Genomic DNA, 141865 nt, shown 5'->3' on the forward strand with positions numbered 1-141865 from the left:
CCCATGGATGGACGAGCCTGGTAGGCTGCAGTCCATGGGGTCGCTAAGAGTCGGACACGACTGAGTGACTTCCCTTTCACTTTTCACTTTCATGCATTGGAGAAGGAAATGGCAACCCACTCCAGTGTTCTTGCCTGAAGAATCCCAGGGACGGGGGAGCCTGGTGGGCTGCCGTCTATGGGGTTGCACAGAGTCGGACACAACTGAAGAGACTTAGCAGCAGGAGCAGCAGCAGGTCAAGACATCCAACCAGTCCATCCTAAAGGAGATCAGTCCTGGGTGTTCATTGGAAGGACTGATGTTGAAGCTGAAACTCTAATACTTTGGCCACTGCATGCGAAGAGTTGATTCATTGGAAAAGACCCTGATGCTGGGAGGGATTGGGGGCAGGAGGAGAAGGGGACGACAGAATATGAGATGGCTGGATGGCATCACCAACTCGATGGACATGAGTTTGGGTAGACTCCGGGAGTTGGAGTTGGTGATGGACAGGGAGGCCTGGCGTGCTGCGATTCATGGAGTCCCGAAGAGTCGGACATGACTGAGTGACTGAACTGAACTGAGGTCAAGACAGGGTGAGGAAACCAGTGTGAGCTGCTAGAGATGTGTGTCCCAACCGTGTTCCCCAGGGAAGAGCAGAGAGGTGTGGCAAGAGTCAGGCAGGAAAGGCAGATGTAAGGGGCACTGTTGAGTCTGCTTCTGTGGTCCGTGGGCTCCTGAATCTGCCAGGATCCTGAGAAGTACACAGACAGCCTCCCTGAATTGGCCTCAGTGGTAGCATTTATCCATGGGCTCCTAGCCCATTGGTTGAAGTTTGCCTTAGGGTGTTAATTCCTTGTCTCTTCCAGGCTGTGTGTCTATGTGGGGGGGGGGGTGCTCTGTGAGCCCCTCTCTGTGTCTGAGGCATCTCTGGAGTGTTTGGTAGAGATTTTAAAATGCCCGGCATGCACATGGGACAAGCAGCTTGGAGAGAGCCAAAACTTGCATGGAACTGCTCACCCCACCATGTCAGAGATGTCAGACTGAGGCCGAGAGGGGTGACTGAAGACACTGTGGACGCACCCGCTCCAGTGCACATCCATGGCGTCACAAACCCAGGTAAAAGCCCCGGACTTTGCCATGGCCACGAGGTCAGAGTGATCTGCCGCCCTTCTTCCTCCATCTTTTCAACCTCGTCTCTTACCTGTCACCTCCTCACTCAACTCTTACAACCTCGCCCTCCTGGGTGTGTTGGGGTTGGGGGTTGGGGTCCCAAACACACTCCTGGTGTGTGGTCAGGTAGCATTTCATCGAAGTAGTCACACACCAGAGGCAGCTCCCAGGAGCTGCCAGGCATCTCTCTTTCCATCAACACTAGAGGGTTTGCTAATTAGTTTAATGAGTGTTAGAAATGGGTTTAATGAAATTAGGAGCTTGTTAGTTGGTGGATCAAAGTTGAATGAGGAGACTAGAAACCACCTATGATTTGAACAGGGGGTTTAATATGAAGAATTATTAATGGTAACAAGGGTTTGGCTAGCATGAAGTAAAGATAACTCTATAAAAAATACAGGCATAGTAGACACAGGGAGCAGTCCCCAAACCTAGGGCTGAGATAGGGTACCCCAGAGATTGTGAAGGACAGGGAAACCTGGCATACCAAGTCCACGGCGTCACAAAGAGTCTGATACGACTGAGCAACTGCACAACAGAAGAAAGAGGCCACCCCCAGAGCTGAGACCCAGACCTCGTTGGTAAAGACTGAACCGTGGCTCAATGAATGGTAGGGGTCCATTGTAGCACTGTGCTGGCAAGGGCCACAGGGATGTGCACTCTGGTACTTTACAGAACTCCTCTCTCTCGTTGGGGGACAATGAAAGTCTTCCCTGAGGAGGTGCTTCACAGGAGGCTTTTTGCTATGATATTGCCTGAGGGGGCTGCTCTGTGCTGCTGGCCACCATCTGATGCAGTAGCTGGGTGAGTGCTGGTTGTGGTCATCATTGGTTGGGCTGCTAAAGCAGCGGCACCCTCTGGTTGCAGATGTGGGTGCTGGTCTGCTCCTGTTTGGAGTAATTGAAGATGCTTGATGGGGTATGAGACCTCCCCCTACCAGCCTGTTCAGTTTTAGCTGAGTTTCTTGAATCAGTTCCACTCCTGGAAGGAATCCAGTTTTAAAGTACTCCCAAGATAAGAAAGCCTTCTTCAGTGATCAATGCAAAGAAATAGAGGAAAACAACAGAATGGGAAAGACTAGAGATCTCTTTAAGAAAATTAGAGATACCAAGGGAACATTTCATGCAAAGATGGGCTCGATAAAGGACAGAAATGGTATGGACCTAACAGAAGCAGAAGATATTAAGAAGAGGTGGCAAGAATACACAGAAGAACTGTACAGAAAAGATCTTCACAACCCAGATAATCCCGACGGTGTGATCACTGACCTAGAGCCAGACATCCTGGAATGTGAAGTCAAGTGGGCCTTAGAAAGCATCACTATGAACAAAGCTAGTGGAGGTGATGAAATTCTAGTGGAGCTATTTCAAATCCTGAAAGATGATGCAGTGAGAGTGCTGCACTCAATATGCCAGCAAATTTGGAAAACTCAGCAGTGGCCACAGGACTGGAAAAGGTCAGTTTTCATTCCAATCCCAAAGAAAGGCAATGCCAAAAGAATGCTCAAACTACTGCACAATTGCACTCATCTCACATGCTAGTAAAGTAATGCTCAAAATTCTCTAAGCCAGGCTTTAGCAATATGTGAACCGTGAACTTCCTGATGTTCAAGCTGGTTTTCGAAAAGGCAGAGGAACCAGAGATCAAATTGCCAACATCTGCTGGATCATGGAAAAAGCAAGAGAGTTCCATAAAAATATCTATTTCTGCTTTATTGACTATGCCAAAGCCTTTGACTGTGTGGATCATGATAAACTGTGGAAATTCTGAAAGAGATGGGAATACCAGACCACCTGATCTGCCTCTTGAGAAATTTGTATGCAGGTCAGGCAGCAACAGTTAGAACTGGACATGAAACAACAGACTGGTTCCAAATAGGAAAAGGAGTACGTCAAGGCTGTATATTGTCACCCTGCTTATTTAACTTATATGCAGAGTACATCATGAGAAACGCTGGACTGGAAGAAGCACAAGCTGGAATCAAGGTTGCCGGGAGAAATATCAATAACCTCAGATATGCAGATGACACCACCCTTATGGCAGAAAGTGAAGAGGAACTCAAAAGCCTCTTGATGAAAGTGAAAGTGGAGAGTGAAAAAGTTGGCTTAAACCTCAACATTTAAAAAGCAAAGATCATGGTATCAGGTCCCATCACTTCATGGGAAATAGATGGGGAAACAGTGGAAACAGTGTTAGACTTTATTTTGGGGGGCTCCAAAATCACTGCAGATGGTGATTGCAGCCATGAAATTAAAAGACGTTTACTCCTTGGAAGGAAAGTTATGACCAACCTAGATAGCATATTCAAAAGCAGAGACATTACTTTGCCAACAAAGGTTTGTCTAGTCAAGGCTGTGGTTTTTCCTGTGGTCATGTATGGATGTGAGTTGGACTGTGAAGAAGGCTGAGCGCCAAAGAATTGATGCTTTTGAACTGTGGTGTTGGAGAAGACTCTTGAGAGTCCCTTAGACTGCAAGGAGATCCAACCAGTCCATTCTGAAGGAGATCAGCCCTGGGATTTCTTTGGAAGGAATGATGCTAAAGCTGAAACTCCAGTTCTTTGGCCACCTCATGCGAAGAGTTGACTCATTGGAAAAGACTCTGATGCTGGGAGGGATTGGGGGCAGGAGGAGAAGGGGATGACAGAGGATGAGATGGCTGGATGGCATCACTGACTCGATGGACGTGAGTCTAGGTGAACTCCGGGAGTTGGTGATGGACAGGGAGGCCTGGCGTGCTGCACTTCATGGGGTCACAAAGAGTCGGACACGACTGAGCGACTGAACTGAACTGAACTGAACTGAAGATCAGTTGGCACCCTACTCCAGTACTCTTGCCTGCAAAATCCCATGGACGGAGGAGCCTGGTAGGCTGCAGTCCATGGGGTCTCTAAGAGTCTCACACGACTGAGCAACTTCACTTTCACTTTTCACTTTCATGCATTGGAGAAGGAAATGGCAACCCACTCCAGTGTTCTTGCCTGGAAAATCCCAGCGATGGTGGAGCCTGATGGGCTGCCGTCTATGGGGTCGCACAGAGTTGGACACGACTGAAGTGACTTAGCAGCAGCAAGATCAGTTGGTGAAGAATCTGCCTGTAATGCAGGAGACCCTGGTTCGATTCCTGGGTCGGGAAGATGCCCTGGAGAAGGGAACGGCTACCCACTCCAGTATTTGGCCTGGAGAATTCCATGGACTGTATGGTCCCTGGGGTCCCAAAGAGTCGGACACGACTGAGTGACTTTCACTTTCCCTAGATTAGCCGGTAAAGAATCTGCCTGCAATGCAGGAGACCAGGGTTCGATCCCCGGGTTGGGAAGATCTCCTGGAGGAGGGCATGGCAATCCACGCCAGTATTCTTGCCTGGAGAATTTCATGGACAGAGAAGCCTGGTTGGGCTACAACCCTTGGGGTCCCATCGAGTCAGACACGACTGAGCAACTAACACACAGCTAAAATTGGGCGTCGGGACAGGCCTGTAGGTGAGGGCTTGTGTGCCTCACCATGTATCTTCAGTTATTCCAAATAGGAATAGACAAATCCCTACATCTGGGACAGGAAGATGCCTCTACCCCACCAATGGGAAGTCACCATACTTTGGAGTCCCAGCTTCTTCCAAAGGACTCTGGTTATCACAGCCCTTCCAACTTGGTTATCACAGCCTCTTCCAACTATGCCCCTTTCCCTATAAAAGCAATCCCTTCCTTGTTCTCTAGATTTGCCTGTGGTCTACCATAGCTTGTGCTCCCTGATTTGCGATTTCTCTTCCGATTCCTAAATAACCTCACTTTTGCTGGTTAAATAACTGGCTCTTACATTATTAAAGTTGACACAGGTATCACGCTTATAAAAAAAAGAGAAAAGGGAGGAAGAGGAGGGGGAAAAAAGAAATAATTTGCCCTTAGCATTTGGGACTAATTTCGGATCATGGATCATAAAGGGCTGCAAGAGATCCCACAGGCCATGATGTTCAAACATCACATTTATTTAGAAAAAAGACTACTTTCATGTATTGATTTAACCTTCTCATTTTAGAGGTGACACAACTTCCCAACGTCACTGGACAAGTCAGTAGTGACTAGAGCCAGGACAGGAACCCAGGCCCCTGGACTCCCAAATGGTTCACGAGGGCCTCCCTTGTTCCTGGCTGCACGTTAAACTCTAGGACAAAACTGGTGAGGACCATCTGAGTGAACTGGTTCTTGGCTTCATGGAACTTCAAAGGAGGTGCTCCCGCTGGATCTTAGATGAGCAGGAGTTTGCTAGACACAAGTAGGGAGAACAGGGTATTTGGACGAGCATTCAAGGCACTGTGTACAAAGTAAGGCCTGAAACGTCCCTGGGATTCAGAAATTACAAGTGGGACCACTTGACTTCAGTGGAGTGGTGATGGGCTGAGGGGTTGAGGAGACGCTGGGAGGACGCTGCGCTGTTAGACAGCAGGGAGCTCTCTGTGGCTGGAGCACGGACTGAGTGGCGTGCAAGCGGGAGCAGCGGCGACAAGGCCAGGTAAGAAACGACAGGGACAGTGGATGGGGGGAGCACTACGCGGGAGTCGGGCAGAGCGGGCGACCCCTAACATTTTACTTCTGGTTGCCAGAAAAGCAAAGGGCCTTTGTAAGATGAAAGGGCTCGCCAGGAGCGGGAAGGTGCTCAGCAAACGTGCGCTGTGGGGGAAGGTGAGGGAGTTCAGGGTGGTTTCGGGAGACCGAAGAAAGGCTGCGCGTTAAGTCGGGCCGCGACGGATCCCACAGGATCTCTCAGGATCGGCGGATACCGGCTTCGGCCTAGCCCAGCCCTCCCGCCCTCAGCCATCGGCTGCCCTCAAGGCCTTTGCTTTCAGCCAATAGTAAACGAGGCCGCAGGCTCTTCCGCCGGGGCGTAAGGTCAAGGGTCACCAATATGGCGGCGCCCAGGAGCTGTTAAGGCGTGAGACGGAGGATGGCGGTGGTGACTCTGGCGGCGGTGGCTCGGCTGGGGCGCCGGCTGAGTGGGCTGGGGCCGGGCCGCGGACACTGGACAGCGGCTGGACGCTCGCGGAGCCGGCGCGAGGCGGCGGAGGCCGAGGCGGATGCGCCCGTGTTCCAGTACGTGGGCGAGCGTGCAACTCGCGCCGACCGAATCTTCGTGTGGGGCTTCAGCTTCTCCGGGGCGCTGGGCGTGCCCACCTTCGTGCTGCCCGGCTCCGGACCCCAGCCCCGCGCCGGCTCGCGGCCGCGCCGCAGGATCCAGCCCGTGCCCTACCGCCTGGAGCTGGACCAAAAGGTGAGGACTGCGGCTTCTTCCCTCCCTCCTTCGGTGCCGCTCTCGAGTCTTCGCCGTTCCTCCTGAGACCCTCTTGGAGGGTTGGCGAAGCTGGGTGGACAAACTTCGGGGAGAACGACCCTCCCCGAAGGGGAGGGTGTTGTGTCCGGCTCGCGTCATTCTCGCGACACCCCGTGAGCCGGGGTCGTTGCCACAGTTACGGGAGAGGAAAGGGAGGGGGAGAGGAAAGGGAGGCTCAGAGAGGTTAAGGGACCGGCCCATTGCCCCAAGGTTCGTAGGTGTTCGGTACTTAGGGATTCGCCCTCGGGCTAGACCCCAGAAGTTCTGCTGCTAGGAAAGTGAAAATGAAGTCGCTCAGTCGGTTCCGACTCGTTGCGACTGTAGCCCACCAAGCTCCTCTGTCCATGGGATTCTCCAGGCAAGAATACTGGAGTGGGTTGCCATCTCCTTCTCCAGGGGATCTTCCCGATCCAGGGATCGAACGCAGGTCTCCCACATTGCAGGCAAACACTTTAACCTCTGTGCCACCAGGGAAGCCCTTAAATACAAGAATACAGTCTCTCAGAAAACCTCCTATAGAGACTCGGAACTTAAGCGGACTTCAAAAGGTCTGAGAAAATGTGGGCCGGCTGGAGTCGGTGAATAGCTCGGAAAGGAAATGTTAACTGGAGAAGTAACAGGAATGAGAGCGAGAATGAAAGGTCTAAATACACTGGAATGGTTGCACAGGAGGCCCCCGAGTTGACTCAGACGTGAAGAGATGCAGTAAAGAACAGCTCCCGGAGGGCCCCTTATTGTGGCAGCCAGTATATAGAAAAGCAGAAAAGGATGTTTAGGATAGGTTCTTGCTTGGCGTGGTTGTGGACATCTTGGTAGGCGGTGGAAAAGAAGCAGATTGGACCGCTTTGGCTTCTGACTTTTCTGTCAAGGATAACGCATGATCTTTTGCCCTAAATAGGGAGCACCTAAACAGGGATTATTAAGCTTCAGTGAAAGGTTAACTTCTTAATGTTGAGTTGTGAGAGTTATTTATGTGTTCTGGATGTAGGTGCTTTATCACATATATGATATGTGCATATATTTTCTGCCAGTTCTTGATTTTCTTTTTATTTTAATAGTGTCCTTCAGGAAGCAAAAGTTTTTCATTGAATGAAATTCCGTTGATGAGGTTTTCTGGTGTGGATCAGGCATGTGGTATATCTAAGAAGTCTTTGCCCATCCCAAGATTGCAAAGATAATTTTCCTATGTTTTTGTCTAGGATCTTCATAGTTTGAGTTCTTATGCTTTGGTCTGTGAGCCAGTCATTTGAGTTAATGTGTATGGTATGTGGGCCTCCCTGGTGGCTCAGTGGTAAAGAATATGCCTGCCAGTGCAGGAGATGCAGTCGGGAAGATCCCCTGGAGGAGGAAATGGTTGGCTAGCCACTCCAGTATTCTTGCTTGGGAAATCCCAAGGACAGAGGAGCCTGGCAGGTTCGTGGGGTCGCCACAGAGTCGGACAGACTTAGCAACTAACTTTTCTGTAATCTAGGACGTCAGTCTCCTCTGCTGTGTGTGGCTGCTGACATTGCTTGTGTTTTTGTTTTGTTCCGCCCCCCTCCCCCGACTGTCCTTTTTTTTTTTTTTTTAAAGTCAGATTTCTTGGCGTTTGCCAACGATTTGGGCAGAGGCTATGCTCAGACACCTTGAGCTAGTAAGTTTTCTGCTCTCCACTTTGATTCTGTGTGTGGGTTGGGGATCACATTCAAAGTTCAGCCTGATCTCAAGCTAGCCTCAGCTTTTCTTCCCACTGGGAGCTCCTTGTGCAGTTTCCCTGTCAGCCATGCAGGTGTGAAGAGCTTTCTGTGACTCTCATTTCTAGGACCTGCCTGTTACATTTCTCCTGTTACCCGAGTCAGGATTGCAACCTCAGACTCAGTGAATTGCGAATCTTCCTTGTTTGTTTCCTGCTGAATTTTCTGTGGGGCATGAGTTTTCACCTTTTACCACAAATTAAGTCTGTCTAAGCAACAAAACTGATGGTTTTCACTGTCAGTGCTTCCCTTTTCTAACTCCTGTGCCGACTGAGCTGGGTTAGCTGGAGCAACTCGGGACAAGAAGTCTACAAACCCTGGTATTTCTTGCCTGTAGGTCTAGCAGCCCTTTGTGAGTAATTTCTTGATTTGTTTGCCTTTGATTGACTTCTGGAGCCCTGAAATGGTTGTGGTTTTTTTTTTTTTTTTCCTCCAGTTTTTTACTTGTGTTTTGGGGGAAAGATTAGCTAACCTCTTTACACCACCAGAATTGGAAAGTCCCCTTCTGGTGCTTTATTATAACAAACATTGCTTAATGCTGACTCTGTGTTCTGTTCAACACCTTTTCACATACTGGCAGATTTAATAATATAGCAGGTGCTACCCAAATATTTGTTGGCTGTTGAATAAACAGATGAGAGTAATCGTATCGTATGCTGGGCAGCGGCTTCAGAACTCAGTTTTCTGTGTTTCCTGCTGTGTGGTCAGGGGTTGTATCTGGCCTCCCCAGTGGGTCATTTCCTTGGAGGTGGAGCCGTTCCAAGAGACCAGAGGACTGAGGTGTGTTTTCGTTTTTCCTGATGTAGTGGTGCATCTGTGTATGTTCCATGTGAATGTTAGGAGAGAAAATGTCACAGGGCAGAAGGAGGGGTCTGTAACTTTTGGATGACTCGATTAAACAGGTCATCAACTTTAAAAAGAAATATTTAGCTCGCTTTCTTCAAGATATGCTGGAGTTAAAAAATGTAAAAACAAAACAACACTCATGTTTGTTCATTATCGTGGTAGGCTAGCATTTTCATCAGGATCAGGTTAGATTTACATGTAGTCTCTGAGATCAACTATATAGGCCTTTGGTAAACTATAAACAGCCAGGAGATAATGGAGGAACATTAGGGTGACCATGTGATTTGTTCTCATTTGCTTGAGAGTGAACTTTAGGGCATCAGGTGTAAACCGGGATTGTCTCAGGCCGCTCTGGGTATTGTGGAAAGGGAGTTGACCTTAAAGCCGGGCTGCGTTTGGTTTGTTACCAGCCCCACTGAAGACTCTTTCCTCATCTGGTCTTGAAGGTGGGGTCAGCCAGTGTGTCATGGTCATGGTAGCTGTGCTGACTAATTCTTCTTCATGCAAGTAGTGGTTTGAGACTATAACAGTGCAGCATAAGGATTAATAGCACGCGCTCCGCAATCAGACAGCTCAGGCAAGGTACCTGAATTTCTTATATACCAAATACTACTATTACTACCCTTAGTAGTAATAATAAGCACATTATTTAGCTCTTACATTAAGCCACGTACTGTTTACTCTTAAGAGTTTTAACTATATTAACTCATTTAGTCTTCACAACTACTTCTAACTATTATAGGAGAGACACTGTTGTTAACTATTTTGCATATAGGGAAAGAGACACAGAGAAGTTAAGTAGTCTGTCTCAGATTACACAGCTGGTAAAGGTCTACCCAGTGGTCAACCCTTTGATCTTGCCAAGATTCAAACTAAAACTAAGGTAGTCTTCAAGTTTACTATGCGAGACTATGTCTTGGTGAATGGGGATCATTTGCTACCTAGACCACTGGGTGACTGAAGATTGAATGAGGTTGTGCATATCAAGCCCTTAACACGTGGTGAACATCCAGTAAGTGTTAGTTGCTATAGTAATAGTGGTGGTTCTTGAAATGGGTAAATAACCTGTGATTTATCGCTGGGAAAACTTACGTCCCGTATCACTCAATGCTTTATGGGTTTTTTTTTTTTTTCCATTCAGATTTCATCTGCCGCCTGTGGATATGGATTCACATTGCTGTCCTCTAAAACCAAGGATATTACCAAAGTTTGGGGTATGGGGCTCAACAAAGATTCCCAGCTTGGATTTCACAGGAGCCGGAAAGATAAAAGTAAGTATTCTCACCTTGATTTCTCTCTGCTCTGAGTGGTCTGAAAAGGCACTCTTTGATTTTTAAGAAAATGGTTTCATAAACCAAACCATAGCAACAAAATAGATGGAGTCTTTAAAGTGTTGTTTGAAACCATCTAGACCAGATTATTTTTCAGTCTGTTTGGTAATAACATTGAACCTTTAGGCAAAGGAGCATTTGCTGATGAGTGAAGGTATTCTTTTTGGCCCCAAAGAGATGACCCTTTTTTCCCTAGGTTGGAGATCACTTGAAATATTCTGCAGTGCCTACAATATGGTCTAAGAGGAAAAATTCAATGAAATCCTTAAGATGGAGGTTTGATTCCAGGTATTCGAAACTTGAATTGTAAAAACGTTAATTATTTATAATGACAGCTTTATAAGTAGACAGTAGTAAATCAATTATAAGTACAATAAGAAGCATTTTTTTTTTTTAATAAAGGAGTAATTACCAGAAATATACTGGATAAGCCTCCCCCCCCATTTTTTCCTATTCCTTTATTCATATGCAAATATATTTAAAAATATAATTTTGATTACAGCATATGTTTTGTTTTCTGCCTTTCGTCACTAATTTTATATTGGGAGTCTTTTATAAATTAGTATTGAAGTCTTTATTAGCTGCAAGATGCCACATTACTATATATGGAAATGGACAGAAGAGTCTAGTGCACCCCATGTACCGCCACCAGCTCCAGCAGTCATCAGCTCACTTGTCGTGTTTTATTCAGCCTCCACCATCCCCCTCAACAAATTTGAAGCAAATCCTAACATCGTTGATTTTTTTCATGAATATTTCAGTACATATCTAAAAAAATTAAGACTTCTTAAAAAAAAAAAAAATACCATTATCACACCCAAAAATAATTAGCAGTATAGTCATTTGATATCATCAGATATCCAGTGTTTATTTTATTTTTTTTTATGGCTGTGCTGCTTGGCTTGCAGGATCTCAGTTACCTGACCAGAGATTAAACCCCAGGTAATTAAACTTTCACAGCAGTGAAAGTGCCAAATCCTGACCACCAGGGAACTCCCCCTCTGTTTAAATTGCCTATTATCTCATAAATATCATTAGGTTTATATTTTTAAAAATTTAGTTGAATCAAGGTCCAGATAAAGGCCAGACATTGATTGGTTGGTAAGACTTTTGAAAGTTTTTTGCATTTGTGTCCGTCTTTTTCTCCTTGATATTTATTTATTGACGGAATCATGGCAATTGTCCTGTAGAAGCGTCCAGGCTGGAGTTTGCTGATTGCATCCCCGTGGCGCTGTGTGGCGTGCTCTGCTGTCCTTTGTTTCCTGTCAGTCGGTAGCTGGAAGTGGAGCCAGATTCCCCGAGAGCTGTAACACTTCCGATTCCCTTCAAATGTTATGTCTTTGCTGCTTCCCAGGCCCTTAGGCGTCCGTGACCATAGTAATAGGAGATGTGAAGTTTTTAGTATTTTAAAGTACAGTATTACACTAACAGCGTTATCCAGTGCCTTTGGTTTAGCTTAGAGTTACATCATCTTCTTGTGATAAATTACAGTTATGCCATGCTGATCAAAAGCTCTGTTTGAAAATTATATCAGTCACAAGTGAATACCAACAGGCATGTATGATGGTAATGCCATATATTTGGTAAATGAAATGTTTTTAAACGTGGGGTTCATGGGAGAAAAGAGTGGGGTCATGAGTGGTTGAGAACCAGGACATTGGCAGATCTTAACTCCAGCCTCTGTTATAAATATTCAGAAGTTCATCGTTTAAAACCTACCATAGTGAAAGTGTTATACCTCAGTCATGTCCCTCTCTTTGTGACCCCATGGACTGTAGCCTCAGGCTCTTCTATCCATGGAATTCTCCAGGCAAGAATACTGGAGTAGAGTGCTATTTCCTCCTCCAGGGGATCTTCCCGACCTAGGCATCGCCTGCATTCCAGGCAGATTCTTTACTGTCTGAGCCACCAGGGAAGCCCAAAATGTACTGTAGGAATTCCCTATGTAGGCCAATCTGGCTTCTCCAGTAGGAGTATAAAGAACAATAAGATTCTTCTTTGGGGTGCCTTCTAAAACACTTTCCTCCCTTTCTTATTTAAATATTAAAATTTTCTTTTTTGAATAGATAACGTACATACTTCAGAATCCTAAAGGCGCAGTTGAATATAGTGACAAGTCTGCTTTCCACCTCTGTCCTCCAAGCCACACAGCTTTTCTCCCTGAAGACAACATATGTCAGGAGTTTCCAGTTTATCCTCCTAGAGAGATTTTGTGCATATGGAAGGAAGCACATGCATCTATGTATTCTTCTTACTTTTACTCTAAGTTGTATCATACTGTATATGCTATTCTTCAGTCTACTGATGAATTCTAATGGGGGTTGCAGGAAGAAAGTGCTTTTCCTTTCTTAAAAATCCAGAAGGTGGGACTTCTGGTGGTCTAGCAGTTAAGACTCCACACTACCACTGTAGGGGGTGTGGGTTTGATCCCTGGTTGCTAATATTTCTGCAGGCTGTGTGTTGTGGCCAAAAAAGGAAAAAAAAAAAAAATCCAGCAGGTTTTAAATGACATGGGAAGAAATTTCTTTAATAGGACTAAGTATGCTTTACAGTAACTCATCGTGTGATGGACGCCGGGGGCAGGGAGCGGGGCTGGAGTTCTCATCTCCGCTCTGCCAATAATAACGTCCGTCTCCGGGCCGTGTAACGTGTGTGCGCCTGCGCATTCTCGTTTCAGCCAGGGGATACGAGTACGTGCTGGAGCCCTCGCCCGTACCGCTGCCGCTGGACAGGCCCCAGGAGACGCGGGTGCTGCAGGTCTCCTGTGGCAGAGCCCACTCGCTCGTCCTGACGGACGGCGAAGGAGGTGATGGACCTGTTCCAGGGGTGTGGGAGAGTGGGGGCCGCTTTCCCGCGGCTGGGCCTGAAGGGGTTCGTGGGGTTGGGCCCATCTAGTTAGTGAAGCTGTTGGCATTTCCCAAGCAAGTCAGTGGGATGGCTCAAGAGAGCGGTGTGGGGCCGACCTTGGCAACTCTTGCATGTTCTCTGCCCTCTGTGGCTCTTGGGAAATCTCGGTCTGTGTTTATAAACATGACAGCACGCACCGGATCATGACCTACTTCTCCTTAGCCCCGGAGCCACCAAGCCGGACTCTGTGTGTGTGTGTAGATGGCTTTTTCCCTCATACTGAAAGCAGCCTGTTTGCTGACATGCTAGACTCTGTGTGTGTGTGTGTGTGTGTGTGTGTATGTAGATGGCTTTTTCTCTTGTACTGAGAGCAGCCTGTTTGCTGACACTTCTTCCACATGGGGTGGGGGTGGAGAGTTTCCCTAGTTCAAGCTCCTGGCTCACCCCTGGCCCTCTTCAGAAGAGCGGTTGTTTCCAGGGGAAGGTCAACTTCACTAAAGTTTTCAAATTTCACTCTTTTGGCTCAGTATGCTTTATAGGAAATGGTGAAGGTGGTGTTAGGAGCTCTTTTAGCAGGGGAGGCTTGGCGTTGAGGGCAGCCTTGTGACAGGTCCAGGGAATGGGGTTGCTGAGGCCTTCCTTTCATGAGATGTGCTCACCTCATCATGTGGCATTCCTGAGAAGCACCCCCAGGACCCAGGCGGGGAGGCAGAAGGCATGGCAACAGCGGCCTGAGCTGTCTTGGCCGGCCTGGACTCCAGCACTCCTGTACGGGTGCCTGCGGAGGCTGGGAATGTTGGAGAAGGAAGCTGAGTGGCAGCTGGGGCAAGTGGTTGCACTAGAACCACATGTGAGACTCTCCTCCCAGTCCTGAGGATTCTAGGACCCTGCAGAGCTGATTTGATTGGCATTTTATCCTTTAGTCTTCAGCATGGGGAATAATTCTTACGGGCAGTGTGGAAGAAAGGTGGTCGAGAATGAAATTTATAGGTGAGTTCCTGAAATTGCTACCCCTTCCCCAGGTTGTGTGGAGTGTTAAACACCTTGTGAGATGTGAGAGACCCCAGAGTCATAAAACGCAGTGGGAGGTCCCCGGAAGGTGTGGAGAGTGGGAGGGAGGGAACCTGAGCCCTGTCTGATGTGGGAATGTCTTTGATTTCATTTGTTGCTTTCACCAGACTGATTATCCGCTAAAAATTCCGCTAATCTTTAAAAAAATTTCCCTCTAGCTCCTCATATTATGCTGGTAGATCTAAATTACATTCAGAAGTCTGCAGCATATTAAAGTCACCAAAGGATTTTGTTTTGTTTTACTTTCATGCCCAGACCTCCCTCTCCTTGTACTTGACCCTGAGAGTTTCCCTGATGTTACCGTGTGCATGTGGGGGCCACCGGTTGGGGTGACGAGAGGGGCTGGAATCACCCAGTGCTTACCATGCTTCTTCTCAAATTTCTCCTGGCTGTAGTGAAAGTCACAGAGTTCATAGGATGCAGGACTTCGAGGGACAGGTGGTCCAGGTAAGAGATGGGGGCTGAGGACCGCTGGTCTTGCGCCCCCACCCCACCCGGGGGCGATTCTGAAAGGGCGAAAGCTGGGTCAGCTGATGCCAAACTGTTACGGCGATTTTCTGAATTAATAGATTATTTTGGTAGCATTGTTGCCAGCCTATTCTAGGTCAGGGCTCACGCCAGCTTGTGGGGATACAGAGTTTAATAAAAATTGGTGAGGGTGAGTAACACTCTGGGGAGAGGCAGGTTATATACCGGCAGTGTCAGAGTGTAATTCGAGCTCTGCGTTCCAGGCTGCTTTATCCTGCTGACCATTTTATGCTCATCCACGGTATAGTGCCTGGCACATGGTAGATACTTAACTGTGTAAATGAGTATATACAGAAAGCGCTTATGAGGGCACCAGAAGGAGATCTGTTATTCCTACCTGGGCTGGACTGGAAGGAGGGAAGAGCTTCTGGAGGAGGGGGTGGTTCCTGGGGTGGAGTGGGGTGGAGGGGCACTTGGGTTCGCTCCTTAGGACATGAGGCACCATTTTGTTTTTAGCCAGAGCAGTTTCAGGGGAGTGGGAGACCCAGGCTGGGCTGTGCTGGATTGAGAAAGAGTTGGCCGTGGAGCAGGGCGGGGCAGCCTGCCACCCAGCCCCTGCAGCACTCTGGGGTGGTGGGCAGTGTTCCTGGCTTTGGGCACTTGGGGCAGGACAGCAGGGCTCTAAGGATTTCTTCTCACCAGTCATCTCGCCTCCATTTGTGTGGTAGGTTGCCTGCGGTCAGGACCACAGTCTGTTCCTGACGGATCAAGGAGAAGTGTATTCTTGTGGATGGGGTGCAGACGGGCAGACAGGTAGTGTCCCTTCCTCCCCCAGCCCCTCCCCGGGGATGGCACAGCTGCCTTCATCCAGCCCTTCCCTCTCCTGTCCCTTCCCGCGTGTCCCCTCCCTTTCCCCTCAGCTCCAGCTCCTGGATTGGACGGAGGACTGGGGCTGCCCCACCATACAAGTCTGAGTCTTTTCAGAGACAAATGTCCCCTAATGGGAGCTCGGCTTCAACTGATTTGAGAAGATTGTGATTAAGGGAGAGGGGAATGAGAGAGGAGCTTTATCATCCTTGCACAGCTTACCTTTCTGTGTTCCATGTTTGTCTGAAGGGAGGACCTTAAATTTAGATTTAAACCTTGTGTAAATCCTCTATCATCCCGCCACCTCAACACATCATCTTTGTCCCTTGACTCATGTTTTTTCCCTGCCCTTATTCATATGTGAACATCGTTTATGGTACTCATAAACCTGTTTTATTGTTAAATTTACATGCCTGTTTTATTGTTAAATTTACATGAAACATTTTCCCACGTTGGTATAATTTGCACAGTTTTTAATATTTGTATGATAGAGCATCCAATTCATGTACTATAAGGTGAATTCATAATTTAGTTATTTGATCAGGTAGCTACTCATTACCCTGTAGTCAGGAGGCATACTTTTGGTGGGGGTGGGGTGGGGGGTGCAGTAGCCATTGCAGATACGACATTTGTCACATATACATGTCTAGCTTTTCCCTTCATTTGGATTGTTGCCCTGGGATGAATTTCCCAGGCGTGGGTCAAAGGATTCGAGTATTTTTATTGTTTTCAGGATATACTGTTATGTTGCTTTCCTAAAGTTTCAGTGTTGGAAATGACTTACATTGACATCAGCAGTGTACCGAAGTACTGATTTAATCACAGCCCGCTAGCAGGGATTATTGTCAGTTTAAGTGCCCTAATTTAATCCCAGTGCCAGTTTTTAAAGTGTGCATTTCTTTAGTATCTGTAAAGTTGAAGCTTCCTTTTTATTTTTTCAAATCTTGGTGTGAGTTAACTTTTAAAAATCAGTTTTTTATAAAAAGAATGAAATTGATACATTTTTGACAGCACAGACCAAGGAGTGAGGTGAAAGTCTGAGTGCTGGAGAGAACCCTGGTTTAGTTTCCTGGTGCCACTCCAGAAGCTCTGCTGTCCCATGGCCTCACTGCCCTTGCTTGCCAGGCTCTGAGTCCAGCCCCGCGGGCCCACTGCAGCCTGATCGGGAGCCCCCTCCTCTGCTGCCGCAGGGCCTTTGCACATGCTGTTCCCTCAGCCTGGCATGCTCTTCTTCACTCTCCCTTTCATCCTGCAGACCTTGGCTTGAGGTTGTCTTTTCAGTGAAGGCCCCCCTGACCATCAGGTCTAAAGCAGTTTCTATCTCCGTATCCAGTTTCTTTAATAACCCTTTAACATTTTGAGTTAATTTTTAAAAATCTTTTTTAGCATATAGATTATACTTTGTGTATACGAAAGATGATATATAGGTTTCGCGTTGCCTGTTGCCGGCGGGTATTGCCATCCGACGCTGCTTTGGGCTCCTTGGAGGAAGCCTAGTATAAGCAGGGCTCTGTGGTTTGGGGTCTCCCGCAGCTGCTGCCCAGGGGTTACCCTCCATCGCCGAGCTGGTAGTGACGTTTGCCCTCCTGGCGAGCCCTATCTTTTCCTTGGCTCATTGTTTACCACACCAGTTTGCCAGTTTCTATTTGTGGGGGGTTGACATTGCATGGGCTCTTAGAAATTTCCTTTATTTTCTCCCAAGCTCAGCAGTGCCTCAGGAATTGCTTGTTGTAACTTTGGTTTCCCAGTGCATATAGAAGTTAGGTTTATACTGTAGTCTATTAAGTGTGCAATAGCATTATGTCTAAAAAAAAAACAAGGTACATATCTTAATAAAAAAATACTGCCTCCAAAGTATTAGCCATCACCTGACAATACAGGGTTGCCACAGACCTTCAATTTGTTAACAGTGCAGTATCTGCAAAGTGCAGTGTAACGGGTTGTGCCTGGATATTGTATACAAGGTCTGGTAGGCTCACTGTGTGGTGGCGTTTCATCTTGAAAAGGTTTCTAACTTGAATCAGACTTAGGAAACATCAAGGGTTTTACGTGTAAACAATCACTACGATGTTTTTTCCTCTTAGAGAACGTGGAACAGGAAGTGGTACAGCGTGCAGGGGGAACTGATTAGGATTCTGAGTTGATCTTTGTAAAGTGCTTAAAACGGTGTTTGGCACATAGTAAGTCAAGGCAAATGTTTGAGTAACACAGTTTTCCATCGTGTCAGGCCTGGGTCACTACAATATCACCAGCACGCCCACCAAGCTGGGGGGAGACCTGGCCGGAGTGAACGTCGTCCAGGTGGCCACCTACGGGGACTGCTGCCTGGCCGTGTCGGCTGATGGTGGCCTCTTCGGCTGGGGCAACTCTGAGTACCTGCAGCTGGCCTCTGTCACCGACTCCACACAGGTACGCGGTCACTGGCAGCCTGGGCTAGGGGCTTGGAAGTAGTATTAAGGACATGCAGAAGAGGTCCGTCACCAAGGGGAGATGTCCAGACTGCTGTGTAGGCCTCGCCTGAGCTGAGGCTACCTCTTCAAGGGGCTGAGTGCTTGACGATCTCTTTGGAGCCTAGAAAGAAAGCTTAGGTTCAAAAGCCTTCATTATCAATACTTCTGTAAGCTAGTCCTGGCTTAGAGCAGTAGTTTGAGTATGTCTGTCTGCCCTGCCCTGTTCTGAAAGGGGAAGTGAGGCTGTTTGCACATGTTCCTGTGACATCCCAGCGGGCCTTTTGCTGCCGTCCAGCGTGTGTGCCCCCTGATGAAGACGCCGTGTGGCCCCCAGGTCACGCAGGAGAGCCCCGGCGCCCGGCCTGTGGGGTCTCCCCGTCGCGACCCCGCCGTCTCCGCAGGGGGCCACCGTCCGTACAGTGCAGTAGGGTTTTAAACGCTCTATTAAGGAAAGTTCCAAATATAAGCAAAAAGTAGGCCTTACTGCATAATTAATCTCTATGTAGCCATTACCCATATTCAATAATTGCCAACTAATGGCCCGTTTAAAAAAATAGATAATTTACTGTTTTAAATTGTATGACTTAGTGGTTTTTAGTATATTCACAAGGCTGTGTAACTGTCACCAGTATTTAATTCCAGAACATTTTCATTAACCTTCCCCCACCCTCCTCTCCAAAAAGCCCCACACACCTAATGGCCAGTTCTGTTGCATCTGCAATTCCATCTGCTTCTCTGTCCTACATTATTTTGAAGCAAATCCTAGACTTTATAAATCATTGTGTGTCTCTAAGTGATAAGGACTTAAATTAATATCATCAAGCTTCTGACAACACACAAAAGAGTTTTAAATATATGGTAATAGGTAAAGAAAGAGATAAAGGTCAGCTAATCAGACAAAGATAATTCTCAGTTCTCTGTGGTCTGACACACTGGCTAGAAGTGGCTGCAGATTTGGCTCTGAACTTTTAGTAGCCAAAACAGAAGAAAAGGTCATCAGTTATTATTTTAATATGTTTATTTTTATTTATTCATTTGGTTGTGTCAGATCTTAGTTGTGGCATGTGGGACCTAGTTCCCTGACCAGGGATTGAACCTGGGTCTCCTGGAGTTGGAATCTCAGAGTCTTAGCCACTGTATCCCCAGGGAAGTCCCAGAAAACGAGGTCATTTAATGACTCATTGTTTTCATAAGATAAATTGCAAATAAAGTGTTCAGGAGAAGGACTGGGCTTCCTGATACCAAGGCCTGAGATCAGTGTCTGCATGGCCTTACTATGGGGGCAGGTCTAGGGTCATGCCGTTGTTACCTGTGCTGCGTAACAAATGACCCTACCATGTAATGGCTTAAAACAAGCCCTGTTTATTTTCTCTCAGCTTTTGTGAGCCAGAGATCTAGGGCTGGCTTGGCCAGGTCTTTGGCTCTGAGTCTCTTTCTTGGGGTTCACCTTGGGAAGGCTCTGCCTTTGAGCTCACACTGGTGGTTTGCAGTGGGGTGCAGGTCCCCATGGACTGCTGGCCCCGGGGCCCCCGGTCCTCACTGGTGCTTGGCCAGCTCACAGCGGTTGGCCGAGCCTTCCTCAGCTCCTTGCCATGCAGGCTTCTCCACATGGCGGCTCCCAGCACAGCAGTTGGCTTCAGCCGAGCAGGCAGACGAGAGGGTGAGCGAGCATGTCAGTGAGACAGAAGCCAGTGCTCTACGAGTTCATCCCAGTGGTGGCTTCCCCTCATGTTTGCTGGAGGTCTGTTCTGTAGAAGTAAGTCACCAGCCCAGCTTCCCGCATGGCAGGGTGCAGACAGCACATGGCGTGACCTGCAGGAGACAGATCACTTGTTGGGAAGCAGCCCGCCACAGCCCTGATCCTTGACGTGGCCTGAGCCTCACCCTGTCAGGGACAGCAGCGGTGCATTCCCACGGCTCTTTGCTGGAGCGTTTCTCAGCCTTTGCTGAGGGCTGTGTGCCAGAGCCCGGTTGGACAGAGGAGCCGTGTGAGCCGGGTAGCGGACGCCAGGCCCGGCCAGCAGCCTCGCACCATCTAAGATCAGTAAGCCCCTTTAGTCAACTTAGGGGTCCTTATCCTCCAGCTGTCTCCATCTGCCCGTGACTCTGAAAAGACCCATGCCTGTCACTGAAGCACTTAAAATCCATCTTTCCAAAGACACTCCTCAGTAGAAGCGCCAAGACCAAAGCCTGCTGGAAGGCTAAGTAGGCCACTTGGCCATCTCTAGGCACTGTAGGTTCAGAACATCCTGGAGTGAATCTGTGCTCATCCCCCTACCCTGGCCCTTCTCCATCGTTTCCCACGTCTACTCACCTTCCCCTTTCGAAGTCACATCCCTCTCACTTGGAACCCCTACTGCCTTCCTGTTATGCTCAGGGTAGAGACCAGATCCTTACCGCGGTCAGCTGCCGTCCCACGTGGTCTGGTTTTCCTTCTCTCCACCGGCATCTTGCAAATACTCCCCCTCGTTCCCGGCTGCAGCCACCCTGACCTGCTGAAACTCCGGAGCATGCCATGCGCGCCCCGCCCCTCTGTACTTCCACCTGCCCGACCTGGGGTTTCCTTCTCTCCTCCCCTGGCTGCTTCCTCCTGACTGCTGTCCCGACACGCGTCCTGCCTTCACTGCACTCAGCACAGGTTCATCCTGCGTTCATCTTGGCTGACATCTGCCTCCTCCACTGGACTACACTCCCAGAGTGGGACGGGGTGTCCTGCTCCCTCGTCTCCCCCGTGCCCTGTTAGACCCTCAGCACCTATATAGTATTCGGGATTATCTAGGGGAGGGCATGAATGAACTGGGACTTAGACCTATCCTGTACACGAAACAGTGTTTCCAAGTTCTTGCTGGTTTGTCTTCTTAATGGTGTGGCCTCTTCCTCTGATGCAGGTGAATGTCCCCCGGTGCTTGCCCTTCTCAGGAGTGGGGCGGGTGAAGCAGGCTGCGTGTGGGGGCACAGGCTGTGCGGTGTTAAACGGTGAGCCCCTCTTGTGGGCTGTTCGCTGGGAAGCTGCGGGTGGGATGGCTGTGGAAGGGCTGCTGTCCACTGGGTCCGGCTCTCAGTGTGGGGAGTGGGCCTGTGGGAAGATAAGAGTTCAGTCCACAGAGGGGGAGGGTGACTGATGTTCTTGACAGAAGGGTAACAGCTGTGATTTATACATTGACAAAGAGCCAGCGTAGAACTAAGGATTGCAGACCTCTGGCTTGCTTGCTCCCTCTCCCTGAGCCTGGGCCAAAGACTCCAGCCCTGCCTTTTCCAGAGAGCCTGTGCCGAGAGCCCACGTGCACACAGGAGGCAGCCTAGGGTCCAGATCCTGAGAGCCACGCCCCCTGGGATTACGCATCTGGCACCACTGATCAGTGTTAAACTTTTTATAACCTGAAAGTCATTGCGAGTTTTAGAATCTGGCCAGGAGTCGTGTGGGTACTTGGCTCCATCTCCTGCTCATGTCGGGAAAAGCTGTCCTTGTAAGGCTCCCCTGTGTTCACGTGGGGTCTGTGGGTGATTTATGGAGCAGCCCTGTCCAGCACCCTCAAGATGTGGGATGTTTGTGTTCTGAGATTGGTTAGCTGGCTAGACATCCTCCACAAGCACAAATTTGAAAGAGGAGAAAAGAAACATTAAGTATCTATCTAAGCATGTTCTTGCCACGCAAGAGGGAAAAGAAAAAAGGAAAAAAAATGCGTGTGGACGTAACACATCTTGGTGGTGTGGTTTGAATTTCTTGAGAGGGAGGGCTGTGCTTGATTTGACTTCCTGACCGTTGTTTTTACTGTAATCCAGGAGAAGGACATGTTTTCGTCTGGGGCTACGGAATTCTTGGGAAGGGACCAAACCTCTTGGAAACCGCTCTTCCAGAAATGATTCCACCCACTCTCTTTGGCCTGTCGGAGTTCAACCCGGGAGTCCAGGTTTCCCGCATTCGCTGCGGGCTCAGCCACTTCGCCGCCCTGACCAGTAAGTGACCAGGCCCGTGCGGCCCCAAGGCCTGGCCGGGCCTCCGCCTCTCGGGTTCAGCCCCAGGCCGAGGGCCGCTCTCAGTTCCCATCTGTCCAGCGGAGTGGCGCCCTTGTGTGGATAATTAGAGAGAGCGGCTGATCCAGAAGTTGTTCGGCTTGAGGTTGTGTAATGTGTCTCCTTTTCATCCCGGAGGTTTGTTTTCGGTTCATCTGGTTTGTGGTTAGGCTAACGTTACAGTGAGTTTCTCAAGAGGACACAGTCGGTGGTTGGGAGAGGGGACCCTGGAGTGGGCCCCGGGGAAACCAGTGGGGGTTTGGCGGCATCCGCGGTGGGCGAGCAGGAAGCGACCTTGCGGGGCTTCCTCCTGGCCCCCTGGCCACGCCCACCCCTCGTCCAGTCTGGAGCGCAGGAGGCGCATGCGTCAGGCCGGCCTGTGGTTTCGGGAGGTGGATGTGCCAGGTTTCTCCAGAGTGCTGGGGCAGAGTGATCAAAGGGGAGGCGGAAATGGAGGCTTTCTGAGGTCTGCCCAATTACGAAGCCACGAGCTATCCAGTTACCCTGCAGACCTCCAGAATGCCTGCGCTTCTGGATTACAGCTCTCATCCCACCACTGCGGCTGTCGGGTCAACTTGCTCCCCTTTAGTTGACATGAAAAGTAAGACTGAACTAAACAGATTTCATTTTATGACTTTTAGGTATTATAAATTCGCTTTTTCCTTGAAATTTTAAAGACCTTTTTGTCTCATGGCAAGTAGTTATTTTCTTAAAACATCTGAGCTGGGACAGTCAGTTTGGGGTCCCCCTCGTCTGTTCTCTGGCCTCCTGCTAACGTGAGGCCTGCTCCAGATAAGCACCCTCTGGAGGCTCCAGAGTCCTCACGGCCTCTCAGTCACGGTCCGCGTTTGGGTTTGGGGGTTCTGAAGCAGCGGTGGCTGCAGTGCTATCTGACTGCCCTGAGGCACCCCAGTGATAGCAGGGGCAACCGGGGTGAACCCTCACCACCCCCCACGCAGGGTCAGCCACCTCCACCTGCAAATATATGTGAGCGTTTTAAAGCTGTTCTGACGTGTCAAGGAAGAGTTGGTATGGGTGAATTCTAGAGGTAACGATTATCTGTAATTTCCCAAATGTTTAAGGCTTAAATTGTGTGCAGAGTCACAAACTTCAGAATCCACACACAGCCTTCATCTACGATTAAGGTAGATTCCTTTGTCTGCTGATCCACCATGTAGCCATGTGGGTCACACTGAAATGAAATCCTACTTAGATTTCCCCCAGAACCCAGCAGCCACCCTCCCAGTGCCAGTGCCAGTGCCTGTTCCTCAGTAGAAGGAGCCCCGGGGCCTGGGTGTCTCTCTCCCCTGTTGCTGGGCCTGGCATTTGCCTGCGGCCATCTGGTTTACCCTGAGGTACCCCCCCTCGGGTGGAAGACCAAGGAGGGCAGGCAGAACAGAGGCTCTGACGTGTGTCACCAAAGGGCCCTTTACTGAGCCAGCCGGGTTGTTTCAGTTCAGCTCCTGCGTGTCCGTCCTTCCCACGACCAGAGCCTTCTGCCTGCTGGGGCTGTGAATGGGGCCTCTGTGCTGAGGACGCCCCAAGCTGGTGCGGGAGGAAGTCTGGACCGAGGAGCCTTCCCAGTCTGGGGGTTCGTCCTGGAGGCTGGGGTTCCCAGAGCCCCAGTCTGGCTTCAGTGTCCTGGCTTGTCCCTACAGCACTCTGCCGGTCCTCTTCCTTCATGGCACTTGTTACAGTTGGAAATCATGCATTTGTCGGGTTATTTATTTTTCTCTGTTGGACTGGCTCCACCCGGATGAGGACAGGAACATGCCTGTTGGTCCCCATGCTGTCCCAGGTCCTAGCACACAGATGTAGACCCAGCCCAGAGAGGCGCCCCGTCACTGTGTGTCACTTGACCAAATGCTCCTGAGACCAGACAAGGAATGACAGATGATCCTACTTCTCACTCTGTCAGGGTGTGACCGGGATTTGAGGATGCTGAGGTCTCAGGATTGTGGAGCGCAGGGTCACACAGCTGGGCGGTGGGGGGTGTCCGCAAGGGCCGAGCAGAGGGGGCTGTGTGTGCAGGAGCCCCCAGGCCCACCTCGCCTGAGAAAGACGCTGCGTGAATCTGGGCTGGGACATGTGTTTGGTTTGGGGATGGTACTGTTTACTTGTCCCTTCAAAAGCAAGCATTAATAAATCCAGGGAGAAATTGAAGGTTAACATTGATCTTTTTGTACCGGGTTCTAGAAGGCCTATTCTCATTACCCTTCCTTCTCTTGGAGACTTGCCCTTAGCCTAAGCCCCAACCAAGCCACCGTTGTTCTTTCTTTGCAGACCGAGGAGAGCTGTTTGTGTGGGGCAAGAACATCCGAGGGTGCCTGGGAATCGGTCGCCTGGAAGACCAGTACTTCCCGTGGAGGGTAAGGCTGGGCCAAGTGGCTTGAGGGCATGCTTGCGGAGCCAATACTGGATGCAGCAGCTGGGCCAGCACCAGGTCCCCGGGGTTCTGGTCTCGTGCTGCCCTTAGGGTGCTTCAGGGAGGAGTGAGCTGCAGGTCGGGTGTCCCCACTCTCCACAAGGGAGGGGGTCAGGCTGAAGGAGCTGACGTGCCAGGAGCTGTTTACCAAGGCCCATGGAGAGGAATGTTTTACAGCGAATTTAAAAGAAAGCAGGATGTTTAATATTTAGAGTGCCTTACCACAGCCACCAGACTGAAACATAAAGGCTCTTCTCAGGAGGAGGGTGCAATTATACAAAAAGGCTCATTTCAAAATTAAAGGGAAAGGAGATTCCTTCTTAAGTTGTAGTTTATTTTCACGTTGTTTACTAAGTCAGTTCTTTAAGTTCTTCTAAACAAGGCTGTTTATTCTTTTGAGTATAGAACATATGGACCTGGTACAAAATGTATTATGAAAAATAAGCCTCCCATCTCCTGTCGCAGAGGCAGCTTCTGGTTTCATCCTTCCCTTCTGGAGATGGTCTCTGTAGAGAATCAGGCACTCGTGTGCATGCGTGCTTCTGTGTGTTTGTGTGTGCATGTGTGCCTAAATGTTTTGTTTTGAAGGATCGTTTTTAATGATGTGTTCCTTGGTTGTGTAAAAGCATCTTTTAAAAAAACATAAAAATGCAAAAGAAATGTTTTAATTTTTAAAAAGAAGATTTATCTGTCAAAAACCCATGGAAAGTGTCTGGAGGCGCTTTGTTATTTCACTGACTGTTTCTCCCAGCCCTTCCCTTAGCTGCTGGCTCTCCTGGCTCCCGTGAACTTCGCTGGCCCTCCCTCCGGTGCAGTCCCCAGGAGACACTGGTCAGAGGGAGGCTTTGAACTTGTTGGGGAAAGATGAGTGTGCCCCCGAGTTGTTCCCAGCCTGATAGGGCGGCCCCGCTGTCCCCTGGGGACCCCAGCCTGGGAGAGGAGAGGTGCGGTGGCGGCGGCGGGCAGTGGTCGGCTGTCCGGGAGCAGGAGCGTGGGGCAGTCAGGATCCTGCTTGTCCTTCAGGAGCCCTGACCCCACCCCAAGGGCTCCCTTCTGTGGGAGCAGCTTGGGAAATGGCCGAGCAACCGGGCTTTGAATGAATGACCGCTGTGACTTGAGGCTCCGCACTTGCCTTCATTTCCTCAAATTAGAGCGAAGATTAGCTGTGAAGTTGGGTTTGACATCAGAGGGTGTCTTCACTGCTGAAGTGGCCAGGCCAGGCTTGGCCTCTGAGGCGGAGCAGGGGGCGCCAGGCCTGTGGGCGGACTCCTTGCTGTTAAGGCTGGACCCCTGAGCGTCCCTCTGACGTACTCCTGGCCCCCATGCCATCAGGGCAAGGACGCTCCAGTCTTTTCCTGTGACGGCTGCCCTCAGGCCACATGCGGTCTCCTCTTGGGCATCTGTGGAGCTCCTTCACCCCTTTGTCTCCTTTTGGTTGGGGTGGGAGGATAGTGCGGAGGTCTATGCCGGCTCCAGGATGTGGGGCTGGGGCTCTGGGAGAGCGATGGAGACAGGAGCCAGTTTTTCAATCAGCTATGTTGGAATCCTTAAAGGTTAGTCTGATGTTGAGTAGTTGGACCTTTCTCCAGTCTGTTCTGTTGTCTCACTTAAAAAAACAATTGCAAGTGATTTTTATTCCTTAAAAATTATATTTTCTTACTTATCTTCAGCAGGGGATATGTTACATCATTTAAAAAGTATTCCACAAAAGGGGAAAAGAAAAGTAGAACCGTGTTTGTAGCTCCTATAGTGGTACTAACTGGTTATTCTTAGACGCACAGAACCGGGCCTTTTCTCATGGTTCACAGGCCCAGGAGGTGACGTCTGAGTCACCTGATCCAAGCCTCTCCTTCCAGAAGCATCCAGGATGTCTTCCTGCTCCACATTGGTGCTCAGAGAGGTTTGGTGACCTGTTTAAGGTCACACACCTAGTGAGAAGTGGAGCCCAGATTTGGATTCAGTGTCTGACTTTGAGATGTCACCAAGGCCCCCCTCCTCTGTGAGGGCCCAAGCTGGGTCCCCTGCCATGGAGGAGAGGTCACGTGCAGAGGGAGACCATCTGCGCAATAGCGGCCCCACAGGCCTGGGCTCAGGCCACACCCCTGCCCAGGGAAGGGTGACGGCCATCCTGGGGGCGAGGCGCTCTGCCGGTGAAGGTGGGGTTGTCCCCACAGCCTGTGGCCATAAACACTGACTTCCCAGTCGCTCAGCCGTCCACTGGGCTGGGCTGTGATGTGAACTTGGTCCTTTGCAGACTATGCCTCCCCTGTGCTCTGTGCCCCTCTGGTTGGTTGGAGCCCTGCCTGGGGACCCGCTGCCTTCAGGGCCCCTTTCTTACTTGGCCTCTTCGGGAGCTGCAGGCCCTGGCAGTTCTGATGCCCCAGGGGAGGGTGCGCTGCGGGGCCGGGCCTCCTCGCAGGCTGGGCGGGATCCCCTCTGGGGTGTGGCCCCACCTCTGGGTGCCGGGCAGGGTGTCTTCGGGTGCAGCTGAGTGGGGACATGGTGAGTCTGGCGGCCCAGTCACAGCTGTCCACTGCTCCTCTCGGCCTTCTTCTGTCCTTGACCTGGTGGGCGTGTGTCCTCTGTCCCTGACCTGGTGGGCGCGTGTCCTCTGTCCTTCACCTGGTGGGCGTGTGTCTTGGGAACTTGTCCTTGTGTAGAGAGTTGCTCCTACACTAATTCTGCTCACACTTCTCAGAGTTATTCAGGCCAGATAGGGTTTGGCTTCTGGAACTGTTCGCAATAATGGGAGTGTAAATTGGTCTAAAATAGAAACTCCTTTTAACCTTGAGGAGGACACATAGAACACGGCTGAGGGCAGTCGTCTCTTGGACTCAGTTCAGAGGCTGAGGGGTGTGTCGCCAGGGAACCGCCTGCTTCTCCCCATAGAGGCTCCTGGGGCCAGCGTGAGCCAGGACCATGTGGTCCCCTCTGCCTTGGGCTCTTGGGCCACAGCCCTTGGGGAACGAGGACAGAGGCGCTTAAGTGTGGCCGCTCGGCTGCCGGTCAGCGCGGAGAGTGGCCTCCCCCGGGGAAGGTCAGTAAAGGCGCCCTCGTGGCCGGGGAGGTTGCTGGGAGCTCACCTGGCCGGTCACCCCGGGCAGCGTGTTTTCTTCTGCTTCCATGGCCAGCCGGAACACTTTATGTGGCTCTGGGCCCTCGCGACGGGCCGGGGGCACTGCGGCGTGTTTGCTCAGTGATCCTGTAACAGGTTTTGCTGAGGGCGTGCGTTTAGAGCAGGACGGGCAGCACGACTTGGTGCTAGCGTCCGTTTGCCTTGCGGCCCGGAGCCCTTAATGGACTTGTCTCTGAACCGTGGACACTGCTGCTTCTGGGCTTTTAAAAGCCCAGGCCATCTGGCTGGGGTCGTCCCCTCGGAAGCTCAGTAAACTCCGCAGGCTGCTGCAGAGCCGTCTCCAGCTGTCACTTTGCCGCCCGGGGGAGGGTGGGCAGGAGTCGGGTGCAGGCAGGAGAGCAGGACCTGCACCTGGCAGAGGCCGGGGAGGAGCCGGGGCAGGAGCTCAAAGGAGATGCTGCACCCCCACCGGCGCTCTGCACCCAGAATCTTTGGAAGAGCAGAAACCAGTGAGAAGTCGTTTCCAGTTCCCCGGGAAGGTGGGGAGCAGGGCAGACGTCGATGCGGCGATATCCAGAGGCAATAATACCTTTCTTTTCTATCGAAAGTCATTTTATATGGTAGCCATGTGACTATCACCTATTCAGATCAATAGTAATAATAACAACAATGATACTACAACAATAGGAGAAAGGCAAGTGCCCTTCTCTTGGAGAGCTGGGGGGCTGTGTGGGCCTGGAGATCCCGCTTGTGTCGTGGCCACCGTTTTTGTGTGTATGTGTGTGTGCGTGTGCGTGTGTGTCCTTCTCCAGGGCCCAGCTGTGGAGCGGTGGGACGACGAGCGTCCGTGTAAAGGCCCAGCAGGCCAGGCCGTGGCCTCCACACCCTGCAGGGTTGCCTGCATGTCACGGGGAGAGCTGGCCCCGCCAGTGATAACGTGTCGGCAAGGCTGCCAGCCAGGCCTCTGGCCCCTTCTAAGACGCAGTCAGCACCCCTCCTGCAGCCTGCCTGGGCCTGGGGCTGATGGGTGAAGCGGGTGAGGACGCTGGGCTGGCAGGACTCCTCCCCACAGTGGGCCCTGCAGGCAGGACGGGGCGGGACGGTTTCTGGAGCCGCTCAGGGAGCTGCCTGGTGACCCATGGGGCAGGTGGCCACCTCTGGGGAGTCACCCTCACAGGGGAGCAGCCTCTGTGGGGTGTCTACATCCTGGGACGGTGCACGCAGGGGCCCAGAGCGGCCTCTCGGGGGTTGGGGGTGTTGCCCTTGACTGAGTGGGGAGTTGAGATGGCCCTTCCCAGCTAACCTGCCAGGTGCGTGTGGGTGGCTGAGGCTCGGACCGGTTCCATCACTGACCCGGAGGCAGAGCCAGGGTCAGGCCCTCATTGGGCCCCTGCCAGGCCACCTCCCCTTACGGTGTGCTGGGCCTCGCTTTTTCAGGTGACTATGCCTGGGGAGCCCGTGGACGTGGCGTGTGGCGTGGATCATATGGTGACTCTGGCCAGGTCCTTCATCTGAACCTCCTCCTCGATCTGCTGGAGCCTGGCCCTGGCCTCAGGACTGCCTGGCCTGCTCAGCCAGGGCAGCCACGGGGCTCTGGATGGGGCCCGAGAGGATCAGGGCCCGCCTTGCGCTGGGCCACGCTCCCTGCAGCCTGGAGCGGGGTGACTGGAAGTGCTGGAGGTGGTCCCCCCTCCAGCCCAGGGTGAGGCACTTGGCACAGATTCTGCCCCTGGGCTGAGTGGCCCTGGCAAGGCGAGGACGATCTGCTTCATCTCAGCTCCTTCCCAGGGACACACGGTGGTATCTGCTGTCATGTCTGGTCTTCAGAGAGCTTTTCCGCTCAGCCATGTCTGCGCGCTGCTGGGACGCCACCTGACAGCCCTGCACGGGGGTCCTCCATGGAAATGCCAGTGGGCGCCAGCCTGGAACCCTGTGGGTCCACAGCAGTCACCTGCCTTGTAACACTTCTTCCTGCCTGGCTCAGAAGACTTGAGAGGCCCCTTGGGAAGATGAGCAAGGCCAGATTTCTGTGGGCCAAGGGCTTTGAACACAATCTGCAAAAGCTTGGCTGGAGTGCTTGCCTTGGAGAAGGAAAACTCAGACGGTGAAAAACATTTGCGTTAATAACATAACATGTCCTTTTCTTTAACATCTTTTAAAACTCTTTTTTGGAATAAAGTCTATTTTCTGCCTTTTCATTTTTAAGAACTTGAGAGGCCTTTTTATTGTAACCTAATCATTTAGGGATTAGCCTTCCAAAACAAGGCATTTGGTAAAGAGGCTACTAGAAGCCAGTGAAAGGTACTCTGGAAGACAGTCCCGCTTGGAAACTGTTTTCTGACCAGAGCCTGCCCCCGCCATTGCAACTGGGAAAGAACGAGGCAGTATAAAAATAACCAGTTATCACATCACAATCCGGGGTCTCACCTGAGTGTACATACACCCCCCTCCTTTTATCTGTTCACTCAACAAATGTTCACTGTTGTATCCTGTATGTGCCAAGTATTGTTGATCACGTAAGAGTCACACGGGGACGGAAGGCCCCCTCAAGCAGGTCTCACGATGCTTACATTTCAAGGAGGCAAAACAATCAACAAGCCAAGTGCAAAGTGTGTTAGATGGTTGCGTGGGCTGTGAAGAAAAAGCAGGAGGGGGTGGGCGGTGCTGGGAGGGCGACGTTGAAAGTGAACGGTCACTGTCGACGTCCCCGCTGTGGCCCGAGGCAGTGGGGACCAGCCGCATGGTGTCTGGGGGCGTGGGGTGTGGTCCTGGGAGCCCTCCTCACCTGGGCACGTGCCACCGCCACTTCTCTGTGGGCCGACCAGTTCTTGTGTTTCTTAGAGCAAAGTTCTTCCATAAACTTGAAACAAATTGAAAACCGTCTGTCATGTCCCTTCCCAGAGCTCCTCTTGGGCCAAGGACCACATCACCCCGGTGGTGAAGAACAGTAACCCTTCCTCCAGGGATACATGCCTTGAAGTTCGTGCTGATTTGCAGAACGTGATGCCCCCGAAGGGCAGGCAGGGGACCCCCCAGTGATGCTCAGGGACCGTAGGGGATGGTGGTGATGGGCGGGTGGTCTCTGTCGAAGGTGGGCGTGGTTTTTAGCCTCCCCACAAGTGGCAGCCACGATCAGATCCGGCCACTGCCTCCTCCTTGGACACCGTGTGTGTTAGTCGCTCAGTTGTGTCTGATGCTTTGCGACTCTGTGGACTGTAGCCTGCCAGGCTCTGTCCGTGGGGTTTTCCAGGCAAGGATATCGGAGTGGGTTACTGTTTCCTTCTCCAGGGGATCTTCCTGACCCAGGGATGGAACCTGGGTCTCTTACATCATGGGCAGAATCTTTACCATCGGACCCACCGGGGAAGCCCTGGGACACAGTACCCAGAGTATATTAAGGGACGTCCTTAGATTTGTCTTAAAACTCAAGGCAACGCTGGCCGGGTCTGTTCCCCCTGGCTAGGTGGCACGGCTGTTCCGTTTGTGGTGACGGGGTCCTGGCCGGAGTGCATGTGCCAGGCCCTTCCCACGACTGTCCTCTGTGCTCCTACCTCTTTTCAATTTTGCCCTCTCATTCCCAACCCCAGCCCCCAGCACTGCAGCGTTTAACACAGAGAGGCCTTCTCTGCCACTGGCTTGGTCGCTGCGGTGTCTCATTTTGTTCCTGCGAAGGGTCAGGCTCTGGACACCTCTCACGAGCAAATGCGTGGCTGACAGCCTGAGTGAGGTGACCCCGGGCTGCCCCTGATGGGACCTCTGTTCTCACACTTGGGTTGCGTCCGTTCACGGATGTTGGGGTCTGTAGCTGGGGCCAGTGCAGACCCCTGAGAAGGCACAGGGACTCCACCACCGGCTGTTGGGGTGGACGGTCTCTTCTAAGATGCCTGGGTCCTTCTTTTAAGTTTCGACAGCTATCAAGGGGCTGTTGGAATAACTCCCATTTTCTTGGCCATCCTTCCTGCCATGCATCCACATCTGGCTTCTCTAGCACATTCAGTTTTTTTAAAAAAATTGAAATGTGAGTCGTATACTCTTAAAACCATTTTCAAGTGTATAATTCAGTGGTTTTAGCCTGTTAGTCTTTTGTGCGACCATCACCACGATCTCATTCCACACGCTCCTTCTGGAGAGCTTTTCTCCGTCATGAGCCCCCTGCTTGCCACCAGCAGGGTTACACATGATCAAACCAAGGCGAGGTGGGGACTTCTCTGGTGGTCCAGTGGCTAAGGCTCTGCACTAGCAACGCAGGGGCCCAGGTTTGATCCCTGGTCAGGGAACTAGATCCCACATGCCACAACTAAGACCTGGAGCAGTCAAATAAATAAAATTTAATCAAAAACCAAAAAACCAAAGGGAGGCAGAGTGACCACAGAGGGCGCCCTTTCCTTCTGTGGCCCTGTATTTTTAAGAGCAGGTTCTGTTCTGGGGCTCAGTCATGTCCAACTCTTCGCAACCCTCCGGACTGTAGCCTGCCAGGCTCCTCGGTCCATGGGATTTTCTAGGCAAGAATACTGAATGGATTGCCATTTCCTCCTCCAGAGGAGCTTCCAGACCCAGGGATCGAACCCGCATCTCCTGCACTGCAGGTGGCTTCTTTACCCACTGAGCCATCAAGGAAGCCCCTAAGAGTGAGTTGGGGAACTTTAAAAACTATACTGAAGCCAAGAAGAGTTGAATCAGACTCTTTGGGTGGCGGGGCAGGGGGCAGGTAGGGGGGAGTCCTGGTACAGGAGACTCCTCCCACCCTCCAGGAGAGTCTGATACGCTGCGGTGAGATCCCTGCTAAGAAGCAGCCAAAGCTGCTCCCACGTGGAATTATGTGCCTGGCTGGGGGGAGGGGCACCAGCCACCCTCCACATCCGCGGTGTCCGCCATTCCTGACTGCACTGGGAAGGCTCTCGAGTCGGCCAGGGTCATCTCTCCTGAGATACGAGGTTGGGACCCTGGCTGCCCCCTTTCCCCCTCCTATCAGTCATATTCAGTAACCTAGACTCACCATTCAGATGCCAAGTTTGGTCTCCTGCACAAAGTCCTCCGTGGCTCCCCATGGTCTGTAGTGGAGTGTGAAGCCTCCAGCTGGCCTGACAACTCATCTTGTATTTCAGCCTCATTTCCTTCCAGCCCCGTCCATTTCCGCCCTCCTCCACCCTGCTTCTCCGCTAGGCTCTCTGTGCCTTTGCTGTCCCTTGTTTGGGTTCCCCGGCTTAACCAAGCTCAACCTAACGTCCTGGGTTCTTGTTCCTCCTGCCTGACCGTGGTCATGGCCCCAGAGCATGGCAGCATCCCCTTGTGGTCGAGCCCGGCACTGCACTTCCCCGAGATAGCCCATTTCCACATCTTTAAATCTGGAGCAACGCAGGTGCAGGGGGCCGTGGCAGAGTCATCTGGGTCTCCAGCGCCCCCCCCCCCCCCCCCAACTGCCCCCAGCCCCCAGCCCCCAACCCTAGGTTTGGCACTGCCCTACAGACACTAAACATGAATGAGCAGTGGGAAAAGGAGGCCTTTGCCACTGTTGGGGACAGTTGAGTTCCCACTGATGCTGTGGTCCCTGTTGGAAATGTGAAGGGTTGAGGAGGGTGCTTAGTCCTTGCAAACCCCAGGGAGAAAAGCCTTCGCAGCAGCCAGAAGGGCTGAGGGCCCAAGCACCTCCTTGGACTGAGGGTGGTGAACGAGCGCTTCAGCTCCCATTTTCACCCCCTTCCATTGTTAGGGCTACTTTTCCTGCAAGGCAGGGGTGAGGGGAGGCTGGGGTCTGATGCAGGCAGAGCCCTGCCCCGCTCACACCTGCCCTCCATGGAGAACACCAGTGAGGAGCAGAGTGAGGGTGTGTGAGGTCCAGACCTGCTGGTCTCAGGCTGCTTTCTTCTTTTTCGGCCACGTCGCACAACATGTGGGATCTTAATTCCCTGACCAGGGATTGAGCCCGTGCCTGCTGCATTAAAAGTGCAGTCTTAACCACTGGACCCCCAGGGAAGTCCCTCAAGCCTTTCTTGCCAGGGCAGCCTGTGTCCAGCTGCTGAGGGAGCAGGAGCCCAACTCCAGGTGCTTGTGGGAGGGACGCTGAGCCTCCTGACCTCAGGGTGTCTTGTCTGGAGGCATCGGCTCCTGGGCTTCCAGCACCAAGAGACCTTTCCTGGGGGTGTGGCGTGCACAGCAGGGCCCCGGCCGCCAGGCCCACCTCTGCCAGATTTTTGGGCTGCGGGGAGGGAATGGTGAATGTAGCAGCCAGTTCCCAAGGTGGCCCCAAGGTTACCTTGACCTCTTGGTTTTCACACCCCTGTGTGGTGTGGACTGAATCCTCCAGGGTTCAGTCGGAGCTGAGCTGCAGCACTGACAGAACGTGGTGGAGAGGATGGGACATGAATTCTGAGGCATGAAGACAGTTTTTTTTTTTTTTTTTTTTTTTAAGGTTCTGCCTTGGTCCTTGAATCCCTTACTCTGGGGAAAACCAAACACTTACTGTCAGGACATTCAAGCAGCGGAGACTCATGTGGGGATAGGCCGGCAGCCAGGCCCATCTCGCCAGCCATGTGGAGGGGAGCACCTTAGAAACAGACCCTCTGGTCCCAGTAGAGGCTCTCAGATGCCTGCAGCCTCCTGAGACTCTGAGCCCAAACTGCTCCCAAATTCCAAATTCCAAACCACAGAAACCAAGACACACAAATGGACTGTTTTAAAGCCTTAGGCTTTGGGGGCAACTTGTTACACAGCATTAAGACAACCCTTCTTGCTCTCAGGGCGATTTCCTCTCATTCTTGTTCTGCCTCCTTGCAGCTCCAGGCCGGTGTTCCCCCAACCACGGTACAGAGAAGGGAGGGAGGAGACTTGGCCCTGGATCAGCATGAAATCAGACAGCCGTTAGCCAACATCATTTGTTTTTTCTTCCATTTTAATGAACACTTTACAAAGTACAAAATATACTGTCTTTTTTGGGGGAACATTAGGTACTTTTTTTCTCTCCGTCATACAGTACATGAATCTCGAGGGTTTTGTGTTTCTTCAAGAAAGAAAGAAAGTGTGAGGGCCCTGGGCAGGGCTGCTCCGTTCTCCCCGCGCCCAGAACGTGGGACAGATAGATCTAAGTGCCGCTGGTACTGCTGGTGACCCGGGGCGTGCCAGACCCCCAGGCAAGGCCCTGGGCAGGGCAGCGGCCTTTCTGAACCCCGCTGTGCAGCCAACATCCACTCACCCCCATCTCGGGATAACGGAAATGATTTTGGCAAAGAGCAAGAGGTGGGCTGGGGTTTTGTTTGCCGTTAGCCCCTCCACTCCACCCCCAGTTTTGGAGCCAATGCTGCCCAGCTCTCCCTGGACCATTTTCTGAACAGATAAGCTGAAGCAGTGGACAGAAGATGCACTAGGCTTGGCCTCTGCCCTGGGACCTGAATTTGGCGTGTTTTCCACAAGCTCCTCACCCCCACCCTGTGGCCTTCAACTTGTTGGGACGCTCTCTGTGGATGAGCCCCAGTAGGCAAGGGGGCACTGGCCCCTGGAACCTCTCCTTGTAAATACTGTCTTCAGGGCTGGCTGCTTCTGAGGAGTCTGCTGGGCAGGTCTAGCCCCTGGGGCTGGCTGCACGGACCACTGGGCCTCTGCAGGGCGGAGCAGAGCCCCATGGGGACACCTCGGACCTCTCCCCAGTGTTAGTAGTTTGGTCATATCTGACTGCCACCCCATGGACTGTAGCCCGCCAGGCTTCTCTGTCCATGGAGTTCTCCAGGCAAGAATACTGGAGTGGGTTGCCATTGCCTCCTCCAGGGAACCTTCCCAACCCAGGGATCGAAACCGGGTCTCCCGCGCTGCAGGCACACTGCCGTCTGGGGCACCGGGGAGCCCGCCTCCTCCCCAGAGCGGTTTTAACAAAGTCAAGGGGAGTTCAAGGCCTGCCATCCCCGCCCCTTCGATTCTGCATGTGGCCCACAGTAAGAATATACCGAGGCCTTGAAATACTGAACGAGTCAGTCCTTTTGCTCGAATTTGGGCTCTGCAGGCATGTGCTCCCATATGCACAGCACATGTTCACACTCACATGCACTTTTACACACACGTGTGCCCAGAACTCTGCTCTGATTCCCAACACTTCCTACTCTCTCAGCCTGCCCGACCGAGAAGCAAGAGCCACAAGCCCCCTCACCAACCAGGCTGCCCATGGAAGCCACAGGCCAGGCCACAGGCTTCTACCTCCATTCCAGGCCACTCTGGGGCCTTCAGCTCCAAGGACAGAGGCTGCCTCAGCCCACAGCTCCCATCCTCCCCTCCCAAGAAAACAGGCTTTCTTGGAGGGTTTGGGTTTCAAAGCTGAAGGCCATAGCCCACCCCACAGCTTTCTCCCTTGGTCTATGGAAGAGAATCCTTTTGCTGCCTTTAATTTGAAAAATGAAAAGGAAACCGGAGTGTAAGAAAAGGTATCTAGCTATACCAGGGCTCAACTCCCCTCACAAGTCCCGGCCACTCTTCCCAAGCCTGCCCTCTGCTGGGCTGACCACCATCCGCCATCTTGGTTGCTCCCCTCCTAGGCAGCCTCTCTGAATAGAGGGCTACTGCCCGCTCCAGCCTTGCCCCTTGCCTCAGCACAGTATTCAGGAAACCTGCAAAGCCAAAGCCCCTGTCTTTCCACTGCTGGGAGACCCCATCATCCTCCCCCAAGCTCTGTTTGCCAAGCCAACCACCAACTTCACTCCATGGCGGCCATGACTGGCAGGCTGACTATCCCCAGCCCTGGTGGGGCAGACACACTGGGGCGCCTCCTTTCTATGCCCCACCACTTTCACTCAGCAAAGTGGCAACACACCCTTGTCAGCCACCCCCTGGGCGGTCCCCACTCTTAGCTGGGGCTGGGGACGGGCCCCAGTTGTGCCCACATCCAGATCCAGGGACTCAGAAAGGTGGCCCCGGGTGGCTGGGAACTGTGGCCGAAGGCGCTGGTGGCAGGTGGGCAGGTTCATTTTCGACCATCAGGCAAATGGTGCCCTTGGCTTGGGGTCGGGGGCTGGCCTTTCCTGTCTCCCTGGAGCCTCCTGTCCCGAGCTCTGAGGCCTCCTCCTCTGTCACCTCCAAGGGGTCTGGACACATCACTCTGGTCACCAAGGCTGCACTGCCCGAACGGGGAGATCACAGTGGCCAGCTCCAGGTCACCCGGTCCCTCTCTCCCCACCGGGGGCCTGGGGCCTGGAGCTGACTGGAGGGGGAGAATGCTGGTGCTCGGGGGGCTCTGGGACCCCTGAATCCTGGGGAAGGGATGGGTGCTCTGGGCGGAGGGCAGCGGGGAGGGCACCACTTCCTAGGGGGCTTTGGAGACCCCTGTGGAGACAGGGGGTGTCGAGTGGGCACTGCTGAGTCTCTGCTGGGCCAGGACGGGCTGAGGCAGAAAGGGGTTTCTTAGGAGCCAGGGGAGCCCAAGTTGAGTGTTGAACCAAAGAGGCAGATTTTCATAATGGGGGGGTGGGGGCGAAGCAGGGGTCTCGACTCCCCCTCCCTACCTTAACCTCTCACTCTATGTTCACGGATGACGCAGGCGAGGAGGGGGGAGGTGAGACGGCTTGAGCTCTTCTTACCAGGGAACAGCGCACACTTGAGACATACCTGGGACCCTGGTGGAAGCTCCAGGGGCTCCACGCTCAGTGAGCCAGAGCCAAGAGTGTCTCAGCTCAACAGGGCCCCTTCGGGCCGCCTCCCTGTGGGTCTGGAGACCCCTGGGAGCAGCCAGCCAGTGGGGTAGCACTTTCTCTTCCCCCAGGGTGCTGCACATTGAGCCGCTGGCTCACAGGCACGTGGACACCGAGGATGCGCCAGCCTCCCCACATGGCAAGAGGACGGGGAGGGGTGGGGAGCAGGGCAGGGCTCCCAGTGTGTTGGCTCCCAGCCCGTGGGTTGGACACACCAGTGTAACTGGGAGAGCCAAGTCCTTGCACCAACCCTTCGAGGAAACAACGTCCAGGGCTTCCATCTCTTTCTCAGTTACCCAGGGCCAGTCCCTAGGAGGAGACCTGAGGAAAGAACCTGTGGCTTCTAACCTTGCAGGTGAAAGAAATCAGGTGATGGAGGTGCTGGGGCGGGGAAGCAGACCTGGGCCGAGCAGTGGTGAAGGGGCTGTTCCTTTCCAAACGCTCTTCCCCTTTACAGCCCTGTCCCCAAAATAAAACAAGGGGTGTCCAGGGGCCTTGGAAACAGAACTGAAGGGGCTGAACCCCAGCTTTCAAAGGCGACTCGGGGAGGAGGGAGGAGGGACCCTAAACCCCAACCCTGGGGCTCTGCTCTCGGATGCTGGTCTAATTCTTCTCTCAAGTCAGGGCCGAGGCAGACAGCCGGTTCCTCTGATCATCATATTGCCTATATACTTGAATTAAAATTACACGGTGGCTCAAAACGTGCCTGTGTGCACAGCAGATACAGCGGGGCGGAGGCCCTCACGCCCACACATACAGCACACACGCGTGTGCACGCTCACACGGTATATATTAACATACATATTGCTCAAGTATATATGCTATTTACAGTATATATCTATATCAACATAAAACACAGGTATTTATATGTGTGTACAGTATACGTCCTAGGGGGTCTGGGGGGAATCACACGTTTCTTGGGGTCACGGGGCCGACACTTGCTCGGCGGGGAGGAGAGGTGGGGGAGCGACACGGGGAGGGGGCTGACAGGAAGGGGTCTGGAGGGCACGCCACAGAAAAATCAAGGCCTTCTAGGCACAGAGAGGATGCTCGGGACTTGAGAGGCTGCCCTGCCCACGCGGTCACCCCGGTTTTGGAACCAGCAAACAATTGACATGTTTTGGTTGTTTTGGAGTTTTGTGCAAAATGAATTCCAAAAAAAAAAAAAAAGGGTTCCGAATCAGTGCTTGGGCTCTGAACATCTGTAAGGATTCAGAGACACACCTCCAACACCGGGTGGGTTTCCCGGGCTCAGAGGGTCCCATGTGGCCTGGAGAAGGGGCAGGGTGGGGCCTCACCCGGTCAAGAGAATGGCCCTTCTCCTCCCAGCTTCAGGGACTATCATACGGACAACACCATCAGCTGGAGGAGGCAGGGCTCGCCCTGCTCTCCGGGGCGGGGGCTGCTCTGCCACCTGGCTGTCCGGTCTCCCCGCAGCCCGTTGAAACCTTCCTCTGAGGCTTAGAACCACTCTGCCTTGGCAGCTCTGTGTGGGGTGCCCCTGGGGACCCCTGGATCGTAACTGACCTCTGCTCCTAGCTTCCTGCTCTGAAGGGAAAGCCAAGGCCCCTGGTGGCAGCTCCGGTTCTCAGGCTTGCCCCTGGAGCCACAGGATGTCACACCAAGCGATGTCACACTTTGGGTCCCGACAGCGTCAGCAGGCCCTGTCCCCTGAAACTACTGCCAGCCGCAGCCTGGGTAACAAATACATTAAATAGGAGACTACAACAAGGAACGGTTTTCTCTATTAAGGCTCAGATAAGCTGCCTCCCAGGTCAAGTACTCATGAACGCCACAGTCCCTGGACAGAGGGGTGGGCGGGCGGGCGGGCGAGTTGGGGGCAGGGGCTTTCCACGTTCCCCCACAAGCGGGGCAGGGAGAGAGGAGGGCAGGATGATGGGGGAGCCCTCTGCTGGTCTCGTTGATTGCTGGGGAGGTGGGGGTGACCTAAGAAAACCCCAGCTCAGAATGCTGGGGACGCCCCCACTTGGGGAAAACCGAGGCTCTGCCGGCCCCAGGAGAGTCCAGGGAAAGCAGAGGGGACAGGAGCTGTTGCCCCAGGCTGGTGGGTCTCCTGGGAACCACCCCCTCAACCCCCAGAATGAGCGCTTGTGGTGGGGAGGGTCTGGACAGGGCCCCCTTGGCAGTCTTGCTGGGAGTCAGGGTACAGGCCCTGTGGTTGGCAGCCAAGGAAGGTTCTGGGTGGCCGGGGTCCTCCACCCAGCTCAGGGCCCCACCCGTGTTCTCTTAGAGCCTCACCAGCACAGGACTAGAGGGCTGCCCACTGGCCTCCACTCTGCAGGGACCAGCCCAGAGCCGATGGGACCAGAGACCAGCGACCACAGGGTCCAGAGCCCCCGCCCTCACAAGGGCCTTCCCCAGCTCCATGAACTCGGCCCTGCTCAGCCAGCCCCCCAAGATGACGTGACAATTGGTACCCCAGTGTCCCGTAGGAGGCACCAGCTTCCTTCGGCGTTTGCCCTCGGCCGTGGGTGAGGCTGGACAAGAAGGTGGGTCAGCGGACAAGCTCCCTCAGCCCTGGACATCATTTTCTGGGATGAGGGTGGGGGAGGAGGAGGGGGGGTGCTCTCTGGAGGATCTGGGGGCTCCAGGAAGCCAGGAGGAGGGCATGGGGAGGCCTTGGCTTGGGTCCCAGGCCTGGCGGGGTCAGCCATCGGGGGCGTCTCCTAGAGACTCCGCCTCTGGGGGCCCCGGGGCCGGTTTTCCAGTCTGTTGAGAAATACTGCAAGAAGAGTCTTCAGGGTGGGGCTGGGCCCAGGCCTGGGCGGGGTGATGGGGAGGAGCAGAAGAGGCCCTTCTAGTGCTTCTCTGCTTGGCTGACTTTCAGGGCGCTGATGACGCCGTTGATGTTTTCTTCCGGTACCTGCAAGGGGCGGGAAGTAAATATCTGGGAGCCACCGGACCGGGCCTCCCCTGCCCTGGGGTGGGGGCCCGACACTCACCAGTGCGTGGTCGAACTTGAAGGTGCTGATGTAGTAGGCGGGGATGTCTGCGGCAGCCAAGGGCTCGGAGATCTGGGCCACAATGCCGCACTCATCTGGGGACAGAGGCGGGGACCAGGCTCAGCCCTCCCCCTGCCGCGTCACCCAGCACAGCCTCGGCCGTTCCCCAACAGGTCTCTCGAGCTCCTGCTTTTCTGCCTGGTCTCCCGGGGCTCCTGACTGGAGGTGGTCGTACAGGCCCCGTGCCTGCACTCCGGATGACTGACTGACCTGCTATGTGGTGGAGACTGGTTGTGTCCTAAGATTCTTAAACTACAGAAACATTCGTTTTTATTTCTATAAAATAAGGCGGGAGGGAGATGAGGGTCTAGAATGGTGCCTTTCAAACAGTGGCTGGTGACCGTTTGGGACACGAATTTAGAAGGCTGGCGACTAGCGCTTTATAAAGTGACAACAGGGGACTTCCCTGGTGGTCCGGAGGTTAAGAATCCGCCTGCCAAGGGGACCCAGGCTTGATCCCTGGTCTGAGAAGACTCCACATGTTGCAGGGCAATGAAGCCCTCGTACTGCAATGAGTGAAGGCCTTGAGCCTATGCTCTGCAGCCAGGGAAGCCACCGCAACGCGATGCCTGTACACTGCGACGAGAGAGTAGCCCCTACTCGCTGCAGCTAGAGAAAGTGCTTGGGCAGCAACACAGACCCAGGGCAGCCAAAAATAAGTAAATAAAACTAACAACAGCAACAAAAGACAACAGCAAAGGCAAGGGCAAGGAGCTCGGACAGCACGGCCGTGAGTGCAGTTTTGTGAAAGCGTAGAGTTGTTAGGGTGTGTGTGTGCTGGGCTGTGATGGAAAACACATTTCCTGCAAACCATGGTCAAAAGCATATGACAACTGCCAATCTAGAATCTTTCCGATTCTCAAAAAGTTGTTTTTCTCGCAGGGCTATTTTTAATTAATTTATTTTTGGCCGTGCTGGGTCTTCATGGCCGCATGGGCTCTGCTCTAGGTGCAGCAAATGGGGGCTACCCTCCCCTTGTGGTGCGTGGGCTTCTCATTGCTGTGGCTTCTCCTGTTGCAGAGCATGGACTCTAGGGCGCGTGGGCTTCAGCAGTTGACACCCCCACGCTCTAGAGAGCAGGCTCCATAGTTGCAGGGCGTGGGCTTAGTTGCTCCACGGCATGTGGGATCCTTCCGGATCAGGGATCGAACCTGTGTCTCCTACACTGGCAGGTGGATTCTATACTACTGAGCCACTAGGGAAGCCCTGCACGGCTATTTATAGCTATTAGCCTAGCGTTAAAACCCTCCACATTCCAGGAAGGTAGGTCCCATTGCTGCCTCTTATATGCCAAATGCCAGGACCCCTGGTGCCTGCCCATGAGGCCACTCCAAGCAGCACACAGCGTCTACAGATGCTAAGATGATTCGCGTTTCACTCACTAGCCCACCTGAATTCTCCTTTCATCCTTTCTTTTTTCTGTAATGTTATTATACTGGTGTGCTTTGGTAAACTCTAAACCAAATCTGGGAATAAAAGGAGAAGCTGATACGCATGGCTAATTATTAGAGAAATGTATATAATGTGACGATGAGGTACCACTTCTCACCCCAGTCAGAATGGCCATCATTTAAAAGTCTACAAATAACAAATGCCAGGGAAGGTGGGGAAAAAGGGAACCTTCCTATAATTGATGGTGAGAATGTAAGTTGGTGCAGTCACTGTGGAAAACAGATATGGAGGTTCCGCAGAAAACTAAAAGTAGAATTATCATGTGATCCAGCAATCCCACTCTGGGACATATATGTGGACAAAACTCTAATTTGAAAAGAAACACACATCCCCATGTTCATAGCAGCCAGGACATAGAAACAACCAAAATGTCCACTGACATATGAGTGGATGAAGAAGATGTGGTACACTGGGATACTACGGAATACATCGGAATATGCGACGGAATACTGCTCAGTCTTACCAAAAAAATGAAATAATGCCATTTGCAGCAGCAACATGGGTGGATCTAGAGATTATCATACTAAGAAGAAAATCAGGAGAGACAAGTATCATATGATATCGCTTATATGTTAAATGTGAAATATGATACAAATGAACTAATGCACAGACTTCCCTGTGGTCCAGCGGTTAAGAATCCACCTGCCAATGCAGGGGACACGGGTTTGATCCCTGCTCTGGGAAGATGCCACATACCAACGGGCAAGTAAGCCTGTGCGCCACAACTACTGAGCCCACGAGCTGTAACTGAAGCCCCAGTGCCCAGAGCCCACGCTCTGCAATGAGAGAAACCGCCACGGTGGGAAGCCCGAGCACCGCAAGTAGACAGTAACCCCGCTCGATGCAGCTAGAGAAAGCCCATACACAGCAACAAAGACCTAGCCCAGGCCCCGCCCCGCAAAACACTGAACTCACTCACAAAACAGAAAGAGGCTCACAGACACAGCAAACAAACACAGTTACCAAAGCGGAAAGGGGGTCAGTGGGGGATAAACTAGAAAGAGTATGGGATGAACAGATACCCACTACTGCACATAAAGCAGTGTCGAACCCCAGGGGCTCACCAAATCCCAGGGGCTGTCCTCCAATCCGCACCATCTTCCAGAGCTCCCCAGATGCGCTCGTGAACAACAAATTACTAGGAAACCTTAAAAGGGAGCGAGAGATGTCAACCCCCAGATGCTGAGAGTGCTCCCCCCGCCAGCTCTCCCTGGAATGCTCCCTGTCACTGAGGCATTGATGTTGGACTGGAACTCAGGGGCCCCAAGGACCCTCCAAGCCCTCAGTCCACACGCTCTGCACATTCCCTCCTCCAGGGGTGGGTGGGTGGGGGGCAGGTAGGCAAAGCTGGGATTGGGCTTTGGGAACAACTGCCCCCTTTACTCAGGCTGGTCAGGGTACCCCTCCTCAGCTCCAGATTGGAGGATGGGGTGGGGGGAACTAAGAGCACTGGATAGTGCTGGGTGACTCGGGGCCTTCGTCTCTGAGTGGCCTGTCATCTGTAAGCTGGGGCCGCTCACCTGCAATGAAGGGCTGGGGTGGGGACTTGTTAGGACCAAGTGGGTGACGGGCCCATTGTCAGCCTCCACCTGGGGCCTGGCTCACCTCTGCTGGGTCTGCACGTCCATCACCAGGGAGATGTAGCCCTCGATGAGGGAGAAGGAGAAGAAGCGGATGTGGTCGCAGTCATCGCCGGATGCCAGGGGGTCCTTCACTCTGGGGGCCGGGGGAGATGGTGAGGGGTGGAGCGAGGGACCCACTGCACCCTGACCCTCACCTGGCCCACCTGCCCTGCCTGTTAGCTGCGGGGTGTCCGGGGAGGCACCGACCAAATCCTGGCTCTGACCCCGCCTTGCTGGGGGACCCTGAGCCACTGCCCCCTCATGGGTCTCCACACCTGAGATGTAGGTGACTCCACGGCATTCACGGGGGTGAGCACCGCACTTCACAGCGTTGAAGACCCAGCTGGCCCTCTGCATGGGCTATACCTGTCCCTTCCCGGCAGGGTTTCTCTGCCAACATCTCAGGGGACAGTCTGTGGTCACTGCCAGCTTGCTGGCCCCTGATCCACCCCACTTGGTGTTGGCCAAAACTTAAAATCTGCCCTGAGGAAAAATGCAAAGTTGTCATCCACCAAATGAAACAAACCTGAGTTCCTGGCTTTTCAAATGACTGGGCTTGTCCAGGAGCTCAGGGGACCCTGGAGTGTTCATAACATCTACATGTGGGCCTGGGGTTTCAACAAGTTTTGGGGTTTGCAATGAATCAATTCTCCCCTTTAAGAAATGGGATTTGGGGTAGAGTCATGTCTCTCTTCTCAGGCTAGCTCCCAGGGCAGGCCTGTGCCTCCCCTCAGACTGGGGCTTGTAGGCAGATTAGTGTCTCCTTGGCCACCCTGCAGCCCCTCACCCCCGAGGGGGCCCTACCCGTTGGAGTAAAACATGACGTCCATGAGGAGTGTGGCAACGCTGGGCAGCGTGTCGGGGTCCAGGCTGGTGACACAGAACCTGTTGCTCGGGCTGGACAGTGGGTGGATGACGGGCCTCTGGACTGTGGGAGCACAAATACAGGGGGTGCTGAGGGCAGGAGGAGAGGAGGCGGCAAGGGGCCTGGGGGCGGTCAGCCAGCAGCTGCTCTGGGGAGGCCCGATGGCAGGCTCTGAGACCCGGCCCCAGTCACTTCTGCAGCTCCCAGCAGCCCTTGCAGCTCTCCTAATTCTCTGGGCTCACCCCGCCAGACCCTTGGGCCTTTGCACGTGCCATGCATCTGCCTGGACAGCCCTGCCCAAACTTCACCACCTATCTTATGAGCTCCTACTTGTGCTGTAAGTTTTTCAGCCTGATAGTCACTGCCTCTGGGAGGTCCACACTGACACCCTGGGCTGGGTCAGCCGTGGCCCCTGGCCATTTCTGGCTGTGTCCACATTCATCGCCCTTTGGAGACCCTGGGTCTCAGGACTGTTGATTCATGTGATGCCTGGCCCTCAGCCGAGGCTCTGAGAATGGGAGTGCCCTGGGGCAGGACCTGGTCATTTCCTGAAGTTTCTCTGCACAACTCTCCCCTCCCTCAACTCACCCATCTTGGGCTTCACAAAGCCGTTGGTGATGCCGAGGTTCTCAGCCGCCACCGTCTCGCCATTGACGACCCGCAGGATGGTGAACTCTGATGACAAGGTGTGGGTGACGAAGGGCAGGTCCCGCTCACGTACCTGGGGACGAGGAGTCAATGAAGTGAGTGTACCATGATCCCTGGATGGAGTGGGGCTGGGGGCACTGGCCCCTTTACTCTGAAATTCTGTGCCCAGAACCAGTGTCCCCCTCCCGGCCTCCCACTGTCCTGGTTGAGACAGGGGCATGTGGGACCAGGGACCTGGGACCAGGGGCACGTGACTCTCCAGGGACAGAGGGAGGACCAGAGGGGAGAAGATGCTCCACCGAGGGCCGGGACGTGTGGGTCCACACCCCACTCCCTTTAGAATGCGGTACCGAACCTGCCCCTGCTGGCCACACCCTCCAGGGTGGCCACGCCCCCACGGGAGAAGAGCACAAATAACACAGTGGCCAGGAATTACTGTCAGCTGTGTGACTGGACAGCGAGATCAAACCAGTCCACCCTAAAGGAAATTAACCGTGAATGTTCATGGGAAGGCCTGATGCTGAAGCTGAAGCTCCAATACTTTGGCCACCTCATGTGAAGAGCCGACTCACTGGAAAAGACCCTGATGCTGGGCAAGATTGAGGGCAGGAGGAGTAAGGGGGCAGCAGAGGATGAGATGGTTGGATGGCATCACTGACTCAGTGGACATGAGTTTGAGTAAACTCCGGGAGATAATGAAGGACAAGGAAGCCTGGGGTTGCAAAGTGTCACACATGATTTAGCAACTCAACAACTCTGACCAGAAACGCCTGCTCCCCTGGAGGAAGTGCTGTGGGATTGGGGAGCCAGAAATCTAGCTGTGAGGGTGTCCCACAGACACATCTGGCATCTAGTTCAAACCAAACAGGGTCCACTCAAAGGGCAGGTAGTGGATGGAGCCAGAGCCTAGCCCAGGCCATGCTGACACTGGACTGATGACCCCAAGGTCCCCTTGACCTCTCTCTGAGCAGACCATGCAATGGGGGTGGGGGCACAGACTTTGCGGTTCACGTTGGTGGGGCTGCCTGCGTCATAGCTTACCAGGATGAAGTCCGTCTGATAGGTGGAAAGCATGAACACCGAGATGTTCTGATCGGCCAGTGGGGCGATGACCGACTTGGCGATCTTGGTCACGCCGATGGGCTGGGAGCTGGAGAAGCTGCCGCCGCCAGACACCACATTGAGGGCCAGCCAGGTGGCATCGGCCACGCTCAGGTGTTCCGAAGAGGGCAGTTCTGGAGGGGGACACGGAGGCCTGGCCTGTGACTGATGGGCCCCAGCTGTGCGACCCTGGCCAGCCCGCCTTCTGGACCCCAGCACCCTCATCTGTCAGAGGAGGACGAGAGACTGGCCTCCTCTGTCCCTCCTGGGAGGACTGAGCAGGGAAGACCTTCAGAGGAGTCTGGACGTGTTGGGCAGTTCAGTAGGGTGAGGGCCCTGGGGTTTATCTGCGCGGGGCCTCAGTCCCCAGCTGTGAAGTGATGAGTACTTGGCAGCGATTCTGTTGTTTCTGGTTCTCACGACCCTTCCAGGTGCCAGGTCCTGCTATCACCTTATCCAGGTGGAATGGGTCCTATGGTTTTCAAACTGGGTTCCCAGGAACCTCCGGGGGTTGCTGGGGGTAGAGGGGAGGGAGCCCAGGAGAAGACAGGATAGAGTGCGCAAGATTTCTCTCCCTGCTTCCATTAGACCCATCACCCAGGTCCCTCCTGAGAGCCTGGGGATCCTGCGGGGGGGCCCCACCAGGGACATGGTGGGGTAGGGTCAGGGGGCCAGTGATCCCGGAGTCTCCTTGACTAGCTTGTGAAGACCAACCTACCCCGCCCGTTCTGCAGAGAGAGCACCCGGGGAGGCTACGCATGGGACATGGCATACGTGTGTGCAGCTGCACGGACAGGCAGCCATGGAACTCTCTGTGCATCGCAGCTGTCTGTTCAAACTGACCCTGGACCAAGACTGTTATTTCACCCCATTTATGTGACAAACCAGAGCTCTGAGGGACTGGTGACTTAACCAAGATCACTTAAGGAATAACAGAGCCAGAGTTCAAACCCAGGTCTGCCTTATACACAGACTCTCATGCTCTGTGTGGGCACTGCATGGGAAGAAGGGCCAGGTCCCCAGTTGGCGCAGGGGCTAAGAAGAGGGGCCTGGAGCCTGGGGAGTTGAGGGGGCTCTCAGGATCATGATGACGCTCGAGGGAGGCTGTGCAGGACGGCTCCGGCAGCCTCACCCAGGCTCCTACCTGCCCAGCTCCGGTCGTCATGGCAACCACAGCCTAGGGAGCCCATTGGCCCTGCTGCCTGAGAAGGGCCAGTCCTCTGCTAGGCTGGCTGGAGAGGCAGGCTGCCTCCCAGAGAAGGGAAGGGGCTTGGGAGGTGGAGTGGGATGAAAGGCTTTAAAAAAAAGGTTCTGATTTTGGGCTTCCACCTGTTACCCGGGGTGTTGGAAGAGACTTAGCTCCAGGACCGCCAGAGGAATCACGGCCCCGCCAGAACCAAGAGTCCCAACTCAATCCTGAAATCCTATGGGGCCTGGAACTGGCCACAGGGGACTTCCCAGCAACAGCATTGTGAGACTCCACGCCATCTATTTTTTTCTTTTGGTATTTTTGGCCTTGCCACATGACAAGTAGCATGGTCCCCCGACGAGGGCCTGAACCTGGGTCTCTGCAGTGAAAACACCGAATCCTAACCACCAGGCCACCAGGGAATCCCCCTAACCATGCCATCTTGAGCAAACCCCTAGGAGCCACTGAAGGCTGGGGTGCCCTGATGGTCCTGTCAGCTAAAGCCATTTTATAAACATACTGATAAACAAATTAATTAATAAATAGATTTAACAGGAAAAGTTTTAAAAAGTCTCTTTTTAAGAGGACTGAATCCCAAAAGCCTTCTTGGGAAAACTCTGAAGGGGTCCTTCCTGTAAGGGTCAGCTCACGCATCACGACCATGCTGGCTGTCATGAACCTGCCCTCTGTCTGCCTATTCCAAGCTCCTCGTGACTCAGAGCCACCCGGCGGCTCCCACGTCCTTTGGAGCAACAGCTGAAGTCCTCGTGACCTGGGAACCAGCGCTGCCCCAGAGGGTGTTCTGGGTTCAGAGAGACAGTCTACACCTATGCTGTCCAAGGCCACTCACCTCACATGGCTACGGGGCACGTGAGACGTGGTTAGTGCGACAGAAAAAAATACAATCGAGCATTTTATTTAATTTTGGTTCATTTAAGTCTCCACAGTCGTATGGGGTGAGCAGCTGGTTGGAGTCAACAATTGGCCCCGTTAGCCCGTCAGCTCCCCCAGGGTAGCGGCCTCGGTGGCCTTTGTTTTCTGCCATTCTCAGTGCGGGGGGCACACGGAGGCTCCAAGTGAAGGGCTGGGGAGGGAGAGGGCGGCTGTCCTCACCTCTCTCTACTCGGCCCAGGCCCCTCTTCTCACTCCTCTACCTTCGCTATTCCCCGCCCCATCCCCCTAGCTCAGTCTCTGTGGTCAGGCTCCGTCTCACCACCAGACCCGGGGCGCAGGGTCACCTCTGACATCATTTCATGAGCTCCTATACTCGACTTCCCAGGATGGGGCAAAGGGCCCCAGGGGAGCCAGTGCCATCCCCTTACATGGTCTGCCTCTGGATTCTCAGGGCAGAATGCTGTCCATTTGCTTAGAGACCGGCTCAGAAGTCAGCCCCTCTCCCATTTCACAGACTACGAAACTGAGGCCCAGAGAGGGAGGCTGATGGGTAAGAGATCACGGTGTAAAGGCGGGGGGACCTCATTCTGGCCTCGTGGCATGCCTTCCAGTCTCGCCTTGCCACCAGCCTGCAGCAGGGTGTTGAGAAAACCCCTCTCGCAGGGCTGAGCTTCAGGACTGTCAAGCAGGGGGGTTCAGGCAGCTGGGGTTCCAGGGCCCCAGTTCTGACAGCGTGGTCCCACTGGCCCTGTGGGGCCTTCACCTGGCAGGTGGAGCTTTGGCTGCCCCAGCCTCAGGCCTGCCCTTCCCTAGAGGAAAGGTGGACCATCTCAAGACTGCAAGGCATTATTATTTCTGTCACTACCCATCACCCAAGGCCCTAAAAATAGCCTCTTAGAGCTGAGGACGGTCCCTGGTGGATTGCTGAGGACGCCTGTCACCTCCCAGACACCAGGTGGGCAGCTCTGTCGTTGGGAGCCCCCCGCTGGCAGCAGGGCTTGCGGGTCCCTGTGCTATGCGGCCAGGTCCTCCGCACAGTCAGGTCAGGCCTTTCCCACCCCGCCAGCATCAGGGTCAAGAGACCTGGGCTCTGGTGGGCAGGGTTTCATCCTGGCTGCATGACTCTGGACAAAATTACCACGTCTCAATTTCTGAAGCTTTCAAACATGAGCTGCTGAAATTAGGATGGGCTCCAGAAGACGCTTGGAGGATTATGTGAGATAAACCCCATCGAATGCTTAGCTAAGGGCCTGGTGTTTGAGGGCTCACCAAGCGCCAGAGTCTTTCTGTTTCAACACAGGTGCTGGCAGTGGTACCGGTCTGGGGACAGGAGTTGGAAAATGTGTCAATACCAAGAGTTTAACATGGGATTTCACTGTAAAGGAGTCACTTGTGGGACAAAGGGACAGTCGTGGGTCTGAGCGTTCAACTCAAAAGAATTTAAAACAAAGACCTAGGAACCACCTAAAAGTCCATGCTGGAGCCCAGCAGACGAACCCATAGTTTATCTATGCCAGAAGACCACAATCTGTTTAAAAAGCAGGTTCTCCATGGGACTTCCCTGGTGGTCCGGTGGTTAAGACTCATGTTCCCAATGCAGGTGGCACGGGTTCTATCCCTAGTTGGGGAACTAAGATTCCACATGCTGCACGGTGAGGCCAAAAAAAAAAAAAGATGAACTCTATGGTATGCAAATTATATCTCAATTTAAAAGATGGAAGAAAGATAGGGTAGGAACTTTGGTGATACCCTGAGGCATTGTATAAAAGATGGAAGAAAAGTGTTATTCGCTCAGTCGTCTCCGACTCTTTGCCACTCCCATGGGCTGTAGCCTGCCAGGCTCCTCTGTCCGTGGAAATGTCCAGGCAAGAATACTGGAGTGGGTAGCCATTCGCTTCTCCAAGAGATCTTCCCGGCCCAGGAATCAAATCCAGGTCTCCTGCACTGCAGGTGGATCCTCTACCGTCCGAGTCACCAAGGAAGAAAGATAATGGAAAATCATAGAAGGATGGTGACCTTGGCTTGTTCCCATGGGAACAAGGACTGAGGATGTTTGAAAGCACCTCCCTTGTGGGAGGAGCCCCCAGAGAACAAGCCCCCTGCCTCCCTGGTGGCCTTAGTTCCAGGTGGGGTAAGCACTGCCCCCTGTCAGCTGTGGGTCCTTTCTCGAGGGATCAGAACACGTGGGGAGAGAGGGAAGCTCTACCGACTTTGCAACCCACCAGCAGGTGGAGGCAGAAACAGGCGGGGGAGCAGCCAGCACTGACCACAGACCACGGCCAGCCAAGCCCCCGGGGAGAGAAGCACATACCAAGAAAGCCCTCCTCATCGACAATGATGGTGTAATCCTCCGGGGTCTCAGTCAGACTGAAGAACTTGCACCTGGGTGGACGGACACACAGACACAGGATATTGTTAAGTCCCAGCAGACCCTGCGGCAGCCGCCCACCCGTGACCCCGTGTACCCGGCGCTCTGACCCAGGCTGCTGGAGCTGGGTGTGGGGGTACTGATTCTTTCTCCCACCAGTGCCCCAGCTCTGACTCAGGGGGTCTCAGAGAGGCCTCGAGATGACGATCGTTTCCTCCGCCACACCCAGCTGGGGACCCCCGAGCTGGCCAGCCTCCAGGGTCGCCTCTAGGCCCCAGGGCAGCTCTGGCAGGAGCCATGCAGATGAACCGTGTTTTCCAGCCTACCCAAACGCCTACATTCTGACCTCTAGGCCTCTGTCGCTGTGCTGTGCGCCCTGCCCATGGTCCCAGCCCCTCTCCTCACCAAGTCAAGAGCCCCCCGTCATTCAGGGGCTAATTCGCATTACCCCACCGAGAGCCCCGCCTTTAGGGCACCCTTCTTCCTTGTACAAGAGAGGGGTGTGGCCGTGTGTGCCATTTTGGGGCATGGATCCCTGAACCGCCTCTGGTAACACTGCTTAGCCTGGGCTGTAAGTTACTCATCCTCTACCTCAAGTGGGACCATCAATTTCCCAAGGCCAGGGAGGGTCTGGCAATCACCCTGTCCTTCTGTATCTCGTCCCTGCTGGTCTCAGCCCTGAGTGCGCTCTGGGCACCTGGCAGACCGGCTGGGCTCCGTGTCCAGGCTGCCCTTGGGCTGGGCTTTGAGGCTGTCACCGGGTGAGGGGGAGGGTTACCTCCTCTGCCTGTCTCCCTGCTCCCCATCCAGCTAGTGGCCCCCAGAACACCCCAGGCGTAGCGACAGGGAGAGCCGGCACGCTCAGGCAGTGGTGTGTGGGAAACTGCCCATGGTCATTATTTTTCCGGTGTCACTGATCTCAAGAGTGAGGCTCAGCTCGGGCTCCATGCCCAACGTGTAAAACCCATCCATCATGGGAAGTTATGACACAAAGAGGCCCAACAAGTAACCTGGCAAGGGTCCGAACGGCACTTCTACGAAGATTAAAATGGGAAAGGAATCCTGAAGTGTCATGGGATGCGGGTGGCCGGAAGGTTACACAAACCTCTCTCTTCCTGGTTTCCCCTCTCCTGGCAGCCGCCCTCCAACACTGAGGCCTTGTCACCAGAACCCCCGCAGCACCCTTTTACCCTTTAAAAAAAATTAATTTAACTGGAGGATAATTACGATACTGCGGTGGCTTTTGCCATACATCGACATGAATCAGCCACGGGGACACATGTGTCCCCCCCATCCTGAATGCCCCCTCGCACCTCCCTCCCCTTTTTTCTTTAAATTTTTCACAAGGTATGAGATCCACCGGAACTGGTAAGAATGCAAAATGGTACAGCTGTTAGAGAAAACGGCTTGTCAGTTTCTTACAGAGTGAAACATACATGACCACAGGCAATCCTACTCCTGGGTATGGACTCAAGAGAAACGAAAACATGGCCATACAAACACCTGTATGCAAAATGTTTACGGCCTTTATCTGTAACCACCCCGAACTGCAAGCATTCCAAACATCCTCCTTGCAGCTGGAGAAGTGGGTGAACTGTGGCACATCCATGCCAGCAAACACGAGTCAGCAACGAAGAGGCGTGAATGAGTGATTCCTGCAATAAAGTGGATGAAGCTCAAGAGCAAAGGGCCAAGGAAAAGCCACACTCAACAAGTTAACGTACTCCATGATTCCATTTATGTGAGATTCTGATTTACCTTTCTTTTTAAATGAAACTTTTAATCTTGTATTGGAGTATAGCCGATTAACGTTTCGATAGTCTCAGGTGGACAGCAGAGGGGCTCAGCCATACGTATACATGCATCCATTCTCCCCTAAACTCCCCTCCCACCCAGGCTGCCACATAACACTGAGCAGAGTTCCCTGGGCTCTACAGTAGGACCTAGTGGTTATCCATTTTAAATACACCAGTGTGTACCTTCCCAAAGTCCCTAACTATCCCCACTGCTCCCCCCACTCCCAGCAACCATAAATGTGTTTTCTAAGTCTGTGAGTCTCCTCCTGTTTTGTATAATGTCCTTTAGATTCCACATATAAGGGATGTCATACAATGTTTCTGCTTCTCTGACTTGTGTGTGACATTCTGGAAGAGGCAAAACTGTAAGGATGGAGAACAGATAGATCCCTGGTTGCCTGGGGCTGGGTTGGGGTTGATGTCTAAAAGTCACCAGGAACTTTTTGGGGTGAAGGAGGTGTTTGGTTTCTTTTTAAAAAATTTATTTATTTATGGCTGTGCTGGGTCTTCTTTGCTGGGCACAGGCTCTCTCTAGTTGCAGCAAGCAGGGGCTACTCTCTAGCTGCGGTGCGCAGGCTTCTCTTGCTGTGGAGCATGGGGTCTAGGCACACAGGCTTCAGTAGCTGTGGCCTGTGGACTGAGTTGCTCTGAGGCGTGTGAAATCTTTCTGGACCAGGGATTGAACTCATGACCCCTGGTGGATTCTTAACCACTGGACCACCAGGGAAGTCCGGTGTTTGGTTTCTTGATCGTTGTGGTGGCGACGAGATTGTATATGTTTTTCAAAACGGAAAGAACTACGCCCTAGAAAGGGTAACTTTTACTGTATATCTCGATTATGCCGCCATGAACCCAGAGTTAAGAAAAGCGCTGGTGCCAGAGTGATAAATGAGGTGGCACCCTTCCCCTTCCTTGACATTCGGCTCAACCAGCAGCACACACTGTTCAATTTCCCTCCAGGTCTTTGGTTTTCAAATTACATCTCTTGCCCCTGCCTGTCCCACATCCAATTTGCAACTACTGTCTGGACAAGTGAAATCTGTAATTGCTGGGGGACAGCAGCACATTATCACCTTGGTGAGTGGCAATCGCTGGTCTGGCCTAGTTCCTTCCTGGGGACCCCTGTGTGCTAAGAGCCTCAGGAAGCCCCTCTCCCCAGCTATCACCAGAATGCCACAAGCATGTACACCCTGGCTGGGTGGGGGCAACTCAGCCATCCGAGAGCCCCGGGAAGGCAAACAGATGTGGTGCTTGCTCTTGGTGCCCTCTTGGTGGTGAGGGATGCTCCAGAAATAGACCGTATAAATGACCCTGAGGGCGTAAACACCGGCAGAAGGCAACATCGGCCTCTGTATAAATGGAGGTATGACTATGCTGTTGATGTGACCTGTGGCTGAGGGCCAGCTGGTAGACATCCATCTTGGAATGTGCACCTTGGCATGGGCAGGCCTCTGGGAGGGCGAGTTGGCCAGAGGGACCTGCAGCTACTCCTCTGGTCATCAAACTCAGGAGGACCTATTCTCATATTCCACCCCCCCCCAACCACCACGTCCTACACGTCTCGGAGCTCACCCCATCTCCACCCCACCCCGCCAGTCGCTCTGATTTTGCCTCTCTCCATCACTCTCCTCCACATGAATGCGTGCCTAGCAGCCTCTCCAGAACTCTTGCCTGTCTCATCTCACACATCCAAAGGCTGACAAATATTCTTTCCACAGCCCGGCACCCCCTTCCCTGTTCTTTGGCTGGACATGTGCTGCTCATCCTTCAAGACTCAGTTTAAGCATCTTGTTTGGGGTGAAATCTTTTCTAATTGGCAGTGGCCACCTCCTCTGTCTCACTTCCCACCATAGGAGGGGTCCTCCCCGGATGTTAAAGCCACCGTGGATGCTAGGCTTGGTGGTGCATCACACCTTTAGGGGACAGTTCATCTCAGAGTCTGTGAAGGATGCCTGTAAGAGTTGGGCAGTGCACAACCTGCACAGCTGCACTTGATGGTCCCAAATGCTTTCCACAATCTAGTCCAGGTAACACCTGTTTCCCCCAGTGGACCATATAAGCTCTCAAAGGGAAGGAGGATGGGTTCTCTGCACATATACCTTGTACCTGACATGGCCTGGACAGAGTGTCGACACTCAAAGCCTGATGAGCAGGAGTGAACCATGGCCATATACCTACCCCCAGAGCCAGAGAAGCCCCGATCAGAGCAACCCCTGCCTGTCCTGCGTGGCACTGCTTTGACTTGCCCCGCCGCTGGGGTAAGCCTCCAGTCAAGTCTCCAGTCCCAGCTCCACGCTCTCTAACGTGCTGTGGCTAAACCCATTCCCCAGACGCCGGGCCTCGGAGTTTGTGGCGTCTCTGTGCTTTGTCTAAGGAGCCGGAGAGAGGAACAAGACCCAGCAATTACCCAGGCTGCTGCTGAGTGCTGTTAGGAAATCCGAGGAGGAGGGGAAGCATTTGCCCTCTAGATGCCCTCATGGTGCTAAGGAACAGGATGAAATAACAGGGTTAGAGAGAGCCGCCTGGGAGAGTGGGAAGAGGACCAAGGTCCTGGAGTCAAGAGGTCCGAGTTCCAGTCCCAGTCCGGTGCCAGGGGGTGGTGAACCCTGGGCTGCCTCATTCCTCTGTATAAGTCCAGTGAAGGACACGTTCAAGGGGGACTAGGTTTCCTGTAGCTCCAGCTTGGGCAAGAAGTGCACAGGCCCTGTGGAACCCTGCCAGATCCATAGCAACGTGGATCTCAAAGGGCCTGGCGACAAGGCATGGAGAGACGATCCCAGAACCATCAAATCTGTCTGGGAAAAGCTTTTCAAGGGCAGGTAAAAATCCCATCCAGCTCTGATCAGAACCCAAGACAGATCTGTTGCCCAGGCAGCTGGGCAGGTGGTAACATCACACCTCTGGGGGAGGGCTCATTCATCGCACAGTCTGTGTGAAGAGCACCCTCAGGGCGGGGCAGTGCTTGGCCTGTGCACCTGTGTGATGGTCGGTCGGCAGGAGCGGTCAGGTAGAGTCCTGGGCAACGTAGGAGGGAGACTGGGAGCAACAGCCCTAGGGACCCTCCTGGTTCACCGTGGTTCAGGACACACTCTAAGAATCGTAACGCAAATCCCCTGTCCAGGAGATGCCAACACATCCTTGGGCTCTGTGAACGAAGCACGGGTGCTCGATAGTCCATGTCTGTTCAGAGACTCACAGGCCTGGTAGAGCACGCCCAGGAGAAATGAGGGGGCTTTAGATTGTACCCCCTTCCCGCCTGGAGGAAGAGTCCAGCTGCCATCTGTAAATCTCTGTGGCTGCTCTGGACCAGGGAAGGGAACCGTGCTGCTGTCTATGGCTGTGTGACCTTTGGCAAGTCACTTAACCTCTCTGTGCCTCAGTTTCGTCACGTGTACAGTGAGGATGACGACAATCTCCACTTCCGAGGGTTGCTGCTTAAGAATAAAGAAGTGTACACCCAGCACGACCATGGTAAGCACCTATACGTTGGCCATTTTTCCTTCTCGGAGGACAGAGGCAGCTGCGGTGGGGGACCATGGGGAGGCCAGCTTGTGTTGCCAGTTAGAAGGGCTCTAAAGCCAAATGAGGGCTTCTCCCATAGCTCAGTGGTAAAGAATATGCACCTGCAATGCAGGAGGGATGAGGGTCCGATCTCTAGGTTCAGAAGATCCCCCTGGAGGAGGAAACGGCAACCCACTCCAGTATTCTTGCCTGGGAAATCCCCATGGATAGAGGAGCCTGGAGGACTATGGTCTGTTGGGTCAAAAAGAGTCGGACATGACTGAGCAATTGAGCACGAGCAAAGCCAAATGGGCTACAGAGACCAGGAAGTAGTGAGATGTTACCTTTCTGAGGGACTGAGCCCCAGGCTGGTGGGCTTCAGAGATGATGCTACATTGATGGGGAGGATGGATTAAGCCACCTCCAAGGTTCTGGGGAGTGCCGAGTCTCTGGATTCCTTGAGACACTTGGTCCTTACACGCTGACCCCAAGCAACAAGCTTTGGCTGAAAAGTCTCCATTCACCTTTCAGTAGTCTGGCACCCATCAGGTAGCCAGCAAAGGGATGATGGTCTATGATGGAAGAAACCAACTCAGCCTGCAATTCCCAGTGGATCTGCTGGAGCCAAACCCACTCCCTGGTACGCCATGCTGGGACTTCAAGAATCTTCAGACATTCAGCATGTCTGAGCATATGGACTGTCCAGATCAGGGGAGCCAGGGAGGTGGCCTCACACATCACCATTGGTTGGGAGCTCCTATCAGCATCCTTCTTGCCTTCCCCATTCACCTGAGGGCTGGGTGGTGGTCCTGCCCTCCCCTCCTCATTTCCCAGACATCACAAAGACCCCCTGACATAGTCAGGGCTCAGCAGAAGTCGCCTTTCCATGGAATCCTGTGCAGAAGTCTCGGTCTCTGGGAGGCGGGAGCCAGCTTCGTGGGCCAGACCCTCCCGGGACCGGGGCCTGTTTTCTGCAGGGTCACCACGTGCTCCTCCCAGCCAGACCTTGCTGAGGTCGCCAGGCCACAGAATAAATCTAGCCCTTTGCAATTAGAGCTTGGTCAGCTGGGCTTTTTGTCTTTTTATACAGTCATGGGGTTCTCACGGGAAGAATACTGGAGTGGTTTGCCATTCTCTCCTCTGTGCTAAAGCTGAAGCTCCAGTACTTTGGCCACCTGATGTGAACAGCTGACTCACTAGAAAAGACCCTGATGCTGGGAAAGATTGAAGGCAGGAGGACAAGGGGACGACAGAGGATGAGATGGTTGGATGGCATTACCGATTCGATGGACATGAACTTGGGCGAACTCTGGGAGACAGTGAGGAACAGGGAGGCCTGGTGTGCTTCAGCCCATGGGGTCGCAAAGAGTTGGACATGACTTGGTGATTGAACAACAGCTGGGCTACGACATGAGCACCAGACAGGCCCTGCAAACCAGACTGAGAACAGGCTTCCAGCATGTCCCAGGTACCCGTAATTCCTTTGCTCAAGTAGGGCCTCTGAACGCTCATTTTGAATTTTAGCACCTGGACACCCATGCCTGTTTCCCACCAAGGGTAGCCCGTTCAGGATGGAACGAGGGAGGTTCAACTACATCTTCCTCTGTAGCACATCACAACGAGCAGATGGAGGGGCCAGGCTCTGACCCACTTCTGGGGGCATCCCACTGCCTCCACCAGCTCCGCCGATGCATTCCTGCAGTGGAACACAGGTGCCTCGAACTTGAACTCCAGCGAGGGACAGCTGCGCTTTTGGGGTGCTCACTGGGCTGGTCTCCCGCCTTCCTGGGCTCTTCTTCCCTAAGGACATCCAGGTGGAGAGTCTGGGTCAGACTTTCTTCTGTTACCCAACCGTGACTTTTTCTTCTGCTTCTGGGTCTTTGATAGGTCTTTTGTGTTATTTACAATTCATTTCTACTGTTATTAATAACTAGAAGCTAGCAACTGAAATTTTAGTTAGAAAAAACTAAATTAGTTGTTTTGGTTAACAACTAGAAGCTGCTGTTTCAAGCACCATGTCAGTGCTGTGATTTGAAGGGCAATCCTAAAGAATGTCCTTTTTCTGTTAAGATTGAAAAAAAATCTGCTTTAGTCCTGGGTGGCCAGGAGAATCAGACAGCGTGGGTATCAGTGCTCACAAATTCTAGGGTGATACGCAGAGACAGGACTGCAGAAAGGGGCTGGGTAGGACGGAGGGAATCGGTAAGGTCTGGATAAAGCCCCTGAGAGCCAAATGCAGTGGCTAGATCACTCAGTCTTTCGACAAACAAACGGTTAAGTGCCTTTAATGCATAAAGGCACTGCTTCGTGAGCTGGAGACACACCTTAAATAATTGGACAATTAGAATTTCCATGGGGGCTGGATAAAACGGTGAGTCAGACGGTGGTGTGTGCCTCAGAGCCAATAAAAAAAGGGAATTTGCAGTTTAAAGCAGAGTGGGGAGTGGTTGCCAGGGGCTGGGGCAGGGGTAATGGAATGGGGAGCAATCATTAAATGGGTGCAGAATTTCACTTTTGAGACGATACAAAGTTCTGGAGGTGGATGGCGGTGAAGGCTGTGGAACAATGCAATGTAAGGATTTAATGCCACTGAGATATACACGATACACTGAAAAGCTTCTACAGGACTCATGGGGACCTTCTCTTGCTCTTTTTTAAATGGTGGACAAATGTATTTAATAAGAAATATTACAAAAAATTAAAATGATAATACTTTCTGTTAAGTACATTTGTTCACCATTAAAAAAGGGGACTTCCCCGGTGGTCGAGTGGTTAAGAATCCACCTTCCAAGGAAGGGGACTCGGGTTCGATTCCTGGTTGGGGAACTCCCAATCCCACATGCCACTGGGCAGCTAAGCCACAGTGCCACACCTAGAGAGAAGTTTGCCCACCGCGATGAAAGATCCCACATGCTGCAAACAAAGACCTGATGCAGCCAAAAAAATAAATCTTTAAAAAAAAAGAGAGTGAGCAGGGAGGGTCCCCCATGAGTTCTGTAGAAACTGGAAGGGTGAGCACGTGGCTGTCCCAAAGCCCCGAGGTGGGTTCCTGCCCAGGAGTGGCTGTTGGTGGGGGAGGGGGAGCAGCAGGCTAAGATGTGGGAGAGAATGCGGGAGGGCCGAGGATGCCTGGGGCCCCTGTAAGGACCAGGTGGGGCTGACAGGCCAGTGAGGAGGTACCTGTGGTCTTCAAGGGGGCTGGCTGGTGAGAGCTGGGGGCTCGGACCTGGCTGGCGCTGGTGGGTGTGGCTCCGTTTAGAAGCCAGGAAGTTATATTCAACAACTGGGGGCTGGTGAGGTTGGTGAGAAAGACTGAGGCCAAGGCAGGAAACCATCGTCTTCCACGGCACGTTCTCGGCAGAAGCACCAGGGGAGAGGTCAGCTGGTGGACGGGGCTGCCCTGAACTGGCAGAATGTACACACCTCTGAATCCCGCCCGGACCCACAGCTTTGGTCCTTTCCTCCATGGAGACCTGAAGCTCCCTATCCCTGCCCCAAGGGCTCAAGGACAAGCCACAGGGAGCTTCAACATGGCTCCTCTGATGGCCATCCCTGTGGCCTGGGGCACCGGGCAGTGTCAGAAGGGTCATGCCCAAGGGCAGGAACCGTGTTTGCGGAAGGCTGGCCTCTTGCTTTGCAAGCAATTTCCAAGTGCAGGGCACACACGAGGCGCTGACTAGTGGTTCCCTTTCTGCCTTGGGAGGGACTGAGATGGAAAAAAACCCAAGTGGACATCCTGGCTTTTGCCACCCCTCCAAGATGAGGCTGGAACAACTGATTGGTCATCGAATCTTCCCAAGTTCCTTATCTGTGAAAGAGGTTTGAAGATACCTCTCCTGCAGGATCGTTCAGGATTTAAGGAGGTTACGGAACACACACGGGAAGTGCTCAAGACCCCGCATAAGCATGCACGGTCTCTTGATGTTGTGAGCTGGCCTGGAGACTTGAGTGGAGGTCCAAGGCAGTGTTCCCATCCGGGTAGTGCTCAGCCTTGCAGTGGGCTCCGGGTCTCTGCCTAACTTCTGGTCTCCCCACTTCTCATGGCCTCCACCCCAACCCTCACAAGCAGGACAGTCAAGTCTCGTGCAGTGGCTAACGAACCCAACCCAGGTCCCCCAGGCAGCACACTGCACCCCACCCCCACCATCCCCCAGGGTCCTGTCACCCCACCTGCCCATCACCTCCCAGCGATGATCGTATCCATCGCGGTGCTGAGATGACTTCCTTCACGGTCTATCTCTGCTGGTCAGATACCTGCTCCTCGGGAGATGACTGAGTTTTTCTCATCCAAGTTCCCCATGCCTCCCATAGGACTCCACGCAGGGTCTGTGTGTCATCTGCTAACTGAATGTATGTGTAGTGTCATTAATGATTCCCATTTCACAGGTGGGAAAACTGATGCTCCGTGAGGTTAAGGCAGTTGTGGCCTTGGGACCACTGTGGTGTGCGGTCTCTAGGATCGGGGGCGGCGGGAGGGGGGCAGCCAGGGGACAAGTGTGGCCTGTGGCATATTCCCTATGACTCAGCTCTTCCCCTGGGAGTCATCTACCCTCTTAAACATGGGTAACCAGAGACAGGGATGAGAGAATTGATAACAGCCCGTCCTTGGTAACAAACTCCTGGCTGCAACCCAGATGCCCATCACCAGGAGAGGAGAGTGATGACAGAATACTATCCAGCAGCCAATACGAACACTCTGCAGGGACTTGCCAAACTATGAATGCGTCTCAGCAATATAATCGTAGATGGAAAAATAAGTGCCCAACTGTTATATATAGCACGGTATTCTCTTTACAGAGTGAAAAGCAGCTACAATGAAAAAAAAACAACAAAACCCAGCACGTTTAAGACTCCACGGAGATGCAATATAACTCCATGTAAAGGAAGCCAGGGAATAAAGAACATGTTACTTGGGGTTGGGGGAATTCCCTGATACCTCAGTTGGTAAAGAATCCGTCTGCAATGCAGGAGACCTTGGTTTGATTCCTGGGTTGGGAAGATCCCCTGGAGAAGGGAAAGGCTGCCCACTCCAGTATTCTGGCCTGGAGAATTTCATGGACTGTATAGTCCATGGGGTCACAAAGAGTCGGGTACGACTGAGCGGCTTTCACTTTCATTTCACTTCGGGTTGGGGGGGTCTGGTTAGATGAAGGGTGATTTAAAAAAAATAATTTTATTTGCTTGGCTGCGCTGGGTCTCTGTTGCTGCTTGTGGGCCTTCCCTCGTTGGGGCACACAGGGTCCTCACGGAGGTGGCTTCTCTTGTTGCACAGCATGGGCTCTAGGGCACACAGCCTCAGTCGTTGCGGCTCATGGGCTCAGCAATTGTGGCTCCCGAGCTCTGGGGCACAGGCTCAACAGGTGTGGTGCGCAGGCTTAGTTGTTCTGAAGCACGGGGGATCTTCCTGACTCGGGATTGAACTCATGTCTCCCGCAGTGGCAGGCGGGTTCTTTACCACTGAGCCATGAGGGAAGTCCCAGATGGAGGGGACTGTTTCCCACCGACTTTTGCTCTGGCTTTGCACGTGCTGATTACACTCTATTAATATTAACTAGTCAATTAAGCAAATACAGGTGGGCTGTGCAAGTGACACGTGATGGGTGAGGGTTATGAACCTTACGATGAAAGGCTGCAGGCAACTGGGATTGGGTCCTGGCAGAAGGGACCTGGCCACAGATGAGAGGCCAGGGTAGGCTGCAAAAAGGTGGAGGAAACGCAACTGAAGAGCCACCCAGAGGAGGTGGCTGGAGAAGTTTCTGGTCCAGGAGCCAGAGCCAGGCAAGCGTCCTAGGATGAATGGACAGGTCTGGTCCCAGGGTTACAACTCACCGCCATAGGGGTCATTCACTTGGCTCTGGCTGGCCAGTGATTTGGGGCTCACTTGAGTTCAAGAGATGTATATCTGATCCCCAACTTGGCCCCCATAGCCCAGCCTCTAACAGTCTGACCGTGCTGTGGGTAACAGGCTAATGCTCTGGGTCTCAGTTACTGCACCAGCCCCAATGACCTTTTTTTTTTCATTTAAAAAATAAAAAAAATTTTTAATTTTATATTGGAGTATAGTTGATTTACAATGTTGTGTTCGTTTCAGGTGTATAACAAAGTGATTCAATTATACATATATATATATATATATATATATGTTCTTTTTTACATTATTTTCCCTTATAGATTATTACAACATATTGAATATTGTTCTCTGTGCTATGGGCTTCCCAGGTGGCTCAGTGGTAAAGAATCCGCCTGCCAATGCCAGAGATGTAGGAGACAGTGATTTCCATTCCTGGGTCGGGAAGATCCCCTGGAGAGGGAAATGGCAACCCACTCCAGTATCCCTGACTGGGAAATCCATGGACAGAGGAGCCTGGCGGGCTACAGTTTATGGGGCTGCAAAGAACTGGACACGGCTGAGCACACACACAGCACTCTGCAATACAGCAGTTCCTTGCTGACTATCTATTTTATACATAGCAGTGTGTATATGTTAATCCCAAACTCCTAATGCATCTCTCCCTCCTCCTGATTTCCCCTTTGGGAAGCCCCTGAGCCTGTGTCCTCTCTGATAGTGACTCCCTGGCTTTCTCCTGACTTAACGGGAAGCTTGTTCAACAACCCCCACCCCTGTTCCTCATGCTGCAGCTGAGAACACACGCAGACACACACCCTCCAAGGATGCAGACAGCGTTTGGTCAGCAGACTGAAAACAGTAATCAAAAGACTCGACCCTATAGCAACTGGTGGTCCTTCACCCCCTGCCCTGCCCCACCAAGCCCCTGACACCTTCATGGGAAACCAATGGTCCCTAGACGGTTTGCCATTACAAGACTTTGGAACCATACTGAGGTACCGCCTGGATGGAGTTGCCAGCCTGTTGCCTGGCAACTCCGTGATGCCCCCACTCCCAGGTCACTCTGTGCCTCTCTCATCTCCTGCGGCCACTTCAATTCTGTACCGCCTGTTGCTGCCTTGGGGACAGGGTGTCCTGGGTGGCCTGCTTGGCCGATCCTTAGATGGCCCCCGATCAGCACCATCTTCCTCAGCAGTGACCTCCAGCTCAGAGATCCCCTGGGTCCTGGCTCTCACCCCTCCACCACTCAGGGGAACAGCTCAACCCTCCCTCTCCCGTGCCTCCCTGTGCCCACGCTCTGCACTCCAGTGTCCACCTCCAAGTTCCTAAGGAGGTGAGGGCTTCCTTCCAAAACCCCTCTGCCTTTCCATTCATCTCATCCCCTCTCTCTGACCTTGGAAAAATGGTGCCACGGGGGCAATCTTTTAAGTCCCTGTTCCCACCAGCACCTCTCTCTCAGGAATCTTGTCTCATACTTGGCTTCCTCCTAGTCTTAGTGACAAACAAGCTCAAGTTTCCTCCATCCTAAAAAAAGGCTCCCTTGTGCCCATCAACCTTCTCCCCTCCACTACCGCCAGCCCTCCAGCCCCTGCCGCTGGCCGGCCTCAGCCCTCCAGTGGATCCTGCTCACCTGTGACCTCTACCAGCCAAAGATGAAGGCTTCCTCCCTCACGCCCTCCTGTCCTTGGGCCTTCTGGCAAGACCCTACATGGCTGCCCAGGGGGCCTCAGCCTAGACCCGGGTATTGAGCACAGGGTCTTCCGACGTCGACCCTCCTTTCGCTTCCTGCAGTGTCCTCTCTTCCAAGCCTCCCCAGTGCTCTTCTCACATTACCCCCTCCCTGCAATTCTCTCCCTCGCAGGCTCCTGGTCACTGCGACCCAGGCTTTCTCCCCAGGCGTCAGACACCCACTTCTCTGATGCCGGCTGGACTCGTCTCAGACTCATTTCTTACATCCAACTGCTCAGAGAGGAAGTGCCGGTGCCCATTTCACAGATAAGGAAACCGAGGACAGCAACCCAGCAGGCAACCCAGCAGACAACTGAGGCCACCTCCTGTGCCCTCATCCCAATGGGACGAAACAGAATCGAGTACCATTCGCTTGACTCTAAAAACCCACTACTGGAAGTTCCCTGGTGGTCCAGTGGTTAGGCCTCTGGGCTTTCATTGCCGAGGGACAGAGTTCAATCCCTGGTCAGGGAAGTAAGATCCTACAAGCTGCGAGGCATGGCCAAAACCAAGCAATCAAACACCCCTGCTGCTCCCCCCTGGGCGTGGCCAACAGCTGACCACCAGGACAGAGTCAAGGACGGGGGACTGCACCAAGCCTGGGGCTGAAGGCTGAGTCATCTCAGAGAACATTCTCCTTTCAATGGCTGTGGCCGCCTGTTATGGGCAGTCGGCTGACACTCGATCTGTTTACTCTTGGATTCCTAGTCCAGCAGAGTGAGGCCCTCACGGGGGCCTCTCTGGGGCATCCTGGGCAAGGAGCCCCAGCCAGTCAGAGCCTCGCGGACCTTAAGCCAGGAAGGGGAGGGCCACTTCCAGGTAAACTTGTTCAGCAGACCCACCCTGAGACTTTAGATTTATGAACCAGATAAAATTAGCAGAGGGAAGAGATTTGCAAGGGTTGGTTTAATTTGGTAGAATCGCTTACCACAGATTCCCATTAAAACCACAACACGCGGGAGAAAGGGGGGAATCTTCCTGGAATCACCCAGACACGAAGGCGGAGCACGGGGAAGCAGAGAATCAGGCGGGGGGGGCCACTGTGTGCTGCCTCCGGGTAACGGAATCCCGGAGACCCCGCTGCTGCTTGCTTACCCCTGGGGAGGGGGAGCTCACTCCTTTGTGCGGCCAGGAGAGCTTATCTCTAGAAAGCTCTATCTGTGGGGCCTCCTTAGTAACTGACACCCAAATAGTCTTAATTCTGCCCTCCAGGGACCCAGGGAGATTTATTTCAGCTGGGAAAACGGCAGGAAAGGAGCCCAGGAGGACTACCACCTCTTCTCACAGTGGGAACAGGGCTTACGGGCAAAGATGTTACATAAACCTCAGCTGTTTGCTTAAAGCAGGGGTCCCCAACCTCTGGGATCTCAAGCTTGATGACCTGAGGTGGAGCTGATGTAATCATAAGAGAAATAAGGTACACGATGAATGTCATGGACTTGAATCATCCCGAAACCACCACCCACCCCCACCTGTTCCCGGCGGCAGTAGTGGTGAAGACCCGCCTGCCAGTGTAGGAGATGTGAGAGACATGGGTTCCGTCCCTGGGCTGAGAGGATCCCCTGGAGGAGGGCATGGCCACCCTCTCCAGTTTGCTTGCCTGGAGAACGCCCATGGCCAGAGGAGCCTGGAGGGTTACAGTCCATGGGGTTGCAAAGAGTTGGACACAACCGAAGGGACTTAGCATACACACCCCCACCCAGCCCCAGCCTGTGGAAAAACTCTCTTCCACGAAACTGGTCCCTGGTGCCAAACAGCATGGGGACCACTGGCTTAAAGCATGGGTTCTCAACCTTGGCTGAACATTGAACTCACCTGGTGAGCCCTAAACTGAGGGAGCCTGCGGAGGATGTACAGCTGAACGGAAAGCCAGAGAGGCAGGAGGCCAGCCTCCCTTGCCAGATGCCTGAACCTTCCTGGCCAGGAGAGGCTGCCGGCAAGCTGCCTAGCCAGGGGCTTGAACACAGCACATCTGACACCACGTTCTGGGGGGGACCACCCTGGGCGGATGACCACCTGCAGGCACTGTCCACTTACTGAGCCTCTGCTCTGCAGGCTCCTCTAGGAAGCTGTGGGGGTGGCACTCCTGGCCTCCCCGAGACAAGGCTGAGCATGCCTGTGAGACACCGTGGAGGACACTGCCCCCTAAATCAGAGGTACCACTGCTCCCCGGAATGTCAGCGCCCAGGGCTGCGGGTTTAAGCTGGTCCCGACAATACCCACTCACTGCAATGCCAGCAGGGAGGTGACGGATGGGGATGGCTTCTTGGTTTGCCTGGGACAGTCCCAGCCTGGGCACCAACAATGCCTCAGAAATGGGCAGAATCACGCAGAGGCGACAGAAGTCGGGTGCGAGTGGGCAGGAGAGGGGAGTGGTGACCGGAAGTGGGTAGTGGGAAGACTTCCGGGAGCCCGGGAACGTTCTCTAGGGGTTTCTGCCTGGGAGCTAGGTCTCCAGGTGTGGTCACCTTGTAGGAATTCACGGAACCTCATTTATAAAATCTGTGCATGACCCACCTGGGCTGCTACTTCACTAAAGTAGAAGGGAAGTCCTGGGGCAGGGTGGGGAGTAGGGGATAAAGGCTAATGGGTCAAGTTCATGCCTTTCTTCCTGTTTAACCTGAGTCTTCTTTGCATCCCAACTGAGCAGACATGCTCAGTGGTTTGCTTGGAGGTGGCTATGAGGCTCATGTGCCAGAGTAGACCTCAAGGGTCCTCCAAACAAGGGTGTGAAGGGGCAGAGGTGGTGAGGAGGTGACCTGAAGATGGATGAAGAGAAAGGATTCTACAATGTTCCATGGTGACACCCCTCTTGCTGTGCCAGGGCTGAGCAGCAGCTACTGAACAGCCCTCATTGATTTAGGCAAGAAATGCTTTAAAAAAAAAAAATTATTTGGCTGTGTCGGGTCTTAGCTGTGGCACTTGGGCTCTTTGTTGCATCACGGAGGGTCTTTCGTTGCAGTGCGGGGGCTCAGCAGTTGTGGCTCCCTGTCTGAGCTGCTCAGCAGCTTGCGGGATCTTAGTTCCTTGGGATTGAGCCTGGGTCTCCTACATTGCAAGGTGGATTCTTAACCACTGGACTACCAGGGAAGTACCTGAGAAATGCTTTTAATGACATCAACTTGGGTTTTGATCATAATTTTTTACAGGTTTTATATACGTATACATCCTTTTTCTGAACTGTGGCATAATTTACCAAAATGATATGTGCAGACTTTAGGTGAATGGTTAGATGAATTTTCACAAATGTATACTCCCTTTTAACCAACACCCCAATCAAGATACTGAACATTTTGGGAGGGAGAAAAATTGGGAGATTGGGACTGACATATACACACTCAGTTAAGTTAGTGTTTAGTGTTAGTCGCTTAGTCGTGTCCAACTCTTTGTGACTTCATGAACTACATACAGCCTGACAAGCTCCCCTGTCCATGGAATTCTCCAGGCAAGAAACTGGAGCGGGTAGCCACTTCCTTCTCCAGGGGATCTTCCCAACCCAGGGATCAAACCCAGGTCTCTTGCATTGCAGGCAGATTTTTTTACCATCTGAGCCACCAGGGAAGCCCTGACATATACACACTACTATATATAAAATGGATAACTAATAGGAACCTGCTGTATAGCATAAGAAACTCTAATTAATACTATGTAACGGCATATATGGGGAAAACATCTAAAAAAAAGTGGATATATGTATAACTGATTCACTTTGCTATACATCTGAAAGTAACAACACTGTAAATCAACTATACCCCAATTAAAAAAAAAAAAGATACTGAACATCCTCTTCACTGCAGAAAGCCTTCTGTCCCTTGCCTGTGGGTCCCTACGACCACCCAGAGGCAACCCGTGCTCCAGTTTCTACCATCATAGACTATTCAGTGGTTCATGCGCTTCACAGCCGTGAAATTGTATGGTGTGTACTATTTTGTGTCTGGCTTCTTTGGTTCAGTGTATTGTTTTTGAGATTCATCTGTTTTTTATCATTTGTGGCAGCTTTGATTGCTGAGTATATATGTTTATATTTATTTATATTGTATTATATTTTCATCTATTCTTTCTCTTGTTGATGACATTTGGTTGCTTTCAGCTTTGGGTTATTATGAAGGAAGCTGCTATAAACATCCTTATTAAAAAAAGATTTCCTGGCTGGCTTCCTCTGCCCCAAGTTCCCGTAATTCCACAAAAGCAGCTCGAGTTTGCCCAAAGAACTCCTCCGCAGACCTCAGCCCACCCAGGGGCACCTGAGCCCTGGCCTCTCCGCGGGGTGGGTCCTGCGGCAGGGCGGTCACACCTGCTGAGATGAGGAAGGACCCCGCTGATGTGCAGCCAGGGAGAAACAAGCACGTTTGATTGTGGGAAAGGCGGTGAAACAAGGATTTTAAAAGGGAGCAGCTGTGTGGACTTCTTTTGGACAGGGAGCCCGGGAAGGGCTCAGGGAAGAAGAGATCCATGCAGGACAAGCAGCAGACACAAGGGACCCCAGAAGAAAGACCCCCTGACTCTCGGAAGAGAAATACCCTACAGGGTTGTGGTCCAACCATCTGTAGCCGTGGAAACGTCCAGTATCATCCACATGATGTAATACATCGCTGAGTGGGAAAAAAGCAAGCCCCAGAAGATAACACACAGCCCAATACCCTTGCCAGCTATATATCCAGGACAAAACTGTTTGTAAAAGTCAAGGGAAAGATAAGCGTGGATGGACTGCAGTTACCATCGATGTCACGGTCGCAATGCGGGGGATATTCTTATTCAAACAATCAACAGGTGAAACGTGGAAGCTAGTATCGATAAGTCAGTCACAGGACAAGCATGGTGAGTAATCACACTCTGTGCACCTGAGGTCTATTAAAAAAATAAAAAAGAAGGCTTTGAAATGTTTGAGGGTGTATGTCTTATACAGAGAGCGGTTCCTGCATCTTGCTGGCAGTCTCGATGTTCCATCTTTGCACCTGCCTCTCTGTACCTGCTCGAGTCCCATCTTCTCTTAGATGGGGGAGCTGGAGTCATGCTCCATTCACTGTGGACCACCAGGGGGGTGGGGGACCCTGGGGAATGCAGGGGGATGCATAGACCCTGAAGTCTATGAGCCTAGCCATATAAGCCCCCAGGCCCCGTGTCCCTCCAGCTGGGAGCCAGGGAGGATGGTCAGGAGCCCCAAGACGATGTTGCTACTGTCTTTATTAAGTGAGTGGTATCAGCCGAGCCCCTGCCAAGACAGGGAGTCAGACACAGACAGGTTTGTGTTTCTGCAGGGGTCCCAGGGACAAGACACCGGAGGGGGTGGAGCGAGAGGATGGGCGAAGGACCTAAGTGAAGGAAGAGCCGGGAAATGCCTTGAACGGGGGGTTACAGCTCAGAGGTCCGCAAGATACTCAGGGTGAAGAGAACCAGGACTCAGACACGCTTTGCACGCTCCATACCCGAGAACATTCTTCACTCTCACCAAGAAGCACGTGGCTCCCTCACTCTTTTTGTCCCTAGCACTTTTAGGAAAGAACAGTACAAACATATTTTTCTGTACCCAAGAAACAGGCCAGTAATAGCATGACAACAAATGGGCCTGGTACCTGGTCTCAGTGGAGGGCTGTGTGTGTGGGGGTGGGTAGGGTGGGAGGTACCAGGGTATGAAAGGGACTGGGGCTGCCAGGTGGGGAGGTGGGGGGTGCTCCCTTCCTACCAAAACAGGGGCAGCTGACACTCAGCTTCGATAAACTGCGGGCCCTGGGTTGCAAGATCTTCCAATTTTTCCAGAAAAGCTGGAAATCCAGATTTTGGTGATCTCTCGATACTTAAATGTTAGTATACTTTAAAAAAAAAATACACCAAGGTGGGCCAAAGAAAACATGTCTGACTTACAGATACCCCATTTTTTTCCCCTCCCAGCCCCCTACCTCCCTGCAAAGTTCTCATATGGGATTTAGGAGTTGCAATTAAGCCCCCTAAGCCACCAGCACGGGGACCATCCTGGGCTCCGATTTCATCTCTGGCTCCATAATGTCCGGAACCTCACGGAGGTCCTTAAGAGTGAAGGACTAGAGACTGGCATGAGGTGGGGTCTTGAGTTTACCACTATCTTTTCCCAGGAAAAGCCCCCTCGGCATTCACTTAGCTCAGGGGAGAAAATGTTTAGCATTGACACTTGGCTCTTTTTTTTAATTTTTAATTTTTGGATGAGCTAAGTTTTCATTGCTTTGCACGGGGTTTCTCCCTAGTTGCGGCGAGTGGGGGCTATTCTTCATTGTGGTAGGAGTGATTTTCACTGCAGTGGCTTCTCTTGTGTGGAGCACCCGCTCTAGAGCGCACAGGCTCAGCTGCCCTGTGGCGTATTTAATTCTCCCAGACCAGGGATCGAACCCGTATACCTGCAGTGGAAGTGCAGATTCTTAATCACGGGACCACCAGGGAAATCTGACACTTGGCTTTCTTAAGACGTCTTTGCCTCTCTCTTCATCCTCCCGTTAACAAGCAGGGCTTTGTTAACTAACTGGACTGGGTGGTCCTTCCAAAGTGCTCGGGCACCTGGCCTGGGGGCCCAGTTATGGCCAAGACATGCCCGCACAGGAAGCCTGGGCTGTCACGCGGTCTTGCACTCCTGGCTGATGGTGACGCCAGCTTCCCAGAGTCAGGGCTGGGGCTGAAAATCAACACAGGCAGCCACTGCTGGCTCCTCACTCCCCAGCCTCTCCTGGAGGACGCAGCGCTTTGTTTTGCTGGGTTTGTACCCATCATTACCTCTCTGAGCTCCCCGGAGCAGCTTAATGACCATCCGGGAGTCCTGCCCCACAGTGAGGAGGGCAGGCCTCCAGGGCCCTCCATGGACTCTGGGCCAAACACTTCACTTTTATTAAAATTCTCACTTGACTGGGGCCAATATCCCTGGGGCCATGTCCAATTTGCCAAAGTCACGGAGACAGAGAAAAGTAAGGGAGACTGCGGTGTTAGAAGACGAGAGAGAAAGTCATTAGAGCATCCACCTGCCAATGGAGGAGACACAAGAGATGTGGGTTCGATCCCTGGGTCAGGAAGATCCCCTGGAGGAGGAAATGGCAACCCACTCCAGTATTCTTGCCTAGAAAATTCCAAGGACAGAGGACCCTGGCAGGCTGCAGTCCATGGAGTTGCAGAGCTGGACATGACTGAGCATATACACACACAATTGGAGTGTAACATAAAAGTGCATTTCTGACAAACTGGCCAAATCAGCATCATCACTCCATTTTGCGGATGAAGAAACTGAGGCTTGGAAAGTCAACACCCCACCAAGGGCCGTGAACTAAGTAGGCAGAATATGTTGCCTGTGACTGGTAAGGGGGTACACCTGGGCCTCTGTGGTACCAGCATCCTCTACTCACACAGGAGTGGGGGTTCTCAGGGGAAGGCATCTTTGGTAACAGTAAGGAGGCTCCTCAGAGCCCTCTGGGGGCAACAGGAGTCAGTGGCTGCCTCCCTACCACCCTGGGGAGAGGTGTCTTTCTGGGGTGCGCAGCATTTTACTTCTGGGACAGCTATGAAGCCCTGGGGAGGGCACTACTCAGACTCAGCTGCTCCCAGAGCCTGGAGCCTCCCCATCAGCTAAACCTGGCAGGAAGGGGGGAAAGCCTGGCGTGCTGGGACCCAGGACGGTTTCTGACATTCAACACTGGTGGAGGTGAGAGAGCTCGGGAATCTGGGAGGGGCAGCCCCTGGAGGTGGGGATGGCCGAGTGGGTCTGGCTACCTGGGCCTGGCAGATGGGTGCCTTCACCTGCACGTGGAGGGGCCAGAGCGGGAGCTGGCCACACAGATGGGCAGATACACCACTATGAGAGCAAACAAAAGAGGGCTTTAACTCTGATGGCCCAATAACAGGCTGGGGGTGCTCTGGAGGTGAAAGGCTTAAGACCTGTCTCAGCCCACTGGGGGCCTGTGCACTGGCTGGGTGAGAAGATAAAACGCTGATGAAGGACCCCAAACAAATGTCAAGCAAATGTCCCAGGGCCTGTATGCACCTGCATAATCACACCCCCCCAGGATGGAAGGGGACACACAAGGGTCCTTTACCTGCCAGGCTGACGCACACTGCATGGTGAGGTGGTGGGAAGCAGGCTGGGGACACCCAGATGGATGGATGAGCTGCTTTGGGCAACCACCACCCAAAGACTTTTCCAACACGTGTGCTCTGACCCCGGACTCTGCTTCTACGCATCTGCCTGCAAGCATATTTCCACACGTGCAAAATTAAGGCCTGTGCCCCGAGTTACGAGTTACAGCATTAATTGTAAATAATGACAAAAAAGATTGGGAAGAAATGTCCACCAGTGAGAGCCAGTTTAAAGATATGATGGCCACCTGGTCCTCAGGAAACTATGCGATGGTTAAAAGTGTGAAGGTTGCTCAGTCATGTCTGACCCTTTGTGACCCCATGGACTGTAGCCCACCAGGCTCCTCTGTCCATGGAATTCTCCAGGCCAGAATACTGGAGTGGGTAGCCGTTCCCTTCTAGAGGAGATCTTCCCAACCCAGGGATCGAACCCAGGTGTCCCACATTGCAGGTGGATTCTTAATACTGTCTGAGCCACCAGGGAAGCCCAAGAATACTGGAGTGGGTGGCCTATTGCTTCTCCAGGGGATCTTCCTGACACAGGAATTGAATCTCCTGCACTGCAGGCAGATTCTTTACCAGATGAACTACTAGGGAAGCCCCAGTGGTTAAAAGGAGGGATGCAAATTATTGCTAAGACGAATTTCAGCTGAAAAATCCACAATGCAGAACAGGAACAGTGAGCATGGTTTAATACCAACTTATGTTTAAAAAAAAAAGGGAAATACCAACTTATGTTTAAAAAAAAAAGAGGGAAAATATTGCATATGCGTATTTGCATATATATGTACATACACGTATATATACACACAGACAGACATAGAAAATATCACCAAGATCCACCAATCTCCTTGTGGGGGTGGGAACTGGGTGGCTGAAGAATAAGGGTGGGAGGGAGCTTTTACTGGGTACTTTTGTGTACCTTTGGAATTCTAATAAATTATGAATTTATTATCTATCCAAAAATTAAAAAAAAAAAAAAAAAAAAAACAGAGGCAAGGAGGCAGCGGGGCTGGGCTGGACTGTCCAGGCAGGGGAGCCAGGTAAGAGTGGGGTGCCAGAGGGGGACCCTGAGAAGGTGTGGGAAGGAGGGCACAGTGGCCAAGGGCGTGGTGTCAGAAGCCAGACTGTGCTGGGGGTCAAAGCCCAGGCCTGGGGCACGGCCCAGATATAGCTTGATGCCAGGAGGACCGATGAGAATCTCCTGCCCACCTGCAACCCTCTACTTGGTAGGGGTGCTGACCCTGAGCCACCTAAGGGGCCAGGTGACATGTCATCTTAAAGCAGATCCTGGGGCTCTGCCTTCTCTCCATGCAGGGCTCCCTGCAGAAGCTGCTGGAAGCTGCTGGGTCACCACCCTCTCAGTAGTAAGCCTGAGCCCTTTGCGGGTGGGCAAACAAAGGATGGGGGAGGTATCTCAGGGTCTCCAGCCTCCATGTGAGGACAAACAGCAACCCAACCTTCCTGAGATCTTCTGCTCACCTTCCAAACCCCCTCTTAGAGACCACAGCACTAGGCCAGTTAGAGTGGCCCAAACCACATTCTGTAAGTAGGGGGTTGGGAGGGGAGGGACAGGGGGTACTGAGCATCTCCAGACCATCTGGGGACCCAGGGAGGTGACGGAGAGTGGCATACCTCACATCTCGCTTATCCATTCATCAGTCAATGGGTACTGGGTTGCTTCCATGTTTTTGCTATTGTGAGTAACGCTGTGAATGTGAGACCCTGCTTCCAACCTTCCCAGTATACATGCAGAAGTGGCACTTCACTAGCCTGCATGCATGTGGGCTCAGTTGTGTCTGACTCTGCAACCCCATGGACTGCAACCTGCCAGGCACCTCTGTTCATGGCAAGAATACTGGAGTGGGTTGCCATTTCCTCCTCCAGCCTTCTTTGGCCCAGTGACCAGATCCTGATGGAGGAGGCTGGACGGAGCCCGCCCTCCCCTCGTAACAGGGCCACCCTCTCCAGCCCCCGGGTTGCTCCAGCTCACTGTGGGCCACACCAGCCAGGCCTCTGGGCTTCCTGCATATGCTGTTCCTCCTTCTTGGAAGTCCCTTCCCTACCTTGGTGTTTCAAGCCTGGCTCAAATGCCCCCTCTCCTGGAAGCCCGCTCCAACCCCTCTGGACTCCACTGTATTTCTCCCCTGCACCTCGAACTCCCGAGCCTGGAGGACGTTTCCTCTCACCAGACTAGCATCATCAAGAGCCTGGAGAGAGCTGTCTCCCCCACCGCGCTGTGCGCAGTGAGTCCAGGGTCGAGGTTCAAGTCCTCAAAGGGCCAGCATGTGGCACAGAATGGGTATCACGGGGGACTTCCCTGGTGGTCCAGTGGCTAAGACTCTGTGCTCCCAATGCAGTGGGGCCCAGGTTCCATCCCAGGTCAGGGAACTAGATCCCACAGGCCGCAACTAAGAGTTCCCACGCCGCAGCTAAAGATCCCATGTGCCGCAACTAAGACTCAGTGCAGCCAAATAATAAATATTTTAAAAAGAAAAAAAAAAAAGAACTAGTGGAGATGAATGAACCCCCGAGGGCCAAGAATCCAGGCCAGGTGTCAGGAAACCCCAGACAGCAAGAATGAACCGTTTCTCTACTCTCAGCCTCTGCCTTCCGCGGCCACCCTCCCATGGGCCTGATTCCCCCTGGGGTGATAGATGATAGATAAGCCCTGGGAGACTTGAGACACAGGCTTCCCGGGACCGCACACTCACCTAGCTGCTCCCTCGGGGCCTGTTCCTGCCCTTGGAAGGAGAAGGGACGAGGCTGCAGAGGAAACCTGACCTCACAGGACAGAGGTGTGTGTGCCGGGTCAAGACGGGGGTGATGATGCAAGAACCTTCATTCTTGGGGAGGATGCAGAGGTCTAGGCTTTTGAGAACAAGCGCTCCTCAGGGCATTAACCCAGGGCAATCTTGCAATGGTTTGGTTTTTCATGGGGCATTTTAGCATCACAGCTGGTGTCCAAATGAGGCCAGCAGTACAGGTGGGCACTGAGGGGTCTCATGATCGCCAGTGTCTCCAGTCCCGCAACCCTCCTTGCACTCAGACGCAGGGCTGGGCACCCGCCTAAGCACCTGACCTGCTGCTACTGCTGCTAAGTCACTTCAGTCGTGTCTGACTTTGTGCGACTCCATAGACGGCAGCCCACCAGGCTCCCCCGTCCCTGGGATTCTCCAGGCAAGAACACTGGAGTGGGTTGCCATTTCCTTCTCCAATGCATGAAAGTGAAAGTGAAGTCGCTCAGTCATGTCTGACCCTCAGTGACCCCATGGACTGCAGCCTTCCAGGTTCCTCCATCCATGGGATTCTCCAGGCAAGAGGACTGGAGTGGGGTGCCAGTGCCTTCTCTGACCTGACCTGCTGGATCTCATTTAATCCTTGAACAGCCCTCGGACAGGATGCATTTTTTTCAGTGGAAGTTGACAACTCAAGGCAGTTAAAACCAGGCTGATTTGGACTGAGAAGCAGAGGGAGGAAAAGGGCTGGAGGGAAGCTGAGGGGCCATCACTCTGAGTAGGCCTACTTTGAAGAGCACTTAGAAAAGAGCGGATAAAAAAAGAAATGTGGGGACTTCCCTGGTGGTCCAGTGGTTAGGACTCGGAGCTTCCAATGCAGGAAGGGTGCATCCCTGCTCGGAGAACTAAGATCCCACATGCAACGTGGTTTGGCCAATACATAAATAAAATTAAAAAGAGAGAAAAAAATGTGGTTTCATTGCTTCAAGCATGTACTCCATCTACCTGGGCTACCTGCTGGGGTCCTCAGAGACCTGGCTCCAGGAGACGATGTGGACCAACCATCCCACAAGGACTCTCAGTTCAGGGGGCTCCAGCCTGAGTGGGTGCAAATGAGTTCCACCAGGTGGTTCATCGTGGGGTGATCCCCAGGCCAGCACTGCACCTTCCTGGGGTCAAGCCCGGGGAAGGGGAGAAATGGATCCCATCTCTGAGAGCCCCTCCCTAGTCTCACCGGGAGGCAGTGAAGGGGGTGGAGTCCAAGGAGACCCTTCTGAAACCTCCCTGCCCCAGACGTCCACCTGCAGGCTCCCAATCCTAACCCTTGCCGAAACAGAGGGACACCACGTGGTTCCTTCCCACTTCTACGGCTCATTCTGCAAAGCGGGGGTGACGGCTCTGTCCCCCGTCCTAAGGGTCCTAAGGCTACATATAAACCCTCCTACAGAAAGCACAGTGTGGGCAAAGCAGAGGTTGTCCTGGGGAGAGAGGAGGATCCGGGCATCGGAGGGGAGCGGGGAGCAGGAACGAAGTAGCAAAGGAGAGAAGGCGGGGCGGGGCCTCTGGGGGCTCTGCTCAGGACCTGGACTTCATCCTAGCACATCTCACAGTTGCAAGATGGGATTAGATTTCTGTGCAAATCAAAGCTGCCCTCCTGTTGGGAAAGAGCCTGGAGGGGACGATGAGGGTCAAGGGGTCTGGTGAGGGAGGCAAGGGAGGCGGAATGGTTAGGGAAAGGGCCTGCAGAAAGGCTCGATAGAGACAGATGGACGTGGGGATGCAGAGGAGGGTGGGAGAAGGTCTGGGCAGATGAGGAGGACCACTTGGGACAGGCCAAGGATGGGCAGGGAGTCTAAGCATCAGTTAGGCAGCTCTGGGTGCAGAGAACAGGTCCCAGGACCTGGCGGGAGCGGACCTCAGCACTCTTGGTTCTGACAAGCTGCTCTTACAGAGGGCCCCCTGCCTAACCCCAAAGGTTCTCAGGTCTGTATGCCTGCAGACTCCTACTCTGTTGCGAGCCAAAAGTCCCTCGTCAAAAAAAAAAAAAAATCAGAATTAGACATTCCATCCTGCACCCACCAGCTCAGCCCTTCCAATGATTCCAAAGCTGAACAGACCATCAGCGCTGTGGGAACCAAGGCCACCACTGAGGCATGCAGCCCAGTGAAGGGCACTTCGGTCCTCAAAATAATATCCCGTGAATTCATACGAATAACCAGCTCACTGTGGGTAGGATGCCTAAGCCCTTGATATAAACTTTCCTATTTAATCCTCAGTGCAACGCAAAGGGCCCCATATACTGATGACCATTTTAAAGATGCAGAAACCGAGCCTCCTTTGAGGCTCTCAAGAATCTGCCCAAGGTCACAGAGCTGGCGAGTGGCGGTGGTGGTTGCTGTTTAGTCTCTAAGTCGTGCCTGGCTCTTTGCGACCCCATGGGCTGTAGCCCACAAGGCTCCTCTGTCCATGGGATTTCCCAGGTGAAAAAATTGGAGTGGGTTGCCATTTCTTACTCCAGGGGATTTTCCCAACCCAGGGATCAAACCCACGCCTCCTGCATTGGCAGGTAGATTCTTTACCACTGAGCCACCAGGGAAGCCCTGGTAAGAGGTGGACTTTGAATTAAAAACACGTTTTCTTAACTGTTCCAAGTATGCACATGCCCCGAGAAATGGGCCTTAGCACAGGCCTGAACCCCCGTCTTCTAGGTGTCCGCCGCGTGACTGGGGGTGAGTTATAGGCTGCTGTCTCCCCTGTGGGCTGGGGAGGGAAAAGGATGGAAACCCTACCGTGGCCTGGCACATAGTAGGCGCTCAAGAAAGATCTCTGAGGCTAAGCTTCGTTTGTTCTAAATCCACTCTGTCAGTCACCGCCTCGGTAACTTTTGAACTCCTTTGAACTCCGAAGGAAAAAGACTGAACTTGGAGAACTCCTTTCCACCCCCTGCCTTTTCTGCCCAAGAAAGGGAATGCATGGTGAGGTGGGGAGGGGCTGGCACTGAGGGTGGGGAGGAAAGTCCAGGGGAGCGCCCAGGAGGTCCGCCTTGGAGGGAAATGAACCCTACCTTCAGAGAATGCACCTTGTTCCTGTCCAGGGTCCCGGCCGGTGCAGGAGGAGAGAAGCCTGACCGAATCGCCTCTCCCTCCCCACCTCCCAGGACTGTTCAGCTCCCGGCAGCCTCAGCTTAGGTCAAGAGGCCACAGCCTAGGCTGGGTCGGCTGGGGAGCCTGCCTTCCCCTGACCCTTCCCCAGGGCCCCTAGGTATGGCCACCCCAGCGCCCCCCGAGCCTCTTGGAGCCCACCACTTCAACAACCACCGATTCCAGACAGGTGAGACACGGAAGGTATCTGGCAGTGGTCTCCAAAGAGCCCAAGAGCCACGGGAACCTCCATATGACACATCCTTAGAGATGCGCCCACTTAGGTGACACCAACTTCTGGTGAGCTCGGTCCCAGGAGGACCATGGGCGGAGCCTGCTGTGGCCAGGTGCTTTATCTGGGTTATTCTTGCCCCAAAATCCTGTTCGTGCACAGAGAACCTGAGTCCAGGCTGGGGTCATCTGACCGGAAGGGGACTCCAGGCTCCTACCCAGGCAAAACTAATATGGTGGTTTACAAAGATGGACTCTGCAGCCAGAGGCCCTGGGTTCAAAGCCCTACTTCTCAGGTATTTTAAACGGTGCAGCCACCCTGAAAAACAGCCTGGCGGGTCTTGAAAATGTTAAACACAAGAGTTACTGCTTGACGCGCCATTCCCACTCCAAGGATCTACCCAAGAGAGATGAAGACACATATTCACACCAACATCTGCACACAGACGTTCACCGCAGCCATCTTCATAATAACAAAAATGGGGAAACCATCCAAATATACATCGATGGATGAATGAACAAGATGTGGTCCATCCATACGATGCAATATTGTTCTGCAGTAAAAAGGAATGGTGAATTGACATACAGGCTACAACACAGACGAACCTGGAAAATACGACTGATATTCAGTGAAAGACGCCAGTTACAAAGAACCACATACTGTATGATGATTCCACTGGTATGAAAAGTCCAGAGAAGACAAATCCCTAGACACAGGAAGTGGATTAGTGCTGCCAGGGGCTGGGGATGTCTGCTTAAGGGGTATGGTTTCTTTTGGGGCGACAACAAACGAGTTCTGGGATTAAGACAGTGGCAAGAGTTGCACAACTCTGAATACACAAGCAGCTTGTTGTGTTGCTGTTTAGTCGCTAAGTCGCCTCCGACTCTTTTGCGAACCCATGGACTGGAGCCTGCCAGGCTCCTCTGTCCATGGGATTTCCCAGGCAAGAAAACTGGAGTGGGTTACCACTTCCTTCTCCAGGGGGGATCTTCCTGACCCAGGGATTGACCCTTCTACACTGGCAGGCAGAGTCTTTACCAATGGACCATCAGGAAAGCCCACCCAAGAAGCTACTGTGTTGTAAACTTAAAGAGGGTGAATTGTATGGTATTTTATGTGAATTTTATCTAAGTAAAGCGGCTATTAAAAAAAAACAAAACAAAACTGCTCTTCACTAGTTGCTTTTGTGATCTTGGGCAAGGCATGAACCCTCCATGCCTCAATTTCCCCATCTGTAAAATGGGGCCAGTAACTGTACCTACGTGCTAAGGGTTGTTGTGAGGATTAAGTGAGTTCATGCATGACGTGCTCTAAGCAGCTGTCTTGCTGGGTGCCAGCACTTCCCCTCGGTCTGACTCTGCCGCCCACGCTGCCCTGGCGCACCGCCATCTGCTCATCCACCACACTGCCCTTTGATTCTGCACACTCACCTCGCTCCTATCTCTCCCACCCAGTGCCCAAATTTTCGTAAAACATACATCCTATCAAATGTATCACCTTGATCATTTTAAAGCTGACTTTTTAGTAGTTAAGTGCGTTTGTATTGTTGTGTAACCGATCTCCAGAACTCTTCATCCTGCAAAACTGAAACTCTATACCCACTGAATAACAACTCCCCACTCACCCGCCCTCACCAGCCTCTGGCAGCCACCATTCGACTTTCTGTCTCTACGAATTTGACTTCTCTGGGTACTTCCTGCAAGTAGAATGGCACGGTATTTGTCTTTCGGAGAATGCCTTATTTCACTTGGCACAATGTGCTTAAGGCTCATCCATGTTGTAGCACGTGTCACAATCCCTTTTTAAGTCTGGGTGATACTTTATTATCTGTAGAGACCGCATTTTGCTTATCCGTGCATCTGTTGATGAGCACTTAGGTGGCTCCCACTTTTTGGCTATTATGAATAACACTGCCATGAATATGGGTGGGCAAGAAAACCCCAAGCTTTTAAGGCCAGGCCTTAGAGGTTTGAGTGTGTCCATTATAAGGAAAGGACTATAAGTCCACTATATGTGCACTGGCTTCCCTGGTGGCTCAGTGGTGAAGAATCCGCCTGCAATGCAGGGGATGTAAGAGACACAGGTTCAATCCCTGGGTTGGGAAGATGCCCTGGAGTAGGAAATGGCAACCCACTCCAGTATTCTTGCCTGGAAAATTCCATGGAATTGTGCAGGGCAGGCTACAGTCCATGGGGTCACAAAGAGGATGTTACCTTTAAGGCAAGGAATAAGGTTTTGGGGGACTGGCAGCTGGGGGAGATGTTCATGGTGGTTAAGAAGCAGCACCGGGTCTTGGACAACCAGCGCAGGTGGGACGAGGCTGGTTCATTCAGGGCTAGTTCCTCGGATCAGAGGTCTGTTACAAGAAAATCCTTTGCCAACACGTGCAAGCTCTGGGCTTTGCAACAGAAGATGAGTCAGTGCGGTGAAGCTCTGGTCCTGAGGCCTGGACTGCACCTGGGGCCAGCACAGGGGAAGATAAGCCCTCCCCTCTATGGCCTGAGGCACAGGTGATTCTAGAAAGTCAGTCACCCAGCCCCAGGGCGGCTTTGAGAGCTGTCTGGCCAGATGAAAGCCAGCCAGGGTGATCACACATTCTGGTTTGCCCTGTTGTCTGGGGTAATTATTTTTAGTGCTCCTTGTTATTCTCAGAAGTGTCCCCATTTAGATGATAAATTACATAGTCACTCTATCAGTTACCCACTGCATAACAAATTGCCTGAAAACCTAGTCACTTGAGACAACAAACTGGTATAGCTTTCACAGTTTCTACGGGCTAGGAAGATGTGTCTGGCTCAAATAGGTACTTCTGGCTGAGGGTCTCTTATGAGGTCACAGCCCACGTGCAGGCTGGGGCTGTGGTCACCAGAAGGCCTGCCTGGGGGCAGGAGGATTTAAGGTCAAAGTGACTCCCAGGCTGGCAGCTGCTGGGAGGTCTCAGCACCACTCCACTATGGGCCTCTCTGCAGGGATGCTTGAGCGTCCTCACAACATGGCAGCTGGATTCCCACAGTGCAAGTGGAAGGCAGAGACAGAGCAAAGCCATGCCAGGCAGAAGCTATCATTCTGATGCCTCAGAAGCATCACAGGATCACTTCTGTCCCTTTCTGCTCATTAGAAGAAAGTCACTAATCCAGACCCTACACGTAAAGGTAAGGGAGCTTTAGCTAGCTTTTCAAGGGAACATTGTCAAAGAATCTGGGATATTTAAAAACTACCACAGTTACTCTAAAACTAGGGCATATGAGGTAGAGACAGGGAGCAAAGCCAGAGAGGACAGAAGTCAGATCAAAGAATATTTGCAATGCCAGATAAGGAGCATGAACCAGGATCTGGGGACAAGGTGAGAAGGGACTGTTTTGAGCAAGGCAGAGATAAAATCAGGGATTCACTGTGAATCATGACATCCACCCCAGCACCAGCCTCTGGTGGGGTCACAGGGCTCCACTCAGCCCCCGCAATAGCAGCCATCACCTCCTTCTGGGTCTTTGGGCCTGTCACCCTCTATCTTTGGCAGAGAACACACCTTTTCTTTCCGCTGGACCGAAGCTCCTTTTGTGCCTCCCACAGGGCCCTGCACACAGCAAGTGCACACTGCAGGGTTTCTGCATGAGCAAAACAGATCAATTTACACCAATCCCAAGCTGTGGTCACACGGCCACAAGTCCTGGCCTGCACCCACCTTTCTCTTTCCAGCCTCCAGGCTTTGGTTCTTCCTGCCCAGAGGGCTCTGGCTGTGCCAACCATCTGCACTGCCCTGGGGGCAGATGGGACTGGTGGGAAAGTGGTTTGGATAATTTAGGGGGGGGATATGAGCAGGAAGAGGTGTGGACCTCACTAAGCAGGTGGATGTAGGGCAGGCCAAGGGTAACTTTGTACTTCCCATACCTTGGGCTTCGGAGCTAGTGCTGAGCCTGTGTCTTTCTCTGGGGCAGCGACAGGCCATGGATACTCCAGACAGGCGTGAGGATTGGCTCTGTGCTCCCCCACTCTCTCCATCTGTGTCCACCCACTCCTGCTCATGGCCCAGCCTGTTTTCCTTCGTCCCCAGCACCTCCACCTCCTGACATCTCCCCATTCCATTCAGACTCAGCTCACACGTCCATCTCTTCTAGGAAGCTTTAACTGCTTGTAGCTTGGGATGCTACAGGCTTCCCAGGTGGCTCGGTGGTAAAGAATCTGCCTGCCAATGCAGGAGACACAGGAAGATTCCCCTGGGGAAAGAAATGGCAACCCACTCCAGTATTCTTGCCTGGAGAATCCCATGGACAGAGGAGCCTGGTGGGCTACAGTCCACGGGGTCGCAAAGAATGAGACACGACTTAGCAACTGAACGACAACTGATGCTACAGCATTTCGGCTGTCACACTCAGAGACCCTGAATGCCTGGTGTCCTCAGCGAGGTTCCTGGAGGGCAGTGACAGACTTTCCACTTCCTATAGCAGAGTGTGATTGTATGTGCATTGTTTTGTCGCTAAGTCGTGTCCAACTCTTTGTGACCCCATGGACTGCAGCATGCCAGGCTTCCCTGTCCCTCACTATATCCCGGAGTTTGCCCAAGTTCACGTCCATTGAATCAGTGATGCCATCCGGCCATCTTATCCTCTGTCGGCCTCTTCTCCTCCTGCCTTGAATCTTTCCCAGCACCAGGGTCTTTTCTAACGAGTCAGTTCTTTGCATCAGGTGGCCAAAGTATTGGAGTTTCAGCTTCAGCATCAGTCCTTCCAATGAATATTCAGGACTGATTTCCTTTAGGATGGACTGGTTGGATCTCCGTGCAGTCCGAGGGACTCTCAAGAGTCTTCTCCAACACCACAGTTTGAAAGCATCAATTCTTCGGCGCTCTGCCTTCTTTCTTGTTCAACTCTCACATCTGTACGTGACTAGTGGAAAAGACCATAGCTTTGACTAGACGGACCTTTGTCAGCAAGGTCATGTCTTTGCTTTTTAATACACTGTCTAGGTTTGTCATAGCTGAAGGCTCCTTAACGCACACACATAGCTTTGTGTGTGCATTAAGGAGCCTTAACAAGTACCCTAACCCTGGGCTTTTCAAACTCTGCCTCCACAGACTCTCAACGGCCAGCTTAAAGAGCATTTTCTCTCTCAGTTAACACTGGGGTCCGCAGTGGACCCAGGCTCTATGTGAAGTGCTTGTCGGGGTTTGTCTAAGTCCCCACAACAACCTAGGCGGGGGGCATGAACACTATTCTGATTTAGAAACGGAGCGCACAGAGAGGTCAAACATCGCGCCCCAGGTCACACCGCCAGGATGCAGGGGTGCTGAGATTCCACCCGAGGCGCCGGGCCCCAGGCCCTCACTCCCCTGCTCATCTGTCTTTCTCTAAAGTGATCAAACAGTGGCCTCAGCCCAACACCCTTGGAAACAGTGGACTGTTTGCAATTTTGAGCTTTTCTCCTGTAAATGCCTCTTAAGTCTTCAGTGCTCACGATGGCTCACTGGCAAGATTTCCCCGAGGCAGCACCGTGGATGAATGATTGCGGGTCAAACCAAACCTGAGACTTAACAGACAGCAGATCCGGCCCAGGCGGGCAGTGTGGGTTTCTGTGAGCACGGGCTTACTGCATATCATTTAGGTGCTTTTTCTTGCCAATCAAAAGAGATGGACTTCCTAGATACGAGCATCTCATGGGCAAAAAGAGGATGCTGCAGCTTCCTGTGTCTCCACCCCCAACTTGCATTTCAGGATAATGATCTTGCCCCTGCCCCAGCTTCATTGTCATGGCCTCTCAGTGACACCTCTGCTTAGCGGCCCCCAGGAGGGGGTATGTCCAAACCAGTGTGATTTTAGACCTGGCTGAGAAGTCTCAGGACAGGTTCCACAACCAGATTGTTGTTCAGTTGCTCAGTCATGCCTGACTCTTTGTGACCCCTTGGACTGCAGCTCGCCAAGCCTCCCTGTCCTTCACCGTCTCCTGGAGTTTGCTCAAACTCATATGCATCAGGTCGGTGATGCCATCCAAGATTTTCTGGGTTCAAATCCCAGTTCTACCACTTGGGTGTGTCCCTGGGCACTCAAGGTTCTCAGTCTCCTCATCTGAAAAGTGGGGACAATCCTGCTTCAACTTTTGAGGGTTGTGTGAGAATTAAATGAACTAACAGATATAGTGCCTGAAATGTACTAAGTGCTTTATAAGCATCAGCTATTATTGTTGTCGTTGTTTTCATCATACACTTATTGATTATTGCCAGTTTTGCCTTCTGTGGTTGCAGAGAGCAAATTGGGGTCCCTGAGGAGCTCCATCTCCAGATGGCCCCAAGACTCTAGCCAGGCGTCCCCAGCTGCAGTGGTGCATCCTGATTGGCTTGTGATGGTCTCATTTCCTGTGCCTGTGATTGGTGGAGATATACTTATGTGCCTGGTTCTGACCAATGAGATGAGGAAGTCTGTGTATGAGGGGAATGTGATCCCAGAAAGGTTTTCTCATAGACTTCTCAAGGCAACAGCCTTTTCCGTCCCCAGGATCCTCGCCACTCCTTCCCATGACTGCCCATATTGCCTGGAGGTGCCCCAGCCATTCCACAGAGCCAAAGAGAAAGACTGGGCCCTTGATGACATCAAGCCTTTAAGTTACCAGCCCTCAAACAGCGCAATTCATGACTTCATGGCGCAAAGTTCATACTTCTTATTGTTTGCGCCAGCTTATTTGCAGCCCCAAGGATCCCAACTATATTCCATGGTTGGTCACATTATATCTTCTTGGGATTAAGCCCACCATACCAGAGGAAGGATTTGAGCTCAGCTGTGCATCAAGGAAGACTTCCTAGCGGAGGTGAGGCTAATACGGGGTCTAAAAGAACAAGCAAGGGGACAAAGTGGGTAGGACAAAGAGGGTAGGGCAAAGAGCAACATTCCAGGCTGAGAAATAAAGGCCTGAGGCTAGAGACACTATAGGGTGTGTGTATCCATGCAAATAATCTGTGTGGCTGGGAGCCATATGAGATGAGACTGGAATGGTGTGGTGGGCTTTCCAGTGGGCCCTCAGCCAGGCTACAGAACCTCAGTCTATCACAAGGCTGAAGGAAAGCCCTCTGGTCAGCCAGGATTTGGCTTACCTCAGGTCTCCCCCTCCAGCCCTGGGCCTAGAATAAATGTACTCAGCCTGCCTTCTGCTCCCTTTTCCAGCCGCACTCAGATGCTACCCTGACAGTCAGGGCAGGGGCACTGGGCCTTGTTTCTCCAGGTGTGATTCAGTCTGCCGAGCCTCTTCCAGCCCCCAAGGCTCTCAGAAAAGACTCCGGTTGGAATCTGGGTCACTCTGCACGAGCCGGACATCCATCAAGTAAGCAGTTACTAAGTGCCTACAAAGCAGAGTGCTAAGCACAGCGGAGAAAGGACCTGGTTCAAATCCCAATTCTGTTTCTTCTGTGACCTTGAGCAGGCTGCTTTACTTCTCCAAACTCGGTGTCTTCACCACTTAGGGACACACGGTAAAAACAATAGTGCTAAGTCGCTTTAGTTGTGTCCGACTCTTTGCGACCCCATGAACTGTAGCCCACCAGGCTCCTCTGTTCATGGGGATTCTCCAGGTAAGGATAGTAGAGTGGGTTGCTATGCCCTCTTTGAGGGGATCTTTCCAACCTAGGGATCAAACCCACGTCTCTCACGTCTCCTGCATTGGCAAGCATAGTTCTGGTTTCTCTGGTACTGGCAGAGGGGTGGGAGAGAAGAAAAAGATAAAAAGATGCACAAAAAAGTTCCTGAAAGTAAGGTTTATAAACTAGGCGGTGGGAGAGTAAGACAAACAAACGATATGCTCCTACGGACAAAACTTGAGAGGTGATGGTTACAGGGAGGAAGTAGAACGTCTGGATGGGGGGTGATGAGGGACAAGCATTCCTAGCGGAAGATTAGGCAGGGTGGAAGGGATGTTCCTAAAGCTTTAGGACAGTATGCTGCAAATACATGGGCTGGATATAACTGTTGAATATAGGTGTCACTGAACCTGGAATAGCAGATTTCTGAACTTGAGCCAGAAAGACGCTGATTCAAATTCAGGCTCTACACTGACAGTGTAACCTTGAATGAGTCACTTAACATCTGAGCCTCAGACTCCTTCCTTGCAAAGCAGGTGTAAAACCTAATTCAGAGAGTCGTGTGCTCACTCAGTTGTGTCTGACTCTTTGCGATGCCATGGACTGCAGCCCGCCAGGCTCCTCTCTCCCTGGGACTATCTGGGCAAAAATACTGGAGGGGGTTGCCATTTCCTCCTCCAGGGGATCTTTCCAAACCAAGGATTGAAACCACCCTGTATTGGGAGGCGGATTCTTTACCCCTGAGCCACCTGGGAAGCCCCAATTCGAAGAGCTATCCTGTGGTATATGCAGGATCCTGAACCAGCATCTGGCTAATTCCCACTTTAATGCCCTAAGATGCAGTGCCACCTCCTTCAGGAAGTCCTCCAGGCTCTCTCAGGTCATCCCCCAGATCCAGCTGCTAGGCCCTAGACACTCCCCTCTCTGCTGTGATGGCCTCTTCTTTCTCTCTCACCAGGCTTGGGGCTTTGAAGAGGAAGAGGCAGGGATCTCAGCATCTCTTGAACCCAGCTGCACCCCTACAGGGAGTGGGCATCTATTGATGCCACATCCCTCCCAAGCCTCCACCCAGGTAGACATGAGCAGGAGGAAGTGACTAAGTCTGCTGGGGGTGGAGGGAAGCGGGGTTCAGGAAAGTTTTGGGTGATAACACTAGATCTTGAGGGTTCAACAGGAATTTACTGGTGGGAGGAGGGGGTTTCAGGCAGAGAAAGACAGACAGAGAGAAAAAGAGCAAACTAAAGCAGGGAGGTGTGAGTGGAAGTACAGTGTAGGTCACACAGTTGTGCCAGAAAATGTCTAACTCAAGATGGAAATTCTGGATTCAGATCCCAAAGAGTCTCAAATGCCACGCCAAGGATTTGCCCCTTCAGGGAACGACCGAAAACTTGTTAACAGGCAACACAGTGACAAATATGACAAGGCTCTGGGCCACCACTTGGGGGCAGATACTGATGGATGAATCAAAAAAGGACCAAAAGTTCTACCTGGATGACTGACTGTTGAAAACTGCTCCAATAACACATCCACACCCTGCTCCCCCTTATATTGCAGAAAAGCCAATTTCCACAATCATTCCACGCTACACCCACAGCAGCTCTGTGAAACCTACGGGGCTGGGCCGTGCTATCTTCATTACAGATGGACAAAGGGAGAATCAGAGAAGGAGATGGACCTTGCCACGGTCACAGGGGCAATGAAGGGGCTCGTCACAACCTGAAGTCAGCAACCTGGCCCTGCCTGGGAGGCAGGCCTCTGGCCATTGGACAAATGTGCTCAGCACCTTCTAGAGCCAGATCTTGGAGACAGGGAGATGACCTTTGACCTCTGAGTCATCTTGAGACTGGACTGATCACCTGGGCTTCTTGCAGGAGAGGGAGAAGCGGGACCTACTGAGCGGTGGGGATTCTCTGGTCCAGACAGGTCAGCAGGGGCTCACCCCCAGGACAGGCCTATCTATGAGACCTCCAAACTGGACCCTGGGGTGGGGGCCAATCCCCCACAAATGGAATGGGACAGAGGGAGTGGCCCTTGGCTGCCTTTCTAAGAAGCCCCCAAATGCCCCCTCCTGCCAGCACCAGGCCCCCGCACCGCAGCAGCCTGAGTCAGCATCCTGGTCTTTTGAATGGTGGCCGAGAAATCAGCCAGGGGGGCTGCCTGGGGCTGACGGCCAAGGGTTGGAAAAACAAGGCCGCTCTCTCTTGCCTCCAGCCTTGGAATTTCAAGACAGGCTGGGGGTGGGGAGCAGAGGGCAGGTAGGTGCAGCAGGGGTGGGTATCAAGAGTGGGAGGAGGCTGGGGTGGGGGGCCAGAAGGTGGGAGGAGAGGTTCAGAATCTGAGCTGGTGGCTTTTGTTTTCAAATGACCTGTTTAATAATTACCTTTGCAATCAAAGGAGCCAGGGCCCAGGGAAGGTGAGCATTCAACCCTCCATACCCCACCAGGCAGCCGGGCAGCCGGAGAAGAAAGTAAACAAGATGCCACTGGCTCTCTGCTCCATCTCGCAAACAATGGCGGGACTGAGCTGCCGGCTCACACGCACACATCAAAGTGAGATTTCCAGGCAAGAACTTTAACAGGCAGATAAGAGGCTCGGATTGAATTTTCCCCCCACATCCCGGGAGCTCCCCCTGAGCTTGCGTCCAAGGGGGTAGCCTAGGGGCTCCCGTCATTTTAAGTTAACCTTGATCTGTAATTTATTCATTCATTTTGCAGAGAAAAGGACTACCTCCGTCTCAACCCCCGAAAAGCCTAGCCAGCAACAACTTCATCCCTTTAAACAGTCACAATGGTGGACAAACAAGGGATTTAAGTTACAGCGGCTAGCTAGCACTCACACTCCGGCTCCTTAAAAAAACATCATCCTAATCCAAGCCCCGACCGGGGCTCACAAAGTCAGACCCTGACCGGCAGTGGGAAAAATCCAACTTGGGTTTTTTTTTTTTTTTTTCAACCTCCCAAGGCCTTCAACTATTTTTCCCCCTGCAGCATCCAAGCCCAGCCTCAAGGCAGAGCCGTAAACACGCCCGCTCCTCCCCCTTCCACGGTTCGGCAAAACAGCCCCCCCTCCCCCGCCGCCGTCCCCCACCTTCCCGGACCCCAAGAGAAAGAACCACAGCGACCCTCACCCGCAGGCCCCCTCCCCTCTCCTCCCCTCCCCCAGCCTCCGGCGCCGTCCGCAATCGTCGCAGGCACCTTGAGATAAACACCCACTAATGATTTTATGATTTTTCTGCTCTGGGTAGCCGCGCTCAGCAGAATCCCTTCCGCCGCCCTGGCGACGGGGGCCGGCCCAACGGAGGGATTGGGGGATGGGGGGGGGTTAGTTTTTTTTTTTAAACACCGCCGCGAGTCCACACCTGTTTTTCATTCATTCATTCGTTCGTTCATTCATTCATTAACGGATTCGTCACAGCTGCCTGCTTGGCCCTCTGGATCTAGGGGAGAGGATGGGAAGGGGGCTGAGATGGGGGGAGACAGCGGCAGGGGTGCCTCTTGTGTGTGTGCGTTGTGTGTGGGGGGGTGGGTGGCTCGGGGTGGAAGGACCCAGTTGGAGGGCAGATCGGGTGGCTTTGTCAAACACGAGACAAGCGATGCGGCGGGGGCGGGGCGGGGGCGCTCCCCGGGGCTCGAAGTTGTTTTCCGAGCCGCGGCGGCGAGGACAGCCGCCCGGGTGCGCCTCTTTGTCTCTCCCCGGCCGGCGCCGCGTCCCCGCGCGCTCACCTGGTCTTAGAGGACAGGAAGGCAAGTTTGATCAGGCCGTAGGTAAAGAGCGGGATACTCTCCTTGGCGACGCTGGCAACTTGCAGCCGGTGCTCCAGGATGTGGAGTTCCATCGTCCGCCCGCGCTCCGCGGCGGCTCATCCGCGGGGGGCGAGCCGCGGCCCCCGCCCCCCTGCGCGCGCCCAGCCGGCACCGGAGCGCCGCGGGCAGCCGGCCGGGGGGACCCGGAGCTCGGCGCCGGGCGGGCTGGGGCGGACAAAGTGGGAGGCCCGCCGAGCCGCGAGGGGGGCCGCGGGCGGCGGGCAGGCGGCGGGCGAGGGCGGCAGCGCTGGCGGAGCAGCGGCGCGCGGCGCCCGGCGCGGAGAGCAGCTGGTGTTCGCTGTAACAAACAACTTGCCACTCAAACGCCGGCCCGCTGGGCATGCGCGGCCGCCGCGGGGCGTGTCGGGACTTGTAGTCCCGCGGCCGGGGCGCCGGCGGCTGGTGATGTCAGGGGGGCGGGCGGCCGTGCTAGGGGCCGCCCCGGTGCTGGGGAAGGCGGCGGGGCTGGGGGTGGCCTGAGGGGCGGGTGGAAAATGCTGGAGCGCGGATCCCCGCGGGCTTACGGGGAGGCGGAGGGCAGAAACGGGGGCCTTTGGAGCCGGCCTGGGCCGGAGTGGAAGCTTTGTCCCTCCGAGCTCGGGACTTGTCGCTTTTGGGTGCAAAGCGAGTGGCCCACAGAACTCCCGCTCTTGAGGAGGCCCGAGTTTGGGAGGGGAGAAATTTGGAGAAACCGGTAATTACAGTGCAGAGAAGCAAAGCAAAATAAATAAAGCGGGGCGGGGGGCGGTATGTGCTCGGGACGGAGATGGGGCTTCAGGGGAGTTTCCTGGAGGAGGGGACATCCAGGCTGGGTTCTGAAGGATGAACTGGAGCTCGCTGAGGAGGGGGAGGGGCACGCGGGGATGGAGGCGGCCGGCGGCCTTCCAGGCAGAAGGAACAGCGTGTCCAGAGGCACAGAAGCGTGAAAGCCCCCACGGATCCGTGTTTGGCTTTGCTGGAGCGGAAAATGTGAGGGAGGAGAGGCCAGAGATAAGGCAGGCGCAGTCACCAGGAGCCAGGTCGAGAGGGTCATGTGTGCAGAACTAATGAGGTGGCCGTTTATCCCGCGGGACAGAGGGTGAGGGGGCTGCGAATGAGGGAAAAGTCTGAAATACACCCCCAAGGGCTTCCCACCCTAGGGCCGGCATGTCCCCGACTAATGTCCTGCCACGGCTCCCCCTTAATGGCTTACTGGAATTTTGAAATTTTCTAGGTTAAAGTTACTGGTACTTTGCTCTTGGGCAGAGTATTTTGGGGACATGATGGATTAGGTTTACCTGCTGGTGCTGTCTGGGAACTTTCTTTTTGGGGAAGATTCTGACCATCCCCTACCTCCATTCCTCGACCCACCTCTCTGAGGTGGGGGGAGAGATGGGCTACCTTGTTTCCACAAAGGGGCTCGAAGCCTGCAATCTGGTGGCTGTTAAAGCATCTTGACCCCATTCCCACTTTACTTTCACTCAAGAATTTATCTGCATCTAATGAAGAATATTCTTTTTTGTTTTGGTTGTCTGTCTCCCTCTTCTAGAATCTCAGCTCTGTGAAGGCAGTGGGTTTTGTCCTCTTGCTGTATTCCCAGTGCCTGAAATGTGGCTGGCAGGTGAGAGACATGTATTCAATATTCATGGGATGTATAAATGCATACATCTCTTCCTTTAGCACGGAGAGACTTAGAAGGCCCAAACAGAAATGCATTCAGGGGCCAGGCAAGTGTGAAGGTGAATAAAGCAGTTGGGTATCAGACAGTTGGGAAATGGTACAGGGGAAGGGAGGCTTGACTGAAGGCCTAAAATTCTTAAAACAAACGAAAGCAACCCAAGATGTGAACCCAAACAAAGGCAGGATTTGGTCAGTTTTCAGACTTCTGCTCTGGATGGCCTTGGTCAGTGTTTTTTAATCTGTAATTTATGATCCATGAGTGGGTGGTGAAATCAATTTAGCAGGCATGACTAGTATTCAAAAAGAAAATTGAATAGAAAATGACACAAACCTTTGCACATAGAACAGGTGGTCTGTTACTGTGATCTTTTCTATGTTTCAGGAAACTTTCATCTTGGCCACGTGTGTACCTGTGTGCATGCTGGCCTAAATGTGCATCTGTGAGCATACATGCACTGGATCTTGATGCAAAGGTATTTCTCTGTGACTTGGGTCAAAAACCATTTGAAAACCCTGGGCTTTCTAGTGAATTAAGCCAGGCTGTAGTGAAGTTTGAAAATTTAGAGCACATTGGTTGGATTTACAGAATTGCTTTCACTGAGCTGTATTTGGTGCTTAAGTTTTGAGACACTGACACCTGAAATGATTGTTGGGAATTTGAGGAAACTGACCAAATGACAACCCACTCCAGTGTTCTTGCCTGGAGAATCCTAGGGACGGGGGAGCCTGATGGGCTGCCGTCTATGGGGTCGCACAGAGTCGGACACGACTGAAGCGACTTAGCAGCAGCAGCAGACCTCTAGGTTGTCAGATCAAGAGGATGGTTTCAGGCTGGGGCTAGGGTGAGACATTCACTCTCAAGGTCATGCCTGTCTTGGCTCTGCAATGCTTGTGGAATTCACTTCTCTCTTGCTCCTTTAGCTTTGCACCCTTCTGGTTCTTTCTTGGTTCTCCTGGTTTTTCCCTCTTTGGTTTCTTTCCCGCCCAATCCTAAAATATGTGGAGGCCCACCCGGTGTTCCTTCCTGTAGTGTGTTTTTACAGCGGTGGCTGCCAGTGACATCTTGTCTCCTGGTAAGGTATCCCACATTGATTTTGGCCTTGTGACTTTCTTTGGCCAATAAGGTCTTAGCTTGGTAGTACACGCACTTGGTAACTCCTGTGCATTGACGCTTGCCCGCTGGGTTGCTCCCCTGAGTCCATGACGCTGTGAAGAAGCCTAAGTGCAAGTTCACATGGAAAGAGAGGCCAGGTGTTCCAGCTGTCGCCGCTGAGCCCCATCCTCTGCTGACAGCTGGCATCAACCAGACACGTGAGTGAGCTGATCTGGGACCTTCTAGCTCACTATCCAGACACATGCAGCCACATGAGTGAGCCAGGTGAAGCCAGAAGAGGAACTACCCAACCAATCTATGGAGCAGTAATAAATACAGCTGACCCTTGAACAGCTGGGTTTAAACTGCTCAGGTCCATTTATACATTGTTTTTTTCAGTAGTGAAAAATGCAGTGCCTTAAGATCCATGGTGGTTTGAATCTGTGGATATGGAGCCATGGATACTGAGGAACCACATATATGGTGGGTCATTTATAAGTAGAAAGTTCCCTAACAATCTGCCTTGCAGGAGATGTGGGTTCAATCCCTGGTTGGGGAACTGTTAGTAAGATCCCACATGCTGTGGAGCGACTAAGCCTGCACACTGCATCTACTGAGCCCAGGAGCCTCAAGGAAAGATACTTCATTGTGCCACTAAGATCTGATGCAGTCAAATAAATAAAAATAAATATTAAAAAAATTATAAGCAGATTTTCAACTGATGGAGGATCAGCATTCCTAATCCCCACCTTGTTCAAGGGTCCACTGTAGTTATTTTTAGCCACTAAGATTTGGTATGATTTATTGTGCAGAAATAAATAGCTGATATTTTCCCTCACCCCTTATCTTCTTTCACTCTGTGGGTGGACTCAGCCTCTGACGTCTGATATGTTCAGTTCAGTTCAGTTCAGTCGCTCAGTCGTGTCCAACTCTTTGCGACCCCATGAATCGCAGCACTCCAGGCCTCCCTGTCCATCACCAACTCCCGGAGTTCACTCAGACTCATGTCCATCGAGTCAGTGATGCCATCCAGCCATCTCATCCTCTGGCATCCCCTTCTCCTCCTGCCCCCAATCCCTCCCAGCATCAGAGTCTTTTCCAATGAGTCAACTCTTCACATGACGTGGCCAAAGTACTGGAGTTTCAGCTTTAGCATCATGCCTTTCAAAGAACACCCAGGATCGATCTCCTTTAGAATGGACTGGTTGGATCTCCTTGCAGTTCAAGGGACTCTCAAGAGTCTTCTCCAACACCATAGTTCAAAAGCATCAATTCTTCGGCGCTCAGCCTTCTTCACAGTCCAACTCTCACATCCATACATGACCACAGGAAAAACCATAGCCTTGACTAGATGGACCTTTGTTGGCAAAGTAATGTCTCTGCTTTTGAATATGCTATCTAGGTTGGTCATAACTTTCCTTCTAAGTAGTAAGCATCTTTTAATTTCATGGCTGCAATCACCATCTGCAGTGATTTTGGAGCCCCCAAAAATAAAGTCTGACACTGTTTCCACTGTTTCCCCATCTATTTCCCATGAAGTGATGGGACCAGATGCCATGATCTTCGTTTTCCGAATGTTGAGCTTTAAGCCAACTTTTTCACTCTCCACTTTCACTTTCATCAAGAGGCTTTTGAGTTCCTCTTCACTTTCTGCCATAAGGGTGGTGTCATCTGCATATCTGAGGTTATTGATATTTCTCCCGGCAATCTTGATTCCAGCTTGTGTTTTTTCCAGTCCAGTGTTTTCTCATGATGTACTCTGCATAGAAGTTAAATAAGCAGGGTGACAATATACAGCCTTGACGGACTCCTTTTCCTATTTGGAACCAGTCTGTTGTTCCATGTCCAGTTCTAACTGTTGCTGCCTGACCTGCATACAAATTTTTCAAGAGGCAGATCAGGTGGTCTGGTATTCCCATCTCTTTCAGAATTTTCCACAGTTTATTGTGATCCACACAGTCAAAGCCTTTGGCATAGTCAATAAAGCAGAAATAGATGTTTTTCTGGAACTCTCTTGCTTTTTCCATGATCCAGCGGATGTTGGCAATTTGATCTCTGGTTCCTCTGCCTTTTCTAAAACCAGCTTGAACATCAGGAAGTTCACGGTTCACATATTGCTGAAGCCTGGCTTGGAGAATTTTGAGCATTACTTTACTAGTGTGTGAGATGAGTGCAATTGTGCGGTAGTTTGAGCATTCTTTGGCATTGCCTTTCTTTGGGATTGGAATGAAAACTGACCTTTTCCAGTCCTGTGGCCACTGCTGAGTGTTCCAAATTTGCTGGCATATTGAGTGCAGCACTTTCACAGCATCATCTTTCAGGATTTGAAATAGCTCCACTGGAATTCCATCACCTCCACTAGCTTTGTTCATAGTGATGCTTTCTAAGGCCCACTTAAGTGACTTCACATTCCAGGATGTCTGGCTCTAGGTCAGTGATCACACCATCGTGATTATCTGGGTCGTGAAGATCTTTTTTGTACAGTTCTTCTGTGTATTCCTGCCATCTCTTCTTAATATCTTCTGCTTCTGTTAGGTCCATACCATCTCTGTCCTTTATCGAGCCCATCTTTGCATGAAATATTCCCTTGGTATCTCTAATTTTCTTGAAGAGATCTCTAGTCTTTCCCATTCTGTTGTTTTCCTCTATTTCTTTGCACTGATCGTTGAGGAAGGCTTTCTTATCTCTTCTTGCTATTCTTTGAAACTCTGCATTCAGATGCTTATATCTTTCCTTTTCTCCTTTGCTTTTCACTTCTGTTCTTTTCACGGCTATTTGTAAGGCCTCCCCAGACAGCCATTTTGCTTTTTTGCATTTCTTTTCCATGGGGATGGTCTTGATCCCTGTCTCCTGTACAATGTCACGAACCTCATTCCATAGTTCATCAGGCACTCTGTCTATCAGATCTAGGCCCTTAAATCTATTTCTCACTTCCACTGTATAATCATAAGGGATTTGATTTAGGTCATACCTGAATGGTCTAGTGGTTTTCTCTACTTTCTTCAATTTAAGTCTGATATGTTGAGAGTCCCTAAATTGACAGTTCTAGCCCAGAACATGTTCCTGAAGCCCCCATTCACATATCTAACTTTCTGATGGTTGGAGATGTGTGTGTATGAGTGCTCAGACATGTCTGACTCTTGTGACCCCCTGGTCTGTAGCCCGCTAGGCTCCTCTGTCCATGGGATTTCCCAGGCAATAATACTGGAGTGGGATGCCATTTCCTTCTCCAGGGGATCCTCCCAAGCCAGAGATTGATCCTAAGTTTCTTGTGTCTCCTGCATTGGCAAGCAGATTCTTTACCACCGTGCCACCAGGGAAGCCTGGTGGTTGGTTACGTCCACCTAAATGGTCACAGGCTTGGGCAGCTCACCCTGTTCACACCTTACCTCATCATCTAACCCAGGTATCTCCAACCTCTGGATCTAATGTCTTATGATCTGAGGTAGAGCTGATGTAATAAATAATAGAAGTAAAGTGCAAAGTAAGTATAATGTGCTTGAATCATCCCCAAACCACCAACCCCACCACCACACCCTAGTCCATGGAAAAATTGTCTTCCACGAAATCAGTCCCCAGTGCCAAAAAGGCTGAGGGCTGCTGATCTAAGCCATCCCAGACCTTCTCCTCTTCCTCCCGTAATCTCTGTCTCGGTTGATGACATTGTTGCCAATCCCTGGGGTTACCAGCCTGATCTGGCAGGTTGTGTTTTCCGAGATGGTCACAAGATCTTTTATTCTGCATGCTCTCCTGGCAACGTGGCATTGATCCTCGTCTCATTAGGTGGTGGGTCAGTGTTCCCTTGTCTTGCATCTGTGACTACAGAGGAAGTGACACCTGTGAGTTCTAAAACTGGGTCATACCTGGTCATCCTGTGTACACCTGGTCCCCTTGGGACACTCACGCTCTGAAACCATATGCTGTGCTGTGAAGAAGCACAGGCTTCGTGGACGGATCGCAGGTGGAAATTCGTATTGGTTTGCTAGGTCTGCAGAACGCAGACTGGCCTTAAACAACAGAAGTGTGTTGTTTCACAATTCCGGGCACTGGAAGCTCAAGACCCAGGGTATGTTTCTTCTGAAGCCTTTCTCCTTGGTTTGTAGATGGCCACCTTCACCTCGCTGTCCTCCTGTGGTCTTCCTTCTAATTTCCTGCTCTTATGAGAACACAGATGATATTGACTAGAGCCCACCCTAATGACCTCATTTTAACTTAATTACCTCTTTAAAGACCCTTTCTCTGAATACAGTCATATTCTAAAGCAGTTGGGGTTAAGACTTCCACATATGAATTGTGAGGCATGGTGGACACGCTTCGACTCATAGCGGTGTTCCAACTTCCCCAATGGCTCAGCGAGTAAAGAATCCACTGGCAATGCAGGAGACACAGGAGACACGGGTTTGACCCCCGTGTCGGGAAGATCCCTTGGAGGAGGGGATGGCAACCCACTTGAGTGTTCTCACCTGAAAAATCCCATGGACAGAGGAGCGTGGCGGGCTACAGAGTTGCAAAGGGTCAGACACAGCTGAGCGACTAAGCACAGCACCGTGTTCCAGCCAGCAGCCCCAGTGGGAGACAGAAACCTCAGGGCAGATCTGACAGCCCCCAGACCTGGGGACGGAGGCTTCACCTGAGACGAATGAGAGACGCTGAGCAAGAACCACTTAGCTGAGCCTGATCCCCCTCTTGGACCATGGAAGGCAATAATTAGATAATTATTGTTATTCTAAACCACTATATTTAATAGCAGTAGATTATTGGAATATTCTAGAATCAGTCTGGTTGCTGGTGGTGATGATGGATTGGGGGGGGAGCTGACCAGGAAATTATCCTGGATTGGTCCCTCTTGCTTCCCCGTGGCGGCCCCCCCCCCACATCTAAAACACGTCTTGATTTTATTTACTGCACATCTCTGTGATCCAGCTGTCTCTTCACCTTGACCGTCATGTTCCCATGTCCTAGATTGTTCCAATGGCTTCCTAATGTCCATCGTATCCTCCTTGTGTTGCCTAATAGGTGTTCTATGATGTGGGCCTCCCACCTGTAACTCTTTTAGGGACCACGGCTCTCCTAAGAAAACCGAGCTCTGATCCTCCATAGTTGGTCTTATGGGAAGGGAAAGAGGCTTTCTTTCTCGTAGACCCATCCTCTCCAGTATGGTAGACATTGGCCGTACATGGCTATTGAATACTTGAAACTGGAGCTAGTGCCATGAGACATGGAAGCTTTAATTCTACTTCATTTTAATTAATTTAAAATTTAAAAATGATTTAGTTATTGGAAAACATTCACGTATGTTTGGAAGAGGCTGCCCAGCTGTTCTGGTTTTCCTGGAACTGGGCTTTCAAGTTGTGGAACTCTGAGTTTTAAAACCAGGACTTGTGGACTTCCCTGGCAGTCCAGTGGTTAAGACTCTGAGCTTCCACTGCAGAGGGTACAGGTTCAATTCTTGGTCTGAGAACTAAGATCCCACATGTCATGCAGCATGGCCAAAAGGAAAACGGAAAACCAGGACTTGAGTAAGCAAGGATGAATTGGTGATACTGCTTTGAAACAGCTTGGTTATGGACATCTGTGAAATCCAAATACAGCTCGAGTATCGTGAATGAGAATTTAGCAGCTGGATGGAGATGTGCCATAAATGTCAAATATACCCTAGCTTTCAAAGACTTGGTATAGAAAAAATAAATCTCCTTAATAATTTCTTATATTGATTACACATTGAAATGATAATATTTGGGATGTTGAGTTAAATAGAATATATATTAAAATTCCATCTGTTTCTTCTTCACTTTTTAAAAGTCACATATGGCTTGCATTATATTTTTATCTAGCCCTGCCCTTGAGTAGTGGCTCTCAAACTGTGGTTGGTGTCAGAATCACTGGGGCACTTGGTAAAGATACCCAGGCCCAGGCCTTGCCCTGCTTAGGAAGCCTGGGCCCCTGTCCTTTGTCAGCTTTCCTGGTCCCAGTCTCCCTGCTGTGGTGGGATGTGGTGTGGAAATGTAGATGCCAGCAATCCCTTTTTTCTTAAATCTGGGGTTTCTCTGGACCCAAGAAAACAATGCCCCAGGGCAGGCAGGAATTCTCACTCTGCCTGGCTAAGGCCTAGCATGGCCTTTACCAGCACGAGCTGCTCAGATGGCATAGAAGTAGAAAAAGAAGAGAGGGAGGGAAGGGCCAGGAGAACTAAGGGGGCATCTTTTTCTGGGGCTTTGGTTCTTTCTGGATCCTTCCCTAGTGCCCAAGTGAGCTGACCCTGAATCTCCTTCCCTGGGTTTGACAAACAATACCAAGGACCATGGGGAGTCATTGAAGGTTCTTGAGCAGGGGAGGAGCCCGATGAAATGGATATCTTTCCAAGGCAGCCCAGGCCTCCACCACCTCCTTTTTCCGCACCTCACCACAGAGCTGCAGGAAGAAGAGATTTCTCTGATTCTTTGCTGGAGAGCCCCTTCACACGCTCGCCTTCACCCCCACGGAAAAGGATTGCGTGCTTAGTAGCTCAGTCATGTCCGACTCTTTGCGATCCCATGGACTGTAGCCCACCAGGCATCTTTGTCCATGGAGATTCTCCAGGCAGGAATACTGGAGTAGGTTGTCATGCCCTCCTCCAGGGGATCTTCCCCACCCAGGGATTAAACCCAGGTCTCACATTGCCTGCGGATTCTTTACCGGCTGAGCCACCAGGGAAGAGAAAGGATTATTGGTCCCCAGAGTGCGGTGGACTGAGTTCATATGCGAACTGTCATAGCTTAGTCCCCGTCAGCCATTATTCTCATCTCAGGCACAGGCTCTTCTTCCTTCATGCTCCCAGGCCTGCCCAGCCTTGCCAGGATCCCCGAGAGACCAGGTGCTGGCCTCTCTGCTGCAAATCCACACTTAGACACAGACGCCAGACATCACTTGGTCCCATGGAAGGAGAGAGTGTGGGGTGTGGGGAATCAGCCAGCCGACCATCACTGCATCCTTGAGAACCAGGCCTGGTCTGAGTTTGGCCTCTATCACATTCCATGCTGTGCAGATTGCATCTTTCTCTGCTTTGGTTTCCTCATCTATAAAATGGGCACGATGGTGCCTTTCTCACAGAGCATGCTCATGGGGATGAAAGGAAAGAATGCCTTTGGGAAAACATCCAGCACTGCTCCTGGCACTTGGTAGATACTCATTCATCAAATATTTGTTGAATGAATGAATGAGTGTGTGGATGGGCATATTGGCACTCTGGCCTCAGAGTGCAGCCAAGGGCAGCCCCCCTCTGTAGTTTCCAATCTACTCCCTCCTGGCTCTGGCTCGCCTCAGTGATGGAGGAAAGGAGGGAAATGGACGTGTCTAGGGCTTCCCCTTGGTGCGTGTGTGTGCTTGCTGAAGCTGATTCCCAGAACAGGTAGGGATTCACATGCTCGTTTTGCAGATGGGGAGACTGAGGCTAGGGGAAGGTCAGAAGGAGCCAACTGTGGACACAGCTTTTCCTGGGTTTCCCAGGGGCGTGCACCAGGGCTGAGCGCATCGTGCTGCTTAAGGAATGCCGATTGGTTGAGTCAGTGAGTGAACCTCGGGCTCCGAGGTGACAGGAGAAGCCCCGTCCTCTTTACTGTGACATCCGTGGGCAGGGCAAGAGGCAAGGAGTCTTTCTCTCACACGCTGTCTTGTATTATTTCCTTCCATACCCTTTTCCTGCCTCTTCTCCTTCTCCTTCTCAGCCTGTGCTCTTTCAGCAATTTTCCCCCACTTTTCTTTCTTCCTCCCCTCCTCCCTTCTTTCCTTCCTACCTTCTTTCTTCTCTCTCTTTCTTTCATGTAACCTGTGACTGAGGATGAGACTGCATAGCCTCTAAAAACCCAGAGATTGACATGGTGGAAGATAGAGGCTGAGGGGCCTCCAAACCCCTACCGTTCACACCCTGGTGCCTCATTTTCCTCAACTGTAACCTGGGTTGTTTTAAGGAGGTGGGATGGTATGTGTAGGTGCTGAGTACAGGCCTGACCAATGGAAGAGCCCGAGGGATGTGACTTGTTGATGTGGTTGTTTCAGCTGTGCTTAAGGCTGGCCTTACTGCAGCTTTTTGATATCCTGGGAACTGATTTGAAAAGCATCAGGGCCTGAGATTCTGAAGGTGTGACTTGGGGTAGACTGTGCATCAGTTTTACGATCCCTAAAATGCAAGTGTCTGGATGGCTGCTTCCCAGGAAGGTGGTGAGCTGTTGGTCATTAAGTCATTGGGATGGGAGAGCCATAGCTGAGTCCTGTGGAACTAAGGAACTCTGGGATGATGTGTGGGCTTCCACGGGGTGGTGTTCCTTCAAGGCTTGTGGAGTGACTCAGGATGCATATGTGGTGACTGACCAGTGGGAGTGGCCTGGGGGTCCTGGGTGACCTCTGATCCAGAGCAGTTCCAGAATTCCTTCTAGCAGGTGACAGGAGAGGGAGCTGTACCTGGGGCATCTTTTTGCACATCGCAAAGGCGATGTGCTCTCTTGGGAGGGAATCTGATTTCTAACATCCTTTGTGAAGATGCAGAAACATCTGCAGTGGACACTGCTGGGATTGCTCATGAGATATTAGTCTCGTCTCAGTGAAGAGAGCAATTTATCAGAGGCCATTCCTTCCAGCGATGAAGAACCTTTCAGAACTTGATTGCACTTAATGCATCAGCCTTTCCAAAGTGTTTTATTCCACCCTCAAATGAGATAATGAAGCCCTGTAATTTACTGTTCAACTCCCGCACAGAGTGAGTGGGTCAGGCCTGAGGAGACAGAAAGCTGGACCCCAGCTCGAGAGGCCAAGTACACCCAGGGTGTTGTCAGCCTGGAACTGCCTGTCTCCTGGCGGGAGCTGGCATGGAGTCCCAGGCAGCCCAGAGTAAATCCCAGTCTGCTGGCTTCCTTCCTCTGCATCCCCAAGCAAGTCACTTACTCTCCTGAAGCCTCGGTTTCGTCTTCTGTAAACTTAGGATGGGTGATGACACTGGCGTGGCAGGGTTGTGGAAAGGATTCGGGATGATGTGGCTAAGGGAGCAGTGCCTGTCACTAGGTAGATCCTCAGTACATAGCAATTGTCATAGGGCAGTGAGACTGAGCTCTGAGACCTCAGAGGAAGTCGTTCTTGCTCCTGGTCATGGGGGACATTGACATCCATGGCTCTGCCCTGGAGTTACCGTCGGCACCCAGTAAATCAGCCTTCAAGGCCTTCACCTCCTGCTTCTCTGCCCATCTCATCCTGACCATTTCAATGGAGCTAGCCCACTCAGACAGTAGATGATGGATGGAGCTAGCCCACTCAGATAGTAGATGATGGACGAATGGCTGTAAAAATCCAGCCATGGGCAGCATCGGAGCCCAAGCTGGACCTTGCCCAAGCCTCCTTCAGCCTCCCATTTGGACCTGGAAGTTTCTCGACCTCCCCTCCCCTGGCTCACACCCTCATTGGACAAGAGTATTCTGACATATGTGATGGTGCAAGCTCTGGGTAGATTTAAGGGGCCTCATTAGATTTGTGTTGATTACAATACTCTCCCCTGAAAGCAATAAAGTTGCTTTTTCTAACAATATCAGCATGGGCTTCCTGGGTGTCTCAGTGGTAGTGAATCCGCCTGCCAATGCAGGAGATGCAGGGAAGATCCCCTGGATGAGGGCATGGCAATGCACTCCAGTGTTCTTGCCTGAAAAGTCCCATGGACAGAGGAAAGTGTCAGGCTACAGTCCGTGGGGTTGCAGAGAATTGGACCCAACTGAGCATGCGTGTGTTGCATGTGCATACACACACACACACACACAAAATATCAGTATATTATGATACTTTTCCAAGGATGGAAGTAAAGCATCTTAAGAAAGGGGTGTGTTTTCTAATTTGCTCACAGGTCAGTACAGATCACTGGCTTACCCTTCCTTCCTCCACTGCCTCAGTGACCTTCCCTGGCCCAACCCCACATCCCCTTATGGTAGGATTCTGGCATTTGTCCTCTGTTCCTGCTCTGGCCTGGAGGGACCAGCCAGGACTTGCACTGTTGGCTTCATCTCAGGCAGATTCCTGACCGGCTCTTGTCGCCTTGGATCCTGACCCCAGAATGACTCCTATCGACGTCTTCTCCTCCCTCAACTAAGACCCAGTGCAGCCAAATAAATAAATAAATCTTTTTTAAAAAGTATTCCTTCGACTTATTTCCTTCCTCTTCTAATGGGACTTCTCTGCCTTTCAAAGTTTCTGCTATTTATTTCCAGGAGCCCCAGTGGGTGTCTCACTGGTGCTCACAAACATTTTTATGCTACATTTTATTGCCATTCTCCTCCTCCTGTGATTGATTTTCAAGCTGGGATGGTTGCTTTCAAGGTTTCTGCTGTCTTCTCCCATCGCTGTGGCCCTCACTCCTCGGAAAGCTGAAGACCTCTCCGGGATGAAGGCTGGCTTGGAACACCCCTCTGAGCTGCCCCCATCACCCTAAAATGACTTTCCTATCCCTTCCAGGCTTTCCGTTTCATGGTCACACAGCTACAAAATATGCTGTTATCTCTTAGTACTGTGCAGACTGTATTCCCCCCAAAATGGTACCAACAATCACTCCCCACAATGGGACTCTGACACCCCTTCTTCTTGGATCAGGTTGGATTTGTGACTATGGCTGAAAACACAGAGGGTCATAAAGAGTGATGTAGCTTCAGCTAGCTTGCTTGGGATGCTTGCTCATGGGACCTAGCCACCATGCTGTGAGGAAGCCCAAATCGTATCCACCTTCCAGCCAGGTGAGTGGTGCTATCTTAAAAAAGTGGATGGTCAAGCCTCAGTCAGCCATCCTAGCCCATGCCACCTGGAGCAGAGATGAGCTGCCGCCACCGAGCCTTGCCCAGACTACGGATTCATAAGTAGAATAAGTGTTGTTTGAAGCTACCAAGTCTGACATGGTTTGTTGCACTGCTGTAGACAACAGACACAGGGTTTCTCCAGTTTCCAGTATTCTCCTTCCCTGGGACTCAGACCTGGAGCCATGGGGCTGAGCCCAGGGCCAACCTGAAGGACTGATCTGGCTCCACCCACTTGGGAATTACATTTCCCTTTCCTCAGGTTGAGCCTCTTCCTGGGAAACTCTTGGGTCCTCTCAAAGACTGACCCATGGGGGCAACTGGCCCTCTGGAATTGACTGAAAGTGAAAGTCGCTCAGTCGTGTCCAGCTCTTTGCGACCCCATGGACTATACAGTCCATGGAATTATCCAGGCCAAAATACTGGCATGGGTAGCCTTTCCCTTGTCCAGGGTATCTTCCCAACCCAGGGATCAAACCTAGGTCTCCTGCATTGCAGACGGATTCTTTACCAACTGAGTTATCAGGGAACTGGTAGTCCTTAAATCCTGGAGGGCCAGAGTTTAGATTAAAACCAAGACATCTCCTTCACTTCCTTCTTATGCTCCACTCCTAATCACAATCTCAGTTATTTTATGAGGCTCAGAGAAGTTGAATCACTCTCCTCAGGCAGTACAGCTGGGAAATGGGAGACTGAGATTTGGACCCACATCTGTCTGCCTCTCCACTTCCCTGGGGACTGCTTCTCTGTGTTATGTGCAGAGGCTGGTGCTTCACAGGGGCCCCTTGTGTCTCCCTAAGGCCCTAAGCCACTTTATCACCCTCTTTACAGACAACCCTCAAAAAAGATATATGTTCAGATGGCTAATAAACATATGAAAGGCACTCAACCTCATTTGTAGCTAGGAGATGCAAATAAAAATCCCAAGCTGGCATTCCAGTGGTTAGGATACTGTGCTTTCACTGCCAGGGGTGTGGGTTCAATCCCTGGTCAGGGAACTAAGATTCTATAAGCCACGTAGCATGGCCAAACAATCCTCCCCGCCCACCTGACAAAGCAGCAACAACAAAAGCAAACCAAGCATATCCCTACTGTGATAGAATGCAAAAGCGCATCTCTCAGACCACCTCCCACAGATTTGCGGCCCCAGCAGTCCTTCTGGCCAACTCAGGTCGTTCCAGCTTTGATGCACCCTCTGGATTCAGTGGAATCAGATTGGGCTTCCCTGGTAGCTCAGAGCTTAAAGCGTCTGCCTGCAGTGCGGGAGACCTGGGTTCAATCCCTGGGTTGAGAAGATCCCCTGGAGAAGGAAATGGCAACCCACTCCAGTATTTTTGCCTGGAGAATCCCATGGACGGAGGAGCCTGGCGGGCTACAGTCCATGGGGTCGCAAAGAGTCAGACACGACTCAGCAAGTGAACTGAACTGAACCGAACTGGATTCAGTGGAGGCTCACTTTCTCCCTCTGCTTGCACCTGCTTCCTTCCTGACCACAAGTGTTGATCTCAAGAGCACTTCTTAATAAACATCCTGGGTGCTAAACTCCTCTCTGTTTCCAGGGGAACCTTACCAGTGGCAACTACACATCCACTAGAATGGCTGAAATATTTTGAAAAAAAATTGAATCCTGTTTTTCATGTTTTTGAAACATTACAGACTGGAAACAGACTCACGTATATATGGCCAGTTGATTTTTAACAAAGGTGCAATGGCAATTCAATGGAGAGAGAATAATCATTTCAACAAATGGTGCTGGAACAACTAGACAGCCATATGAGAAAAAGCAAGCAAAAGAAAAAAAAAAATATTACCCATACCTCACAGCTTATACAAAAATCAACTCAAAATGGATCAGAGACCTAAAAGCAAAACTTAAAATACTCCCCAGAAGGAAACATAGGAGAAAATCATTGCGACTTCAGGTTAGGCAAAATTTTTCTTAGTTATAGCTTCTTTATCCATGAGCTATAAAAGAAAAATATGGTAAATTAGATTTCATCGAAATTAAAAACATCTGATTTTGAAAAGACATTCTTATGAAAATGAAAAGACAAGCTACAGCCTGGGGGAAAATATTTATAAAACACATGTGATAAAGAACTTGTATTCAGAATATAAAGCATCCTGAAAACTTCATAATAAGCAAACCAAGGACCCAATTAAAAATGGTCCAAAAAATTGAATCAGCCCTGCAGACAAGAAGATACGTGGATGGCAAATGAGCACTGAAAGGATATTGAGCATCATGAGCTACTAGAGAAACGCAAAATAAAAACCAAAATGAGAGGGACTTCCCTGGGGTCCAGTGGTTAAGAAGCTGCCTTTTCTCTTCTCCGCCATCCTGTGTGGGGTTGAATTTGCTCCTCGGCAAGTCCTCTCACGAGACTGTCAGTATCAAGTGATTCCTGGCCAAGAAACAAAGGCAGAATCATCCCATTCCCCAATGGACTCCAATGAAAACTGATAATAAAATCAGGTACAGCTCCAAGAGAAGGCAGACATTGGAGAAGAATCAAGCTGGGTCTATAGGGAGCCTCACATGTGAAGTGGCACAATTATGCTCCGTCAAGGTCACTTGCATCTTAACCGAATCATAGTGCTGAGAGCATCACTACTGTCTGAACAGCTCATGGGAGAAATGGAATGTTTGGCTCATGGTGTTTCCTGACTAGCGGTCCATTTGGCTCAGAAATAAATATGTGAAACCTTTTATTGGAACTGCTATTGTATTATTCTGGTTTGTGATGATGTACTGAACAAATACCTCTCCTGTCAGGTGGAAAAAAAAAAAAAGAATCTGTCTTGCAGTGCAGACGATACAGGTTCGATCCCTGGCTAGGCAACTAAGGTCCCACATGCCTCAGAGCTAAGCCTCTGCACCGCAACTACTGAAGGCCGCGCAGCACAACTGGAGAATCTGTGCAACACCATGAAAGATCCTGCATGACACAGTGAAGATCCCGTGTGCCACAACTAAGACCCAGGACAGCCAAATAAATGATAAAAAAAAAAAAAGCAAAATGAGATACCACTAGACATCTGTTACAATGATTTAACAAACAAGCTTGACAAGACCAAGTGCTGGTGAAGATGCAGAGTAACTAGAACGCATGCAAAATTGTACAGAATATTTGGAAAATGGTTTGGCAGTTTCTTATAACAGTAAACATGCACTCATCATTGAAGAAGGCAATGGCACCCCACTCCAGTACTCTAGTCTGGAAAATCCCATGGATGGAGGAGCCTGGTAGGCTGCAGTCCATGGGGTCGCTAAGAGTCGGACACGACTGAGCAACTTCACTTTCACTTTTCACTTTTCATGCATTGGAGAAGGAAATGGCAACCCACTCCAGTGTTCTTGCCTGGAGAATCCCAGGGACGGGGGAGCCTGGTGGGCTGCGGTCTATGGGGTCACACAGAGTCGGACACGACTGAAGCGACTTAGCGGCAGCAGCACTCATCATGTGATCCAGCAATCCCATTCTGAGCTGTCTACCCGGGAGAAAGAAAAACATGTGTTCCCACAAAAACCAGCTCTCCTGTGTTCACAGCAGATTTATTCATAATTTCCCTCCCTGGAAACAACCCAGATGCACTGTAATTGGGGAATGGATGAATAAACTGGTACATCCATACGGTGGAATACAATTCAGCAATAACAAACTGTGGAAGCATTCAGTAACATCAATGAACCTCACACACATTATGCTAAGTGGATGAAACCAAAGACAAAAGGCTTCATACTGTATGATTACAAATGTTGGGAGTAGGGCAAAGGATTTGGCGCCTATCAAGTATCACCAAGGAATTTTGGAAGGTGACAGAGCTGTTCTACATTATGATTGTGACGGTTAGCACTCTGCCGTATGCATTTACCAAAACTCGCAGAGCTGTGCACCAAGAAGAGTAACATTTACTGTGTGCAGATAAACTAGACTGACGTATTGAACCCAAAAGCCCTTTACATAAGTAGCATACTGCATGTATCCTTCTGCAGCTTGCTTTTTTTGCTTGCCCTCAAATGCTTTATACAAGTTGACACTATGTATGTAATAAGGATACATGTAGCTCTTGTTCATTCATTTTAACTGCTACATGATACTCTATTAGGCTTTATATCTTAATTTGTCTCTTTTTCTTCTTCTGATGGACATTTCTTTGTGTCTGTTTTTTCTTCCCTCTGTTTTAAGCGATGTAACAGTAAAGACTCCTATAAATGTATTCTGGAGCACAGGTGCAGAGATTTCTCTCTTGAATATTTACTGAAAAGAGTAAATTGAATAGGGATAAAGACTATGATGGTACCCCACTCCAGTACTCTTGCCTGGAGAATCCCAGGGACTGGGGAGCCTGGTGGGCTGCCGTCTATGGGGTCACACAGAGTCGGACACGACTGAAGCGACTTAGCAGCAGCAGCAGCAAAGACAATGAGCATCTTCACATTGCTCTCCAAGGGCTTGTACCAACTGACTGTGCAAACAGTGTATGAGAATTTCATTCCTCTACATCTTCATCAGAAATTGTATTATCAGGCTTTAACTTCTGCTTAGCTGATAAATGTAAAATGATACCTAATTGTTGAATTATTATGCATTTTCCCTGATTACTAGGGAGGTTGATTTATATGTTTTTTGGTCAATTTGGTTTTTTTTCTTATGTGAATTGCCTCTTCGTTGACTTTTGTTTTTCCCTACTGTGTTATACATCTTTTTCTTCTTGAAATAGTTTCTTTGTTTTTTCCCCTCAACCTCTTCCTGATTGTGATCCCTTACTGGGTAGCAGATATCTTCTCAGTCTGTGGAATTTTTAAAAAAACAATTTGATAGTATCTTTTGTTGATTAAAATCTGTAAATTTATTAGTCTTTTTTTTTGTTGTTGTTCATCCTTTTTGTGTCTTTTCTAAGAAATTTTTCTTCACCTCAAGGTCATAATAGATATTTTCCTGTAAACTTTAAAAAGTTTTGCTTTTCACATGTATGTCTTTAGTTGGAATTGATCTTTTTGTGTGTTGTAGAGCTCTAATTCAGAGAAGGCAATGGCACCCCACTCCAGTACTCTTGCCTGGAAAATCCCATGGACAGCGGAGCCTGGTAGGCGGCAGTCCATGGGGTCGCTAGGAGTCAGACATGACTGAGCGACTTCACTTTCCCTTTTCACTTTCATGCGTTGGAGATGGAAATGGCAACCCACTCCAGTATTCTTGCCTGGAGAATACCAGGGATGGGGAAGCCTGATGGGTTGCCATCTATGGGGTCGCACAGGGTCGGACACGACTGAAGTGACTTAGCAGCAGCAGCAGCAGAGCTCTAATTTTATTTTTTATGTATAACCCTACACCATTTATTAAGAATCCACCCTTTCCCCACTGATTTATATAGACTTATGGGCTCCCTATTTTATTGGTATAGTTGTCTATCCTTGCGTCTATGACACTATCTTAATTATGTAATCAATCTTGCTATCTAATAAATCTGTCTGGGGCTATTCTTGGCCCTTAGCTCTTCTCTATAAATTTCGGAAGCGTCTTGTCAAGTTCCCAAAGACAGTTTTGGATATTTTTGAAGTTCTGTTTAATACATAAATTTAGGTAGAATCGGCATCTTTATGATACTGAATCTTTCTGTCCATGAATGTGGTATATATTTCTTTATTTACTCAGATATTCTTTTGAGTCTTTCAATAATGTTTTGTAATTTGGACCATATAGTCCTCACACAACTTTCTGCTGCATTTATTTTAGGCACCTTACAGTTTTAATTGCTTTTTATTTTTTTGCTATGGTTGGTAAGTGAAATTAAAAATAATATATTCTAGTTATTTGTGATACATAGGAATGTTATTGATTTTTACATGTCAATCTCATTTTTAGCAATCTCGCCGATTACAAGTTTGTGTATAGATTCTTTTGGATTTTCTCTGTAGATAATTATACTTTCTCTAGATATACTTTCCCTGTATACTTAATGTCTTTTTATATCTTTTACTTGGCCTTATTTAATTGTCTGGGTACTTTAGTGTAATGCTAAAGGGAAGCAATGACAGAGGACTTCCTTTATTGCTCTGCATACGTGCTCAGCTGCTTCAGTAATGGTCAACTCTGTGACCCAATGGACTTTAGCCCGCCAGGCTCCTTTGTCCGTGGGATTCTCCAGGCAAGAATACTGGAGTGGGTTGCCATGCCCTCCTCCAGGGAATCTTCCTGACCCATGTCTCTTTCGTCTCCTGCATTGGCAGGCAGATTCTTTACCACTGGTGCCACCTGGGAAGCCCCTTTATTGCTTTGAGTCTAAATGAGTTGCCTTTAAAGTTTTACCCTTAAATATGCAGTGAGTTTTGAACAATTACTCTTTATCCCATCAGTGACATTATATTCTATTTCGAGATTGCTTTTGAAAATCTTTCTAATGGTATAAATGAGTACAGAATTTTGTCAAATGCTTTTCCTGCAGGTATTGAGATGATCATATGCTCTCCTTTCCTTTTAATCCTATAATGTGGTGTATTACATTAATAGATTTACTTATTATTCATGAGATAAATCCCACCTGGCCAGCAACCATTTTATATATATATTTAATTTCACTGAAATTAAATTAGCTGCTGAATTTAATTTGCTGATATTTTATTTAAGATTTCAAAATACATGTTCATAAGTGTATAATGGATCTATAATTGCCTTTTAAAAAAATTATCCTTGTCTGGTTTTGCCATTAAGGTTATACTGGCTTCATAAAATGAAATCAGTAGCTTTCATTCTTTTCCTGTCCTTTGAAACATTTTTGTAAAAAGTATATATTTTCTGGTCCTCAGAATTTTCAGAAAATTTGCCTCTAAGCTTGCTCAAGCTTGGGATGGTGGAGGTCAACTTCTGGATGAATTAAACATGTTTACTAATGTAGTTACTGCTGGAATGAATATCTTCTTTTTCATTACTTATTTTGATGATTTGTACCCTTTTCCTCCTCTTCACACCTCTCTGTCCTCCGTCTTCTTGCACAGGCTAACTAGTAGTGTCTTTATTTGATCACTCCCCACCTCCCCTGCAAAGAACCAGCTTCTGATTTTGTATTTGAATAGGATATAAATTTGACTGCTACAACAGAAACCTGAAATTATTAATGACTTAAATAAAGACACAGATGTCGAGAACAAACGTGTGGACTTGGGGAAGATGGAGGAGTGGGTGGGATGAATTGGGAGATTGGGATTGACACATATGCTCTACTATGTATAGAATAGATGGCTAACGAGAACCTATCGCTCAGGGAACCCTACTCAGTGCCCTGCGGTAACCTAAATGGGGAGGAAATCCAAAAAAGAGGGGATATATGTATACATAAAGCTGATTGACTTTGCTGTACAGTAGAAACTAACACAACATTATAAAGCAAATATTCTCCAATGAAAATGAACTTAAAATAAATGAAATTTAAACAATTTTAATGACTTTAAAAAATTATGCATTATTACCAGTTATGTTCTCAATTGTGTACCCCACCGTCTTGTTATTGAGTTCCTCAGTCGAGTTAGACTCTTTGTGATCCCATGAATGGCAGGCAGCACGCCAGGCTTCCCTGTCCTTCACCATCTCCCGGAGTTTGCTCAGACTCACGTCCATTGAGTTGGTGATGCCATCCAACCATCTCATCCTCTGTCATCTCCTTTTCCTCCTGCCCTCAATCAATCCCACCCTCTAGCTCCCTGCAAATTCACATGTTGCAGCCCTTTGAATGTGACTGTGTTTAGAGAGGTAATTAAGGTGGAGGTGGTAATTTCCCACCTTTAAAGAGGTAACTAAATTAAAATGAGGCACCTTTATGATGGATGGGCCCAAATTCAATCTAACTGGTGTCCTTATAAGAAGGGGAGGACTTCCCTGCTGGTCCAGTGGTTAAAACTAAGGATTGCAATGCAGGGGGTTTGGATCCCTGGTCAGGGAACTAAGATAGCACACTGCATGATACAGCCAAAAAAAAAAAAAAAAAAAAAAAAAACAGAAGAGGAAATCTGTACACATACGGAGACACCAGGCGGAAGTGTGCCCAGAGAAAAGATTATGTGAAGATACGGAGAGAAGAGGGTTATGTATAAGCCAAGGAGAGAGGCCTCAGAAGAAACCAACCCTACCAACACCTTGGTCTTGGACTTCCTAAATTTCTGTTGTTAAGTCATCAGACTGTAATATGTTAGTATGGCAGCCTGAGCAAGCTAACACAGCACCTCACATAAAGTTCCAACTTTTATGGAGTTCATCAGTTTCCCAGGCTCTTTCTATCTTGTTGCTCTACCATCTTCAACATGACCTGCCTTCCTGCTTGCATCTCAGCCAGCTGGAAAAGAAAAGGGGGAAGGGAGAGCACACTCCTTCATTTTATAGACATGACCTGATACTTGTGCCCACTTCCATGTTTTATATCTGGCTGCAAAGGTTACTGGGTGACCAGTTAGGAACACAAGAGTGTAAAGTGGGGAGCAAGGGCAATTTATGCCATAAGTTTTTTTTTTTTTTTTAATTCCTTTCTGGGAATTCTGTAGAGGTCCAGTGGTTAAGACTCCATTGCCCAGAAAATATTTTAAAAATTTAAAAGTTATATGTATTCTCAATTTCTTAAATTTTCAATTTGTTGGGTGGTATAATCTCTCTCAAGACCAGGAGCTGACTGTGGCTCAGATCATGAACTCCTTATTGCCAAATTCAGACTTAAATTGAAGCAACTAGGGAAAACCACTGGACCATTCAGGTATGACCTAAATCAAATCCCTTATGATTATACAGTGGAAGTGAGAAATAGATTTAAGGGCCTAGATCTGATAGATAGAGTGCCTGATGAACTATGGAATGAGGTTCTTGACATTGTACAGGAGACAGGGATCAAGACCATCCCCATGGAAAAGAAATGCAAAAAAAGCAAAATGGCTGTCTGGGGAGGCCTTACAAATAGCTGTGAAAAGAAGAGAAGTGAAAAGCAAAGGAGAAAAGGAAAGATATAAGCATCTGAATGCAGAGTTCTAAAGAATAGCAAGAAGAGATAAGAAAGCCTTCCTCAACGATCAGTGCAAAGAAATAGAGGAAAACAACAGAATGGGAAAGACTAGAGATCTCTTCAAGAAAATTAGAGATACCAAGGGAACATTTCATGCAAAGATGGGCTCGATAAAGGACAGAGATGGTATGGACCTAACAGAAGCAGAAGATATTAAGAAGAGGTGGCAAGAATACACAGAAGAACTATACAAAAAAGATCTTCATGACCCAGATAATCACGATGGTGTGATCACTGACCTACAGCCAGACATTCTGGAATGTGAAGTCAAGTGGGCCTTAGAAAGCATCACTACGAACAAAGCTAGTGGAGGTGATGGAATTCCAGTGGAGCTATTTCAAATCCTGAAAGATGATGCAGTGAGAGTGCTGCACTCAATATGCCAGCAAATTTGGAAAACTCAGCAGTGGCCACAGGACTGGAAAAGGTCAGTTTTCATTCCAATCCCAAAGAAAGGCAATGCCAAAGAATGCTCAAACTACCACACAATTGCACTCATCTCACACGCTAGTAAAGTAATGCTCAAAATTCTCCAAGCCAGGCTTCAGCAATATGTGAACCGTGAACTTCCTGATGTTCAAGCTGGTCTTAGAAAAGGCAGAGGAACCAGAGATCAAATTGCCAACATCCGATGGATCATGGAAAAAGCAAGAGAATTCCAGAAAAACATCTACTTCTGCTTTATTGACTATGCCAAAGCCTTTGACTGTGTGGATCACAATAAACTGTGGAAAATTCTGAAAGAGATGGGAATACCAGACCACCTGATCTGCCTCTTGAGAAATTTGTATGCAGGTCAGGAAGCAACAGTTAGAACTGGACATGGAACAACAGACTGGTTCCAAATAGGAAAAGGAGTACGTCAAGGCTGTATACTGTCACCCTGTTTATTTAACTTCTATGCAGAGTACATCATGAGAAACGCTGGACTGGAAGAAACACAAGTTGGAATCAAGATTGCGGGGAGAAATATCAATAACCTCAGATATGCAGATGACACCACCTTTATGGCAGAAAGTAAAGAGGAACTCAAAAGCCTCTTGATGAAAGTGAAAGTGGAGAGCGAAAAAGTTGGCTTAAAGCTCAACATTCAGAAAACAAAGATCATGGCATCCGGTCCCATCATTTCATGGGAATTAGATGGGGAAACAGTGGAAACAGTGTCAGACTTTATTTTTCTGGGCTCCAAAATCACTGCAGATGTTGACTGCAGCCATGAAATTAAAAGACGCTTACTCCTTGGAAGGAAAGTTATGACCAACCTAGATAGTGTATTGAAAAGCAGAGACATTACTTTGCCAACAAAGGTCCGTCTAGTCAAGGCTATGGTTTTTCCTGTGGTCATGTATGGATGTGAGAATTGGACTGTGAAGAAGGCTGAGCGCCGAAGAGTTGATGCTTTTGAACTGTGGTGTTGGAGAAGACTCTTGAGAGTCCCTTGGACTGCAAGGAGATCCAACCAGTCCATTCTGAAGGAGATCAGCCCTGGGATTTCTTTGGAAGGAATGATGCTAAAGCTGAAACTCCAGTACTTTGGCCACGTCATGCGAAGAGTTGACTCATTGGAAAAGACTCTGATGCTGGGAGGGATTGGGGCCAGGAGGAGAAGGGGACGCCAGAGGATGAGATGGCTGGATGGCATCACTGACTTGATGGACGTGAGTCTGGGTGAACTCTGGGAGTTGGTGTTGGACAGGGAGGCCTGGCGTGCTGCAATTCATGGGGTCGCAAAGAGTCGGACACGACTGAGCGACTGAACTGAACTGAACTGATAATCTCTCTCTCCTGTATATGATTCAACTTCTTATTTGTGTTGTCCAGATGACATATACTGTGATTAAGAATATATTTGGACTTATTACACTACCCCATTATACGTTTTTTGCTTACTTTATCTTTCTTTCCCTTTTTGTCTCCTGTGGGCTATATATGTATATGCAACATACATATATACACATATATTTTGAAGTTTAAGAATTTACTGATTTGATAATGGAAAAGCATATGAAAAAAACTTTGCTGGTTTGCGTGATTGAGATTTTATTTCTCTTTTTGGTGGTTATTCTTAAATTTTAATTTAAAGGATTTCCTCTTTATCCTTGATTTTATGTGGTTTAATTATAATAGAGCTATACATGGACTTAATTTATGCTGTATATTCTTGGGGTGTATTTAAATTTTTTTTTTTTTTACTTTTTGACCATACCATGCAGCATGTGGGATCTTAGTTTCCCAACTAGGGATCGAACCTGTGCCCCCTGCATTGGAACCACAGAGTCTTAACCACTGAACTGCCAGGGAAGTCCCCTCTTGGGCTATATTTTTGATTTGCAGTTTCATATTGATCTTTAACTCTTGAAAATCCTCACTGATTGCCTTGTTACATATTGCTTCTCCATAGTTTCCTCTTTTTCTGGAACTTCTATTAAATATATCTTGTAGTCCCTCCATCCGTCCTCCAGTTCTCTTAACTGCTCCTTTGTATACTTGTACCCCCTTTGACTCTTGGTGCTGTCATGGGGGTCAGGACACTGCTGGTAACAGAGTGGTCATCTGGATGGGTATCTATCGAAGGTCACCCTCTGAATGTGGTGTTTGAGTTGAGATCCAATGGGGGTGGAAGAATGTCATGTGGGATCAGAGAATAGTGATCTAGGGGAGATTCCTCCAGGCAGAGGGACCAGGATTTGTAAAGGTCCCAAGATGAGAAAGTTCATGAGATGAAGAGCAAGAGAAGGTTGGCCATTGGAAGCCCCCGAAAGCCTTTAAGCCAGGAAAAGACTTGATCCGCTGGCCCGTCTTTCTGGTTGCCTTGTTGAGCAGAGGACAGAAGAAGGGCAAGAGCAGGAGTGGGGAGATCAGTCTAGAGGCTCCTGCAGCCTGTGTGAGAGATGGGTGGTAGCTGGGACCAGCACCTGGCAGTGGGGATGGAGGGAGAGGATGAAGGACTAGATACTTAGAACACAAGCTGGATGGTGATGGGCTGCATGGGAGTAGGCTGGTGGTGGTGAGGGGAGCCCAGGGCCCAGCTGCCAAGGGGAAGACATGGAGGTCTGGGTGCAAATCCTTATCTTGCTTATTCTTGTCCAGGTGGAACCCTCCTGCACAGAATTCACCTGCTCTTCATGAGCCATTTTAGACGGGCTCCCAGGGATTGGATCTTCAATGGGTCAGGTGTCCTGTGGGCCCCAGGAATCCTATCTCCTTCCAGCTCTAGCCTCTTCTCTGACCCACTGGGTGTGTCAAATTATCCTTCTGGGCTTCTGCTTCTGCTGGGATGCACACTGCAGTTAGACCTTGACCCCGAGCCTTGGTCCAGCTGCTCAGACCTGGCCAGATCCCTTTCCCAGGGTTAGACCTTGATGACACACCTTCAGGTCCTGCTACTTGGAATAGAATCCTGTGCCAGCATCCATTTGGGTAGCTTCTCTCCCTGGAGACTCTGCTGCTGGACCACACATCCCAGCGGCCAGCCTAGACATCACCTTCAGCCTGGCTATCCTGTCCCTGGACCACCTCCACCCAGGCTTTACATTGAGGTGGTCACAAGTTGTCCTCCTGGTTCTCAGCTTTCTCCTCCTTATCTGCTTAGTTTGAGTTCCCTCAGAAGCAGGCTTTTAGACAGGGATTCAAGTTGTCCCAGAAACCTAGGTAGGGTTGTGTCCGGATAGAAAAAGGAAGGTAGCTAACACAAGGACTCTAGCAAGCTAGTCTCGACAGAGATGAGCAGCCGAGCCGAATCTGGCATGGAGCTCCAGGAGACAGTGCAGATGCAGGAACTCGGAGTTTTCTCACCTGCTGGGTGAGGTTGTCCCGGGGTATAGGCACAAACCTCCATCGGTCGTTGGTGAAGGGCAGCCCGAGGGACATTTCATTCCCCAACACTTGCCCCTGTCCTGGTTGGGCAGAGCAAACTCAGACGCTGGAGAAAGCCTTAGCCAAGAGTTGCAGATGCTGGATCCTGGCCCTAGAATGGGGGGCCTGGGGTACCTCTTATCCTAACCCCAAAGCTGGAGTTCCTGTTCCACCATTTCTGCAAAGCCAGGGCAATGCCACTCGCCCATCCCCTTGCTGTCAGCACTGCGACTTAACACATGGCCCGTGCCCGGCACTGCTGGGCACAGAGCAACCTGATAAGGCTGAGGAGGGCGAATAGTTCTCTGTGCTGTGCAAATGTGCCCTAGATACGTGGGCAGCAGACCCAAAGCTCTGAGACAGAAGGTAATCTCTTTTGCTTTGCCCCCACCCCCCCAGCTCTGGCCACTGGTTCCTGCTGATGTGACATTCTTGTTCTAAAAACAGACATGTAACACCTCAAGCAGATTTGCAGTCCCTTGACAACGGTCTTGTCTGGCACATAAAGGGCCTCTGCCTTTCTGCCTGGCTTCCCAGAGCCCAGGAGAAGAGGTCAGTCCAAGGGGGCTGCTCAGAGAGCAGCATGGTGCCTGACCCTACCACCCATCCCTCCGGAAGAGGGAGGTAGCAGGAGTCAGCTCTCTGTCTGTCTTGGAGGCCCCGTAATGGATTGCTGATGCTGTGGAAGGCTGACGATGTGTTCTTTGCTGGTGGTTTCATTCTTTGCCCCTGCAGACCCCTGGTTACTTTGAGTGACCATTCAGAGCATACCCCCGAGGTCAAGCACTTCCTGTTTAGAGCAGGGTGACCCTACGCTCGGATGGAGGCCTTCCTCTGAGGAGACACTGAGGAGACACCATGGGCCCATGGAATCCAGGCTTGCTCCCCACTCTGCTTCCAGGAGGCTGCCTGCCCCAGGCACTTTACAAGCCAACCATGAAGCATGGCAGCAGGCCAGGAATGGGCCAGGCATTGCTGCCCTGGGGTCTCAAGGGCGCCCTGTCACTCTGGCCATTCTATTATTGCCACCCATGGGGGTGGAGGCTCTGGGCATAGTCCTGGCCAGGGCAGAGCATGGATAGTGCCTCAGCTCCTGCGGTGGCTGGGGCTGGCATTGTCTCACGGTCTCAAGCCTGGCACCCAGTGGGCGGGTGAGCCCTCTGAGAGCCCTGTGGGCCCCTTAGGAGAGCTGCCTTCTCTTGTCAAGTCCCCCTAGTGGCAGGTGTCAGGTGCAGCTCCTGCCTTAGTCTCCCCTCCCATGCTCTAGTGCCCCCTGGAGCTCCTCCCTGAAGCCTAGCTGCTTGGACTGATGCCCCTTCCCAACTCCTGCCAGCCCCTGAACCGGGGACTATCTTTTCCTGGGTCCCTTACTAGAAGACTCAGTTTCCTTGTCATTAATAGGAGTGATGTCACCTGCCCTGCAGAGTTGTTGGAAGCGATAGTGAATATGTTTCAGAGCCGAGGGTGGGATGCATTGGAAGAAGGGCATTGACGTACATACGTGCACGTGTGCTCAGACGCTCAGTCGTGTCCGACTCTTTGCGACCCCATGGACTGTAGCCCTCTGTCCATGGAATGTTTCAGGCAAGAATACTGGAGCAGGTTTCCGTTTCCTGCTTCAGGGGATCTTCCTGACCCAGGAGCTGCCCCTGCATCTCCTGCCTTGGCAGGTGGAGTCTTTATCACTGTGCTGCCTGGGAAGCCCGGCATACATACACTGCATGTATAAAGTAGCTAACTAATGAGAGCCGAGTGTATAGCACCGGGAACTTTGCTCAGTGCTCTGTGGTGACCTAAATGAGAAGGAAATCCAAGGAAGAGGGGATATATGTTTTTGTGTGGCTAATTTACTTGGCTGTAAGCAGAAACTAACACCCCATTGTAAATCAACTGTACTTCAATAAAAAAATAGTTTCTAATGCATCTAACAAAGTCCCTGGCAGAGAGCAAGTGCTCCGTGGACAGTGGCCATGATCATTCCTGGTGTTGATAAGGAACTTCTCCATCTCTCTGCCTCCCACCTGACTCTGAGAGATGCTATGGCCATGACCCCCACCTTTGCACCCCTGGGAGCAGTGCCGCCCAGCGGAACTTTCTGTAGTTGTGGAAATGGTCTATGTCTGAGCAGTCCAATATGCTGGCAGGCCCTCTTGAAATGTGGCCTGTGAAAAAACATTTTTTAAAAATTAAATTCAAATTAATGTAAATGTAAATAGCTTCACGTGACCAGCTTCACAAGGTGAATGGGACAGCACAGCTTTTGGTAGGAACACTGGCCTGGTTCATTCATCACACAGATATTTATTGAGAGCCAACTTGCTGCTGTTTAGGTGCTGAGATTTCAACACTAGACAAGACAGGAGAGGGCCTTGCTGTCATGGTGACAGAAGTTAAATAAATAAATAAGCAGTTCAGGCAATGACAAGGGATGTAGACAACTCCAGAGCGCCCTCAAGTGCTAAAGCAAGAGTGTACTTGCTGTCTTTTTTTTAAAATCATTTATTGGATTAAATGATTCCCATTCTTGTATTTAAAAAAATGTCCAATATTTCAAAAATTCCTGATCCACGTAGAGAAATTCCATCCTATCATTTAAATAGATTTTAGTATATTGTTTTGTCTCTTGATGGACTAGTCCTGTTTATTATTATTATCATTGGCTTCATGAGTAAGCTTTATTCAGAATTTGAAATGGGCTTCCCTGGTGGCTCAGACAGTAAAGATTTAAATAACCCATAATTTCAGTTACTTAAGTTATTCCAAGACAAAGAAAATGATGAACAGCTCCTGAATTTATTATTTGAAGTCATAGTGACTAAATAGCAAAATTTTATACTATCAAAAAAGAAAAATACATACCAATTCCACATATACATAGAGATGCGAATTTTCTAAAGAGTAGCAAATAGAATTTATTAATCTATCAGAAATAATTCATTATGGAAAGTAGGATTTATTGCAGGAATGCAAATGTGATTCAAGAAGTTAATCAGATAGCTAGCGGGAAACAGCTGTGTAGTACGGGGAACTCAGGACAGTGCTCTGTCACAGCGGAGGGGTGGGATGGGGAGTGGGAGGGAGGCTCAGGAAGGGGGGATGTATGTATACTTATAGCTGATTCACGTTGTTGTAGAGCAGAAACCAATGCAACCTTGTAAAGCAGTTATCCTCCAATTAAAAATAAACAACCAAAAAAATGTCCCTTTCAAAAAGTAAATAATTGAAGACGCTGATAAAAAGGAAGTTCATTCACATAATTTATTATACCAACAGATTACTAGAGCAAAGATTGTTGGAAATGTAAAAGCATTTGGTATAATTCGTGCTTACTCTCGGGCTTCCCTGGTGGCTCAGTGGTAAACAATCCTCTGGCTAATGCATGAGACATGGGAGACGCAGGTTTGATCCCTGGGTTGGGGAGATCCCCTAGAGAAGGAAATGGCAACCTGCTTCAGTATTCTTACCTGGAAAACCACATGGACAGAGGAACAAGTTCATGGGGTTGCAAAGAGTTGGACATGACTTAGCAACTTAAACAACAACAACATACATCAAAAGACTTGCCTTTGTATTAGTGTGTTTGAGCTGCCATAACAAAGTTACAGATTGGGAAACTTAACAACAAAAATGTGTTTTCTGATAGTTCTGGAGGCTGGAAATCCAAGGTCAAGGCGTGGGCAGAGCTGGTTTCTCTGAAGGGCCCTTTCTTCAGTTTGTGGCCGTCTTATCCTTGTGCTCTTCTTCTAAGGACACCGATCATATTGGACTAGGACCCACCCTAAGGGTTCATAGTACCTTAAAGATCCTGTCTCCAGACACAGTCATTGTCTGAAGTACTGGGGGTCAGGACGTCAACATATGAACTTGGGGAGCTACAACTAAGCTCATAGCAGGCTTCAACCAACTTATGTTAAAGCATATCTCTAAGAGCACCGTGGCATTGAACTTCAGCTACTTGGCTGTATAGCTCGCAAAGCTTATGCCCTCGGTAGCATCTTTCTTGAAATGATTCACGTATGCATGGTGGCCTGTGCAGGGCCACCACCTCAACCAGCTCACAGGAATGACTTCCGTTTGGCTTTATTTTGTGCTTGAGAGCTGGCACCTAAGAAAAGGTGGAAAAAGTACTTTCTTCCCAACATTTTTCTAACAACACTGGCTCCTGGCATTTTCGAGTCTCTGTCTCCTCGGATACCGTTTACAGAGGAAGACCTGCCAAAAAACAGCCTGATTATCCCTGGTCAATAGAGCACCTTAGGTCCATCTACTGGATCCAGGTCTTAGCATCTCAGTGGACATAATGGCTATAATGTATATATAGTGGATATAACGGACCCATCACCTAGCTTAAGTAATGATCACCATATTGCCAACCTGGCCTCACCCCTTCTCCCCATCCTCTCTTTTGAAAAACAACCAATTTGAGATGAAACTTCGATATAAAAATCAAGGACTAAATGTTGAACAATGTGGTGTCCCCCAGGGTTGTATCGATGACGTAACTGCTGATGAATTACACCCACTGAGAGGGTGAATTGGATCAGTCCATATGGCCCTGCAATGTGCCCAGGCAAAAATTATGCTTGATTTAGAGACATTAAGTTTGACAATATATTTATTAAGTGAACCAGAAAGGGAAGTCTAAAGTATAATATGTTCTGAGAGAGAGGCCTTTCCCTTCCAGTGAAACAAAAAGAAAAACAACCAACTTTTTATCATGGAAAAATGTGAAGCATTTTCCAAAGTAGAGCAAGCCATACAATGAATCCCTGTGGACCCATCACCTAGTTTAAGTAATGATCACCATATTGCCAACCTGGCCTCATCCCTTCTCCCCATCCTCTCTTTTTCTCGGTTGGAATATTTTAAAGCACACCATAGACATGTCATATTAAGAAAATTTAAAAATAAAACGCGAACAAAAATTACAATACGGAATGTCATTTCCAAATAAGATCCCTTACATTCTGCTGAATCTCCTCCATCAAATGGCAGGGCTCCAGTCATCGTTAGGAGACAATTTTATTTTTGAAGCAAAAGTTTCAATGGCGAGAACATCCATTAAGCATCACCCAGGAAGAAGCTGTTTTGTCAACACGCCTGCTTCACCCTCCCAAACATCTAGAACCACCTTCTGCCGATTTTGTATAATCCTGCTTTTCTAGTTTTACAAAGAAAGAGTAGAGATCTAAGGGCTGGTATTGGATGTTCATATTCACATAGATATGGTTGCAGGGAAAGAAAAAAGAACACCAGGGCTCTGCCTGCCTCCCCGCGGGTGCCCGGCAGCCTCCGGGCTCACAGGAGTGCACATTGTCATTTTTCTCATCAAGCACAGTGGTGTATGCTTTCTGTAAGGGTTTTGTTGAGAAAGGAAGGAATAAAGAGGGAGTTGGAACAAAAAAACTGTGTTATCAGGTGTAAGAGGCCAAGAGAGACCTCAGGAACAACAGGGGATGTAACATAAGCGAAAAGAGCAGACCATTCCCTCACTGCCAAGGTCCTGAGAAAATCAGAAAGGCTAATCAGAAAAGGAAGGTTGGATTGCATCAGTGTTGTATTCATCTTCTCTGTTTTCTCATTCCCCACCATCTTCGTCTTCTTTATCTTCATCCCCATCTCCTCCTTCTTCAACGTCCTCCAAACTTCTGTAGCCAACACTCCCTCCCTTGACACACCTTCCCATCCACTGTCCTTTCCTCTTCTCTCCTCATCTCTCCTCATCCTGGTTATTACAGTTGCATGGCAAATTACCCCTAAATGGAGCAGCTTAAAGTAACTATTTTATTTTGGTCACTATTTGGTAGATCAGAAATAGAGAAAGGGCTGGGCTGGGCAGTTCTTGTTTGGGGTCTTCCACTTGGTTGAGGTTGCTGCTGGCTGGGAATGCAGTCATCAGAAGGCACTACGGGGCTGGCCGTCCGAGATGGCGCACTCACGTGGCTGCCGGTTTTTGCTCCCTGGCTGTTGGCTGCTCCACCTGGCCACTCCTATGTGGCAGATAGTTGCATTTTCATTTTCACTTGGTTCAAAATATTAAAAAAATTTTTTTGAGACTTCTTCTTTGACCCATGTGTTACTTAGAAGTGTGTCATTTAATCTCCAAGTGTTAAGTACACAACTTGGAAGTTTCTATTTTTATTTTCTTTTTAAAATAATAGGCTTTTAAAAATATGTATACATTTTTGATGTGGACCATTTTTAAAGTCTTTATTGAGTTTGTTACAATACTACTTCTATTTTATGTTTTGGAGTTTTGATCGTGAGGCATGTGGGATTTAGCTCCCTGGCTGGGGAATCGAACCCACACTCCCTGCATTGGAAGGTGAAGTCTTAACCACTGGACTGCCAGAGAAGTCCCGCTGGCTATTTTTCAATAGCTGATTTTTTAGTTTAATTCCATTGATGTCTCATGGCATAATTTGTATGTGTTTTATGGCTCACAGTACCAGACCACCTGACCTGTCTCTTGAGAAACCTATATGCAGGTCAGGAAGCAACAGTTAGAACTGGACATGGAACAACAGACTGGTTTCAAATAGGAAAAGGAGTACGTCAAGGCTGTATACTGTCACCCTGCTTATTTAACTTCTATGCAGAGTACATCATGACAAACGCTGGACTGGAAGAAACACAAGCTGGAATCAAGATTGCCGGGAGAAATATCAATAACCTCAGATATGCAGATGACACCACCCTTATGGCAGAAAGTGAAGAAGAACTAAAAAGCCTCTTGATGAAAGTGAAAGAGGAGAGCGAAAAAGTTGGCTTAAAGCTCAACATTCAGAAAACGAAGATCATGGCATCCGGTCCCATCACCTCATGGGAAATAGATGGGAAAACAATAGAAACAGTGACAGACTTTATTTTTTTGGGCTCCAAAATCACTGCGGATGGTGATTTCAGCCATGAAATTAAAAGATGTTTACTCCTTGGAAGAAAAGTTATGACCAACCTAGATAGCATATTCAAAAGCAGAGACATTACTTTGCCAACAAAGGTCCATCTAGTCAAGGCTATGGCTTTTCCAGTGGTCATGTATGGATGTGAGAGTTGGACTGTGAAGAGAGCTGAGCACCAAAGAATTGATGCTTTTGAACTGTGGTGTTGGAGAAGACTCTTGAGAGTCCCTTGGGCTACAAGGAGATCCAACCAGTCCGTTCTAAAGGAGATCAGCCCTGGGTGTCCTTTGGAATGAATGATGCTAAAGCTGAAACTTCAGTACTTTGGCCACCTCATGAGAAGAGTTGACTCATTGGAAAAGACTCTGATGCTGGGAGGGATTGGGGGCAGGAGGAGAAGGGGACGACAGAGGATGAGATGGCTGGATGGCATCACCGACTCCATGGACGTGAGTTTGAGTGAACTCCGGGAGTTGGTATGGACAGGGAGGCCTGGCGTGCTGCGATTCATGGGGTCGCAAAGAGTCGGACACGACTGAGCGACTGAACTGAACTGAACTGATGGTTGTTTTGGTGAATGTTCCATATGAGTTGAAAGAAATATATATTCTTCTTTTGCTGGATTAAATACTCTATAGAGTCAATGAGATCCAGTTGATTGATGGTGCTGTTCAGTTCAACTGTGTCTTCTCTGATTTTCTCCTTGCTGGATTTGTCAGTAACTGACAGAGGGATTTTGAAGTCTCCAACTATAACAGTGTATTCATTTATTTTTCTATGAAATTCTGTCAGTTTTTCCCTCATGTATTGTTAGATGCAAACACATTCAGTCAGTTTAGTCGCTCAATCATGTCTGATTCTTTGCGACCCCATGGACTGCAGCACACCAGGCTTCCCTGTTGATCACCAACTCCTGGAACTTGCTCAAACTCATGTCCATTGAGTTGGTGATGCCATCCAACCATCTCATCCTCTATCATCCCCTGCTCCTCCTGCCTTCAATCTTTCCCAGCATCAGGGTCTTTTCCAATGAGTCAGTTCTTTGCATCAGGTGGCCAAAGTACTGGAGTTTCAGCTTCTGCATCAGTCCTTCCAATGAATATTCAGGACTGATTTCCTTTAGGATGGATTGGTTGGATCTCCTTGCAGTCCGAGGGACTCTCAAGGACTTCAAGGACTTCTCCAACACCACAGTTAAAAATCATCACTTCTTCGGCACTCATCTTTCTTTATAGTCCAACTCTAACATCCATACATGACTATTGGAGAAATCATAGCTTTGACTAGATGGACCTTTGCTGGCAAAGTAATGTCTCTGATTTTTAATATGCTGTCTAGGTTGGTCATAGCTTTTCTTCCAAGGAGCAAGTGTCTTTTAATTTCATGGCTGCAGTCACCATCTGCAGTGATTTTGGAGTCCCCCAAAATAAAGTCTCTCACTGTTTCCATTGTTTCCCCATCTATTTGTTATGAAGTGATGGGACCAGATGCCATGATCTTAGTTTTCTGAATGTTGAGTTTTAAGCCAACTTTTTCACTCTCCTCTTTCACTTTCAAACACATTAATGACTATTATGTTTTCTTGGAGAACTGACCTTTTTATCATTATGTAATGTTCCTCATTATCCCTGATGATTTTCCTTGTTCTGAAGTCTGTTTGGTCTGAAGTTAATAGAAGCACTCCACTTTCTTTTCATTAATGTTAGCATGCTATAACTTTCTTCATCCCTTTACTTTTAAAAACTTGTTATTTAAAAAAAATTAATTATGATAAATGTGGCTCAGTTGGTAAAGAATCTGCCTGCAATGAGGGAGACCTGGGTTCGATCCCTGGGTTGGGAAGATCCCCTGGAGAAAGGAAAGGCTACCCACTCCAGTATTCTGGCCTAGAGAATCCCATGGACTGTATAGTCCATGGGATCGCAAAGAGTTGGACACGACTGAGTGGCTATCACTTCACTTCACTTCACACATTAAGTTAAATTTACCATGTTTATCAATTTTACGTGTATAGATCACTCAAGTTTTGTGTATTTACTTGGTTGTGTTGGAGAAGGCAATGGCACCCCACTCCAGTACTCTTGCCTGGAAAATCCCATGGATGGAGGAGCCTGGTGGGCTGCAGTCCATGGGGTCGCGAAGAGTCGGACTAGACTGAGTGACTTCACTTTCACTTTTCACTTTCATGCATTGGAGAAGGAAATGGCAACCCACTCCAGTGTTCTTGCCTGGAGAATCCCAGGGATGGGGGAGCCTGGTGGGCTGCAGTCCATGGGGTTGCGAAGAGTCGGACTAGACTGAGCGACTTCACTTTCACTTTTCACTTTCATGCATTGGAGAAGGAAATGGCAACCCACTCCAGTGTTCTTGCCTGGAGAATCCCAGGGATGGAGGAGCCTGGTGGGCTGCAGTCCATGGGGTCGCTAAGAGTCAGACACGACCGAGCGACTTCACTTCACTTTCACTGGCTGTGTAACCAGTCTCCAGAACTCTTTCCATCTTGCAGAACAGAAACTCTATACCCATTAACTAACAACTTACCTGCCCATTATCCCCGTAACCACCAAAATCAACTTTCTGTCTCTATGAATTAAAAGATTTTTTTACTTACTTATTTTTGGCTGTTCTGGGTCTTAGTTGCTGCATGGGCTTTTCTTTAGTTGTGGAGAGGAGGGGTTACTCTCTAGTTGCAGTGCTCAGGCTTCTCATTGAGGTGGCTTCTCTTGTTGCAAAGCACAGGCTCTAGGGTGTGAGGGCTTTAGTAGTTGCAGCGTGTGGGTTCCGTAGTTGTGGCTGCCAGGCTCTAGAGCACAGGCTCAGTAGTTGCGGCACATGGTCTTAGTAGCCCTGCCACATGTGGGATCTTCCCAGACCAGGGATCGAACCCATGTCTTCTATACTCTTAACCACTGAGCCATCAGGGAAGCCCTGTCTGTGAATTTGACTGCATTAGGTTCCTCATGTAAGCGGAATCACACGGTATTTGTCCTTTTGTGACTGGCTTGTTTCACTTGTCATGATGTCCTCCAGGCTCACCTGTGCCGTATAGTTTCCTTCCTCTTGAAGGCTGAATCATATTCCATTGTATGCATATACTGCGATTGTTGATCCATCGTCTGTCAATGGAAAGTTCCACTGTTTTCACTTCTTGGCTATTATCAATTGCTACTATGAATATGCTTGTGAAAATATTTCTTTAGGCCCCTGCTTTTGACTGTTTTCTGTATATACCCAGAGGTGGAATTGCTGGGACATATGCTAATTCTACTTCTAATTTTTTGAGGAACTGCCATACGCTTTACCGTAGTTGATGGCCCCATTTACATTCCTGACAATGTTGCGTAGGGTTCCGCATTCTCACCTACTTGTCAACACTAGTTATTTTATTTTCTGGTTTTTGTTTTGACCATAATCACCCTATGTGTGTGAGGTGGTATCTCATTGTAGTTTTGATTTACATTCACTTCTCTTGAGAAATTTATATGCAGGTCAGGAAACAACAGTTAGAACTGGACATGGAACAACAGACTGGTTCCAAATAGGAAAAGGAGTATGTCAAGGCTGTATATTGTCACCCTGCTTATTTAACTTATATGTAGAGTACATCATGAGAAACGCTGGGCTGGAATAAGCACAAACTGGAATCAAGATTGCCGGGAGAAATATCAATAACCTCAAATATGCAGATGACACCACCCTTATGGCAGAAAGTGAAGAGGAACTAAAAAGCCTCTTGATGAAAATGAAAGAGGAGAGTGAAAAAGTTGGCTTAAAGCTCAACATTCAGAAAACGAAGATCATGGCATCTGGTCCCATCACTAGTGGAAACAGTATCAGACTTTGTTTTTCTGGGCTCCAAAATCACTGCAGATGGTGACTGCAGCCATGAAATTAAAAGATGCTTACTTCTTGGAAGAAAGTTATGACCAACCTAGATAGCATATTGAAAAGCAGAGACAATACTTTGCCAACAAAGGTCTGTCTAGTCAAGCCTATGGTTTTTCCAGTGGTCATGTATGGATGTGAGAGTTGGACTGTGAAGAGAGCTGAGCACCAAAGAATTGATGCTTTTGAACTGTGGTGTTGGAGAAGACTCCTGAGAGTCCCTTGGACTGCAAGGAGATCCAACCAGTCCATTCTGAAGGAGATCAGCCCTGGGATTTCTTTGGAAGGAATGATGCTAAAGCTGAAACTCCAGTACTTTGGCCACCTCATGCGAAGAGCCAACTGGTTGGAAAAGACCCTGATGCTGGGAGGGATTGGGGGCAGGAGGAGAAGGGGACGCCAGAGGATGAGATGGCTGGATGGCATCACTGACTCAATGGTCGTGAGTCTGAGTGAACTCCGGGAGTTGGTGATGGACAGGGAGGCCTGGCGTGCTGCAATTCATGGGGTTGCAAAGAGTCGGACATGAATGAGTGACTGAACTGAACTGAACTGAAGGATGAGTGATGTTGAGCATCTTTCCATGCACTTGTTGGCCATTTGTATATCTTCTTTGGAGAAATATCTATTCATGTCCTTCATCCCTTTTAAATCCATTTTTGTTGTTGTAGAAATTATTTATGTATTCTGTTATCAGATATATGATTTGAAAATATTTCCTTCCATTCTGTTAGTTGCCTTTTTACTCTGTTTATCATGTCCTTTGATGCACAGAAGTTTTAAATTTTGATGTAGTCCAGCATGTCTGTTTTCCCTTTTGTTGACTGTTCTTTTGGTGTCATATCCAAGAAATCATTGCCAAACCCAATGTTACAAAGCTTTTCTTGTATGTTTTTTCTGAGAGTTTTATAGTTTTTGGTCTTACCTTTAGGTCTCTGATCCATTTTGAGTTAATGTTTATATACGTTCTGAGGTGAGGGTCCAACTTCATTCTTTTGCATGTGGATTTCCAGTTTCCTAGAACCATTTGTTGAAAAGCCTGTTCTTCCCCCATTGAATGGTCTTGGCACCCTCATCAAAACCATTTGACCACTTATGTGAGGTTTTATTTCTGGCCTTTCTATTCTATTCCATTTGTCTATATGTCTGTCCTTATGCCAGTTTTTTCCCACTGTTTTATTACTGTAGATTTACAGTAAGTTTGAAATCAGGAAGTCTGAGACCTCAAACTTTGTTCTTTTTTTTTTTTCATGATCATTTTGTCTATTTGGAATCCTTGAGATTCTATATGAATTTTAGGATAAAATTTTCTGTTTCCTCTGATAGCCTTATTCTTGTCTCCCCCACTGTCTCTGAGATTCCCTATATATATTAAAAAAAATAAATTTACTGTAAACGTATTTATTTATCTGGCTGGGCCTGATCCTAGCTGTGGCACCCAGGAGATTCCGTCTTAGCTGTAGCATGCAGGATGTTTACTTGCAGCATGTGAAATCTACTTTCCTGACCAGGGATTGAGCCCCAGGCCCCCCTGCATTGGGAATGTGGAGTCTTAGCCACTGGACCACTAAAGAAGTCCCTTAAAACACATTTAAGTCTTCGTAGCACTTTTCTGACTCCCTCTGTCCCTTCTCTTCTTCTCTCTTTTTCCGTTGTTTCTTCACATGCCTGGATCTTGGGGGTGATCTAATTGCTCCACTCGGAGAAGGCAATGGCACCCCACTCCAGTACTCTTGCCTGGAAAATCCCATGGATGGAGGAGCCTGGTGGGCTGCAGTCCATGGGGTTGCTAAGAGTCGGACATGACTGAGCGTCTTCACTTTCACACATTGGAGAAGGCAATGGCAACCCGCTCCAGTGTTCTTGCCTGGAGAATCCCAGGGATGGGGGAGCCTGATGGGCTGCCGTCTATGGCGTCGCACAGAGTCATACAGGACTAAAGCAACTTAGCAGCAGCAGCAACAGCAATTGCTCGGCTAGATTCCTAGATCAGGATTGGCACAACAGTGGCCCATGGGCCACGACCAGCCCGCTGTGTTTTTGTAAATGAGATTCTGTTGGGACACAGCCATGCTCATTTGCTTGTGTGCTGCCTGTGGCTGTCTTTGCACTTCAGTAACAGAGGTGAGTAGTTGTGACAGGGACCATATGGCCAGAAAGCCCTAAGTGTTTGTTAGTCTGCCTTTGGCAGGAACAGTTGGCTGAACTCTTCTGTGTATGTACCAGCCTCCCTCACCTCTCCCTTTGACCTTGGCTCTGATGATGTCTGCATGAAGTTGTACACAGAAATTCTTGGTAGTTAGTTACATGAGGGTGACATCTTGAGGCTAGATCAGGCTCCCAGATCCTAGCCAGGAGGATGACCATGGTGGCGGTCAGGGAAGGCTCTGCTGGTGGGGGAATGTGCGAGCAGAGACCTGGACGACATGAAGAAGTTGTGTAAAGGCTCTGAGGCAGAAAGGAACTGGGTGACTTCAGAGTGTCCAAAGAAGTCTGCTGAGGCTGAAACAAAGAGAGGTAGGAGGGAGGTGGGGGGACGGGGTGGCAGGAAGGTGCCCCCACCGAGGCTGCGCAGGGCCTTGGGGACTTTGTCACTGCCCTGCTTGGGGGTTAACAGTTGCATAAGGGGTGGGTCTTGAGTGTGTCTGTCACATTCATTGTTTCATTTAATCCTCGCCCACGTTGGGGGAGGCGAGCATCATTGTCCCCATTTTAGAGGTGAGCAAACAGAGGCAAGAGAAGTAAAAGGACTTGCCCAAGATCACACTGGAGAAGGAAATGGCAACCCACTCCAGTATGCCTGCTTGGGAAATCCCATGGACAGAGGAGCCTGGCAGGTGACAGTCCCTGGTGTTGCAAAGAATTGGACATGACTGAGCGTGCATGCGTGAACCACCACACAACATTTCGTGTCTAAATTAGACTCTGAACAGAAACCCCCAAGTTCCCAACCTAACTTTTAATAAAGTGCAATGAATTATCCATTGTTGACTTTTTAATTATTTGAGGCAAAAGGGTGGTTAGAATGCTGTTTGCGATTCACTGATGTCCTTGTGCTAAAATCTAGTTGGTGCTGTCCCGAGTCAATCCTCAAGTTGGCTTGGGAGGTGAGTCCTGGGCCACAGCAGACTCCGCCTGACCTGTCCAGCCTTTGGACTGAGGCCTGATTATCTCAGTGTTTGACTGACGGATTCACGGGGGCTCACGAAGCTGCTCAGATGCCAGGTCTGTGCCCAGACTCTGACACGACGGTTGAGAGGTGGCTTCAGAGGGACTCGGTCATGAAGTTTGTGCTGATTTGTTACAGCAGCAACAAGAAACTGATACAGACACTAAACCAACCAGAAAGAGCCCTCCTCCCACCCTGCACTGAGGCTTGACCAAGGCTTGAGGTCTGGGCTGGATTCCATAGTCACTTAGTTGGTCAGAGTTGACTAAGCCTGCTTGGGCTTGCAGACAACATTATTCCAGCTGGCTGGCCCCTGGCCCTTAAGAGAAAAGCCGACTGAGACCCAAATTAAAAAGGGAGAAACAGCCGAGGCTAGGGGTGATTTGAGGGGCAGCTTTGGCGTGCTAAGCTCCCTGCCTCCCCACTCCGCTCAGCTTCCCCTCTCCCTCCCTTGCCCTTTATGGGGCTGGCTTCATGCAGAGCTCAGACACTCCTCAGCCTTCAGCAGATCAGGCCCCAGGGGACTTCTTTTTGTCATTGGAGAGTGATCAATGTGCCTTCTGTCATAGCACAGGCTGTGAGCCTGGCCCTGTCCCCCTCCTCCCAATGAGGCCTGCCACCTACGCCCCCGCCCCCCGCCCCCAGCATTGACCTGGCAGCATGCCCTGCCTTCGCAGCAGAAGACAGAGATTATTAACACACGGGTCAAAGACAGTGACCCTGCTGCGGTTTCCTCCAAAGAAGGCGGCAGCGTGGACTCTGACCCAGAGCCGGGGGCCTAACGACAGGGCTTCTCCCTGCCTCGTTCCTCATTAAAGCAGCCATCCTTCACAGGGTAATACATGCAGACCTACCTCGCATTTATTAGCTTTATTAACCTACTTTTTATTCCAAAGCTACACGGCCCTTCCCAGCGTAACCTGTCTTCCACAGCGCACTGCACATCCTCTGTCCACCCTCTTTGTCTTCCTGCTGACTTCTTTCCCCTCTCTTCCTCGCTTTCCCTAACAGGGCTTTTTCTTTTTTTCCCCCTCTCTGAGGCACATGACCCGACAATCTGTGATGATTTAAAAATTCTTTTTGGCATTTCAAAGAGAGATTTCTCCTCTCCCCCTTGTGAATCTGAGAGGCAGTGTGGCATCAGGTTCAAATCACAGCTTGGCACTTGTATGACCTTGAGGTTTGTTCTGCCATCTATTGGTGCTTAAACCGACCACCCCAAAACGGAGTGGAATAAAATGGATCATCCCAAATCTCGTGCCTGTCATGACTTGTGTGGGTCAGGAATTCTGGAAATGCTTGGCTGGGCTGTTCAGGGCAGGGTAAATCTCTCACGCTATTTCAGGCAGGAGGGGTTGGAAGGGTGGAAGAGGCAGGAAGGCGGTGAATAGGGTAGCTGGGGAATGTCTGGGGATGCCTTTTCATGTAGACGCATCGCAAGGTTAGTGTGGGTTTCCTTGCAGCCCGGTGGCCCCAGGGCAGTCAAACTGTTTACATGGCCACTCAGGGCTGTGATTTGAATGTTCATCCCTTCTGCCCGGCTCAGCTGACCATCCTATTACTAAGATAACCCCAGAATCAAGGAGCCACAGCGTGCTCAAGCAACTTGAGAGACCCCTCCAGCCCTAGGATTTTGTAACTAGCCTGATTCAGCCATGGCAATCTCATTTCTCTTTGCCAGTGATTGGTCTAAGGTTGGACTTTAATACAGCGCTGGCCAATGTCAGGGAAAGTTGGCTGGGGCTTCTGGAAAAGGATTTTCTTTCCTAATAAAAGAAGAAAGTCATGTAAGGAGATAGATCTCTGTTAGGCTCTGGCAGCCTCCTGCTTCCTACTTTTAACACAGTTGTATGAGGACATGATGTTTGGCACTGTGGCAGCCATCTTGGAATCATGAGGCCCAAGAGTTGAAAGACAAAAAATCCAAAGCTGAAATGGCAGACAGAAAGATCTTGGGGCATCATTGATAACATTACCCAATTGGCTCCTCCTAGTTTGCAATCACCTCTAGACTTTTTTAAAACTTAATTTTATTTTTGGCTGTGCTGGGTCTTCGTTGCTATACTCAGGCTTTCTTTATTTGTGGCAAGCAGGGGCTACTCTCTAGTTGGAGTGTGGTGGCTTCTCTTGGTGCAGAACCTGAGCTCTAGGCCCACAGGCTTCAGTAGCTGCAAAACTCTTGGGCTCTAGAGCACGGGCTCAGTACTGGTGGCACGTGGTCTTACTTGCCTGTGGCATGTGGACTCTTCCCGGCCCAGGGATTGAACCTGTGTCTCGGCATTGGCAGGTGATTCTTAACCACTGGGCCCGTAGGGAAGTCCACCTCTAGATTTCTTACATTATGTCCCTATTGTTTAAGCTTAAGGGATTCCTGCACTTCCCAGCCAACTCTTTCTCATGGATTCCACATCTCCGAACTTTTGCAAATGGGACTCAATAGGCTTGAAATGTTTTCTCACTTTGTCTAATTAGAAAACACTGACTCATCCTTGAAGACCCAGCTAAATGTCTGCTTCCTCAAAACCTTTCAATCGTGTGGTTTCTGAGATGCTCTGATGCTTGATAAGTTGACGAGATCTGTCGGTCCAGGGGATCATGCCTCCTGGAGGAGAGGTGTCAGCCTTCTGCATGTGTGACGAGGGACCAGCTCAGGGATCTCTCGTCTTGACCGGTGTTTGGTGATAGATGGAATGACGAGGGGTTAGATGTGTAGTCTGAAGTCAGGTTACCTGGTTGAGACCCTGCACCTCTGTCTGCTAGCTGTGTGACTTTGGGCAAAGCACATGTCTTTCCTGTGCTTCAGCTTTCTCTCTGTCAAGTGGAGATAATAATGGTGACCCTCTCATAGGGTTATTATGAGGATTAAATGAAGTGAAATGTGGAAATGCTGAGCAAGGTCTCTGCCTCAGTAATGACTCACTTTTGCTGAGCTCTTGCTACTATGTAACTTGCATTGTTGGGCTTCCTCGATGGCTCAGCAATAAAGAATCTGCCTGCAATGCAGGAGACACAGGAGAAGCAGGTTCAGTCTCTGGGTTGGGAAGATCCCCTGGAGGAGGAAATGGCAACCCACTCGAGTATTCTGCCCTGAAAAATTCCACGGACAGAGGAGCCTGGCAAGCTACAGTCCAAAGAGTTGCAGAGTTGGACACAACTGAGAAACTGGCATTGTTATTAAAATAGATCATTTAATTAAATTTAATTAAGTCTCGATTGAAGTAAAATGCATTATAGATATGTCTCATTTGATCACTGAGGCAAGTTTGGCAGGTATTAATAAATTCTACTATTTCCCCCTTTTTACAGATAAGAAAATTAAGGCACATAGAGGTTAAGTGGCTTCACTTTGTACTAAATAGAGGATTTGGTTTGATCCAGGCTGCTGATGCTGGAGGAATCCTGCTGCTCTTGACCATGTCTCCCCACTGTTGAGAAGGTTGATCAAATCTGCTGCTACGTCCTAGGTGGACATGTACTTCCCAAATCTTTTCACTATTCAAGAGGCAAGGGATTCACTCTGCTTGAAAAGGAGCTTTTTTCTAGGCCCATCTCAGAGCTGGGTGGAGGTGGGCTTCTGTTACCCCGCTTTGCCTTGGGGCACAGGGCAGGCAGCCCAGGAGCTGCTGGCACTGACCAAGGACCAGTGTCCACTTGGAGTGCTGAAGGCCAGGGTAGAGCTTGTCCTCTCTGGGTAGCACAGGTCAGTGAGGATCCCAGTGAGAACGAAATCAGAGGGGCGGAGAGGGGGAGCCCTGGGGGTACTGGGAGCCTGCAGAGATCAAGTTCAAAGGGTCCCAGCTGGGGCACAGTAGGGTTGTGGACAAAGGTCAGCCTCACTGTGGGAGGACATGGGCTGAGCTGAAGCAGAAGGAGTGATAAGGGAGGGTCTCGGCTGAACTGTCTTATGTATCTGAGGCTCAGCTGTGCTGGATCGTGTGTGCGTGATAGGAGGGGTGGGTTGTGCTGGTTTTAAAAGCCTAGTGACATAGCCATCCCCAACCCCATCCTCCAAACCCTAAACACCTTTCTAGAACCTTTCTACCCTGGGGCTTCACCCTTAGCACGTGTGAAAAACCACTATGGTATTTCTAGGTTTCTCTTAGAGATAGATAAGCATCTTGCTGCCACAGATAACGGATTAAAAGCCTGTTGTCAAGATATGGAGAAACCAGAATTGCAGGTGGGAATGTGAACAGGTATAACTACTCTGGCAGTCAGGGTAGCAGTGTCTGAAATATAAACACACCCCTGCCACTGAAGCCAGCCATCTCACTCCTAGGCATTAACCCAAGAGAAAGAGAAACGCATGTCCATATGAAGACCTATATGTAGATGTTTACAGCAGCTTTATTTGTAATAGCTCGCAACTAGAAACCACCCAAGGGCTTCCCAGGTGGTGCAGTGGTAAAGAATCCGCCTGCCAGTGTAGGAGATGTGGGTTCAATCCCTATCTCCCTGGTGAAGGAAATGGCAACCCATTCCCTGGTGGCTCAGACGGTAAAGCGTCTGCCTGCAATGTGGGAGACCCGGGTTCGATCCCTGGGTGGGAAAGATCCCCTGGAGAAGGAAATGGCAACCCACTCCAGTACTCTGGAAAATTCCATGGACAGAGGAGCCTTGTAGGCTACAGTCCATGGGGTTGCAAAGAGTCTGACACGACTGAGCGACTTCACTTCACTTCTTCATTTCTTCTAGTATTCTTGCCTGGGAAATCCCATGGACAGAGGAGCCTGGAGGGCTACAGTCCATGGGGTCGCAAAGAGTCAGATACGATTGAGCAACTGAGCACACACACAGAAGCAACTGAGCAGCTACTGAATATCCAGCAGCTACAGAATCGATATATGGAGTGGCCAAAAGGAACGAACTAGTGATTCCCTGGTGGCTCAGATGGTAAAGTGTCTGCCCGCAATGTGGGAGACCCGGGTTCGATCCCTGGGTCGGGAAGATGCCCTGCAGAAGGAAATGGCAACCCACTCCAGTACTCTTGCCTAGAAAATTCCATGGATGGAGGAGCCTGGTGGGCTACAGTCCATAGGGTTGCAAAGATGGAGCGACTTCACAGTGATATGGGCAGTAACATGGATGAATCTTAAAATGATGATGCTGAGTGAAAGAAGCCACACAGAGGAGAGTAATACAGTAAAGGTCCTTTTATATAAAACTGTAGAAATTGTAAACTCATCTACAGTGTCAGAAAGCAGAGCAGTGTTTGTCAGGAGAGAGGGATGGAGGGCAGGGAGGGACAAGAGGAAGGGTTGCAAAGGATTTGAGGAAGCCTTTGGGGACAATGGATAAATGCACCATCTTGATTGTGAGGATGGTTTCAAGGGTACCTGTGTCAAAAATGAGCTAAGTAATATACCTTAAGTACATGCAGTTTATGGTATATTAAATTGTGGTGCAGGAGAAGACTCTTGAGACTCCCCTGGACTGCAAAATCAAACCAGCCAGTCCTAAAGGAAATCAACCCTGAATATTCATTGGAAGGACTGATGCTGAAGCTGAAGCTGAAGCTCCAGTACTTTGGCCACCTGATGCAAAGAGCTGACTCACTGGAAAAGACCCTACTCATTGGAAAAGACCCTGATGCTGGGAAAGATTGAGGGCAAGAGGAGAAGGAGGCGGCTGAGGCTGAGATGGTTGGATGGCATCACTGATTCAGTGGACATGAGTTTGAGCAAGCCTGGGGAGATAGTGAAGGACAGGGAGGCCTGGCGTGCTGCAGTCCATGGGGTTGCAAAGAGTCCGACATGACTGAGCGACTGAACAACAACAAATTATACTCAATGAAGCTGTTTAAACATAATAAAAAGGGAGCTGAGAGCAGGGCTCCAGGTGCCCTGAGAGTTTTCTGGCTGGAGGAGAGTAGGAAGCTGCTCCTCCATCTCTAACACTGCATTCCTAGCAGCTGTTTACTCAGCCTCCTGATAGAACACACCCTCTGTGCTGATACTACTGAGTATTTGTATGCCCGTCTAGAATCTCAGGGAGGAATGGCTTGCTCTGTGGGAAGCCAGAAAACCCTTACAAGACACACAAACAATATTTCTCGACCCCCAGGACCTGCTCTCTACCTTGGCAAAGGCAGCATTTGTGAAAAGTAAAGTCTGATAAATAATCGAGTGGATTCCTGAATATTTCAAGGTTTTCTTGGAGTGGGTTTTAGAAGTCTATATAGTTTCCCTACTGTTATGTCAGCTTCTCATACTCAATTCTCCTTTCTCTTCATCATTTAAACAGTTTAAAGTGCATCCCGTATTAAAAAATAAAATCTCCCTCTCTCCCAGGTCTCCCAAGAGCTACCCTCTTTTTCTTTCTGCCCTGACCATGAACTTGGGAGAGTTGTCCCTGTGCACCCCTCCCTCCCCCATGCTGCGGAACATGCCTCCAGGCTCCTCCTCAGCCCACCGCAATCTGACATTTGCTCCCTCCCTGCCCTGAGAGCATTCCCAGGGATGTCAGGAAAGCCCTCCTTCTTGCTGAACCTCCTGAGGCTTTCCTGTCTAAGACCGTTCAGCAGCATTTCATCCCAAGGGCCATTCGGTGCCTCTAGAAATTCCCCTCTCTCTTGGCATATGGTCACCACCCAGGAATAGCTTCCCCCTACTTCTCTAGCCATGAGAGTGCAAAGAATTGGACATAACTGAGCGACTGAACGACAATGACTACTCTGATGGTTCTTATACATAATTTTGTTTATTTATTTATGGCTGTGCTGGGTCTTTGTTGCTGTGAAAGCTTTCCTTAGTTGCAGCAAGTGGGAGCCACTCTCTGGTTGCGGTGCCTGGGCTTCTCACTGTGGTGGCTTCTCTTGTTAAGAAACACAGGCTCTAGGGCACACAGGCTCCAGTAGTTGCGATTCCCGGGCTCTAGAGCACCGGGCCCTTGGGGTTCACTTGCTCGAGTTTGAAGCTCAAGTGAAGCCCTCTACTCCATAATATGCAAGGAATGGGGGGGACATTCTTTGTGGTTGTCTCCCAGGTGGGTGGATTAGTGACTAGGCACCTGAAACTCTCATAATTGCTAACGCTTACTAATGGAGGCATCTGGATCATCGGTGTTCTTTGCCCCCCGCTCTCCTTCTCCAGGGACTTCTGGTGGTCGAGCTCACTGTGCACGTTTGAGTCTGAGTGAATCAGAGACCGTGGGAACTTCACACCCCGAATGAAGAAACACGGTGAGGCCCAACTCGGATTGTTCAGTTGCTCAGTCATGTCTGACTGCGACCGCTTGGACTGAAGCACGCGTCTTCCCTGTCCTTCACCATCTCCCGGAGTTTGCTCAAACTCATGTCCAGTCAGTGATGCCATCCAACCATCTCATCCTCTGTCGCCCCCTTCTCCTCCTGCCTTCAATCTTTCCCAGCATCAGGGTCTTTTCCAACCAGTCGGCTCTTCACGTCAGGTGGACTCGGGAGCAGTGAACAAATGGCTGTTTCTCATTCTATCCTCATGACCAAGTTCTTGTCTACCTTTGAGAGGCAGTATGTCTCTTGGGAGTGGACTGTCCACCCTGCAGCTCACCTAGGCCAGTATTCCTCTGTGGGGTGGGAAAGCACAGAACCAGGCACACAGAAAATCAGAAGAAAAGCTCTTTTAATTCTTGTGTGGTTGTAAGTTCATGTCATTCTGAAAAGTACCATTTTGCTGTGAACTGTGGGGTGGATAGAGCCTCATCATCTTCTGTGTTTAGAACCAAAGATCAAATCTGGTCCTGGGGACTCACGGGGCCAGGGGGAGCCTAAGCTGGATCTCCCAGCCTCTTCTGCCTGTTTCTGCCCAGCTGGGGGCACTGAGAACAGACTGCTCAGGACCCAAGTCAGTTGGTGGACAGATGGGGACCAATTGGAGACTGTTGTCAGGGAAACAGTGCTCTATGCAAATTCCTCTGGACTGGGAGGAGGCATCAGTCAGTCTGCCCTCTTCTTACCCCTCTTCCTGGCCTCTCAATGGCCCCGGCCTTGTTTTTCTCTTTCTCTCCACCATTCTTTAAATAGATGGTTCCCCACAGATGTCTGTTCTGACACTGCATCAGTACTCATAGGAAGTGAGCCTGTAATAGGCACAGGATTAAGCCAGCAAGACTGACAAAGCAGATTTTTATGACCCAAGCAGCCCTCTGGGGTGAATTCAACATCACCCCGTATTATGGGGAGAGCTGGTTTGGTCCAGCCCTTTCCAGGAGCTTTACTGGGAGAATGAAACTTCAGGCTCAGTGCCAGCTGACTGGGGGCAATATCAGGAGTGGCCCATTAGCCACGAGCAGCCCATCTGAGCTCTGCACCTGCTCTGACGATGGACCCCACCGGGCTTTGGCAGCCGTGCTTCCTGAACTGACGCATGGCTCCACTCTCATGGCCCAGGCTTGCAACAGCTTTCCACAGTAAAACCACGATGGAAGTTAATTGCCTGCATTGCTCTGCAATTGAACAGGTCTATAAAATGTTTATTAGATGCAGTTGTGGGGACTGAATGGGTGTCCAGTTGCTCGGTTTGGGGCTGTGGTTCACATCCTGGGGAGGGGTGGTCCTAGGCAAGGAGGGGTTCTAAAAAATTGCTGACATTGGGCATTCAGATGGACTTTTTCCAGAGCTGTTCCAAAGCTTTTAGAAGATAGGCTTGGTTGTTTACTTGGGAATTCTTGCTGGTGGTTGTCGAGGCTGCTGAATACCCTCAGTTTCTTCTGCAAACATTCAGAGCATTTCAACTTCTTTCTCTTTTTTTGGCTGTGTTTTTAAACTTGAAGTATAGTTGGCTTACAGTATCGTATTAATTTCAGATGTATAACATAGTGATTCAATATTTTTATAGATTATACTCCATTTAAAATTATTATAAAGTATTGGCTATATTCCTTGTGCTGTATGCTATATCCTTGTAGCTTATATATTTTATACATAGTGGATTGTATTGCTTAATCCCCTACTCGTATCTTGCCCCTCCTCTCTTCCCTCTATCCACTGGTAATCACTAGTTTGCTCTCTACATACGTGAGTCTGTTTCTGCTTTGTTATATACAGTAGTTTGTTTTATTTTTAGATTCCACATATAAGTAATAACATATAATGTTTGTCTTTCTCTGTCTGACTTATTTCACTTAATGTAATACCTTCTAGGTCCATCTACATTGTTACAAATGGCAGAATTTTATTCTTTTTTTCTGGCTGAGTAGTATTCCATTGTGTATATGTACACATCTTCTTTAGCCATTCATTTGTCAATGAACACTTAAATAGTTTCCATATCTTGGCTACTGTAAATAATGCTTCTAGGAACACATCAGGGTGCAGGTATCTTTTTGAATTAGTGTTTTCATTCTCTTTGGATAAAGACTCACGAGTGGAAGTGTTGGATTGCATGGTAATTCTATTTTTACTTTTTCTGAGGCAGAGCATTTCAGTTTCTGAGAGATATTTGGAAGTGCAGTCTTCCCCTCCTCATCTATGGTTTTGCTGTCCATGGTTTCAGTTACCGGCAGCCAACCGCAACATGAAAATATTAAATGGAAAATTCCAGAAATAAACAATTCATAAGTTTTTCCTTGCATGCCATTCTGAGCAGCGTGAGGAAATCTCACACCATCTGCTCAGTCCTGCCTGGGACGTGAATCATCCTTTTGTCCAGGGTATCCTGCCCATTAGTCGCTTAGCAGCTGTCTGATCATCTGCTTGCAGTCAAGTGACCCTTATTTTACTTAATGATGGTCCCAAAGAGCAAGAGTAGTGGTGCTGGCGATTTGGATATTCTCTGACTGTGTGTCGTTTATAAATTAAACGTTATCATAGGTATGTACGTGTAGGAAAAACATACATAGGGTATGTAATTACCTGCAGTTTTAGGGTCCCCTGGGGGTCTTGGCACATCTCCCCATGAATAGGGGGTGCAGCTTGCCACTACAGGGAGTTGCATTGGTCAGGATGATTATTGTTAACTGCTGCCATGACAGAATCTTGAACTCCATGGCTTGGACAACAGAGGTTTATTGCTCACTCCTGTTACATCTCTAGTGAGAGCTGACAGGAGCCTGTGCTCCATTAGGCACTCAGGGACCCAGGCTCTAAGGAGACGTCTTTGAGATCATGTCATCCCTGAACTCTCTGTGGCAGGAGAAGGGAGGGCTGGATGAGGCATGTTGGCTTTGGATGCCTTGACTTGGAAGTGACACATGTCATTTTTACCCACAGCCCATTGGTCGAAACTATTGACATGCTTCCATCCCATTTGGAGAGCTTCCTTGGTGGCTCAGCAGTAAATAATCCACCTGCAATGCAGGAGACCCCAGTTTGATTTCCTGGGTCAGGAAGTTCCCCTGGAGAAAGGATAGGCTACCCACTCCAGGATTCTTGGGCTTCCCTGGTGGCTCAGATGGTAAAGAATCTACCTGCAATGCAGGAAACCTAGGTTCAATCCTGGGTTGGGAAGATCCCCAGGAGGAAGGCGTGGCAACCCACTCCAGTATTCTTGCCTGGAGAATCCCTATGAACAGAGGATCCTGTTGGGGTTGCAAAGAGTAGGACATGACTGAGCGACTAAGCACAGTACAACCCATTTGGAGAGCTTCCTGGTGGCTCAGTGGTGAAGAATCTGCCTGCCAATGCAGGATATGTGGGTTCGATCTCTGGGTCGGGAAGATCCCGTGAAGGAAATGGCACACCGCTGCAGTATTCTTGCTTGGGAAATCCCATGGACAGAGGAGCCTGGCGGGCTACAGTCCCTGGGGTCACAAAGAGTCGGATGTGACTTAACGACTAAACAATAACAATGACCCTGTTTGGAAGTGAGGCTTGGCCACACAGGGGCACCCGTGGCTGTTTTGGGGAGCAGTGATGTCTCTGTCACAGCAGTTCCTGTTGGCAATGGCGGGACCCTCTCCAGCCGCACCTCCCTGGCCTCCAAGAGTCAGCCCACCTGTGGAAGGGAATGAGCTGCCCTGATCAATGAGCAGACCCAGGGGCACCTGTCTCTGGGGAGCGGCTCTCCTGCTGACTCCCTAAAACCTATCCTCCCCAGTGGAGCGGTGGCTCCATGGTTCTGTCCTAAGATGGGACACTGGAATCACTTGAGATGCTTAAAAACAGTCGGCTGTGGGGCCTGGAGATTCTAGTGGGTGGGTCTGCCGTAGGGCTGGGTTTGGGAAGCATTCTTGGGCTGACGTGCAGACAAGGAAGGTCCGTGGGTGAATCATTCTGCTGGGCCGACTTGCAGGATTCCTGGGGAGTGACAGTGCAACCTGCCTGGTCCCTGCGGGCGCGGGCAGAGCCTTCAACAAGTGTTTTACAGCTGACAGCATACTTCTGATTACGTTCATTTTGTTGTTGTTGATTTTAAGTTTACAAACTATTTGATCTCAAACTATGTATGTATATTTTTAAAAACATTTTGAATGGTTATTTATTTAATTAAAAAAAATTTTTTTTTACCTGCACCCTGCAGCTTGTCTAGTTCCCCGACCAGGGATTGAACCCTCATCCCCTGCAGTGGAAGGTGGAGTCTTAACCACTGGACTGCAGGGGAAGTCCCTCTGATTATATTCATTTAACTTTTACCAGGTACCTACAGTTTTCCAGAGTCTCATTTGCTCTCCGTGGCAGTATCCAAACCCCAGTTATTACTATGGAGAGTGTGTTCTCCATATTTTACGGATGAGATGAGGTTAAGAGATTAGCCTAAAATCGTGAAGCGAAGTGACTAGGCTGGGTCTAAAACCTTTTTTTCCTAGCTCTATATTGGCCGGTCTCACCACCATGCCAAGCCACCTCTGATCAGAGTCCCTGCTTCCAGAAAGAAACTGTACCCCACCCTTCCTGCCAAATAGCTCCCCCCACTTCCCTGTCACGAGCACACGTGCTAAGTCACTTAAGTCATGTCTGACTCCGTGTGACCCCGTGGACTGTAGCCCACCAGGTTCCTCTGTCCATGGGATTCCCCAGGCAAGAACACTGGAGTGGGTTGCCATTTCCTCCTCCAGGGGATCTTCCCAACCCAGGGATCGAACCCACGTCTCTTAAGTCTCCTGCATTAGCAGTTGGGTTCTTTACCGTCAGCAGCACCTGGGAAACCCTCACATTCCCTGTCACATTCCATTCCAATTTCTCTTGGTGTAAATTGGACAGGCTGATGCAGAAGGAGCTGACAGCTGGTCTCTACTCACAAACCACGGTCAGAATAAATGATGAGTCCCGCTTGTATTCAGTCAAAGGAAATTTAAGGGCAGACATCATCTAAGACTTGAGATTGTTCAGCAGAGCACTTTGCCTGGGAACTGAGGTCAGAGCAAACAGCGTAGGCAGGCTAGATCTATACATTTACCGTGACAAGCCTTAGCCAGATAGTGATAAAGTGCTTCATGCTAAGATATCAAAATATGTCAGTATAAAATAAGTCAGTATAACACAACAATATGAGTACATCCGAAAAACAGTTGCTGTTTGAAGACAACCTTACACCAAAGAGTATACAATGTATAGTTTGATTTATATGAAATTTCTAGAACAGGTGAGGCCAACAGAGAGTGGTAGAAATCAGATCAATGGTTGCGTCTGGGTAAGTGATACAGACAACTTTGTGACCCTATGGACTGCAGCCAGGCTCCCCTGTCC

The 141865-nt window shown here is 50.4% G+C and overlaps 2 protein-coding genes and 1 long non-coding RNA gene across 6 annotated transcripts; 2 read left to right on the forward strand and 1 right to left on the reverse strand.

Moving 5' to 3' along the window:
* Positions 1–6047: 6047 nt before the first annotated feature.
* On the forward strand, positions 6048–29809 carry RCC1L (RCC1 like). Of its 3 annotated transcripts, XM_044936018.1 has the most exons (12): positions 6048–6416; positions 10197–10326; positions 13064–13192; positions 14157–14223; positions 14700–14751; positions 15501–15585; positions 17867–18048; positions 20978–21065; positions 21873–22046; positions 24387–24472; positions 28417–28640; positions 29042–29809. In XM_044936018.1, the coding sequence occupies exons 1-11, from the start codon at positions 6093–6095 to the stop codon at positions 28633–28635; spliced, it is 1536 nt and encodes a 511-aa protein (XP_044791953.1). In that variant the 5' UTR covers positions 6048–6092; the 3' UTR covers positions 28636–28640; positions 29042–29809. The 3 variants fall into 3 exon arrangements, 2 of the variants coding, with proteins under 2 accessions (XP_044791953.1, XP_006057118.2); XM_006057056.3 differs by lacking the exon at positions 28417–28640; XR_006548326.1 differs by lacking the exons at positions 20978–21065; positions 21873–22046.
* A 4666-nt stretch (positions 29810–34475) lies between these two features.
* On the reverse strand, positions 34476–89013 carry CASTOR2 (cytosolic arginine sensor for mTORC1 subunit 2). Of its 2 annotated transcripts, none has more exons than XM_025275513.3 (9): positions 88780–89013; positions 50375–50445; positions 45921–46114; positions 44820–44952; positions 44171–44294; positions 43350–43460; positions 42809–42891; positions 40233–40327; positions 34476–40153 (listed from the first exon to the last, which is right to left on the reverse strand). In XM_025275513.3, exons 1-9 carry the CDS (start codon positions 88890–88892, stop codon positions 40088–40090), a joined length of 990 nt encoding a protein of 329 aa, XP_025131298.1. In that variant the 5' UTR covers positions 88893–89013; the 3' UTR covers positions 34476–40087. The 2 variants fall into 2 exon arrangements, with proteins under 2 accessions (XP_025131298.1, XP_044791954.1); XM_044936019.2 differs by lacking the exon at positions 88780–89013 and adding an exon at positions 88416–88441.
* A 275-nt stretch (positions 89014–89288) lies between these two features.
* On the forward strand, positions 89289–101756 carry LOC102412050. The gene is made up of 4 exons (XR_327430.4): positions 89289–89554; positions 90389–90460; positions 90902–90992; positions 101472–101756. It is a non-coding gene; the product is annotated as an uncharacterized LOC102412050 (long non-coding RNA).
* The last annotated feature ends 40109 nt before the right edge of the window (positions 101757–141865 follow it).

The sequence above is a fragment of the Bubalus bubalis genome, chromosome 24, assembly GCF_019923935.1.
Source record: "Bubalus bubalis isolate 160015118507 breed Murrah chromosome 24, NDDB_SH_1, whole genome shotgun sequence".
In the NCBI taxonomy this organism is placed as follows: Eukaryota; Metazoa; Chordata; class Mammalia; order Artiodactyla; family Bovidae; genus Bubalus; species Bubalus bubalis.

Bases quoted from the DNA above. Each gene is read 5' to 3' on its own strand.
- RCC1L (XM_044936018.1), top strand. From the start codon at position 6,093: ATGGCGGTGGTGACTCTGGCGGCGGTGGCTCGGCTGGGGCGCCGGCTG. The intron at 6,417-10,196 runs GTGAGGACTGCG...TTTTCCATTCAG, and splicing joins GCCTGGAGCTGGACCAAAAG to ATTTCATCTGCCGCCTGTGG. The intron at 14,752-15,500 runs GTAAGAGATGGG...TTTGTGTGGTAG, and splicing joins TCGAGGGACAGGTGGTCCAG to GTTGCCTGCGGTCAGGACCA.
- CASTOR2 (XM_025275513.3), bottom strand. From the start codon at position 88,892: ATGGAACTCCACATCCTGGAGCACCGGCTGCAAGTTGCCAGCGTCGCC. The intron at 44,953-45,920 runs GTAAGCTATGAC...CCTCGTCCCCAG, and splicing joins ATCAGACGGACTTCATCCTG to GTACGTGAGCGGGACCTGCC. The intron at 44,295-44,819 runs GTGAGTTGAGGG...GTGCTCCCACAG, and splicing joins CTTTGTGAAGCCCAAGATGG to TCCAGAGGCCCGTCATCCAC.